General features: G+C 32.8%; 8 protein-coding genes and 1 long non-coding RNA gene across 9 annotated transcripts; 6 read left to right on the forward strand and 3 right to left on the reverse strand.

Annotated features, from left to right (window-relative positions):
- The first annotated feature begins 24304 nt into the window (after window positions 1–24304).
- LOC123660704 (glutaredoxin-C4-like) lies at window positions 24305–26254 on the forward strand. Its single transcript, XM_045595753.1, has 3 exons — window positions 24305–24499; window positions 24700–24804; window positions 26028–26254. Exons 1-3 carry the CDS (start codon window positions 24353–24355, stop codon window positions 26124–26126), a joined length of 351 nt encoding a protein of 116 aa, XP_045451709.1. The 5' UTR covers window positions 24305–24352; the 3' UTR covers window positions 26127–26254.
- LOC123660705 lies at window positions 25416–41826 on the reverse strand. The gene is made up of 3 exons (XR_006744235.1): window positions 41816–41826; window positions 30215–30226; window positions 25416–25493 (listed from the first exon to the last, which is right to left on the reverse strand). It is a non-coding gene; the product is annotated as an uncharacterized LOC123660705 (long non-coding RNA).
- On the forward strand, window positions 34707–74225 carry LOC123660703. Its single transcript, XM_045595752.1, has 4 exons — window positions 34707–34859; window positions 69579–69697; window positions 73102–73195; window positions 74064–74225. Exons 1-4 carry the CDS (start codon window positions 34707–34709, stop codon window positions 74223–74225), a joined length of 528 nt encoding a protein of 175 aa, XP_045451708.1.
- Window positions 74226–79055: 4830 nt separating this feature from the next.
- On the forward strand, window positions 79056–80089 carry LOC123660364 (glucose 1-dehydrogenase 2-like). Its single transcript, XM_045595458.1, has one exon. The coding sequence runs from the start codon at window positions 79140–79142 to the stop codon at window positions 79914–79916; it is 777 nt and encodes a 258-aa protein (XP_045451414.1). The 5' UTR covers window positions 79056–79139; the 3' UTR covers window positions 79917–80089.
- Window positions 80090–87127: 7038 nt separating this feature from the next.
- LOC123660439 lies at window positions 87128–88242 on the forward strand. The gene is made up of 3 exons (XM_045595522.1): window positions 87128–87286; window positions 87393–87732; window positions 88051–88242. The coding sequence occupies exons 1-3, from the start codon at window positions 87134–87136 to the stop codon at window positions 88191–88193; spliced, it is 636 nt and encodes a 211-aa protein (XP_045451478.1). The 5' UTR covers window positions 87128–87133; the 3' UTR covers window positions 88194–88242.
- Window positions 88243–88693: 451 nt separating this feature from the next.
- Window positions 88694–89921, reverse strand: LOC123660433 (putative nuclease HARBI1). Its single transcript, XM_045595517.1, has 3 exons — window positions 89628–89921; window positions 89130–89286; window positions 88694–89034 (listed from the first exon to the last, which is right to left on the reverse strand). Exons 1-3 carry the CDS (start codon window positions 89830–89832, stop codon window positions 88767–88769), a joined length of 630 nt encoding a protein of 209 aa, XP_045451473.1. The 5' UTR covers window positions 89833–89921; the 3' UTR covers window positions 88694–88766.
- A 2543-nt stretch (window positions 89922–92464) lies between these two features.
- On the forward strand, window positions 92465–94651 carry LOC123660676. Its single transcript, XM_045595729.1, has 5 exons — window positions 92465–92519; window positions 93224–93569; window positions 93993–94052; window positions 94147–94308; window positions 94612–94651. The coding sequence occupies exons 1-5, from the start codon at window positions 92465–92467 to the stop codon at window positions 94649–94651; spliced, it is 663 nt and encodes a 220-aa protein (XP_045451685.1).
- A 785-nt stretch (window positions 94652–95436) lies between these two features.
- LOC123660677 lies at window positions 95437–98661 on the forward strand. Its single transcript, XM_045595730.1, has 7 exons — window positions 95437–95492; window positions 96152–96813; window positions 96896–97037; window positions 97199–97282; window positions 97392–97428; window positions 97500–98348; window positions 98623–98661. Exons 1-7 carry the CDS (start codon window positions 95437–95439, stop codon window positions 98659–98661), a joined length of 1869 nt encoding a protein of 622 aa, XP_045451686.1.
- A 35449-nt stretch (window positions 98662–134110) lies between these two features.
- LOC123660678 (protein split ends-like) lies at window positions 134111–134958 on the reverse strand. Its single transcript, XM_045595731.1, has 2 exons — window positions 134785–134958; window positions 134111–134290 (listed from the first exon to the last, which is right to left on the reverse strand). The coding sequence occupies exons 1-2, from the start codon at window positions 134956–134958 to the stop codon at window positions 134156–134158; spliced, it is 309 nt and encodes a 102-aa protein (XP_045451687.1). The 3' UTR covers window positions 134111–134155.
- Window positions 134959–139451: the final 4493 nt, after the last annotated feature.

Raw genomic sequence — 139451 nt, forward strand, 5'->3', positions numbered from 1 at the left:
TCGAGCCAAGGTCGCATGGCAAACCGAGAGCCCTTTCAGCCAGTAGTGATGCAGACCGTCGGCCCCCGGACTTTTCCAGTTCGGAGCCCGCCGGACCGCACCACTGACGTCCTCCGTAGAGATGGCGATTGGGTTCATCGGTTCGATTTTAGCACATGCGTCCTGAACCGCCGCAATCCAAGGGCCCTCCTCGTGCTCTACCTCCCCTGACCATATGTTGCGCCAGAAGGCGACGAGGTCAACCGTACTCGGTTTTAGGGAAGCAGAGCCCGATATCGGGTTCTCCAGCTTTCTATAGAACCTTTTCTGATCACTCACGAAGAGGCGATTTTGTCGAAAGCGCTCAACTCTCTCAGAGTACCTGCGAATGCGCTTTCCCCACGCCGCGATTCTCTGCTTCAGGCCGTCGATGCGCTCCGTTAGTTTATCGGCTATGTCAGGCTGATCGAGGCTGATGCCTAGCCCGTTCAAGGCCATTCTAACAGAGCGCACAATCCTTGGCCTTGTGTTGCCCGACCTGAAAGCTAGCAGTCTACCAATGAGGGCCCTGGCCAGGTTGATACGGCGTTCTATTCTCCTCTTCCAGGCTGGTACGTCGCTATTCTTATGAGTAGCGCGTCCAGACTCCTGGGTCTTGGCTCCGACAAGGCGGTGCACCGCTAGAGCGGCGCCGAAGAGAATAGAACCCGTATCCTCCAAGCTGAGGCTGCCTTCCAAATAGGGAGGTAACAGTCTGTTGGCTGCCTCAATGGCATTCCGCGTCGCGGCATTGAGGGGGAGGCGAGAGAGTCGCGGTCTCAATTCCAGAGGAGCGCCTCGAGTCTCGGAAATCGCCTCTTGCAAGATCCTTCTCATCTGTTCTACTTTTTGGGCGACTGCTCCCTCAGTGATCACCTCCACAGGCGCTTCGCTACAAACGCCTTCTTGTTGCGTTGACACTTCGTTGCGCACCGTGGACACGGGTTCGACTTCAGGAGCAGCCTCACGTCGAAATCGTTCGAGCTCGGCGGCGTCAAATATGCCCTTTCGTTGGATGTACCGAGCTCGATCTGCCAGGTTCTGTTCCGTAACAGTTAGCGTAGGCTCAAGCAGTAGGAACTCGCGGTGCATTACTGCCCGGTAGCCAGTCCGCCCGGTTTCACGTCCTACAGCCCTATAGTACGCACGCATGACACTCTCGTTCATTTTCGGTGTCCATCTCATGCGACGTACTCCACCAGCGGCGGGCAACGAATGCTGAGTCCCTTGGGACTCTGTCGTCGCCAAGCCAACTGGTGGGGATGGTGGATAACCCGACCGGTCAGGTGGTGGTGCCGGTCGGCGGGGTTGGCTGGCGGCCCGCATGCTGCCACGTCCAGCGCCAGCTCCAGACGCGCCCTGGCGTCCCCCAGGCAGCGGCCCTATGCGCCTTTCTAAATTATCCTCCATCATGTTTATTTATTTATGAGTGCTAATATACTCACTCGGAGAGGCACTCACGCTCTCCGAGGAGGCTGCGCAGGTGTTATGCAGCTTTTGTTGCCCTTAGTCGCCTTTTACAACACCCTAGGCGTAGGAAGGGGTGGCCCTATTCTACTCTGCCGGGAACCACACGGCTTTTATTATTATTATTTCTACGTTGTACAATCTCGGCTAGTAACCATTAAGCCGGATAGTCAATGACACGGGCCTAGGCCAAATGTACATCAACGGGTTAGCAAATAAAGGGTTATTAAATTTATATACATTATATTTCATAATCGTTAGTGTGACAGTTTATATAAGTGTTAGTCTTTAGTCGGACGGGTTGGGCTCACTTTGGAGAAATTTTCTTACCAATCTGCATGTGTTTAGAATTGCTGCTTTTTGTAATAATTGGTAAGTGCTCGCTGGTAATTTCAGTGTTTGTAGAGACGTATGTAGTTGAGTAGGTATAACTCCTGTTGTGGAAAGTACTATTGGGACTATTGTAACTTTTTGTAAATGCCAAATTCGGGTTATTTCATTTTTTAATTCGGTATATTTAGATAGTTTTTCAGCTATTGTTGATTGTAAGTTATGTGTGTTGGGTACTGCTATGTCAATAAGAAAACCAGTCTTGCTTATTTTGTCAATTAATGTTATATCGGGTCTATTAAAATGGATTGTGCGGTCTGTAAGGATGCCTCGGTCAAAGTACAGTCGTGTAGTGGAGTTTTCTAACGCGGGTTCTGGGGTGTATTTGTAATATGGTAATAATGTGTCTGTTAATTTACATTCATAAGCAAGTTTTTGGTGTATGATACTGGCTATTTGATCGTGTCTGTGTTTATAGTCTGTTTGGGCTATTGATTTGCACGCGCCGGTTATATGTTGGATAGTTTCTGGATTACTGTTACATTTTCTACAAGAATCAGTGGTGGTTAAATTTTTAATTATATATTTTCTATAATTTTTTGTTTCAATGACCTGATCCTGTATAGCTATCATGAATCCTTCCGTCTCTGGGAAGAGTGCACCTCGATGAAGCCACTCGTTCGACGCTTCTTTGTCGACGTTTGAAAGGCATAGATCCTGGCGGTGTCTTCCGTGTAGAGATTTCTGGGCCCATTCTGTGATTTTAGTTCTGTTGTCAATTACTGTTTCATTTTTCTGAGCACTCCTAATTTTAAGGTTAAGAGGCGTAAAAGCTTGATCCATTTCTGTTATTATTTTATGAAGTCTGGAATATTCTATTTTAGCAAAAAAGTATTTTCTGAGAGTAGAAATCTGTTTATTGTGTAAATTTAAAATATCTACGACGCCTCTACCTCCTTCTTTTCTGGGTAGTGTTAGTCTTTGTAAGCATGATCTGGGGTGGTGTTTGTGGCATTTAGTCATGGTGGTGTTAATTTTTCGTTGTAGGCTCTTGAGTTCCGATTTTGTCCATTTTATAATACCAAAAGAATATGTAAGTATAGGTATTGCAAAGGTATTGATTGCTTTTATAGTATTACGTGAATATAGCTGTGTTTTTAGTATTGTGTTTAGTCTGTGTTGAAATTGTTGTGTTAGTCTAGTCTTAGCTTCCTTGTGATGTATTTGTAATGATTGGTCGTATCCTAAATATTTGTAGGTGTCTTCTTCATTTAATGGTTCTATTTTTTCTCCTGTTATTAGCTTATATTGATGTTGATAATTTTTTCCTGCCTTAATTGAGTTGATTCTACATTTATCAATCCCAAATTCCATTTTTATGTCTTTTGTAAACTGTTCTGTTATTTTAGTTATTTCGATTAGTTGATTTTCAGTACTAGAGTATAATTTAATATCGTCCATATACATGAGATGGTTTAAAATGTAATCTTCACTGTCTATGTCCGTCTGTTTGTCGGTTTGCCGATCAGATAAGGAAATTCCTAATGAAGTAGAGTTTAGTATATTAGAAAGTGGGTTAAGAGCAAGACAAAACCACAAAGGACTCAGAGCATCTCCTTGAAATATACCTCGTTGTATTTTGATTTTTTTGGTTTCTACTAGTGATGTAGTTTGCGTTGTGAGTTGGAGTACGGTTGTCCAGTTTGACATTGTAATTTTTAAAAAATTAATTATAGTTGGATGTATTTTGTAAATTTTTAAGACTTTCTTAAGCCACGAGTGAGGAACTGAATCAAAAGCTTTTTTGTAGTCTATGTACATACTGAATAAATCGGATTTGGTTTTTTGGACTTTTTTAAGGATTATGGAATCTATTATTAGTTGTTCTTTGCACCCTTGGCTATACTTTCGGCAACCTTTTTGTTGTTCGGTTAGAATATTGTTTAAGTCGGAATGCGCGTATATTAACTCGGATACGCAAGATGTTAATATTTTGTACAAAGTTTGTAGGCATGTGATAGGTCTGTACTTGGCTGGGTTAGAGAGGTCGTTTTTGTCTTTTGGTATCATAAATGTTATGCCTGCTGTTAAGTACAATGGAATGATTTCTGGATTTTGTATAAAGTTATTTAAGTGATGGTAAAGATATTTATGGGTATTTGTGAGTTTTTTGTACCAGTAACTATGGATATAATCTGATCCTGGTGACTTCCAGTTATGTAAATTTCGTAAAACTTTTTCAAATGTTAGCAGGGGGATATGTTCAAATGTCATTGGTCGTATTTTTTCATCGTTGTTTGATATTTCGGTTTGTATCCAGTTAGCCTGATCATTGTGTTGAACAGGATCTTCCCACATCTTTGCCCAATATTGTCTCACTAAATCCGGATCAGGTATTTTTGTTGTAATTTCATTTGATATGTTATCCTGCGTGTTGGTTGTAGTTTGTGTAATTTTTCGATAGAATTGTTTCTCGTTTTGAATGAATTGGATGTTTTGTTGTTTTCTTAAAGTACATGCTTTGTATCTTTGTAGTCTACCTGCAACGGCGGCTAGTTTTTGTTTTAGGGTATCTAGTGTATATGTAACTTTTGTATTTTGTTCTTCGTGTATAGTATGAACTTTATATTGTTCTATTATTTTATTTACATGATTAATTACCTTTCTACTTCTATTGCCATTATTAAATTCTGTTAATCTACCTATTTTGCTTCGTAAATCCTTAACTTTTCTTTCTAAGCGTTTCTGCCAATTCGGTTTATTTTGTTCTGTTTTATTTTTAGAATGTTGTGTGTGAATATGTAAATTTATTTTTGACCCATTAGCTTTAGCAGCGGTGAAAGCTGCACAGTATATTGTAGTTTGTAGTGTTAAAAAGTCTGTATTTTCATTAACATTCTCAGGTATTGTTACTTCATTCAAGTAGTTGACTATATTTGCAAATTTTTTGGATGGTTTTTGTTTGGGTATGTAAGTTCTATTTTCTGGTTCAGTGTTTTTGTAAAATTCAAATGTTTGTTGAAAAATCTGGTCAATTTCCAAATGCCTATTTCCATTAATTATTTCACTTTGTGGTTCGCCTGGGTGGTTTACGGTAGCCATAATTAATGACTGATTATTAACTAAAGGTTGTTGTATAGTGTTTTTACTGTTATTTGTAAACTGAATGTTGGTGTTATCAGATACAGAATTTGTGACATCGATGCAGTTGCTTATCTCTCTACTATTTACTTGTAATTCTTTAGATACTTCTAGCTTTAACTCACTTAATCTATTACTATCGATATATTTATTATTTACAATTGCTCTCCTCTGGTCAGCTACTCGTTGCTCATTTAGGAATGTTAATGAAGGGAATCGGTTTATGAAATCATTGTACAGTTGTTTTCGATATGCACTGTTATTTAAGCCTAAGGATGTTATTCTATAGTATGATCGCATTATTGCTTCATTATGTTCGCGGGTCCATCTCATCCGGCGTTGTGTAGTGTTACTAACTATAGGAACTTCTGAGGGTAAACAATGTGTTTGTGACTTGACTGACTCAACTTCTAGAGCATGATGATGTTTTGGTTTTTGGGTATAATGTGACGAAATGCTGTTATTCATTTGGGTTAATTCTGTTTTTACTTCATCGTATATCTGGTCTATTATATCTTGTGGTAACAGTTTATTTCGGACTATAGCTCTACGTTGATCTCCTATTCGTTGTCGACTAACTTGCATGTTTGGAAATTTTTCAGTAAATTTTGAGTGGAGTGGTTCAAGATAAGATCTTGTGTCTAAATTTAATTCAGTTAATTGAAGATAAGTACGCAGTATGAACGTATTCATTTCTCGTGTCCATCGCCTGCGCCGATTATGAGCACTCTCAATGGGTGCAAGCTCAGTGTCAATATTGACATCTTGCACAACACTTTCGAGTGAAGTGTTGGTGTTCAATGTTTTTCTTGTCATATAAGAAGGGCAAGTAGAAGGAACAGATGTAAAAAGAGAATTGGTTTCATCGCCCGAAGAGTCGGCTGTAGCATCAACATCGGGAGTCCGCCTGATCAACTCTCGAGGTCCGGCTGTAGTCTTCTTGTCGATAGGAGCCCGCCTGTTCAACTCCACATCGCCGATGGTTCGCATACTGTGGCACCCAGCATCGGCTCCAGGTGCGCCCCGGCGACCCCCGGGCAGCGGCCGTAAATTATAAATTCGATTACTATTCTCCATGAAAAAAAGGGTGTTTGGGAATCGTTAGTTGGGAAGAACCTAAAAATGCCTCAGGTGTAAGTGGCAATGATTACAGTATCTCCCTATTGGGGTGGTCTTCCCGTAAGCCCCCCCACCACGACAAGGTGATTCCCCTGGGGGGGTTATTATTATTATTATTATTATTTCTTTTATTCAATATATTTTCTTATGATTAAATATATTTATAAAAAAGACAAATAAAAATATTTAAAAATATAAAAATAGTAGTCCTCCGGTGACAGGTTGAGGCCCAGGCCACCGGTAGTTAAGGCTCCAGGCTGAGGAACCTCCACACAATGCGGGCCGTTTCAAGCAACACTGCCTTTTGAATCCGACCCTTGATCCAACAGTCAAGTGAGAGTTTCTTAAGGTGTTGGTCGAAACTCTTCGCGAATAGACCATTAACCGATACAACAATAGGAACAATTATTGTTGAGTCTACATTCCACATGCCGGTAATTTCGTGGGCAAGGTCTAAATATTTACTTAATTTTTCTTTTTCAGCCTTTACGAGATTATCGTCATGTGGAACTGTAATGTCAACAATAATTGCTCGGCGCGCTGATCGGTCTACTAGCACTATATCAGGTTTATTGGCTGCAATAAACCTGTCAGTGACAATAGATCGATCCCAGTAGAGCAATGCACGACCATTCTCAAGAAATGGCGTTGGGCTATACCTATAATAAGGCAACTCATTTTCAACGAGGCCGTATCGAATAGCAAGTTGTTGGTGTATAATCCTGGCTACTTGGTTATGTCTGTGCAAGTACTCACCGTTAGCAAGATGAATACAACCGGAAACAACATGTCTAATGGATTCTCCAGGCTTATGGCAAGCCCGGCATATGTCTGGAGTTCCGTCTTTCATGATATGTTTCCGGTAGTTATTCGTCTTAATAACTTCGTCCATAATTGCACAGACAAAACCTTCGGTTTCTCCGAAGAGGTTCCCGTGTTGTAACCAGGATATAGAGCTGGACTGGTCTACATCTGGGTCTGTCAGAACTTTGTAGAACCGGCCATGTAATTCCTTGCTCTTCCATACGGCCACGCGATCAACGGTACGCATTACTATAGGCTTACGCCATTTCTCTTTGCCTAAGGACAGCGGAGTAAAGCCCCTATCAACTGCAACAACGTCCATGTGCATATCGCTTTTCATATTTAAAAAGTACTGTCTGAGATTATACACCTCACGATTGTGGAGATTTTTAGCGTTTAAAAAGCCACGACCCCCACATTTTCGTGGGATGTATAATCTCATCACAGACGATCGAGGATGGTGTATTCGGTACGCTGTTAACAGTTTACGGACTTGGCGATCAAGAGTATCTAATTCCGTTTGAGTCCATCTCAAAATGCCAAAGGTATAAACGATTAAGGGCATAACCCAACTGTTAAAGGCACGCACCTTGTTACCGCCCGAAAGAAAGCTATTGAGAACTTTCTTCAGCCGGCCAAAGAATCGTTCCTTTACCAGTTGTTTCATGGCTCCGTCATCAATGCCCAATGCCTCTGACATTCCGAGATATTTATAGGTTTCACCTTCGTTGAGAGATCTAAAAGACAAAGAGTTGTTAAGTTTTAAATTTTGTGATGATACAGTTCTTCCTCTTTCTACATGGATGACAGCGCATTTATCCACACCAAACTCCATTCTTATACAAGTGCTAAAGGTTTCTGTTATTTTTAACAACTTGTATAAGTCTGGTAGTTTGGATGCGAAAAGCTTCAAATCATCCATATAAAGTAGGTGAGAGATTGCTTTGCTTCCTCTACGAAGGTGAAAGCCCAACCTTGAATCCTCTAATAAAGTGCTTAAAGGGTTCAAGGCTAGACAAAACCACAATGGACTCAAACTATCACCTTGAAAAATACCCCGCATAATCCTTATCGGTTCAGTCGATCCTGAAACATCAACCGCACCCGGATGACGTAAAAAAGTGTTCCACTGTCTCATACACGTACCTACTCAGAAAAGAGCACAAAGCAGCATCAATTTTGTATAGCTCCATTACTTTCATAAGCCATGTATGAGGCACTGAATCATACGCTTTCTTGTAGTCAATCCAAGCGGCAGCCAGATTTTTCCGGTTTCGACGTACCTGTTGGCATATGGTCATGTCTATGAGGAGAAGTTCCTTGGTACCGCGACTACCAGACTTACATCCGTTCTGAGTCGTAGCCAAAATATTATTTGTAGTAATATGTTTTGTAATTTTTGTGACGAGAACAGATGTAAGTAGCTTATAGATGGTGGGTAAGCAAGTTATAGGACGGTAGTTTTTAGGATCAGCGGTACATCCCGATTTGTATAACAGGAATGTGGTACCAGTCGTCATAAATTTTGGTAAAGTATTAGTTGAAATTGCGTTTTGAAATTGTGATGCCAGGATGGGGTGCGAACTACGAAACCATTTAAGCCAAAAGTTATGCAATCCGTCCAGTCCATGACATTTCCAATTCGACGTTGAACGGATTGCATAACTTATATCTTCTGAATTTATTTTAATTTGTTCTTACAAATTAAAATAAATTAAAATTAATAATTAATTTATAGTTGTTCTGAATTTATTTTAATTTGTTCTTCTTATTATTATTATTATTATTATTATTCAACTGCAGCATTGTCTTGTGTTCATTAAACAAAGCATTCTCTATATTCGTATATTAGTGCGCAATATTGGAATGTTTTTATTGTAGGTGCAAAAATGATCTCATTTTGCTGGAAAACGTAACACGCATGCTAATTTTTTAAATTATCTTTTGTTACTATTGTATTGTAGATAATATATTTATTAGCTACATACAATTAAAGTGATCGCATGAGCTAGTCACAAAAGTCCTATGAAACAATGAGCTATGTAATTACATAAACGATAAAAGGACAATCAATTCAAAATGATTCATAAATACATAAAGAGAATAAATATAAATACATAAAAAGAATTCATAGATTCTAATCGATGAAAACTTTTTATATTTTTTCCACCAACTGTTTATAATAAAACGGTTAAATTAAAATCGGATTGTTCCTATCATCGACCACCATATAGGTACACGAGGCACATTTAAAAACCAGTTCGATTTTTTGATACAATTTTATGTTCAAAGTACGTACGTAGTAGTAACTACTTATTTAAAATAAATTTAAGTTAGTTTTATTGTCCATGAATTTTGAATCGTTTTTTTTAATACTGCGTGACTACAATTGTATTTGCTTTCAAACAAATCAACTTCAATTTACATCAATAAGTAATATAATTGTGTTTGCTGAATATTTATTTGACAGTGTTGGTGTTTGCTGGCAAATAAAAAACCGACTTCAATTACATCGAGAAGTAATACAACGTAGGTACCTAATTAGACGAAAAAAATTAACAAACGCACTAGTCGTCACTACGATTTTCGAAGGTTCCCCTCGATTTCTCTAGGATGCCATCACCAGATCCTGGTTTCCTTATTGTGCTACCACCCTTGGGTTAAAAATGAGAACATCATGAACATAGTCGAAGTCAATTAAATATGCACTAATAGGTATAATTCAGAAACTCCTGCCATATCTCTACGGTTATATCTCGCACAAATTTGAATGAGATCATTTTTTTTTTTTTTTACACAATACACACACGGTCGTCTGTTCTGGTATATAGCTACATATTTTTTTTCTCGATAAACATACTTATAAATAATACATATATAAATATATAAATAAATATTTACCACCCAGACTCGGGGTGGGAATCGAACCCACAACCCTCGGAGCAGAAAGCAGGGTCACTACAAACTGCGCCAACGGGCTAGTCAATCATATGACAACCGCCAGTTTTGAATAAAAAAAATATTTATCAAAATCTGTACATCTAGTAAAAAGTTATGACTAACACATAAAAATACAGTAGAATTGAGAACCTCCTACTTTTTTGAAGTTGGTTAAAATTGCACTGAAGTAAAAAAATATTTTAGTTTTATAATAAATAGGAATAATTTATAGGTAAATATTCATGCCATATATTTTCCGAAAGGGTCTGTAACGTTTATATAATACTTGTGTGTAAGCGTACAGCGGTTTGCGGTCATAACTTGAGATTTCTGACATGAGTACATATCAGCTTTAATAGTACCACAAAACTATCTCGTTGTCCGTTAGCTATCTAATGAACTGCTTACGTAATCTGAAGACTAAGGATAACACCATTTGAAAAAAATACACATTATTACTGTTTAAAGTTAAATTATAGAAGAAACAATGTTTTTATAAAACACGATGTGATAAATAGCTCATTATTAATTTATACACACACACAAAAGAGTGTAAAAGTGGCATGTCTGTTTATTATTGTTAGTAGAAACTTTATTGATAAATGTGTTTTGAAAGAAATTTAATTGTATGTGATGTTTATATTGTTTGTTTCCCAGATAAATAAAATAAAGTTTATTTAATACATCACATGCGAATATTTTTATCGTCTTGTTCTTTCAATCGGAAGAATGACTCGTTATAATGAGACTAGCTTCTGCGTCGACATCGTCCACGCAATACTTCATCATTATTTCGTTGGGATGTTAATATCTCCTGAGATACTCATTGAAATCGAATTATCTAAGAGGCTATTTTGTTTTAAATTAAATACTTGTGATGAATAACGTTTTTATTTAGATAAGGATTAATAGGTATCATGTTTATAAAAAACATCTTCGCAAATAATGCATTGTTTTAGAACAAACTTGGTTAGCATAAAAAAGATTATAGTGAGCCAACCTTAAAAGATAAATATATGCTGTCGCGGACTTTTTTTTAGAACTTTTAAAGAGGATCAATTCTGTCATACATGATTTTTGCGAAACTTTAACTGTTTTCACAGCGCACGCAGCGGAAGCTCTCAAAAGGAAAAAAGAAACCCCCGATTTTGAAACATTCTTCATTGGTGCTCCGCTCCTTTTGGTCTTAGTGTGATGATATATAGCCTATAACCTTCCTCGATAAATGGGCTATCTAACACTAAACGATTTTTTTTAATAATGCATTATTTGCGAAGATGTTTTTATAAACATGATATTAATCCTTATCTAAATAAATACGTTATTCATCACAAGTATTTAATTTAATACAAAATAGTCTTTTAGATAATTCGATTTCAATGAGTATCTCAGGAGATATCGCAGTTTTTAAATAGCATCGCAGCAAAATAATGATCAAGTATTGCGCGCGCCTCCGTTCCACGCGGACGAAGTCGCGCGCAGAAGCTAGTATTAGTATAGATATAAAATCGAGGAACTGTACATACGAGTATACCGATAGATTGAATTGTCAGGGAATGCTCAGAGAATAATTGCAACTTGAATTACTATGATTGAATATGAAAATTGAATGTCTATTGAAATAGATTACTAATAAGCGTTGGTCGCGTTATCGAATTCATTAAGAACATATTACCTGTTTACGAAAGGACATGTAACTTAAGCTGTGTACTTTTCATTATTACTGTTTTACTAAAGATGACATTACTACATTAAAATAGAAGAGCTTATTAGTATTAGCTTTTAAAATAACAATCAGATGCAGATACACATGAAGTACAAAATGTGTATGTCTTACTAATAGTTAGTTATATATCAATTCAACGTCCTTTCTTATAGTAGCTTATAGTCTTTTGCTGCCAGGCCAGAGCTCTGGCGGTTGATCTGGATAAAAATTAGACTATTTGTTATGATAACCACTGCTGAAAAAATGCCTTCTGCATACAATCCTAATACTTACTCATTCTTGTGCTCTACAATGTCGTAAAATCTGTAAATAAATAATCATTATAATAAGGTCGAAATCTTCAAAGGTATAAAAAGTGAGTACACGAGGTACAAAAACTACAACTTTATCCTTTGTTTTAAAAGTTGATCATAAAACGTAAATGCTATATATATACATATAATCGATTGTATAACAGTGTGTGAGAGGAACCCACACGTTTGATGTTTATCCAGGTTCAAGGCAGCTACGTGACAAAAATTCTTTTGATCGCAGTTCATTGTATTCTACAAACCAATGCCACGATGTTTCACATAGGTCGAGTTCAATCTACGAAGCATCTGCTAAGTCACTAAATTGTCATCATCGATGGTCTTCAAATAGGACACGAAATCGATTTTAATTTGTTACTTAAAGCGATTTAATAGATAGTAGATTATAAATTGTAATCGACATTTAAAATAATTTCAAACAGAAAACGGTACCGCTAGAACGAAGTAGAAATATTTATTCAAGAAATTATTTGTTTTAGTGTTTTTCTATTGTTTTAAGATTATTGTATATTAGGATTATAATAGAATAAACTATCACAGTTACTTCTCACTCTGACTTTTCCTTTATTATTTTAATCTTTCTTTGTTTAAAGATAAAATTGAGTCACTTCCTTAAAACAAATGGTTTCTCTTGATATGTCATTACAAACAAAAAAGAGATAAAAATAATGTACGAAACCGCTTACGAGGATCAGATAAGTATTAAAGGTAAGTGCCATGTCATGTTATACTCATCAAAACATAATTTTAATTCCAATATCAAAGATTTTCAAAAAGAAAGAATATGAATTTGAATATAAATAACGAATTTGTACCTATATAAGAATAGGTTCAGGTGTACAGGTGACAAAAGTTTCACTATTTTTGAAAGTGGGGCGTCCAATTTCTACTTAGACTGTGTTGGTACTAATATTCGTTACTTGATCTGAGTGTTTGCCCTTGTGGATCTTCCTATTATTTACTCATCTGTCTCGATTACTACAATGAAAACTTAATAATAATTATTATTGTACACTATAAAGAAACATTACGAAAAAAGTGATACATACGAAGAAAGATATAACCTTGGGGTATAGGACAGGGCATACTCGTAGAAAACGAGAAACGGTAGGGAAGTGTACAAAGAGTTGATAAAGAATTGGCATGGAGTTTTTAGTATTATAAAGAGGTAAAGTTTCTAAATTTATTTGTTTGTAGGGGGAAATCTTCGCAAATACTGATCCGATCGTGAAAATTGTTTCACTAACAGAAAGTTACACTATTCATGAGTGATATAGGCTATATTTTATTGTTATTAAACAAAAAATTCAGTGAAAAATAATAGTATACGTAAATTAAGTCGGAGAAATGCGAGCGATATGAAAACTTTACTATATATTTGGGTAAGTCTTTAGATTAAGAGCTGTCGAATTATCTAAGCTCAAAATTTGACCGATTATCGGCATGATTTCATTACAAAAACAAAACAAAAATTAACCCTAACCTATCTAACTTCCAAATTAGACCGTTTATCGACATAATTTCGTTACAAAAAAACCCTAACGGCCCGGCACCATGTCCACGGCACGGCGCCGTCGCCGTGGACGGCGCGAACTTGACAGTTGATATTGCAGTGAGTGACAGTTAATTTTAATATTACAAACAGAGACTCTAATTTTATTTATTTGTGTAGATTTTTAGAGTATTTTTGAATATTGTTTAAATTCTGTAACATTGGCTTGATGGAATTTGAATTTAGGTATGTAAAAGGCTGAAAATTATTTTGTTAAATATCCACATCACACGGTTCTTGTTATTTTATTTTGTACGTAAACTGCGAAATATCAACTGTCAAGTTGCGCGCGGCGCACCGTGTACGGCGCCGTGCTACGGCACGTCATATATATTATCATTACTATTTCAAACACTGGATGGATAATCGGGGAGATGCTAATGATATTTAAGAGGTATTAAGTGACAGAAAATGCGCTGTTAAATATTTTTTAAAACAGGATAACGATTGAGCTTGCCTTATTGATAGGAGAAGAGAGTTCCAAAGTTGTACAGCTTTGACAGAAAAGGAGTTTGAATAAAAGGAAGAAACATGGGAAGACGTTTTGAGTGTTAAGGTTGAAGATGACCTAAGTGAACGCTCATGAGACTTACAGAGAATTTCGAGAAGTATCTGGATGCAAAGGTACACAATAAAGTAAAGAGAGTATGTGAGTATTCCTGCGAAAGTGGATAGAGATCCACTTGAGTTGATTACGAAAATCAGAGATATGGTTATATTCACAGCAGAATGCAGGGATTCTGGAGGTGCTCAAGCTTATTTAACTGCTCCTCTTTAAGATCTAGGTAACAAATATCTGATCAAGACCATCAAAATATTAGATCAAGATTGAGTTGAGTGACAACAATATTTACGTACCAATATGAAAATGAAAAGAAATATCTGTGTAAGACTTGTCAGACTTGTCAGATACGCTTAAAACGTCCTTACAAATATTGTTATACTTTTGCGGAATATTCCTCAATACGAAATTTTTTTTAAAAAAAATCTTATATTCCTCAATAACTGGTATAATTTTCATCTTAATGGTCTTCGTTCATTTTAACAACTATAAGGCAAATGTAAACAATTATAAGTCTATATGAATATGAATGATTTTAACTGTACTTAATTAATTTAGGAAAAAAACTTATATTCTCATATAATTACATCGTCAATACCACTAAAACCTTTTAAGGTTGGTCGTGTTCTTGTGAACAAAAAATGTTTCAGATATTCTAAACCTTCGTCTTATCGTAATCTTAAATAAACAAGATTCCAAAAAGTCTTATCAGTGATAATGTTTGTTCTATTAAATTAGATTTAGTTTTCAACACTTTGTAACGCGAAAACTAATAATGGTTTAACAGTGTTAGTACATCAAACATAATATTTGTAATTTGATTTGAGTTTAAATATTTTAAAGTGCTATATTTAAAAATAGAAAAATATAAGTTCTTATGTAACGTCACTGTAAACGTAAGAAATATGCTCAAATTCGATTTTTCATTTATAATATACCTTCCTATGATATTTTTTTATTTATGTTACCGGAAATGTATGAAATCTAGGAATTGTATACAAATCCTAGGAAATTTATATAATTCCGAAGCTATTTAGGAAATGTATAAAATATTCAAAAACTATTTGATTTTGATTGATATTGAAATGTCCTAGCAAATGTGCACAATTCCTAGGAATTGTATATAATTCCAATATCGTATTAGGAAATGTATAAAAATAATTCTTTCTGTAATAAAACACGTTGTTAAAATAAGAATAATAATTTTCATTAAAGCACTCGTTGAGACAACAACGTTCAGGTAACAGTCATATCGTAAAATATAACAATTTTTATATTATCTTACTAATTAAAGCTTCGAAAATCAAGTATCTAGGAACTTTTAAAATGTATTTATCACAAAATCGACTAATATTCTTATAAAGTCAAACTTTCGTTTGGTAAGTAATCAGTCTGTTATTTATGTAACTGTAAATGTCACAATAAAAGTAAGTCTTTATATCATTATATTTTGTTAAATGTAAACGAGTCAGTCCATATGGCTAATTATTTTTGCAGGGTAAGCCGGAATGGTACTTAAAAGTACACAATAATTTATTTTTATAGAACAGACATTTTGCTGTAGCAAATTTTTCTTGCAAAGGCACTTTTTTAATCCCTGGCTGGCGCATACCCTTCCTCCTCGATTTCCTAGGAAAGGAAAGGAAGGTGTCTAATATAATTTACTTTACACATTTCCGTGCGATTTAAGGAATTACATACATTTCCTAGGAATTGTATACAAACAATAACGGATTACATACATTTCCGGTAACATTTATAACTAGTTGTGCTCGCGACTTTGTCCGCGTGGGATTTAACAAAAAGTTATTGTTCAGTTCACAGAGTGATAAAATAAATAAATTTCGTAAATAAAATTAATCTAAGTTACATCAGCTATATGCCAGTGAAAGTCTCGTCAAAATCGGTCCAGCCGTTTCAGAGATTAGCCGGAACAAACAGACAGACAGACATAGAAAAATTATACATATGCTTTTAGTAAAAAGCGGTTATTTTAATATTACAAAACAGTTACTCCAATTTTATTTATTTGTATAAATTATTTCATTATTATAAATTTTTTTTTTAGGTCACTAGGACGGCAAACAAGCGTACGGCTCACCTGATGGTAAGCGATTACTGTAGCTTATATTAAGAAACGGTAATCGCTTAGAATATTATTGCAACGCCAGAAGTATCGCAAATGCGTTGGCGACCCTATCCCTAATTCCCCCAGGAGCTCTGGTCACCCTTACTCACCAACAGAAACACAACACTGCAGCTGAAAGCAGTATTATTTGGCTGTGATCTTCTGTAAGGTCGAGGTACTACACAAATTACAAGGTACTACACAAATCGGGCTGCTCCATATTTTGAGCAGAAAATTTCCTGCTGTGCCCTGCCTCAGTTAAAATATAAATATCAATATATAACAATTACACAAGTCCTTATATGGAGGGGAAGACATCTTCAAAAAATAGTAACGTTTTCGGAGTTTTGCACCAATTTCATCCCCGTTCCTGCTCCGGTTCCTAAATTCTAGATACGATACTGAGATTATATAATATAATATGGATATTACACGATCTGACCGTTAATATGAAAATAAAAAAAACACATGTGGCAGAGACGGAAATGTTCAAGTGTCTCATCCAGTTGCTCTTCAATTACTTGTAATTCGACTATCACATTCGTAGTGGAACTTGATTGTGTCAGTTTGTATCTCGCTCTTAATTAAAACCATCTGTGCCGAATGTTCGATAATCAATTTACGAAATTGTCTGTAATTTAATGACGGAGACTGTTTGTTTTGAAATTATTGCGATGGTTAAATTTATTTTTAACCAACTTCCAAAAAAGAGGGAGGTTCTCAATTCGACTGTATTTTTTTTTGTATGTTACTTCAGAACTTTTGACTGGGTGGACCGATTTCGAGATTTTTTTTAAATCGAAAGGTGGTGTGTGTCATTTGGTGCCATTTAAATTTATTTGAGATCTAACACATACATTTTGAATTATATGGAATAATATGTTTTTACTTGACTATTTTTTCGTCGACCTACGTTGTATTATACCGCATAACTTATTATTGGGTGTGCCGATTTTGATGATTTTTAATTTAATCGAAAGCTGATGTTTATCATATGGTCACACTCAAATTTCATCGAGATCTGATTACAACTTTTTGAATAATTTTTGATAACGCGTATTTACTTAACTATATTTTCGTCTACCTACGTTGTATTACTTGTCATATATCGCATAACTTATTACTGGGTGTGCCGATTTTGATAATTTTTAATTTAATCGAAAGCTGATGTTTATCATGTGGTCACACTCAAATTTCATCGAGATCTGTTCATGTGTCTGTGTGTTTAGTAAGTTTTAAAATAAATAACTACACAAGTAGAGAAAACTGCGAAAACTTACTATTTACACAAAATTATTAATCTATACAAATAAATAAAATTGGAATATCTTTTTGTAATATTAAAATAACCGCTTTTAACTAAATGCAAATGGATGTATACACGGTACATGTACCAAAATAACATTTTTTACAATTTTCGTCTGTCTGTCTTTCTATCAGTTTGTTCCGGCTAATCTCTGATATGGCTGGACCGATTTTTGACGGGACTTACACTGGCAGATGTAATAAAGAGTAACTTAGGCTACTTTTATTTTAGAAATTTATATATTTTATAACTCGGCCAACTAAATAATAACTGTTTTGTTACATTCCACGCGGACGAAGTCGTGGGCACAGCTAGTTTACAATAAAACGTGTTGTTAAAAATTACTTATTACTTACCTACCGAAATTTGTTTCAAGTCAAGTGCGTTTAAATTTTTATAGATAGCCTCGATGGTCACTTGCTATGGGACTAAATTGCCCCCTTAAGACCACCTAATTGAAATTATGGTCCCGCCTGAGTAGAAATTTTTTCGTGTTCCTTAGAAGGACCGGACCGGTCAGGATTAATATCTATACTAATATTATAAAGCTGAAGAGTTTGTTTGTTTGTTTGTTTGAACGCGCTAATCATAGAAACTGGTCCAATTTAAAAAATTCTCTTGGTATTAGATAGCTCATTTATTGACGCTAAGTCAATTAAGAGCCGAGCAACAATGAAGAATGTTTCAAAATCGGGGGTTCTTTTTTCCTTCTGAGAACTTCTGCTGCGTGCGCTGCGGAAACGGTTAAAGTTTCGCAAAAATCATGTATGACAGAATTATTCCCCTTTAAAAGTTCTAAAAAAAGTCCGCAACGGCATATGTCTATCTTTAAAAGTTAGCTCACTATAGCCTTTTTTATACTAACCAAATTTGTTCTAAAATATTGCATTATTTGCAAAAGTGTTTTTTATAACATGATATTATCCTTATCTAAATAAATACGTTATTCGTCACATGTATTTAATCAAACTAATATTATAAAGCTGAAGAGTTTGTTTGTTTGTTTGTTTGAACGCGCTAATCTCAGGAACTGTTGGTTCGAATTGAAAAATTATTTTTGAAAAGTCTATTTATCGAGACTATAATAATAGCGTGAAATAGAAAAGATAAAAGCGTGATATTATATAGCCTAAAGGCTATATAACACCACGCTTCGACCAAAAGGAGCGAAGAATCAGTGGAAAATGTTGCAAAGACATGGAAAATTATTCATATTTGGAGGCTTCCGTTGCGTGCGCTGCGTAAACGGTTTAAGTTACCCAAAAATATGTATGAAAGAATTATTCCTTTTTAAATTATCTAAAAAAATGTCCGCGACAGTATATCTATCTTTTAAGATTGACTCACTATAACATTTTTATGGTAATCAAATTTGGTCGAAATTAATGCATTAAGGCCAATTACTTGCCAAAGAATTTTATCTTTATATCTTTTGCCTTGATGTAGACGATATTTTATTTAAAAAAATGAATGAAGAGAATTTTTTAACAAAAATCAATTAACAAAAATTCACTTAAAAATACTAGCCACATTTTAATAGGCGACCTGGTCGATATGTTATATTCTCCTAATCTGTACTAATATTATAAAACTAAAGAGTTTGTTTGTTTGTTTGTTTGAACGCACTAATCTCAGGTCCGATTTGAAAAATTCTTTCAGTGTTAGATAGCCTATTTATCGAGGAAGGCTATAGACTATATATCATCACGCTGAGACTATTAGGAGTGGAGCACCAATGAAGAATGTTTAAAATCGGTTTATTTTTTCCTTTTGAGAACTGCCGCTGCGTGCGCTGTGTGAACTGTTCAACTATCGCAAAAATCATGTATAACAGAATTGTTCCCCTTAAAAGACGAAGTCGCGCGCAGAAGCTAGTACCAGATAAATTGACAAGACCAACGCAGCGTAATAAGTCTTATGCTGCTATAATTAAGTAACGGTGCATACTAGATTTTACCGTTTGCTCTAAACGTACTTCACTTAGCTCAGCACCTGATCGTTTTCATATAGTGCAGGATTATTTATGTTCATTATGCTTATTTAACGGCTAAGACAAAAAAATTAAATTGTTATTTATCTAATTGCTTAATTTGAAAATAAAATAAAACAAGTACACACGCCATTACCATACAAGCACTTAATACCGTTAATATAAAGTAAAATAAAACGTAGAAAAACCTTAAAATTGCTGTTACCATTTGATTACCTACCGTTTTACTTATAACATTACAACAACAAATTTATTAAAACATTAAAATGCCTTTGAATTAGTCGAATTTGTCACTGTATTGAATCTATTTTTTAAAGGTTATGTTTAATGCTGTTTAATTATTACTGAAATAAATGAGTATTCTCTTATGAAACTGAGGGATTGTACCTTCGTTTGCCATGGTACTCCACTGCGGATCAGGAAGTATCTACATATCTCGAAAATTCTCTCTGCAGATGAAGTTTTCCTATCATAATTAATTTTCTTTTCTTATTTTATAAATACTGGCTGTCGGCCAGTGGTCGAAATTCGACCATAATTTAACCACAGACTTTAACAATGAACAAAAGAGTCTACACCTATACGTGTGTGTGTGTGTGTGTCAAAGACATAGTAGCGTGTGTAGTTGTTTTTTTATTGATTAATGTGTTTTTACGCATAATTTTAAAAAATATATTAGCATTCTGCACTACTATATATAAACTACAACTGTGCGAAATTTTATACTCCTCCGTTCGCGCAATTCTTGTAAAAAGGCGTACCTATAAAGTTTTTACGTCACGTAGGTATTTATATATAGATGAAATGTGAATAGTTACGAAAGAATTTTTTTTTAATTTTTCATTCACAATAATTGGATTCGTAAAAGTTCTTAAAAATTACAGTCCAAGGGGAAACTTATAGATACATGTCACCAAATGTACCTAAAAGTAAATCTTACAATTAGTTTAAGTCTTATTAATGTTATTAGTAAAATTATTTTTGAAAATTTGGGTTACCTACATTTTTAAATTCAATTTTTACAATACTTGCCCGGATCGGAACTCTAGACATAGATCAGCGACAGTAACGTTTTATCCATTAGTTCACCTGGTTCTGGTAACAGTGTTTTTATGGATCTTTTATTCTTTTTCATTCTATGCTATAGATATAGTTTAATTAGTTATAGTAGTTACCTCCTCACAGTACCAACCTCAATATAATTATTATGAGTTCTTCTCCTGAGCTGAAATGTTCTTCATCTTTCTTTCCTATCTCTACTCTAAACCGTCATCTCATAAATAACTTCTTTCTTACCCGTAACTTTTCAATCCATTCGATTTTTTAGGTCTTCCTCTTCTACATCTATGAATATAAATTAAAATGAATGTTACTAAGCGCATAACTCAAGAATGGTTCGACTGATTCTGCTAATTTATTTTTTGTATGTTCCTTAAGGCCCATGAAAGGTTTTAATAAAATAAAAATTAAAAAAAATCTGTATAAATAAAAATCTATTAACTTTTGAAAGAACGAAGTCTGTCCGGGCAGCTAGTTTAAAATATATTTACATCAGACTTACATACTAACTATATTATTTTTCATTGTGTTTGTTCTGGAAACGTCTGGAATCGTGATATCGTGATACAAAATCACAAATTACTCTTTGTTCTCCGGGTATGACCTACCTCGTCCTGTTTACTCGGCGTGACTCGTATATATTTATTTATCAACATTATTACGACAATTCTAGTAAAGCGTCTCCACAAGAAAAGTAGGACTACTGAGCACGCATCAGTTGGTTTTGAAAGTTAAGATTTAATGCGTTTCTTTATAATTAACTAGCTGGTACCCGCAACTTCGTCTACGCAGGATTAGTAAGTACTTCGAGTAGCTTATCTATTATTCTATCTATTATTTATTAGCTTATCTCAATATCTATCTTTATACCAAAATTCATCAAATTGGTTCTGCGACATTAAAATCAATTTGTTACCGCCAAATGTGCCATTAGAAATATATTATCAATATTTATTGTATTATGGTTCACTGTTTTAGCAATAATGGCTTACTTATAAAAGATTTTGTAGGAATAATTAAGATGAATATTTCTCTTAAACATTATATACGTGTAAACTCTACAGTTTTTGCAGCGTACGCCAGATTAGATCGCAGATGGCAGATTTTTTCCGACTTACTTGATAATTATCGTGATATTTTGGACAATTCACACACTATCTTTAAAAAATTATAGCCTTTGTGTTATTCTAATGTGTAAGCTATGTTATTGTAAACTTTCATTAAAATCCATTCGGTAGTTTTTGCGTGAAAGAAAAACAGAAATCCATACATCATACATACAAACTTTTGCGTTTATAATATTAGTAAGATTGTCTGACTTTAAAAAGGTGTTATGATGATAACTAAAAGTAAAAAAAAAAAAAAAACGAGGAAATAATTTCAAACTTAATAAATAGCTAACAATTGAATATTGTAGTGGGTATACCATAGGTACCAACCCGCCTGCCCAGCGCGGTGACTATGGGCAAAACACATAAGTTCACGCCATTTTTAGCGCGAACTTGTGGAGAGCCTATGTCCAGCAGTGGACTGCGATAGGCTGAAGTGATGATACCATAGGTATATAAAATAATAATTTAATTTCTGAAAACTTTTAAATCCCTTTGTTATTTCGATGATATTTTCTTGTTTCCTTTTATCAATACATATTATACTTATGTGTCATGTGAACATATAGCTCTCGGAGAAGCGGTTTTAATCAGTGACAAATTTCAAGTCGATACGTTTCAATTGTACCTAGTTAATGAGATAAACGACCGAGTGATTTTTCATATCTATATGATCGTGATTGGGCAAAGTCGATTCTAAAGGGTTTCTTTGTTAAAATAAAATAACAGCAAGCAATTTCAATGGTTTGCATTTTTATAGTTACGTACATGATCTTAAATTGGTTGTTGACCCAACAGTTGTCTGATTTATTAGATCATAAGTATGTAGGTACGTGTAAAAATATAATAGAGTTTCTGTCATACAGGGATATCTTATCAAAAGTTATTAGAACGTGCGGTATGGGAATAGATATAATTTATATGCAGTGATCACTAAACGTATACAGTCTACAGCATGCATATCAATACAATTTACATTTACAAACTACGATAAATAATTGTAAAATCTTTTTAAAACATTTAGTGTCATGTCGTATTTACGTACCAGAATCTGAACACAATATTCTTAAAGACAAAATAGTACCTTGCAATAATAAAAAATATTCCATATTCGACTATAAATTTAAACGAAAAGATAACTTAATGAATACGCTGGTATTCAGCATATAGTCATTTTAATTTATCAATGATGAAAGAATGGCTATTTCGATCGTCATTTAAAAGTTTTGTGGTTTCAAGAAAATCAGCCATTTTGTGAATTGAAAATTATTCATGAATATTTTTGTAAGATCGATAAGAAAAAGAAGAAATGATATTTCAATTCTTGAAAAATTTAATTTAGAGAAAGCAGCATAAGAACAACACACAATGGCAAAACTTGTACACTACAAAAAAAAAAATCTTTCGGAAACATAAAACGTACGATATAAGTAAAAACTTTCTTCTTAAAAACGATTTGGCATAACGTTAGATTCACCGAGTAAATTAATTATTGATCTAAATAAATAAATAACGAGATACCTAATTTTTCTTAATTGATGCAAAATTTATTAAATTGAACTTAAAACTTTCTCTAGACCCCTACATCTCCGTACAAATCTAGATTTATAATCTCCACCAACGAAGCTCCATAAGCGAATCAATATTTAGTACAATCATCAATTAATTTACTATAACAATATTAAAAATATCATAATAAATAAAGATTTAATGACGGATGCGATGCGGGTGGATAGGCCCGCATCGCATCCGCGTCCGCTGATGTCTTCCTCAAAAAATGTGTATCTGCATCTGTATCCACAGATGTCAAAATTCACGCATCCGCAACAGCTCTGATGAATAGCACGAACAGCTCTATATATATATAAGATACAGATAGAAGAAAAAACAAACATAGAAACAAGCAAACCTTTTAATACCTAATTTGCTACAATAGCAATACTTGACGTGCAAAAAATTTTAGTACATAATGTGATGTAAATAGTTTCCCAAAAAACTCTCCAATAAGTAATTTGTCTTTTGTAAGCAAATGTGATTTAAAAATGCTTACATATGATTAAAAAATACTTACATATGAACGGTAACGCCATCTTTTAGTAAATTTGACGTGGCAGATCTCTTTTTGCAGCAAAAAACAGAATAACTCGGCATTTTTTGAAGGACGTTGATTCAATCGCGCAATTAGATTTAGTCTAGTGATCAGTGCGGCTGCAACTAGTTTTATTGTACGCGTAGGACCATTTGGACTTATACATTGACAGATGGGAACGCCTGTGCATGGCTACTCCCCTCCGTGTTGCTCTATGTTGAAACATATGCATTTTTAGTCAGCATATTTTTTCCACTACTTAAAAAAGTATTTAAAACGGTCATGTTAAAATCATGTCAAGTAAATTTATAAGTTACTGAAAGGTATGAAGCGTTAAATTGTTTTAGCCATTAAAATTAACGTAAATATAACACATCACTATCCTTCATTTTAAATATATAGTGTACTAATTTGTTTTTTTGCTAAAGTAATATTTTTACAATTTATTGGAGTTTACCTCTTTACTTTTTTTTTGTAGTTTATTGTTACCTCTTACGACACCCACCGAAAGAAAGGGGGTGGCTATATTCTTACTGCTGTAACCACACAGCTAACTTTTATAGTTATTTATTAATACTAATACTTAATTAATTACTTAAATTTTTGGCTAGTCAACTGGTAGCTGAATTTTCGTTCGTTATCTGTTTATTTATAAACTGTCAATTTTCGTATAAATGTCAAATATGACTTTTTAGTTTCTAATGGGATCTTTATCCAGTAAAGTAGTTCGTGCATCTAAAATGGCGAGTTCCACGGAAATTAAACAATTCATCAAAGAAGCAATTTCGCAAGAAAAAGTTGTAGTTTTCTCTAAAACGTACTGTCCCTATTGTACGTTAGCCAAAGATGTAAGTATAACCATCTACTTTATTTTCTTATTTTACTGTATTATTAATATTTTTATCTAACATTTTAAATATCTAATACCTAATAAGTTCAGTTTTTTGTCTTAACTTATAACTCATTTACGATTCCGATTTCCGACTAAAATTCCGATCAACCAATGTACCATGAATTGCTTGTTAATGTTTGTTTTAATTACTTTCAGGTGTTTAGTAAGATCAAACAGCCGATTAAGGTGTATGAACTAGATCAGCGAGATGATGGACCGGAAATCCAAGAGAACCTTGCTCAAATTACTGGCTTTAGGACTGTAAGTCGCAATTTTTTTCCATGAATGACATATGAAATAGTGACGTCATTCTTCTAATGGTTGATAATTCTTTTAAATACTCAAATAATAAGTAATTTGTACGATTTTATTTTTGTGTTACCCACACATTAGGAAATTCTAAACATTTTTTAATATCATATCAAAAATCGACCATTTCAGCGGAGATCGAACCTGCATCTCTGACTGATCATGTCGGTGCTCTAGCCAATTAAGCTATGGAACGATGTACCCGCTAGATCGAAATTTTTGATATGATGATTTTATATTCGGTCTACAATATGCAAAAGATATCATTATACATATTTTTACTTTTTTTGTTATTGCCATTAATTAGTTTCCATTTTTTTTTTCATCTACTATATAAAATTCTCGTGTCGCGGTGTTTGTAGTTAAACTCCTCCGAAACAGCTTGACCAATTTCATGAAATTTTGTGTGCATATTGGGTAGGTCTGAGAATCGAACAAAATCTATTTTTCATCCCCCTAAAGATTAAGGGTAGTCCACCCCTAAATTTTTTTTTAATTTTTAGATAAATTATTTATTCTTTATTTTATTATGATTCGGCATTGAAAAATACATACAACTCTAAATTTTCACCCCTCTACCACAAACCCTTATTTTTAAATAGTGTTTAGCGGCAAGACAACATTTGCCAAGTCAGCTAGTTCTTCATATTTTGCGCTTCAACAAACATATTGCATTATATAGATTAAAATGAATTATTAAAAATAGTTTGTAAAAAATAGAAGTTTATTTTTTTTTTTTCTTTAAAGAAATAAGGATAAAGTTACACATAAATATTAAATATATGCATATAGATTTTATAGTGAAAACATTGTAAATGAAGTATGTATAAATTATAATTAAAGTTTTTATTAAATTCTCACACATATATTTAACATAATATTGTGCAATACTTATCACCATTAAAAACCAAGTACAAATGTGGTAAATAATAATACTACATGAAAAAACTTACATTGACATGCTTCTATCAAATGTGATAACAATTTTTAGTCTAAAATACACCGACCACTGAAAGTAATATTAATTAAAAGTATGCAATGTTTTTGCCTATTCATAAAGGTTTGAGTTTGATTATCTACTTGATGAACGTAAAGATTTTGCAGCAGTATCTTAGACTATTTGAAGTTAAATACGTGTATATATTTGTTTATTTACAAAGAATTATGCTTTTCAGGTACCACAAGTCTTCATTAACGGCAATTGCATCGGAGGAGGTTCGGACGTGAAAAGTCTATACGATTCTGGAAAACTGGAGCCAATGTTAATTGGATAAATTAAAGCTATTGAAGAAATTAAACAATAATTGTTGTTGTCAAATTATATAAAATGCTACTTATAAATAATTTAAAAGTTGCTTATTTTTTTATGTGATAAAACAGCTATTATTTGCTGTATTGCAAATATTTCTTTCACAAATTCTTTGTAGATTATATATTTTTATTTTACCGTTTTGTAATAAATTGTTAATAAAACAGTTTTTCATTTTTTGTTATTTTTTATTGTACTTAAATAAAAAATTACAATACAATTAGAAAGGCGAACGTGAAAATGATTTACGAAATTTTAATCATAGTCATTAAAATATTCAAATCATAGCAATGTGTCGCTAATAATTATGTAAATAACGCTAAGTCAGCGAGCATCTCCCCTTGACGGTCATGAGGGTTAAAATCGGCCCGAATTAATTCTGGAGATTTCTCCATAAATCCTTCAGAAGAAGTCGCCTGTCCCCTCCCTAAACGCTTTATTACGCTCACGGGATGAAAACATCAGGCCCACTCAAGGCCACTACGCGCAGCCTGCCGCCGCCGAGGGGAGACGCGCGCCGTACGCGCTAGCTGCTATATATCCTATGTCATTGATAAAAGCGTCCTTTTCCCGTAACGCAATAGAGAATTGAACTTATTGAGGTGTAATGCGTGTGACGGAGAAAGAAACAGCTACATTTGTTACCCTCGACCCCTGTCCTCAGCCGCCCTAGCGACTACGCGAACCTGCCGCTAGTCGGCGCTTGCGAGCCCGCCCTAACACAACATGCTTTAATATCTTATTTTGTATCATGCTTGTGTAAACAAACTGTTTTGGTGTATGAAAGCATTTTTATAATTGTGCATGTTAACACGTTCAGTGCTTAAAATGTTTATATTTCTTGCTATAATTGCGAGACATAATGTACTATGGCTCAGAAATAAGGGAAAATTAAATAGCTTAAGGTAAGTCCGACGCCGCTCTCTTGATTAGTTATCTATTTAAGATCTAGTTACACATTTCTACTTAAAATCTATTTAAAGTACATATCTTATACTCTTAATAAAAATATATGTTGAACTATTTGAAATAAAAAAAAAACGAATTTAAATTTATTAGTGCAAGCACCTAAACACAAGTATAAAACAAGTTGACGTAAATCAACTATAAGTACCAACAACATCTTTATTATATTGTACAAATTAGTGACGTTTTCGGTAAAATATGATTATTGTTTTAATGTTACAATTACATTGTACGTAATGAAATCAGTAAAAAAAGCATAATGTATATCATCAATACCTACTTCCTAAATTTCTCTACTATACTAATTTATTATACATTTAATCCATGAAAACTACTTAAGCTATAGGATACGACGTTTTACCTACGACGTTACTCACGTGGTTTGAATTGGTGGATTTATTATCCACCAACCTGCAGTAGAACAACAAAGGTTGAGCTCTAATTTTGTTGCTTCATAGGAAACTACCTTGAGTTCGTTAATCTAATAGTGGGGTGTTTTCGGACTATTGCAATAAACAACAGGTTGATATGTCTAACTTTCAAAACAAGAAATGGAATGTGTACAGTCAAATGCTTCCTAACATAAAAAATTGTCACAGTTGGTGTTCCTTCTTAGTATATTTTATTTAAATCTTAAGCATAAAGCCCAATTTTGTTCTTAGTTAGATCAGTGGATTAGGTGGCTCTTCTAGCTTGTTTACTTGATATAAAGATCATTAAGGGATTGATGGGCTCAACACGTGTCTGTCATTCATAACGAATAAGTATTTTTTTAATATTTTTAGACAACAACGTGATTTTAAAGGTTATTATTATTTATATAAAATGGTTATAGGGGCATAATATTAGTGATTTCATTCAAATCACTTATGGTCGAAAAATACTCAACAATAAATATTATAATTAATTATAGTTAATTATGGGCGTACGTATATGGGGCGTACCATAGGGCCAAAAGGGCCACGGCCCAGGGCGGCATCATAAAAGGGGCGGCGCAAGCCTAGTATGGCTTAAGCCGAGCTTACGTACGAGGGAAGTGTAAAAAAAGGCTAGCCAAAATATATTGCTGATATTTATTTGCCTTGTGCAACTAAAAAAAGGTTTGCCGATATATAATATCTATTGGTAATTTCATCCACTATTAATTATCTAAATAAAAATTACGGAATAGGTGGCCTAAAAAAAGTCCGCTGAAAATTTTCAAACACAATAATCGATTATTTATTAATAGTTTTTATTTCGAAAACTCACATCTCTAATACAAACGCTGCTTTTCCATTTTTAACGTAATTTATGGGGCAGCAAAAATTATTTGACCAGGGTGCTGCGTTTGAAAATATGCCACTGATGTTAATATAATGATAAGGCAATAACTCCATAAACAATGGCCACAGCACTGGCTGTTGCGCTAGAGGTCGTGGGTTTGATCCCCGCACACGTTTGCCGTGGTCGTGGTGTTTGTGTAGTCCTTGTGGGGTCTCCCCACCGTGCCTCGGAGAACACGTTAAGCCTTCGGTCCCCGTTGTTATCATGTACACTGATAGCGATCGTTACTCATAGTAGGGAATATATCCACCAACCCGCATTGGAGCAGCGTGGTGGATTAAGCTTTGATCCTTCTCCTACATGGGGAAAGAGGCCTATGGCCAGTAGTGGGATATTACAGGCTGAAGCGTAACTTCATTAACAAAGTATGATAAATATAAAATTTTAAATCCTTAATTTACGATTCAGCTCATTAAAAACACGTGGAAAACTTTTTAAAATTTTTCGATTTCTATTATTATTTGCAAATAAATTCATAAATGTAAACGTTACATCTATATATGTAACAAATTTTTACGCTAGTTGAATAAAAACGGTTTACTAAAGGCAGAATAGACTGACTGACGGACGGACTCAGGTTATAGATGGTTGAAAAGGGTTCCAATCTGTTATTGACACTACTCTATGGACACTACATAACGTTTAGTACGCGAGTTGTACGAATAATGTGGAGTATACCTACGTGATTGGATTATAGTTATAATTGTAACAAATCTATAACTTTTTTAAATTAAAAACTCATATTTGAGTAATTTATTAGCAATTAATAAGCAATATTCTCCTGATCATGGTATGTAAATAATAAAATCATTGTGACATTGCAATTTTTTCCATCAATTTAGAGAACCAATACATTCTTTTATATCGATGAAAAGAAAATTTATTATGCAGTTCGTGTATCGGTTCCTTCGGTCTCGAGTTAGGGGCGTTTCGGCGGGAAAGGCAGCGTAAAACGGGCTAGGGGTTGCTACGGGTGATATAAACCGGGCGCTAGTCAGACTTCAGGCAGAGCGCCTACGACTCCCGTGAAAGCAACGTAGCGCTTGATCAGCGTCGCGTGTCGTGCTACGAAAAACTTTTGGTTTGATTCCGTAGTGTAGATTATTTTTAATGTGAAGATCTAAAAATACTTGAAGAGAATAGATTCCTTAGCTTTCTTGTTGGTAAGATGTATAAGATAAATGTTTGTGTTGTGTTACGTTGAATTATTGAATTGCTTTTTTGTTTGTATTTGTTACAATTAAGCTTTATATGTAGCTCTGTAAAACGTAATAATAATCAATAAATATTTTATTTTATCAAAAGCAATCAAAGCAATAATTATTTGTAACCTGTTTTTTGCTCGTTGTTTGCCTTTATATAGACTTTGTCCCTAATTTTTAAAAAGTCTTAGAATTACAATCGACATTAACTTTCGATTCTATACAACCGCATAATGTAAAAAGAAAAATAACTTGAAAGTTACTTTATTCAAGTACGCTGTACAAAGCATGACTATCGTTTATGAGTCTTAAAAATAAAAATATTTTTCTAATAGTAAAACTATATCACCGGACGCTTATTATTATTATTTTTTGTACATATATAGTTTAATAATAATAAAAAATGACACAATATGCATGATTTAATAAAAAATCCCATACTTAAAAAACATCTTATAAAACAATAGGCAGCTTTAGCAAGTTTTTTTTTAATTATCGACTTTTTCTAAATATATTAATTAGCAAACGAAAGCCTTCGCTTTTACTTAAAACAAAACACTTTATATAAATACTTCTCTACATTAATACCTTATTCTTTTTTATATCTTAAGATTAATAATCGTTTGATAAGACCATAATAAATTTAGCAAGTCACGTATGAAATGACGTTACATCGTATCTCCAAAAACCGGAATTAGCAAGAAATTATTACTTGCTTAAATTTTTATATTATATTTGAGATTATAGCCAATGGACACGTTAAATTTGTCTCATGAATATTTTTAATCAAAGAAAAAACGGTGTAGTGTTGTCATTTGACGATTATATTATTCGCTTTATATTATTCTTCTTCATAATATTTACTTACTAGCTGCTGCCCGCGACGTCGTCTGCGTGAACGCTATACAGCACCAAAAATACCTACGAATATACCTTTTAAAATAACATTCATTTACCCGTTTCTTCTTTACATTTCATATCTACAGAAAAATCTCATAGATGGCGCTGCTTTAAAATTGTCTTGCCTACTTATATTCATTTAATTATATTTATCGGCTTAGTTACTTATATTGCGTGATTTTTATAGTGTGAAGCTAGCTTATATAGCATGGTTATCAACATAATAACAACAACATGCGTAGTTAGATTACACGTTGTTACAGAATGCGTTGAGGAAATAAAGGTTCACTACTCGTTCCCGGCAGGTGATAGCATGATAATATGTAGCCTATATGTTGACCCGACTTCTTAATAATATTTGTGCCAAATTTGAAGTAAATCCATGCGGAACTTTTTGAGTTTATCCCGGACACACATACAGAAAAACAGACAAAATTCTAAAAACTATATTTTTGGCTTCAGTATCGATTGTAAATCACACCCCAAGTATTCTTTAAAAAAAATAATCAATGTACAGTTTTGACTTTCCTACCATTTTATTATATATTTAGATAGAAATGGACAATATATTCAGAATTAAGAAAGATTAAATAAAACTGAACCCGTATGGAGACAATATAAACACAAAGTAGGCGCCAAAATAAAAGACAGAATTGTATCCAACTTAAGGAATTAAATATTTAGGTATACTGAAACATGATATGCATTACACTGTTCTGTCGGTTTGACATTTTTAATATATAAAAATAGTTATTTAAAAAAAATATACGGTCGAATTGAGTAACCTCCTCTTTTTTTTGAAGTCGGTTAATTACTTAAGTAACATTGGTCCTTTTCAGTAAGTGCAAAAGATTTTTTTTTTTTAAATTACATTTGTATTTGTTATGTTCATTAACTAAAAGTACAACCATTGAAACTTCTTTGCGGAAGTTTCACAACAAAAAGTCTAACTTTTCAAAGTAATTTTTTTACGCTTTTTTCTTTTTTCATTCTGTTTAAAGTTTCCTCTTGGTCTCGAATTTCCATAGCGTATAAGCTCACATGTCGTTTTAGTTCGAAATTTACTTGATTTTTATAACATAAAGCGGTTTATACGCTGTTGACGCCGAGACGCATCTCTGTAAAAATGAAAATAAAAATCCTCACGTATTCTCTCGCATGTCAACAAACTTCAGCCCGGGTAGATGTGTACTCGAGTGCCTATTTATTTTCATTAGTAACGGTGAATTATGAAAGTCATTTTATGTCAGAATAGGCATCCCGATTGTTCACTCGCCTGTAAAGGATATTAAATGTATTTTTAATCTCTTCCACTTTCATACTATAAAATACCTTCACATCTTAGTCCACCGTACCCGATTTTAAAGGTGAAATAATGTGGGAAAACAAAAGGCTCAAACTAGTGAACCGTATAATGCTAATAATGACAGGTCAGACAAAAGAAAGTATCATAAAACGTGAATATTGTAGTAGTCGAATAGTAATGTCGAACTGTTTAAATATTTTATTAATCTCATTAAAATTTTAAAACGCACAACAGTATCCTTGTTAAAACTTTTAAAAAATTTCTACGAAAGGATCGTTAATTCAAAGTTAGTCAATCAAGTACCTACTTCAACAAGCCTTTACCAAATCCAAAGTATTCTGGAATTACAAAGTTTGATGGAAAAATGTATTAATTAAACGCCGCGAATATGTCTGAGAGAGGCTCATCAAAAATGTATAGAATTCGTATGATTTGCATAAAAGTCATTTTATTGCCTCGGAAGACAAACAGAATGAGATATTAGCTGGAATGAATCCAGCGATGCGATGGAAACTGGCGGTATCTGCTCCTGCGAGTCTACTACCTCTGCTTCAATAGATAAAGTTGACAATAAATTAAAATTTGTTGAAATTTTTTTTTCACACAAAAAAAAATATACTTTTTTTGTGTATAGATTAAGACACTGACAGAACGAAGTCTGTCAATAGTTAATCTATACAAATAAATAAAAATTGGAGTGTCTGTTTTTACTATTAAAATAACCGCTTTTTGCTAAATGCATATGGGATGTATACACGGTACATATACTAAAATAACATTTTTTACATTTTTTGTCTGTCTGTTTTGTCTGTCTGTCTGTCCTTTGTTCCGGCTAATCTCTAAAACGGCTTGACCGATTTTGACGTGGTCGTGACTGGATAGCTGATGTAATAAGGAGTAACTTAGGCTACTTTTATTCTAGACATTTATTTAATTTTATATAATATTAAATAAATTACTTTTATAACTTTGTGAACTAATCAAAGACTTTTTTATTAAATTCCACGCGGATAAAATCGCGAGCACGGCTAGTAGTAAAATATAGAAGCAACACAATTTGAAAAAAAAAATGTTGAAATTTATATATATTTTCTAGTTCTTGATTTTTTTTTTAATTTTGTTGATTGGTTTTTAATTAAGTACATAGAAGTATTTAGGCAATTTTAATAAATTTAGTATTTTAGAAAATAACAAATGTCGTAAAATAAAATAAATCAAATAAAATAATAATAATAATAATTCAAATTATTAAGTGAAATAAAAAAGATATGGCTTTATTGATTTTTGTCGACAGTAGAAAATTACATAAATAATTTAAAGAAAAGTTTACTAGTAATATTTTAGTTTTACAAACGTCATATATAGGTACAGTCGTGTGACTGATATTACGTCACTTCCGTTATATATTTTTCTTACGGTTGTAGTATCACTTTTTTTCAGTTCGCTTGCCCAGTCAAGCCTGCCTGCCATAAGGAACTTCGTTCCAAAACTTCGTTCCAATAAATTTAACGTTTTACGGGTGATGACTTTAATCTTTTTTTTCTTATAAAAACCTTCCGTGGGCCTTAAGGAACATACAAAAATAAATAAATTAGCCGAATTGGTCAAGTCACTCTCGAGTTATGCGCTTAGCAACATTCATTTTTATTTATAAAGATTATTTTTTACTAAAGGATTTTTTGGAAGAAATTGCTAAATAAGACCCATTCTACTACCCTGAAGCTATTTTTAACCGACTTCAAAAAAGGAGGTTCGACCGTATTATGTATGTTCGGGGATAACTTCGTCATTTATGAGCCGATTTTGATAATTCTTTTTTTGTTGGAAAGGAGATATCCCGAGTGTAGTACGATGATAAGAAAATCAGGGTCTGATGATGGAGTCCCAGAGATATCGAGGGAAACCATCGAAAATCGTAGTCGTGATGACTAGTGCGTTTGTTAATTTTTTCTACTCACGTTGTTATTACTTGTCGGTGTAATTGAAGTCGGTTTTTTTCGTTTGCGAGCAAACACAATTATTAAATAATAATGTGTATTACGTAGTACAAAATAAGGTATAAATAAAATAAACGAAAGAAAAATATTTTACAAAAAATGAAAGTTGCTTGTTCATATTTTTGTAACTATTTATTAAGGCTACTTCAACAAAGTATAAAAATAGTATTTAAATAAATAAATAAAAAGAAAAAGGCCACAAAATGTCTAGCATAATATTTTTGTCTTTATCGTAATTATGCTTGTCAACCGTCTAAAGAATATTGACGCGCTGAAGAATTTTCGGAAATAATTCAATGAGCTCGTGATAATTATGTTGAGTAACTTCGTGGGGAACAACCGTTAGTCATTAAATATTCATTAGTCCGCAATAAAAAATTGCCTTTTACTTCAAAAGATTCATCAATACCCATAAACAAGATTAATTAATGATCGATAGGCGCTGGTCCCATTCATTTGTTTCAATTAAACCTAATTAAGATTTATTTGATTTGTGCCTAGTGACAATGTTAAAATATTACTGTGTTTATTTGTTTCAGATGTTAAATCGGACGTTGCGACAGCACTCTGTAGAGATAAGATAGTTCGCACTTAGACTTAGAAAGGAATAGTACAAACCTATCGAACTTATCTATTTTAGCTTTGGTAGAAAAATGTCGCCATAGAAAACCTAAAAAGTATTGAGCCATAAAGTGAAAAAGATTTTTGCAAACGGGCCATTTGGCATCATAAATTAGAATGAGATAGCGTTATCGTGGCTTAGTTTTATAGAAGAAAACAATGCCAGAGGTTCTCATAAAGCATCGATATCTCAGTTGTGAGTGTTGCGTAGCTTAGGGGTAGTGGTAATGTGTGAAGATAAGGAAGAGGCTCGTAGCGAGGCGGCGGCGGCGGTCACTCCGAAACGTCTTTGCTGGCCGAAGCGAACTCCCGCCCCCATCCCGGACACTAGGGGCCTTTGTTGCGCCAAATTACTTAGGAAAAATGGAAAGGCTAAAAAGGTGAGATATCTATATTTTAAGTCAAAAATAATATCATAAATCTTTTCACTGTCTTATTTTAAATTCTTATTAAGTCTTATATTACACACCGCCTTCTCCATAATATATTTGAATTTCTGAATTTTCGCCTGAGCTGCACCTATCAACCTAAGATCCTCCATATTTCAAGGTAGAGCGCCTATAAGCCTTATAATCAAAGTTTCGAACTGAAATTCGGTCACGGCGGTTAACTAACCGTACTTAAGGAATTGACTTTACTGTCTATCTATCTTATAAACTCGGCATCGGTTTTCAGAAATTAAATAAACACCCGTATATGTAGGTATAGTTTGTAACTTCAATTTCGTTTTTAGAGATATTTCCGACGTCGTTAAGAAGTTCGCTTCTGAACTGCTGAAGATAATAGAATGTAGGTACATTGTGTTAAAGATCATAACTAGTAGGGCAAATTAGTTCAGTGGAATCGCTAACTTTTCATCAAATTAGTTTTCGCTGACATCGCGTGCGCTTTCAACTTTGATTAACCGCCCTGAGGCAAACAAGTGAATAAGTGCCGACAAGATATGACGTCTTGCTGAGAAATATATATTAATTATAGAGTTTACAACTTCTTATTTTTGGCGATCTCGTTCAAAATCGTTGTGATAATACTTTTTAATTATTCGTTTGCAAATACTGAATCTTTACACTGGACCTGACTTTGCAAGTGATATATGGGCTTGTCGCAATATCTGAGCATATATTAAATATTATAGTGCTTGTAATGATTTAGATAAAGATCCAACAATCTGGTATATTACGGCATACACGATAGAGTACCTAACTGTTGATCTGTCATTCCGAATCACAACATCATAGAAAAAAAATCGTTTTTTATAATTTAATAATCGCAAATACGAAGTGGGTGGCAAAAAATAGACGTAGGAGTTAGAAAATAACAAGAGAATTTCAATCAAATGGTTCTTAAAAAAGAAAAACTGCTAAATATAAATAACGAAATATCAGTATCTATTTTAAATTATCGCCATCATCACTTCAGCTTATTTAAAGTTATATTTAGTTGTAATTCACAAAACTTATAATTCGATTTAAGACGAATGAAATGTTTTTATTTAGCAAGTGAGACTGGTTGAAAAAATAAATATTTTCTTTGAATCAAGCGGCATCTCCTAGTGGTTGCACTGTTTTGCAATTCTAAAATCGGCAAAGAGATTTCAATCTACCTAATGTGTCTGAGATATGTCGGCTCTAGACTTGGTTGTATCGGAGAAATTCGAAATGCATTAGGTTCGGTGTCGAGTTTTATTTGAAATATTTTTCAAAATATTTATAAAATTTACCTAAGACTGGGTTGAAAATTTCAATTATAAATTTTATATTAAAAAACTTTATAATATAATGCATACGCATTCAGCCTTTAACATCCCACTGCTGGGCAAAGCCCTCTTTCTCCATATGTGAGAAGGATTGGAGCTTAATCCACCATGCTGCTTCACAGAGGGTTGGCGGATATGTCACTTACTATGAGTAACGATCGCTATCAGGTTATATTATATATGATATTCTGTAGATATTTTTTTTCATATTTATAACATTTATTAAATACTATAAAAGATAAAAAAAACCGACTTCAATTACATCGACAAGTAATACAACGTAAGTAGACGAAAAACAGTGAATTAAATACGCGTTATCAAAGATTACTCAAAAAGACTCATCAGATCTCGATAAAATTTAAATAAGACTACATGACAAGTTCCACCTTACGATAAAAAAAAAAAGAATTATCGAAATCGGTCCACCTAGTCAAAAGCTATGAGGTAAAATACATAAAAGAAAATAAAATCGAATTGAAAACATTCCTCCTTTTTTGGAATTGATCAAAAATTACCTAACTATTTTCACTTAAAGAATATAATATAATACGCAAAGAAAGAAGATATACGCAAGGTTAATTTAATTCGACATCTCTAATTAGATAATAAGATAAACATTATTTTATATTCATCTTCTATAAGATAAACGTACTTACATGAAACTAAAATTATTGTCATTTAAGAATTGAACAAAGAACTGAAGTTCTTTGTTACTTTGAGTGTAAAATTATACAAACGTATTTACTTAAAGATATATAATTTATATTTAAGTCTACACCATAAATAAAAAATGACTACTCTACGCTCCTTTATTACACGTTTTATTTTTCTTCCTATGTTATTTCAATGACTAAGCAACTGAGAGTCATTAAAAACGGCATGTTTTCTTTATTTCAAAGCTAAATTTTGCTTTTGACTCTCTAAAGGGCTCAATTTATCCCAATTATGTCCTTGTAAAGAAAGTATATTACCATTAACGTCACCCTAATTTTCCCCTTCAAGTAGCGGCGCCACAGCCTTTAAATGATTTTTTAGTTTACTTACATTCGGAGGTTATAATTTACACTCACAAGTGTTTTTTTGGGCCTAATAACATTATTAGTTTACTCACGTACATATACATAGGACTATTAATAAAATAATGTACATTTGTAAATTGTATTTTATGCTAGTGTAGGTTTAGAATTAATTGAAAAACTATTTATTTTGACTATTGTATAAAAGTTTTACACTTTTGTTCTTGTAACCGCCTCGTTAATATTAAAGCAGAACAACAAATTTAATTTAAATTTGTCCGGATAAAATCACATTATTTAAGTAGGCCGAAATACGCCGTTTGTTAATGAAGCTTTGCATAATAATGGATACTAGAAATTTGATTAGCTTTCTCAAAAAGTGCCGAGCTTCTAATTTTAAATTAAAAGTACTTCGAATCCTTTGCCGATTGGTCACGATCGTTTTGCTATTTTCATGATTGCAAATAAAAGAAATCTTTGTTGCCAATTAAACTGCATATCTAGAGTTTTGTACCATAAATAAATAATTATTGATACCATAATTATTTCACTTAGAAAGTACAATTACTATATACATATAACTATGTGGGATCTCTAAAATTTTTCGTATAAAAGCAAAACTATCGAACTATATCTTTAGGTATAAACTATATCTTTAGGCTTTATGTTATAACTAGCTGTATTCCGCGATTACACCTGCGTTAATTTGAGGAAAAAACGTAGGTACTAAAACAGTTTTAAACCATTACTGTGACAAGTTACTGTTATGGTCAAACATTGTGTTGGCCACGTAAAGATTCCATTCCAAGCATACTTCAAGCAGGCTTCTCCCATTGTCATTCACTCTCTCGTTCCCAACATACCCAGAAATCTTTCATACCCATCACACTTTACTCCAACCCACCCATTAAAGTCCCCTAACATTACGATCCGTTCATTTTCTCCGCACTTATTCAAGACATCTCTCATGCTATCCCAAAATTCCTCTCTCTCCTGTTGGGCTTTTGATGACCCACCTCCACGTATCTTTGTCGGTGCATAGGCCCCAAGCATAAACAAGCGGGTGAGTCCAACTTTTAGCCTGATCTAGAGGAATCTTTGGGCTTACACATTCATGCTCCATCACACACATTCAACCATTCGAGAGGAAAGAATCACACCTACTCCCTGACAGCCTCGGCTGGTTTGGGGGACTCCGACCAGTATGCCGTGTAGGGACCATGTACTGTGGTGTCACATCCCTTCCTCTTAGTTTCATTCACGCATAGAACATCTATGCATCGTTCATCCATCATCTGACATACTTCATCTACCTTACAATTCATTCCTCCTCTTACATTCAACGTAGCGAAGCGGCTCTCCATGGGCCACTTTTCGCCTTCGCGAGAAACGAGACGTGATGGGAGGCGAACCACATCGCCGCCATTTTGGTTAATTAATTTTTTTTTTCCATGCGTTCCCACGAATAGCAAGGGAAAGGTTTGTCCACCCCAGCAGAGCCCCGCATGCCAGGGTAAGAGCCGGCTTAAATCTGGGTCCCGGTCCCAGGGCAGAGTGGCACGCTAACGACTAGGTTTGCCCCTAGCCACGCATCCGCGCGGCAGACGTTGGATTGGCGGAGAGGGTAGGAATAGGGAAGGGAAGGATAAGTGGTGTGAAGAATGAAGAAGGAAGCAAGAAGTTGGTGTGGGGAAATAGGAAATGTAGGATATTACCGCCCAGAGGGTAGGGGATAGGACAGTAATAGCTAGGGAAGCCGGGGTCGCATACCCATATACTATACCACAACTACCGGACAGGTAATTGAGATGAGTATCCCATGACTATCTATAATAATCTATAAGGATTAATATGAACACTTTTTGTGATCATTAATTCATCGCGGAGCTATTTTAAAACTATGATATTTTCTAAAGTACGTTCAATTTTGTTCAATAATAAGTACTTGTGTGATGTAAAGAATAACGTATTTATTTGGATAAGGATTTATATCATGCATGTAAAACCACAATTGCAAATAATGCATTATTTTAGAACAAACTTGATGACCATAAAAAAAAATTGAGTTAACCTTAAGAGATAGACATATACTGCCACAAACTTTTTTAAACTTTTAATGGCGATTAATTCAATCTTACATAATTTTTGGGTAGCTTTAACCGTTTACGTAGCGCACGCAACGGAAACTGTCAAAAAAGAATATATTTCGTGAAGTCGTCGTAAAGAATGTAGTTCGTTTTCGTAGCATTTCTTAATAATGCTCAGTTTCTATTAGGCGTCGTGTGATATCATATTATCTATATTCTTCCTCGGTAAATGGACTATCCAACTCAAAAAGATTTTTTCAATTCGAAGCAGTAGTTCCTGAGATTAGCGCGTTTACACAAGCAAACAAACAAACAGGCTACTCCGCTTATGTCTTTATTATATGTTATAATAATAATAATGGATGCCCTTTGACTACCATAGTTAATCAGTTCAGCCCAGCGCAGTCCACTGCTGGACATAGGCCTCGGCAAGTTCGCGCCAAAAATGGTGTGAACTCATGTGTTTTGCCCATAGTCACCACGCTGGGAAAGCGGGTTGGTGACATATCACAGTTAATAATTATCGTTTAATTTTTCCAAAATATGAATCCACCATAGACTAAGTCTGTAATATTTGTTATTAGATACCGATCAGGCAGGTACTACCTAGTATAGACATTGACTACAGACCTAGGCTTTTGTCCAGATCGCCCAGTGGATAAGTTTTTCTTGACTATTAGCATACTTTTCACTTCGACCGTATTCAATATCGAATAAAAGAGAAATCTCGTGTAAGTAGTAACATTAACATAATCGCAAGATTATCGAACCTTTTCAACGGTAGTTTTTAGTTCATTTAAATATTCGCAAACATCCTCATATTACTATCGTATTCTATTTGTTAGATTTGATAAGCTTATTATGAAGTTATATTAGTCAGAAAATAATTAAGAGTAATAAAATAAAATAATTGAATGTCAAAGCACGTGTTCACAGTTTAAATATGTACTTATTATTTAGATTATACCTATGTACCTACAGTAAAACTTATTCAACTAAATGTAAGAATTAAAGCATTTCTTTCTCTCTTTACCTTTAATATCAACCGCTACGAGAACAATACTTTATTTTCCTGAGTGGTGTTGGAGCGATCGGGTCGCTTATCCATCGTCTGGAGTCTGAACGGTGTTAATTCCCCCGCTTCTTTATGGACATCGTACAATATAGATTTTACGTGGTAGAATCTTGATAGGATACCGCATGCAGGAGAATTCACACCTTTAGGGTATTGCAGTCTAGTGTAAAATTTACACTATTTTGTTCGGAGATAGTATGTGTGTTTACTTTAATAATGTCTACGTATAATATGTACAACATCACAACGGGGTTATCGGTAGGTATAGTAAAAGAGGACAAGATCAAGGGAACTAAAGATTTATTTTAATTTAATTCGATTTCCGTTGAATAAAACATTACATGTGATTTTTTTTAATTTACACATGATTTTTTTTAATTATTTCCAATCAAACAGTACACTAACCTTTATATTTTCGAATATTTTCTTCAACATCTTAATTTTTTTTTTTTAATTTTAACCTTCATATGAGATTTCTGTTCGGTGTTTTAACTTCAACCATACTACATAAGGCACATTTTTTCTTAAAAGTAATTTATTTGTGAATCTTTCCAGTTAACTCCACTTAGTTACTGGCGACAAATTATATTACTTTACCAAAGTGTAACTGACTGATAAAAATACTGACGTATAAAGAAGTGTTAGACCCGAGACCGTCATTAATCCGAAACTGATTGTCAGCGCACTCAGCACACTCAATCAACGCCTTTCTTTCGAAAGCCGTAGTCATCGAGAATATTACATACAAATGTTAACTTTTTCTTGGGACTCGTGGACCTCATCTTACCTTACTAAGCCTGCCTCCAATTGCTTTAAAATAATAAAAAAACTACATTGACGAAGGTAACAGACAAATAGGTACCTACAGCCTACAGATGTAAACTTGTTGCCTTTTCTAATTGAAAATTTATTACATTTTATATATTTAGTTCGGACTTTCATTCTTCCTTGTTTTTTTAGTTTCAATTTTTAGCTTCGACATATAAAGTGCAAATAGTGAACTGTTTTTATAAAAACGAAAAAGTAAATACGGGCCTAAAAGTAGTGCGAAACGAAAAAATTGTATTTCAATTTATGATTGCGAAATAAAAAGTAAACTGCCAAAAACCTTAAGCTATCAATGAATACTTAGAGGTTTTGTTAAATTATTTCGTATATGTAATTTGCGGGTGTTTTACTTTTAGAGTTAATTTTTTCTTTAATACACTCCTTCACGTATAGGGCCTTCACCCACTTCTGGGACAATATCTATTTGTGAAACAATACAGTGCAGGTCCGCACTGTTCGTTTGTACAATAACTTATTTCTAATACGACTAGTACAGAAGCTAATAAGCTTATCTTGTTTTCAAATAGTGCTGTTAAATTTTGTAAAAATTACCTAAATTATAAATACGAATAACCATAATAAAAATACGATTTAATAAGTTTGGTTTATTGTTTGTCAGTTGTTAGTAACAATAATTTATGACTAATTTGGCTGTCGCGTGCAGCAACTCAAAAATTGTTTCGATGACAACAATTCGTGGCTACAATAGGTTCATTAGGCAATTTTTAAAAATTACATTAAAAACATCATAATAAAATTATGTGGTGTCATGGGACACCAGGTAGGAACGAAGTTCCTTCGGATAGTATAGAAGCAACACAATTTGAAAAAAGTGTTGAATTTTATATATATTTTCTAGTTCTTGATTTTTTTTTATTTTGTTGATTGGTTTTTAATTAAGTACATAAAAGTATTTAGGAAATTTAGTATTTTAGAAAACAACAAAGACCGTAAAATAAAATAAATCAAACAAAATAATAATAATAATAATTCAAACTATTAAGTGAAATAAAAAACATATGTCTTTATATTTTTGTTCACAGTATAAAATTACATAAATAATTTAAAAAAAAAAACTTTACTAGTAATATTTTACTTTTACAAACGTCATATTATACAGTCGTGTGACTGATATTACATCACTTCCGTTATATATTTTTCTTACGGTTTTAGCATCACATTTTTTTCAGTTCGGTCGCCCAGCCAAATGTCAAGCCTGCCGTAAGGAACTTCGTTCCAAAATATTTGTAACGGTTACCAGTTCGCAAAATTAGTGACCGTAAGCATTAAGAATATTTCATTATAATATTTATCACCTGAATTTAATGATTCAGTTGCTTTACAGATTTAGTTAGACATATCTATTATTCTTTAAAACGAGCAACATTTTGCCATTTCTTTTGAAATAAAGTGTTATCTCTAAAAATTAAGAACAAATTTATAACAAAAACAAAATTGTAAAAAAAAAACGTTTGAGTTAAAACACTCCTTTCATTAGTGTATTATAAGGCTTTATATTAAAATAGCACGTATCCTATTTAAAAGTATCTCGAGCAAAAGCGCATAACTACAATTAACCTAAAATCCTGTTTATATTTTTGCAATTTGAATAAAGTACATTATATGATATACAAAATTTTTATTTTTGTACCATATTATTTTGTTTTATATTCACTTTATTATATAAGGTTTTAATAATATTTTCTAGTCGTTATATTAAAATTGATATTTCTCTTTAAAGCATTTAACAAACAAGTTAAGGAGAATTTTCCTTCGATCGGAACTTCCGCTGTGTGTGAAGTTTCCACGTCTCGTGGACATCTTAAGATGCATCGGTCGGGTCTTGGTGTAAGTTGCTACATGAAACTTATCTTCTAACTTCTTTCTTGTGAACTTTCCGAACACATCGGTGCAGTTTCGACTATTTTTTAGCAAAAAATAACATAAAATATTTCGTTCGTATAATATTCAGAAATACTAAATTCTTCAAAATGTAAGGACTCGAAGTTACATAAGCATTGTCTGTATGGTAGATTATATTTCGAATAACTCTTTACAGTTCATTGTAGTTCAATACACAATGAAATATATATATATATATATATATATATATATATATATATATATATATATATATATATATATATTAGTAGAACCAATAAGAACATTATTTTACGATTTTATTAGATACTATCATCCCGCCTCGGCTTTGATTATTTAACAGAAATTTCAAAATATTTTCTCTTTCTCTTCTGGAAAATATAATATAGTCTATGTCCGATGATAGTATAGCTTCCCAACAGTGAATTCAGTAGTTTCAGCGCCTATTCCATGCAAACAAACAAAAATGAAATCTTTCCTCTTTATAATATTAATATAGAAAAAATAAATCTGCTGTTAGCTAAGGTATCTCATAACTTCTTGAAAAAGAAAATTGTAAAATTTTTCATAGAAAAGCAAACGCGATGTAAGAAGTGCAATCTTGAAGTGAACACGTTTGTTGCAATATTCATTCTCATCGCATGAGAACACCAGAAGTATGTTTATCTGATACATATCAGTCTTTTGTTTTGCTAGATTAGCTTCTTGGAATGTTGCACTATTTCCTTAAAATACTGGTTGACTCCAGCACATTCACAAAGCAATTTTTGATAATATATATTTTAAACGTTCGTTCGTATGTGTACAGCAAACGAAAATAGATATATATTTTTTAATAAGTGTACGTATAAATGATGTATTCTCAGAAAAGAAAGCAGCGTCAGTGTAAATTTATTGTGCTAACGGTCTAGTATAGTTAATGTTTTCATTTAAGTAGGAAATATCCTGTATACCTACTTCAGGTATCAATTTTCATTATTAATATGTTTTTCATATCGTTGTAAATTTTAATATTCTTATTTCTTATATTATTGTTCTTTACTACATATTTATGGAAGCACTTTATTTTGTTTACTTTTATAGCTTGTAATTTTTAACAATGGAAATGGTAATATATTCTTTCAATGTCGAAATTAATTTCACGATCTATTGCCCACTAGATGACTCGGCGGATATCCTCTCTTGCGAACTTAGTATACTCGTAAAGTTGAAATAATTATTACGTTTTTGAAGTATTAGAAATTTAAAAACACAGCCGAATTGGTTTTAGCGGTCTGTGAGTTTGCGCTTAGCATCATTTAGCGCTTCATTTTTATCTATTGGCAATCTAAATATATTGGTAACTGTATAGTTACAACCTAATGAAATTCAGACAAAAATCGATGTATATATTCTAGAATGCTTTAAAGAATTCACCTTCACACCCACTCGGGGACGTCCCAGACTCGGGTGGTGAGACTCTTTCACGAAATTGAAATCACTGGCGACTACGTGACTCTAAAACCGATCGGCGTGCAGTTAAGATCAAAATAATATTTACTATCGATATACCTACTGGTTAAGTTCTGTTCCGATTTACTACTGGATATAGAACAAGAATTATTTTTGGCTTTAATATTTTTATACAAATCGTTTCGTAACTATAGATATAATAGTTCCGTAACTTAAGATAATAATAAAAAATCTTCTTTTAGTATTTAAACTAAAATAAAGTCGTGGATAACTAGAGCAGTTACGATACTTCGGCTCTGTACTAGTTTTTAATGCAACGTGCATTTAAACAATAAGCCCCTTGAGCCCTTACGTTTCTATTGTTCCCTAATGTTTACTCAGTAGAGACGTGAACTGTACAAAGAACTAAAGTTTGCATTCTTTTTTTTCGAGTTGTTAATGAATCTGTTAATAAATAAATAAATCCCTTTTGTCTTCACTAAAATCAACAATAAATTAGTTTCTTTTTGTATTTAAAACTAATTTGCTTAGAATAAGTTTGTAAATACTGCTGTGTTTTGGTGGATAATAATATGCTCAGAACGAGAAAAACTAACGTAGTTTAAACTTTATATAATAGTAATTAGTTTCATTACAAATATATTAGAACCTCGCATTACATTATTTGAATAAAAGATTAGTAATTGTTATAAATGTTGCTTTCAATTTTTATTTCAAGCGTGATAATGAGAAATTAATCATACAATGTATACAAACAAATAAACTCGAGCGAGAATTATTGGCATGATCAGAACACAGCGCACCTGAATAAAACATATTCTAGGAAACTCATTCAAGCTCTATGTCATTTCGAGTGCAACAATTATCCCGTCGAGAGCCAATAGGGGCCTGAGCAAACACTTCGATGACACCCTACATTGAAGTATGAACACACATCTATAACAATACATGCTATATTAGACCATTGTTAATTGATATCAAGGTTACTGATATAATTATAATACACAAAAATTAGATGTTATAAACTCAAAAATAGCGACAAATAATATATTTTTATCGAAACATGACTAAATTAATATTTTGAATTTGATAAAGTTAAAAAGTAGATTAACTTAGAGAGTAGTTTACTTACGGTAAAACGTTGATGTTTTAAAGCAAAAGTAGTTCAGCAAAAATAATAATAAAAAGTTACTATCTACTTTAAACAAAGAACTTATTCTTACTTGAATAGTTTCTAAAATTTTAGAATATTTTAAAGTTTTATACTTTCCGAAGGTTAATTCTAAATTAGTGTTAAAAATGTACCTCATTATCTTTTATAACTCATTATAGCACATGCGAGCGTCGCTCTATATTCTCTAGGTGAAGTGAAATTAATATTGCTTTACTTTTATCCGGTATAAGCCAACCATTAAAGAGGAACTTACTTAATGGGTTGATGGAATTTTTGTAACTTTATTCGGGCTGTGTATTTTTCAAATTAACGTTCTAAATTATTTTGGTAAAATTCATATGATCCCGATCGATTTCAATTTGCAATATGAAATTATAGAACTTTGGAGGGAGAAATTTTATGTTTATTCTGTTTATGCTGAACTTAATCTACTCTGATTTTGCTTATATATATTCCAGAACGTCAATAACTTATCATCGGCCACGAATGGACACTTATTTTTATATTTATTACCCGAGTTGAAAAGAGGATGACGTTTTAAATTCATATGTACTTTTTCATCTTTAATGCATGTTAGGCTATGTTTCTAACAATCGGATTATGCAAATACTAATATTTTTAAAGTATTAACAACACACCATGTATAATAAACATATTTCAACAGCTTATTTATTGTCAATATATTTAAAGAACTCAATAAATATAGTAATCTATACAAATAAATAAAATTGAAATGTCTGTTTGTAATATTAAAATAATCGCTTTTTACTAAATTCATATGTATGTATACACGGTACATATACCAAAATAACATTTTTTATAATTTTTGTCTGTCTGTGTTTCTGTCTGTTTGCTCTGGCTAATCTCTAGAGCGACTGTACCGATTTTAACGGGACTTTCACTGGCACATAGCTGATGTAATAAGGAGTAACTTAGGCTACTTTAATTTTAGATTTTTTAAAATTCATTTTATAACTGTGAACTGAACAATCACTATTTTGCGCGAGCACAGCTAGTGTAAAAATAAACAAAGCGAGTGGGCAACTTATCATTAAAATCTATTATTCAATCACGTCGTACATAGATTTTTCTGACCGCGGTTCAACTTTAAATGCTCGTTTTGAAAACTTATTGTATTTAAATGTATTATTAAAAAGTTACATTTTGTGTTTGTTAACTGACGGGTAATTCTACAATATAAATCCTGTTCAATGTGATAGCCATTAAAAAGGACATCGGTAGAGTGATAGTCGAACAGAATATATTTAGGTAGAGCCAGAGATGTATAGTATCTATTTATTGTTTTTGTACTCTGTAATTTTTTTGTGATAATGAAAATTACTTAATATCCTGTTGTAAATTACTTAAAAATACTTTTTAATCGACTTCCAAAAAAGGAGGAGGTTCTCAATTCGATTGTACTTTTTTATGTATGTTACTTCAGACCTTTTGACTGGGTGGATCGATTTCGATAAAAGAAAAATTTAATCGAAAGGTGGAGCCTGTCATTTGGTCTCATTTAAATTTATTTGAGATCTAACAACTGCTTTTCAAGTTATATATAATAATGCGTTTTTACTTGACTATTTTTTGTTTACCTACGTTGTATTACTTGTCGATGTAATTGAAGTCGGTTTTTTTTCGTTTGCGAGCAAACACAATTATCATAAGAACAAATCATAAGATACTTATCATTGATAAGTGAACTTTTTCTAAAAATTTACATTTATAAAACCAGTTTTTATGGTTTTGGTTCAAAACTATCATTATCGTTAGTTACGAAATAGTAGAATAGTGCCACCCTCGTTCAGTACAGGCATCGAAACGAATAGTCGAGTGACTGTGCTCTTTCTTCGAAGTTCATTAATTTCTACCGCTTCTGAAATAGAGGAGACTCGACAAAGCAGTAATTAATTCCACGGAAAGCTGCGGATCAATCGGAATAATGGCTGGAACTTGCATTCTATTCTTTATTGCTACCAGTCGTTATAGATCTTGTCTAAAACGTTTTCCAGCAATTGAATTGTTTTATCCATATTATATGACATTGTTTTAATACTGTCTTACCTATTTAGTCGAAAATAATAAACTAAAATACATAAAACACATGAAGCATTACATTACAGCTACTGTCATATAACTTTTCCTCCAATTTAGTTACATTAAATATCGATTATATTTATATTCTACATATATCCATTATTATTATAACATTGTACTGCGTAAACTTAACCATCACCAATAAAAAGTTATGTGTTTCTGAGTTATCTATTTTCTTATACAACCCGTAAAAAGGTTAAAATCATATTTTACGGTTTTTGGACGTCAGGTTCGTTTAGAAAATGTTTGGACATTATTCATGAAACGGAATGGAAAAATAATTTGCTCGCTCCTTCGTGTAGTGTGAACATGCATAGCGTTTCCTTATTTTGCATTCACCCGTAGTACAGTAAAAGTGTTTTTCATTGTCCCTACCGCTTCCCGCCGAGTGATAGACGTAGGGTATTTTTTGTAACCGCGGCCTACAGTTCACTTGTTCACTGAACCATACGATTCTTTTTAGTTTTCTTTTTTGCATAATCATTGTAGCGTCGAAAATGTTAAAAGTAAATGGACAACCTTAAAAAAACTAACATTGTTTGCTAACTCAGAGTTGGTAAGATAATTTGACATAAGTTGCATTATATTTATATATAAATCCACTTTTACATGTTCAAAATATTAAAAAAAATATATAAGTAGAAAGTCTACAAAAGACAAATGCTAACTGTTTTTATAACGAATTTATCCAATTAACCAATAATAGCAAATATTGTATAATTGCAACTAGATCCTACTTTAAGTTTGTATTGTTTGTTTATACATTGTTAACTGTACATAAATACAGGTAAGGCACTAGAATTGAAGTAAATTAAGAATAATATAAAAGATGTACTTACTATTTTTTTTATACTAAGTATATCGGCAATGAATTGTACAGGTCCACATGGTGATAAGCGAATACCATAGCTTATAGACGCCTGCAATACCAAAAGCATCGCAAGCGCGTTACCAACCCTTTCCCAAATCCCCTCCAGGAGCTCACCTTACTCACCACAGGAACACAACACTGAGAGCAGTTTTATTTAGTTGCGATCTTCTGTAAGGTCGAGGTACTTTCTCCGCCGGGCTGCAATAGATTTTGATTCTTGAGCAGGATATTTCCTGCTGTACCCTACCTCAGTAAACTAAAAGTTAAAATTTAGCTACTAAATAATGTATCCACCAATCCGCAGTGAAGCAGCTTGGTGGATTAAGCTTTGTCAGCTCTCCTACACAGAAAAAGAGGCTGTATGGTTGTAGGCTTGTATGCTGGGTTTACATATGTATGTATCTTTTTACTACTTGCTTTACAAACATAAACTTTAAAATGCATTCAGCGCACAAGCACAAGCATATTCTCAATCTATTCTTAAGAACAATAATATATATCAACAACAACAATATCAACAACTTACAATAATCAAATTTATCAGAAATAAAATGCAAGTTTTGACGGAGTAAAGAGGAAGAGTACTCAAATACTATAAACAACTTTTGCATTGAATTACACGTCGCTTTGTTCTCCATAAAAATAGCTTTAAAAGTAAATTTTCGAACAACTACATGGTAGAGAGGTTTCACAATTGAGGCGAGTGGGCGGCGTTTTGAATACATTGTCTTTGAATTTTTCTTCAGCCTATAAAACTCGACGACTTACAATTCAACCCACGTGACGACCGCTAATGAAAGACTTACTTAAGTAACTGCGCCGGCGTAGGGAATTAACAAGTTCGAAATACAATTCAGTCCTTAAACGAAGTTCATTTTGACGTCGGTAACGTGGAAAACTTTGACAATCTTTTTTTAGAGAAACGATGTAAAGTTTTACGCCCTTTAAAAAATATACCACTCGTCAAAACGGTCCTTCCTTTACGGTTAATTTAGAACCGTAACTTTGGTGAACTTGCAAACCTAAAAAACTACAAGCCTTCGTGGATAAGGTAAAATATTTTACATTTTCATTTCCTCGAGTCGTTAAACAAATAGTATTAAGTAATTTTTACAGCAAGGGCTACTGTGAGGCTTATCTACCAGGCAATTAAGAAAAAACCTCGAAGGCACTTTTTTTAGTGACTCGCGGGCGCCGTCGCCTGATTACTAATTCCGCGACAAAGACCCCTTTTACATGACTGCTGTTATATTACAAATCGCAACATTGTTTACTACGAATGAAATATAACTTTTTTTTTTAAACATAATCATGTTTTAATTTTATTCTTTCTTTAAATTTTTTTGCTGAACATATCGTGATACGAATATTCATCAACTTGTTCTAAGCACAATAAAAATCGGAGATTATTGAACGCCATTTTAATTTTTTAACAAAAATATTAATTGTACAAAGTTATAACATTTTAATTATTGACAACTCTTTTAGTGCTGTTTCAGAATACATATGTTATGCTTTACACAAATTTTTATTTACAGTTCTTCTCGTGTTATTTGCGTTAGAAAAACTTTCATAATTTCAGCTTTTAAGACCATGATTATTAACTTCGAATCACTGGAACAAAGCTAGTTGATGTCAAATCGCAAAAATCAGAAAACCTAAAAAGATAAAAATAATAAAAACCTAGGTAAAATAAATATATACTTACAAATAAGCATACGCCTGCTACAAAGATTACCATTTGAATTGATTCAAAGAAATTTCATCAAACGTAAGTAAATAAGAGCTTATTCACGTTATTCAAAATCAGCGAACGTGAACAACGATGAAAATTTCGAATAATAATCTCAATTTGATTTTACGTGAATTTTGTTCCAAAACAAATATCTGGTAAACATGTTTGTCCCTCTTCTTATAAGTTGCTGCCTGGAATATAAATTGTTATGCAATTCAATTCGGTAGAGGTAGAGCAATTCTACCGATGTAATAAAATATATTTATGAGAAAAGGTTGTAATATTTAGTAAACGTATATACGAATGGGTGAGCTGTAAATATTGGCCCGTTTCTTAAAGATTGACGGTTTTATTAATCTTGTACCGTCTGATAAAATGTAGGCATTCGTTGTGTTAACAATTTTACGACCTCCTCATTTTTGTATTTTATGTAGAGTGACAACTAAGTATAATATAAATTTATGATTAACTATTTTATTTTACTTTAAATATTATTATGGATTACAAATGCAAAAAAAAAACCTCGCGTGGTACATTATTCGCCCAGTGCGATAAGTAAACATGTAATTTGTATACATAACTAAATAACGAATACTTACCCAACACGTTAATGTAAATACAAATAATTTCTAGCTACAAATATGATAAAAATAAGTGTGATACAAAAATGTTGTCTATACTAGACCATTTCAGCAATTACACATATTTATAGTACTAGTTCAAAATGCAAAGTTTAAAATGCAATTTTTGTATAACATATGTAAATTAAGTTTCGTTCAGATGCGGATAAGATAATCAATAAATGTAAAATTTGACTCTTAGACATAAAAAACTCTCTGTCTCAACGTTATTATTTCTTACAACGAATGTAGCGAAGTTTTTCTTAAAAGTTTATGAGAGCCATATACTACAGTAGATTACTTTTATCGCTTATGGTCCTGCCGCGTAAGCCTTAAAAGCACACTTTTACAACTTAGGGACAATATCGATAATCTTTACATCCGTATAAAAAATCAAATATTTTATTATTTAACGTTTGTAAATAAATCTAAAGAGCTTTTGTCATTTTTGTTTAAAAGACAATCACTCAGATTTAAAAACGAAGTATTATTTCATCGAAAACTTGACAAAAACTGTTCATTGGTTATGTAAGCTATAAAACTACTTACAACGATTACAATACCCGATTATTTATATTGAAAGTCAGCTTTCCTAGAGGCCAAGGTGCTGTCAAACTATCCGAAAGTAGTATTTCAAATTATAATAAGAGCAACTAAGATTTTTCGTGATTTTATACTATTTTGATAAAATATTAGTAAAATCGTTAAAAATGAAATTTTGCCCTCAATTTGCATCCAGGAAGGACGAAGGGCGAGGGCGACTAAATCGAATTCCCGTCATTGCTTTACTTCGATGCCAGAAATACCAGGATGTACAAGGGTTTTTGTGGAAGTCATTTTCTATTTGCAAGTTTTTATCTTAGGGATACAACGTTTATACGGTATTTTATCTACAGTATTACTTTTTTGTACAATATTTAACATAGCTTTTTTGCCTTTTTAAAAATTTAAGAACACTATTTCAAAACAAAAATATAATTTTTTTTTAAAGTGAAATTCAATTCAAGATTCTAACTACAAAAATTCCACTGTTTGGATTTCAGAGTTCCACTAAAATGGATTCTATTAAAAACAGTAGCTAATGTACGAAAACAACGGAAAATATGTCACGTTGTCACATGTAAAGCCTATTTCATGTCAACCGTTATTTAGAAGCTATTCCTAGACTTAGCAGGTATTAACTGTCGTGAATTTCAGCATTTTCGCATTCAGCGAGGAGAAAATAAATAAAAATTAAACATATACTAACAGATAAGTTTACAAATGCTCGATTGTAAATAAAAAGAAGAGAACGAGATAAAGTAAGAACGAGCCTGTGTCGTAAGAAATTCCGAAACTTGTGCACTCGCACTGCTTATTATAGGGACAGAGCCATCGCCCAGCAGTTGAATATTTATAATGGTATAATACATTACCGTAAGAAAATATGTCAATACGTAAGAAATAACCTCAATTTTTTAAAAGAAAAAGCCTTCGTTGATATTTTTTTGAGAATTCTATTAATATTGACTACAATTTGCCAAATCATGACAAGGAGGCTAAAGACAGAAAAAATGTTAAATTTTTTCCCTCGCCGACAATGAGTGATTTTGCTCATTTCGGTTCATGCCCGTTTCCCCATCTGGATTCCATTTCTTTGTATTACGATTCATTCTCTGTTTTCCGTTTCTTTTATCTGAAATTGAAAATAGGAACAGCACAACGTTACTACACTTTTTATCAATGAGAAACGAATATAGCTTTTCGTTGATCTGTTTTTGTCTTTGATTGTCAAATTAACGTGTTTCTTGTATTAAACGGGAAATATAAAGTACGAGAACATTTACAGGCAAATACAAAACCATTACCTTAATATTGTTATTTATGTAAAAGCAAGTCTGTCAGATGTGTGAATAATTAGTTTACAGCTGATATTGACACCGTGCCTCGTAGAGCACGTTAAGCTGTCGGTCCCAGTTGTTATAATATGTGCGTGATAGCGATCGTTACTTGTAGGGATTATATCCACCAACCCGCAGTGGAGCATTGTGGTGTGGCTTTACAGCTCCAATCCCTCTCCTACATCGAGAAAGATGTATATGCCCAGCAGTGAGATATTACAGGCTGAATCGTATTGTATAATATTGATTGGGCCAATGTCTGAAACTTGAACAGCATCTAGGCTATATTAAATAATACGAAATACAAAATACTTAGGGCGGTAACGAGACGAATTTACAAGTATTGGTTGAGTAAATATAAGTACGAGTGTCATACCGAAACAAAACTATTGATAAATTATAATATATTTATTCTACACTAGCTATCCCGACAAAGGTTGTTGTCCCGTCTTGCAAACTGTCAAACACGTGAAATAGCGATAATTAAATTCTTTAAATTTTATTTCACATCGTAAGAAATTCCTACAAACGACCTACTCGTATTAGAAAATTAAAAAGTCGAATGAAATCGGCAACGTCATTCTCAAGTTATTGCGTGAACAAGAAAAACATTCATTTTTAGAGAATAAAATATCAGGTCTTATAAAAATATTTCTAACAGTCAGTAGTAACAGTTTACCAACGACGCTCGTTGTGGCACGAGTCACAAAGGGCGGGATAAATCGCATTACCGACGCGTGAATTGTAAATTGGACATTACTCGTTACACCTATCCCGGGGGCATGGACACTAACGATGACTGTGCTGCTTAATATATATATACATATATATATATATATATATATATACATTAATATTGTTAAAAATATGCAGAAACTATTTAATATCTTTCTGACAAACGATTGCCGCGATCAACTAGGCTAGAGAAAATGCAATTTTTTGTAATACCATTAAAACTTTTTATGGCTGATAGATACATATTGGATATATGTATTACGATTTAGTAATAGTAAACATTTAAAAACCTAATACTTTATTTTTTTAAATTAAAATGCTAATTTCATAAATCAACCAAATGTCAAAAAATTCTTCGTCTTAAATAAAAATAACATCTAAAAACATTACGAACTCATATTCCGTTCATAGAACGTCGGGTTTATAGTGTATAAAATATCGTTTGACTAGCAATTTTCCGAGCAAATCAAACCAATACCGATCTAATTGGCACCCAATGGGGCCCTAACGAGGATATTGTGCGTCCGATATATACGAAATAATATCATCCTCGAATCCCGTTACTTTGTTACTTAAACCTACACTCAAGTTTAATTTTAAAATAAAAGGTTTCACGTTTTTAATATACATTTTGAGACGAACGAATGTTTTAATGGAATTTTCTTGTTTCTTTTTTAATACATTTTAATTTCGAGATTTCTCTTTAATATTCAAATGTGATTAGGAAAGAAAATTTATACCAACCATGGCGACTCCGGCCTCGAATACTTTAATGGTAAAATACACACTTGTATTTGTTATTCACACCGAATTTGAATCAAAGTTGACATGGATTGATGGACTGGATACACGATCAAGCATTACAAGATATATCTACTAAAGTAAAATAAAAGACGGTATACATATATATAATAGTAAATTCTTTATTGCTGAGTTTTTAAGTATATGTTACATGGCATTTTCACAGATAGTAAACTAATTGTATCGCTTCTTTTTGTTTAATAAGTAAATGTACACTTCGTTGAAAATGTAAAAAAATTAAGTTCATCAAGACCTAATTGAAAAACCAAATTAAAAAAGAACGGAAATATTCCTAAAGATTCCTAAAGAACGTTTCAATAACTTGTACTTTATCGTACCTATCTGTTTTAAATTTTTTGTAACATGAGAACAAGGGTTTCCTCTTTAAAAAATAAGAAATAAATCAGCTACACGACATACATGTTTTCAACGACATAAATTTCTCCTGAGAAATGCATCTATTCGGACGTATTTGTGGTTTTCTTCTACTGCCGAGCAAAAATACATTTTTAAAGTATAACACTCGAAAATGTAGCTGTTATTGAAAAGTTTAACCCACGAGTTATTCGTTAAAATTTGCTTCTATTATGCAATACATCAACTTTACTCTTAATAACCAATTAGAAAAAATAATTTCATAAAAAAAATTAAGATGAAAGACTATCAAAAATGGCATTCACAAAGCTTTTTACTGTAATAAAAAAATTTATCATCGTGGGTACTCCACGAGAAGGAAATGGCACCTGTCCAACAATGTGGATATTTCATTTCGTAGTGCGGTCCTATATCGGTAGTGTAATTTCTAATATCTTTTTTTATAATAAACCCGCTAAGTTTTATCAAATTAAATAATAATTATGTTTGCTCGCAACGAAAAACAAACCGACTTCAATTACATAGACAAGTAATACAACGTAAGTTGAAAAAAAATTAGCAAACGCACTAGTCGTCACCACGATTTTCGAGTTTCCCTCGATATCTCTAGGATGCCATCATCAGATCCTGGTTTTCTTATCATGGTACTACCCCTGGGATATCTCCTTTCCAACAAAAAAAGATAATTATCAAAATCGGTTCATAAACAACGAACTTAATTGCGTAACATATAAATTTATTTATGGCATATTTGAGGCATTACCTTGATAATGAAATACCCACTTGGTTTTTCGATTGACTTCATGTTAGTTGCGGGTTCGAAGAACACTGAAAGGCAACGCACAGCAAGTCTTATTGATGAGTTTTTACTGCGACGTGAGATTTTACGAAAATATTTTCTGTTTGGATTTTATCCTTTAAAAATATTTAAAATGTATTTATTTATTACATTTCAGATAATGTTATAATGTCGGTTCGATTTCTCAAACGAGTCTTAAATAAAAAATATCCACTTTTCATTTTCACGAAAGCGACAGTTGGCAGTTGAAATATATTCCGCAACAGATTACATGCGACGTAATCCATTTAAAGCTACAAATAAAACAGGGCGACCGGGAGTGGTCCATGACGCAACAGGAATATAGTTTCACAGGCCGGCAGGCCGGAACAATTGAATTATGCCCAGCTATTAAATTCAACCCGTCTCGAACCGAGTAAACTTTGTGCCTTCACTAATCGCTGCTGGTTAGTGCAGCGATTTATTCAATGCCACTACTTGACCGCGCCATTTAACTATTCTAAGTCGACTTATATGTCAGAGTCTTCGCACATCGTAAACTATACGAAAATGTACACACTCCACTACAACCCTAAAAATGTTATACATTTAATCCAGCTGCTCATTTATTTCGTATCGTACTTGTTTCTCTTTTAGGGAAATGTTGGAAACATTTTCTATCTTCTTGTTTTATTGATGAGCCGATGCCAACGTCGATTTAGCACCCTTTGTGCATTATGTGTTCGCAGCTCGGGCTGACGTCTACACTCGAGGACGGCACGCGAATGCAGCCACCAAATATCCGTACTTTTATTATCAAAGCTTAAAAGCGATAAATAGCGTACAAATATGTAAAGGAAGATAAGATTACTTATCTTAAAAGATTAAACAAACTGGTATGCTTTAAAAATCTCTTAAAACTGTGGAATTACGTTTATTTTATTTTTTTGCTTTTATAAAATTGTTTTTTTTTTTTTTTTTATTTAAACAAAATCACTATATAATATATACTTCCTAAAATTAAAAGTATTAGTTATGAACATTAACACGAACCAATAACGTTTTAAAGTTTATTCACATTTGTTCTTTTGGAATACGTGAAGCGTAACCCTAAAGTCATCTGAAGTTAGTTAAGAAAACTGTAACTGAATACAGAGTAGCGTTGTGTCGCGAGAGCGCACCTACGAGAATCTCCCTCTCCTGGCAAGTTTATGCATACGCGATGAGCCGATATTAGTTCGTAACTCGCACTCTGTATTAGCACTGTACTGTCATTACAATATCTCTGATATGTTGATGCGTAAGCAACTTCAATGTAAATGTAAATTATTATTCAAATTCGTTAAACTTATCTTTAGTCAGATGTTAACACGGCAAGCTATAGAGATGTAAAGTAATAGACTTACCCACAGATTACTTTATTAGATAAAAGATAGTTCATTTAATAAATTAACTTTAGTGAAGATCAAAAGTTTGTTTATTTATTCCAATGCGATAATATGAGACGACATGACTTCATATTAAAAAATGTTATTGAGTAAATAGGATTTTTATGAAAGTTAACGGAGTTTATTAAAAGTATTAAGTTTATGCTACAAAATATTTGATCTATTTGTTATTCTTTTACAATATTTTTTAACCGACTTCAAAAAAGGAGGAGGTTACTAAATTCGACCGTGAATATATATTTTTTATTTTTTATTTATGTATGTTCGGGGATAGCTTCGTCGTTTATGAACCGATTTTGATAATTATTATTTTTTTGAAAAAGATATATCCCAAAGTACCATGCATGATAAGGAAACCAGGATCTGATGATGGGATCCCAGAGAAATCCAGGAAAACCCTCGAAAATCGTAGTGACGCCTAGTGTGTTTGTTAATTTTTTCACTGACAGATAGCTGATGCAGTAATGAGTAACTTCGCTTCAGCCTATAATATTCCACTACTGGGCATAGGCTTCTTTCCCCATGTAGGAGAAGGATCAGAGCGTAATTCAGCACGCTGCTCTAATGCGGGTTGGCGGATATATTCCCTACTATGAGTAACGATCGCTATCAGGTGTACATGATAACAACCGGGACCGAAGGCTTAACGTGCTCTCCGAGGCACGGTGGGGAGACACACAAGGACTGAACAAACACCCAGACCACGGCAAACACCTGTATGGCCAATACAAATGTTTTTCATATGCGGGGATCGAACCCGCAACCAAGAAGGAAGGAATTAATACGACGCAAGGATGCCCAGCTTCCTCCAGGAATTTATATGTATATGAAAAAATAACAAGCCTTTTACGAAACTTCTGAAGCAATAATCACGTAGGGTTAGACGAAACTGTCCTCAATATTGCATTGGCAGTCAATTATCTGATAAGCCTCGTCACCCTTCGCCTCAGAGTGTACTAAGAAATCATATGTCGGCAATTCGGCATCCCCGTTGCCATGGCAACTCCGTAAGAAAAATACCAGTACTCAATCGCAAATCGAACCGCAAACTTAATTACGTCTTTCCATTTATTTCGCCCTTGTCGTTCTATTAAGTTCCGGTTGCCTAAAATTAATTTGTTGTTCTAAAATACAGCTCGTAATCTAATTGTCTCGGCTACAAACGTTTCGAGTTTTAATTTCCTAGAATGTTACCGGTAACGAACAGGAAAACTTTCGTACTAACGAACATATGCTAGGAGAGCGTTCATATTACCAACGATACGTTTCGGTATTTTATGGGCAACCGACGGCATCCGTTTCGTATATTTTAGCTTTACCAAGTACTTAAATTTAAAATGAATTTTGTTTTACTTTACTGCCGCACTTGTGATTTGTTTTTATTTTTGATAAAAACGCTAAAACGCATATCTTAAACATCTGTTTCATCAAAATTATGATAATAAAGACTGTTACTTTTGTTTATATTTATGACTTAGGCAGTTAATTCGCTCGCGTAGAAATTGATGATATTTACATAGAGAGGCTAAGGCAGTATAATTATAATAATTATATTGTAACAATTCATGAACTCTTTGTACCATATTTATGGTTCACCTGTCGTGGTCTCAACCACGCTTCATGGAACAATCGTGCGATAAAAAGTGTTCTCTTAGTTTTCTCAAGCCATTTTTAGGTCATTTCAGTAATACGAACAAATCTCCTTTTATATTACTATTCAGAAATTCCGTAAACATTGGAATATTTATTTATGTTATATGCAATCAAAATTCTAAGAATAAAATTTCATGCCTTCAAAATCTTTGCTTCCAATATGACCCAACGTGGTGACTGGGTAAACACATGAGTTCACGCCGTTTTTGTCGTGAACTGGTGGAGGCCTATGTCCAGCAGTGGACTGCGATAGGCTGAAGTGACTTCCAATATGACAAATGGCATTAAAGATATAATGAAGCGTAAAAAATACATCAAGACTAAAAAATTTACAGTTTTTTTTTAGTTATTTATTTTTAACCAATACCCCCCTGGGGCTCAAAATAAAGTGTAAAGTAATATTCATGAAAAATAAGAAGCACTCTTATACGAAACATCAATGATTTTGATGTGAGCTATTTTCCCTTGATTTCAAAAATGCTGATCAAATGTCTATGGAAAAAGTTTGAATTCTTCTAACTCCAGAAATAACGGAACGGACTGAAACGCGTATTTACTCATTTTTAATTAGTAGTTCAGAAACGGTATTTTCAATCCCTACTTCATTCCTTTAAGGATAGATTGCCCACTAATAAATATCATGATAATTATGTTAAGTAACATATTTATAATATCAATTTGCTTTTTTTTTGTTAAACAATTTTTTCAAGAATATACATTCGGGTTTTTTAAAAAGACCGGACCGAACCGGCTGATCAGGATGAGATGATATTTCCTGATCTGGACCCGATCAGAAAATCTCATCTCATCCTGATCAGGTCCAGACCAATCATCTGCGTTACATGCCTTATTTAGTCCTGATCAGGCGTGCCTGGTCCAGTCCTTCTAAGGAAGACGAAAAAATTTCTACTCGGGCTAGACCATCTTAATCCAGTCCTTTAACAAAATACTTTATTAGCGATCGTTTACTAACAATCAACTATTTTCCTGCCAAATATCAAGCTTGTAGCATAAAAAATTAAGGAATACCACATACAAATACACATTCAAATAATACAAATTTTCTCGAGCCTTTAGACCACATAAATCCGGTAACTACCTCTGTGTCCAATTCGTGTGTGCGCCACAAAAAATTAGGATTTTTTATAAAATCTTTCGAGGGCTCTTAAACTTTCGGCCCTGTTACAAAATTATTTCTAAGTAGACTTTTATTAATTATTAACTATCTTAGCATAAAAAATGAAGGACTTTCATATAAACTTCTAACATCCCTTAAACTGCTAACTATAACTACCTCCCTGTCAGATTTCATCATCAAAAAACACTAAAATTTTGTTCAGTTCGCAGAGTTATAAAATAAATAAATTTCTAAAATAAAACTAAGTTACTCCTTATTACATCAGCTATTTACCAGTGAGTCTCGTAAAAATCGGTCGAGCCATTTCAGAGATTAGCCGGAACAAACAGACAGACAGACAAATATTGTAAAAAAAATGTTATTTTGATATATGTACCGTGTATACATTTATCAACTACACTAAAGATATTTCGAAAAAATAATAATAATTAGGCTCTCTATAATCGATGCCAAATCCGAAACTTTCTTTTTTTTTTAATTTTCGTTCTGTTAGAATATCACTTCATGAATGAAAGTCACAATATAAAATCGCAAACGAAACCCGCGAGTACAACTTGATACCTATTCATATAAACTGCAATAGATTTTCTTACTGTAAATCTTTCGCTATAATTTAGAACATTTTTATAGGCTCTATTCAAATTCGCTTATCAAATAATAGACAATCGCTCGGTCTGACAAATGCTAAACGGACATACCTTCAGAAAAATCCCAGAGCGATCATAGAGAAAATATACATTGAAATGAATAGATACGGTCTTTGTGAGCAAATTGCTAGTGGATACGGAATTGAGTTAGACCGGACGGGGAGCGTCCGCGGCCGATGCGACCCTTTGTCGCGTCATCAAACTACAAATTGGTAGTTTAGTTCTGCTGCTACCGGAGCGCTGCGGGCGATCGTTACGGAGCACGGAACTTTGCAAAAAACGACTCTGCAACTTTATGTTGTTATACTTTGCTTCGAGGATACTTTGATACCCGATGTAGACGCTAAATAGTTTTTGTAGTAAGTATTGTATTCTTTTGCCCACAACGAGCCATGAACTAATTTGACTATACGCTGCAGGAGATAGCAAAATTATTTTGCATTTTGGTTGACTTCAAAGTCTGCTGAAGAATTAGAAATATTTTTATTATTATTTTTAAGGCCTTTAATAGACAATCGTGTGTCATTTTAAACTTAAATAAAAAAAATTGCAAGTTTCGCAAAAAAATGAAAAATGAACTGCAGTGTACAGTTCAGTTTCATGTACTTCAAATGTATTTACAAAACTAAAATTTCAAAGTAAAATTTAGACCGTTAAAGCACTATTTACTGGACTGGCAATCAAGGTGCGGGCTGAAAGCCGGCATCTACTAATGAAACGCAATGAAGCTAGTCACTACCCGTCATAGCGTGCAAGCGATCCGAGTTAATTAAATTTTGACACCAAATCTGCAAATATATCCGTTGCATACTCAGTTCCGTAATGGTCGATCTGATTCAGCAGTTCGCAGGCACGTATCGAAATTGGACTGATTAAATATTACTGATAAATAACGTCTGATGCAATTGTCTTTATACACATATTTGTAAAAATGTTTAAATTGAAATGTTTATGTGTACTTTATTGTACATAATATTATTAGCTTATTATTAAGCTATTTAAGCTTATTGGCTAAAAAGAACGTCGTGAAAAACTCTGATTTTTCTGAGAAATTTCTGAGACTTAGGTATCCAGTAAGTAAGCAATTTCGCAAATTAAGTTTCAACAGTTCTTCATACGAAAAAAGGTCCTTTGCTATAGATCAGAAGTCATGTCTAGTTTAGTCAGCAAAGAATTCATAAGAACAATCAAATTTTAACAAAATATTCATATGTGACCGTGGTTGTCCATGTATGTATAATTGTATATCCCAATATATATTTATTTCTTTTTACAAAAAAAAGGTAGAAAAATATTGAATTGATTTATTGATATATTCTTATAAATTATTTAAACCTTAACTCTTTATACAGTTTTTTTTTTATAAAATAATAATAGAGAAGAAAATCGTTAAGTTTACATTTAATTATAGCAATGAGCATACAAAATCGTATATTTGTCTTAGCATTAATTATCGGTCAAATTCTATTATACATTTGTTGGTCTGATAAACGCCAGTTCATGACTGAGTTTCTCTAAAAGTCGCATGGAAAACTCACTGACGGTTTTTTTTCGGCAAAAATTTTCAGGCAAAGTTTTTGAGCTTACTCCTTTAAAACTAAACTGGCTCTATAAACCAGATTAAAAATTCAAGCAGTCCACCCAGTGTACACACACGTGATTGCAGTCAATTGTCAAATATTGTTGGAATGATTGATTTGATACTTTCATATCTATCAACTATTATATTGTATTTAATCTTATTATGTCCATTTATTGCACCTACTGTACACGTGTTTGTAATTGTTATCCTATTATGACTCTACAATATCTGTACAATTTAAATTCATCAAATGGATAAACAGTCAAAATTAAATTGAAGTTGTAAATACAAGTGCACCAATTAATCTCATTCGTGGCGTCTCTCGTGCTGTGTGGCTACGGCACTAAAGAATTTAGCCACCCCCTCTCTTCCCGTGGGTGTCGTAAGAGGCGACTAAGGGATAACAAGGTTCCACAACCACCTTGGAACTTAAAAAGCCGACCGATGGCGGTATAACCATCCAACTGCTGGCTTTGAAATACACAGGCCGAAGACGGGCAGCAGCGTCTTCAGTGCGACAAAGCCAGCTCTGCGGTCACCAACCCGCCTGCCCAGCGTGGTGACTATGGGCAAAACACATGAGTTCACGTTATTTTTGGCGTCAACTTGTGGAGGCCTATGTCCAGCAGTGGACTGTATAGGCTGTAATGATGTGGCTTCTCCATTCTACTTGACATTGTCAAAATCATTGTGCTATTCTAGCACTATTGGAAGTATACTTGTACATATGAAATTTTTTTAAATCTAATATTTGTGCTTTATCACTGTCTAAATTAAATTTACGTTCAAGTCCACTTAGTAAAAATGTCTCGTATCGATCAAGACACTGACATAAATCAATTTTACAAAAGCATACCCTAAGTAAACTCTCTTTATCGAACAAACAATATAAAAATATAAAGTCCCTTGTCCCTCAAGAATCCCCCATCACATAAAGATGAAAAAGGACACTTGAAAATCTTAAAATATTACTTACGCTTTTTTTAAGATATATATTACTCTATTTATACTTTATTTAATATGTGAATAAAAATATATGCCAGTACTTTACTACATTTTTTTAAATTTTATATTACAAGATGGTGCAATAATGGGAGCCAAATCAAATATAAGTAATAGCTATTATTATTTTGAACTCATCATCGTATTCATCATTATACAGACCTTGGTTTTAAAACAGAGCTTTGATAAGCAAATTTAAAAAATCTTTGAGTACTATTTATCCATGTTTGAGCTTCAAGGAAAGCGAGTTTTATAACCGAATATTTGGCCTACATAGAAAACATTTTAAAGTGAATTACATAATGATAAAAATAAATCTTTATCTAAAAATAAAAATTAAAGCCTCTGTCCTTCTCTCACTGTGCTCTATGTTTACAGTTTTCGCGAAACACGAGATGAATATTTAAACAGATAATAGCCCTGGAAACTTACAAGCGTTATCAACCTTAATATAAACTCGTGACATTTTGGACTAGAAACATGTATTCCGCCAACGTACTCTTTATAGCAATTAAATTTACGGTGACTTTTAATGTTTACTAATAATGCTTGGTTAATCATTATTAGTAAACATTAAAAGTCACCGTAAAACCGGTTGGTCGTGATATATGTATCTTCTAGAATCCTAAATGGAGAAAGAGGCCTTGATATATGTATCTATACAAATAAATAAAAGGAGATGGATACGATTCCATACATTCTTGGGCCAAAATGTAATGAAATGAAAATGGTATAAATTAATGCATTTAGGCTTATTGATCCCTCGCTGAAAATTATCTATATTTTGGCTATCTGAGAGTGGAGTTATTAGACTTTTTGTAAAAGTGAGGTTATGTTACAATGTCTATAAAAAACCCGATCACTAAGTTCTTGTAGCATTAATGTTTGTTATATTTAGTAAAGACTGTTTGAAAACTCATCTATAATATAAAAATGAGTCGCTGAATGTGTTGCTAAGCGCAAAACTCGAGAACGGTTGGATCGATTTCGCTAATTCTTTTTTTTAAATATTCCTTGAAGTACGAGGATGGTTCTTACGGAGAGAAAAATTCAAAAAAAAAAAATTAAAATTTCCTGAAAAAGTCTAAAAACAACACTTTTCTATACTCCCATACAAAAGATTTGTGATAATACTTAAAAGTCAATTTGAACTTTAATACAATACGATAAAGTTTGTGTTAGGCGATACGAAGTTCGCCGGGTCAGCTAGTTACAAATATAGATATACACTTGAAACCATAAATAAATATCAGGAATGGACTCAGAATGCATCGGAAAACAGTAAACACGAAACGAGTGACGGACACAGTATTACTGTTAGTAAGCTGTCAAAGCTGTCATTAAAAATATGATTTATTTTAAATCGATACGAAATCGATAATCATTTTGGTTTATCAAATATTAATTGATATTTTCGATATTAATGTAACTTTATTTAAATACACGTTATTGTTTACAGCTTTAATTATGCATCTAAATATCTTGAGTTAATTAACTAGTGCAAACATTTTCTTTTTGAATTCTGTAATCGATTATAGTGGAATCGATACCCAAATAATTTGATGAAAACTATCTTTCTCAATTTTCTCCGCTTCTAGATTCAGAATTGAGCTGATATTTTATATTTTAAAATAAAAAAATATGACCAATTTTTTAAACAATATCTCTACTCATTACATTTTGGCCCAAAAGTCGCATTCTCCTTTAAGTGTCTGTTTTTAATATTAAAATAACCGCTTTTAACTACATTCATATGTATGTATACAAGGTACATATACCAAAATAACAATTTTTATAATTTTTTCCTGTCTTTCTGTCTGTCTGTTTGTTCCGGCTAATCTCTGAAACGACTGGACCGATTTTGACGGGACTACAGGCAGATAGCTGATGTAATAAGGAGTAATTTGGACTACTTTTATTTGAAATATTTATTTATTTTATATTACAATACAATTTTTTTTTTGTTAAATTCCACGCGGTCGAAGTCGTGGACACAGCCACTTATATTTAATCACTTACAATGTCAACGTAAACGGATAAGGCGTCGCTGTAATTTATTTCATTTCGACTTATACTATTCATTTCTACTACTATATAATAAGGTATACTTTTAATGGATTTTTTTAACCTTGAAAATACTTATCCTAGAAGTGGTGTCACACTTACCTAATCAGTGAATGATGGAATTCCAAAAGCCTATCAAAAGCAAGAACTCCTTTACATTACGATTTTATAAAAAATCTGCTATCCATTTTTTCGAGGTTTCGTGGTTTTAAATATTTTGTGTGAAAGCGTGAAAACGATCTGTCGGTAATTCAAGAAATATTGAAAAGAAAAAAGATTCATAAAAGTTGTTGAGAAAGCAAACTGATTCAAGATTATTACTGTTAGTAGTTATCATATTGCATAAATACTGTTTATTTCGTTTATATAATGTTTGTAACTAATGAAAACGTGCTGTAACCAACTTAAATAAAGTAATTAAATTTAAAACTAATTATGACTAGCCCCTTGGCGCAGTTTGTAGTGACCCTGCTTTCTGCTCCGAGGGTTGTGGGTTCGATTCCCACCCCGAGTCTGGGTGTCATATAAATATTTATTTATATATTTATATATGTATTATTTAATAAAGTATGTTTATCGAAAAAAAATATGTAGCTATATACCAGTTGGCTGTTACCTATAATACAGGCATTAAGTTGCTTACTTTAGGAACAAACGACCGTGTGTGTATTGTGTATAAAAAAAAAACATAAATATTTCTATAGACATAACATGGTGTACTGTAAAACTGTACAGCAGCTGTGCCCCGCGGTTCCACTTGCTTTAATTTGAGGAAAAATACCCTATAGGGTTCCTCGTTAAATGGGCGCAAATTTGTATAGGCCATACAGATATTTGTCGTGTTCTGGGCGTCTTTGTGTTGTGTTCTGGTTGATTATTTTGTGTTTCTAGACCTCTGACAAAGGAATAAATCCTAATAAAGGAAGGAAGCCGTTAAGTGTGAGACTTTTATTATTGTTGTCATTATTCATACGAGTGATTATTTCGGTTACGATTTATAAATTATTTTAATTTAATCGATGCCAAAATACTTCAATATTTAAATAAGCTCGCGATCATACCGGTGGTGTTAAATTCTGTTAAGATTTACTGAAGATGGCGTGAGTCTCTCGAGCCGTAGGTAATCCTCACGTCGCATTCATAGTCCAGACGAAATCCATAATCCAATTACGCTCAGCCTCCGAACTGCTCTCGGTCGGGACTTACTGCTGTCAAACTGGATATGACTATAAAGAGGAGTGAAGGTTTTATTATTAAAGTGAAATCGCTTTCAATAGTTTCAAATACTTTTCTGAAATTGACCTTTTTTATTGCATTTTAATAATTTTAAAAAGGGTATTAATCTCTGTTTTTCTCGGAGCATTTAATAGCAATTATATAAATTTTGCTATTCGTAGGATAAGGTAACATCCCACTGCTGGGTACAGGCCTTTTTCTCCATGTAGGAGAAGGATCCGAGCCAGGAGAGAGATCGGGCCTGCTGAATCGTGAAGGTACTTACAGGCTAGCAGTTTTTATTCATCTGCTTCTCTTTGGTCTGTTATTGTGTTGATAAAAATCGGAACTTTCCTCATTAAACAGGCTAATTTTAGACTTTTTATTACATATCAAACATAAAAACTAGATTTAAGTATCGAACTAAAATAAAAAGCCCTTCTAGCGCAATTGGTTAGCAAGGAATTCCGTAGCGCAGCTCCAACGCCAACAGTCAAGAGGCGTCTAGCACCTGGACGTGACTATCGACTGCCGTAATCTGGGCCCCCCATTAGGTGAGCTATCCGGGAAACTTGCGGCGATCGACTATATTGGAATTAGATTGCTTTAATGTATTTTTTTTATAGAATATATGATAATTAAATTTGTTTTATAGAATATATGACGTTTAATTTAATTTTGTTTAATTTGATTATTTTAATTTCGTTTAATTTAATTTTGTCCAATTTGTTTAATTTTATTCTATTTAATTTGTTTAATTTAATTTGCTTAATTTGATTTGCTTAATTTAATTCATATAATTTGTTTAATTTAATTTAATTTGATTTAATTTAGTTTAATTTGATTTAATTTAGTTTAATTTTATTTTATTTGATTTAATTTATTAAATTTGTTAAAACTTGTTTAATTTGTTGATATTTTTTTGTATGGAATTAAATAAAGCTTTATTATTATTATTATTATAGAATATTTGAAAGATACGAATCTATCGTAAAGATTGATATCCGTTATTGCAAAAATTACTTTTGTCTAGTCGCGTTAAATTTCATCTCACCACTGACAAAATTTATTTTAAATTTCCGATTAATCACGAGTTCCGAGGGCTCAACCCCTTTCTAGCTCAAATGACTTGACTTATTACACAATAATCATTACAACGAATCACGTACTTTCATAGTTTCTAAGCTCCAACAATTCTACCTAGGTCATTGACAATTGGTATGGATTGTTTACAAACGCCATTAAAGTAATTATCAATTGCAATCACGTGATTGATAGCTGTTGATGAAAATTTTTCAGTGTACGATTAAGCATGTGTGCTTTCAAGGGTTCCAATTGATGATTTATGCGCTTTCATTGACAATTCGTCATCCTAAATATGAATCTCTTATTTGATTTCCGGCAGCATCATATACAAGCTAAATATTATCCCTATAAAATTTAAAAAGTGAATTTAATTATAAAAAATTATTGAAAATCACCATTCTAGCAGACATACATTAACAAACATTGTGTTTAAATTGCCCGTGAATAAAATTGTTTTTTATTTGTTTGATTGAAGTACTCGTACGTCGATTAACTTCGTTTCCGTTTGCCGGCAATTAATTGATTGACAAGTGTTTGCGAATATGATCCATAATTGGACTCTCAGTCAACGTTGACGTGTCGATAGCTCTATGTGAAAGTGTCTGCGCCCACCAGGAGTATTTGAATTTTAAACGGTGTTCAAGTGGTCTGTCTGCTTTAAATCTTACTCGTATCTACGAAATGCTTATATATAATTTTTCGTTTTTTTTTTTTTAATATTAAATTTCGATTTTATTTATTTTATTTTTAAGAAAACTTTATTTATATCTTTGTCTACAAAAAGTAAAATTGAGATAAATTGAGATTTGGTAAATAAACAAGATTTCTTTTAGTTTGAACTTAATTAAAACATGAGAGTGACAACAAGCATAATAATTTATTATTTATTGTACACCAGAAAAACTAATTAAAATAAATTACAAAACAAGAAAAAGTACAAAAGGCGGCATTATCGTATGAAGCAATTTCTTGCGGGCAACCTTAGGATGTTAATTGAAGAATAAGAATGTAGTAGGTGTAAAACAGAATAATTAGGTATAAATAAATATAAAACATTAATAAATATATTAGAATACATATGTAGATATATACATAATTATATACATAGATATTAAAGAAAAGAATTTACTGTTAGTAGTAGTCATTTATTCAATTTATGTGTAAACATTCATTAGAGTAACAATAATAATTTTAAAATCAAAAGATGTATTTGTTGATACACACGCACACACACACACACACACACACAAATTACATAGTAAAATAGTACATATTTGTTGATAAACTGATATTACGGATTATTATGCCGACAGTAACAACTAAAGTGTAAATATTTAGAAAAAATCATCCAACTTTTTTTAATGCAAAACAGAAAAAAAAGCGTTGCCGTTTTTGCATTTCTAATTTTCCGACATTGAAACGCTTTTAAGACCATTAAACTATAGTATCGTTCGTCAAAGGGTCGACGATCGACGCAGGATCTCGGTGACATTGTCCTCGCACGAGACGTCCCGTGTCCGGAACACAATCATTAGTGTGCTCACTCAACGTGAAACCGATTTCATCCCCTACGAGTGCGCCTCTTTGAAACTGCCGCAATATTGTCGAAAGAAGGAAAACTCTTTAAGAGAAAAAAAAATATTGCCCGAATCGCGGCGAAGAAAATGAGAACGGAATGTCGAGAGGCAATCGAGCGTGCGAGTCTTACCAGCCAATATGCTTCCACGTTTACGTTATCGCTGACTCTGCGAATGGAAATACTTTGCCTCTAAACGAAAACGCGAAGCGAACCGATCAGACTTTCACCGCCCGCGGTTGTAAACTCGAACGCCTAAAACAACTTCGTTACAACTCCGCTGTTTTGTTTCTGGTCTGCAATATTAGTTTTAGTCAAAAAGCTATTTTTCAACCCGCCGTCGAAAGGCTCGTAAAGTTTTCTAATTTAACAAATTCACTCTCGATGTTTCATGAAGTCTTCGCTGTAAGGTTTAAGACAAGATGAATCAAAGTTTTGTATCTTTAGTCGAGTAAAATTCAAAATTAATTGAATAGTTATTTATTTATTTATATAACATCATCTTATTTCTTTTTTCTTACCAGGTACTACTTTTCCCTGAAGAAGGCTGGGCTCGAAGTGCTTCTTCCTCGTACTGGACACTGCAACCGTGCTGGTGGCGGCGGTCACGGTGCAAAGTGGTCGAAGTAGCCGGCACAAGAAGGTTAATACTTTGCTTCATAATTACATTATTGTAAAAAAGTACGAAGTAAATAAACACGCTTAAAAGATTAATTTAATATAGGAAGCTATAAACAGTCAAAAGTTAATTTAAAAAGAAATTAAACGTTAAGCTCGAGTGAGGAAGCAGTTTATCATACCGTTGAGCTTCGGACGTGCTTCTTGCAATTAACTGTACATTCAGGTAAGTGCTAAGCCGTGGTTTGACAAACGGCGGAAAGACGCCGGGCGGAGGACGCCAGGCCGACACTATCTCATAATCGCAGTTCTAGTGTGGCTACGTCGGTACATTAATATGTACCTATGACTTGTACCAAATTAATAAAGTTTATTTTTGTACAAGAATAAAAAATACGCAAATTAAGTATGAAGAATAAAATATTTCTTATTTTCTTAGGTAGGTAACAAAATTATTTACTTATTAATTTTTCAAACCAGTCTTGCGCTTGTAAACATGCTTTTGAGCTATGTAAATTAAAATACAATTAATGAAGTACTTATTTTTATCAATAAAATTAGGTTATTCAAAAAAAATACAGTTATAGGTACTTAAAACTAGTAAAATGTAAACATATACAAGCCGAATAATTGCAATGTAGCCAAAGGTAAGAAGAGTTAAGTTCAAAAATAGGAAATCTAATTTTTTTTTCACGCTCTTCACGGGTTAAAATATTCCTCAATTTTGTAATTTCCGTTGATATAATCTGTACATACACTGAAAAGTTGCGGGAACGTGCCGTAAATAAAGATGGCGCAGGCGCCAAAAAGCTTAGCGGGAATGAGATAGTATTTATTAGGCACACCGCCGTTTCACAAAATATTTTGCCTTTGCTTTATTACGCCCTGTTCTTGTTTAACAACGTTTCGCGACTTGAAGATTTTAATATTATTCCATTGTGAATAGATTTAACGGTACTAAGCTCTGGTATTACAAAGTAACAGAGTACCGACTGAGAATAGGAATATACAAATTAGACTTATTTTCGAGATGTCTTCGGATACCATTACTGAATGATTGAATAATTTTGAACACAATCTGCTTACTATGCTGTTTAACACGAATAAGCAATAACGTTAATTCTGTTTTTTTTACGTAAATTAAAATGTCAAATATATTGTCAAAAAATTTAAAATTGAACGATATATTTAATTAAAATTACTTTCTCTTAAAATATACACAGTACTAAAACAAATATATACAGATATTTCATCCTCTGTAAGCGTAGGGGCTGTTGTGAGAAGAGATGCCTTAGCAACGATACTAGAGAGAATTAAACGGGAACGGGACTGTTAGCGCTAACGATTATTGCTGCCCGACTATTTTGCTTAAACGACACTTATTTCATGATAAAACCACCCTTAACATCTTTATAGTATCGGCTGTTTATAGCTTTGCCATATCCTAGTGTCATTTCATCTATATTTTACGTTCTTTTCTTTAAATAATTGTGTTTGCAGACAAACGAAAAAAAACCGACTTCAGTTACATCGACAAGTAATACAACGTAGATCGACGAAAAAATAGTCAAGTAACTACGCGTTATCAAAGATTACTCAAAAAGTAGTTATCAGATCTCGATAAAATTTAAATGTGACCACATAATGAACATCAACTTTTCATTAAATTAAAAATTATCAAAATCGAAACACCCAGTAAAAAGTTATTGCGGATTTTCGAGAGTTTCCCTCGATTTCTCTGGGATCCCATCATCAGATCCTGGTTTCCTTATCATGGTACTAAAATAGGGATATCTTCTTTCAAACAAAAAAAGAATTATCAAAATCGGTACATCCAGTAGAAAGTTATGCGGTATAATACAACGTAGGTCGACGAAAAAAGCGTCAAGTAAAAACGCATTATTAGATATAGCTCGAAAAGTAGTTGTTAGATCTCAAATAAATTTAAATGAGACCAATTGGCACACACCACCTTTCGATTAAAACAAAATTTGTTGAAATCGCTCCACCCGGTCAAAAGTTCTGATGTAACATACATAAAAAAAAAAAAATACAGTCGAATTGAGAACCTCCTCCTTTTTTGGAAGTCGGTTAAAAAAAAGAAATCATTTTAAAATCACTTCGACATGTTTGTGTTTGTATAACCTAACAGATTTTTTAGAAAGACAGATTGCAAAAATAAGCTTTAAAAATTTTATTGAATAGAAAATCTTTAAGCCTTACATAATACAAAATAATAATCGGACATACTATTTTGAGAAGTAAATATATGAAAATCGAAAATTGAATCGTCTCGAAAAATTTTCATTGGAGGATCACAGTTTTCTACGTTCTGTTTCTAAGTATTATTCAAAAACTGTAGAAGAACGCGAGTGAAAATGCTATAGCATGTATTTTGTGAAAATGTTTGTTTGACTTTATTCTTTTTTATATTGTATTGCGACTTCATACCCGGCTTAGTCCTAGTCCTTAGTCCGATTTCTAAGTCTATAGCTTCAGAAAACAAAAGTCGACAATAGGCGGTAAAAAGTAGTGGGAATTAGTAATAGGGCTTCAATATTTTTAATTCATCCGTGGGAATCTGTAGGGTTGTGCGAAATGTTTTGGGCTATTAAGCGGTCTACTGCCATTACAGCCGCTGTTAGGGCTGCGACGTACGTGTTGGATCTGCGCCCTAGTAACGAAGCTACGTGATCCGCATAAAGAATTGTTGCGCTATTAGTGAGTACGTCACCGCAAAGTTCAGATGATTCAAAAAGAAATTCGAATAAAGATTGACGTTTGTGGCAACAAGTCAAGCATTAACTCTTAAACAAAATATATACTTACAAATAACAACATTCATACAATGTATTTCTGCTCAATTCTTTTACAAGTAATCTGATATTCTTGACTATGACATCATATAATTTTCTTATAGATAAAAAGGTAAAAGTTACTAACATAGGACCATAAGTACCAATGTTTATTTATATCTCGCTAAACACAATTGTTTATCGACATTATATCTTACATAGATGCTTAAAATAAATGAGTTTTGCATAACCATTTCCTTCCATATAGAGTTAATTGTTTTTAAATTATCCTTCCCAGGGGTATTTATAGGTTTAAAATGAAAACAAGTTTGTTTTGTTTTTCTTTTCTTGTGTTTTTCCTTTTATTTTATTTTTTCACGTTTGTTCATTTAAATTTTAAACGGATGGATGGTCGTAATTGGCCTTTTTGATTATATTTCATTCTAGTTTGTTTTATAATTTTTTCTGTGCTGTGTACCATCCCTTATAAGTAAATAAATAAATAAATAAATAAATAAATAAATAAATAAATAAATAAATAAATAAATAAATAAATAAATAAATAAATAAATAAATAACGATTGATGTTTCAAACCGAGTTTTATTAATATTTACGTTAAATTCTCTTATGCAGGCACAGTACTAATGCAAGAATGGTTGTGAGCGGGGTCAATGCAGTGTATATCGTCGGCTCATTTAAACATCTTGGCACCGACGCCGATTTTAAGGTATTCATTACACACACACATGCATACAACGATTAAAACTTACTTAATCCTAATTTTTTTTATAGAAAGCAACCCCTTTGTAGATGTTTTTTTTTTCTTAAATTCATAATTAAACCATAATTAAGTTACATTAAAATAAAATAAAAATTGAGATATGCTTATACATTTAATCAACTTTTATGGATACCGTAATTCTCACAAACTGCTCATAATTACTCTAATTAAGAGTTACCCAACCCTAGTATAAGCTAGGTTAATTGCCAGGAATCGAGAAAATTGCCCACCAAATTTAGGCCACTCATTGCATTCTATTTTTAAATATTACAATACTTATGTTTTCGAAAACGAGAAAGATGTAATTATTTCTCAATGTCATTATTATGGTCGAGCATTAGGGATTTGTTGTTATAAGATGCTCAGTGCAGCCATTGCATCTCACAAGATAGTATTTAATGACGCACTTTCAAGGCAAGCACATCGATAATCGACTAGGTCTTATCTTGGCGTGAAAGTCTAACTCATAATTTCTTACTAATATAAAGAAATCCTTTTATTACTACATTTTAGTAAACAAACGATCGTCATCGTTATTATTATCGGTCATTAAATTGGTGTATTGTTCACAGAAACTGGTTGATGCGGTAACGTTTGCGTATTCGATTCCCGCATGTAAATTTTTGCTACCCGTACAGATAGTCGTCGTGTTCTGTATCTTCTTTAATATTCACACCCTAAAGCTCCCGATATTGATATAACCAATGAGATTAAGACGTTTATTTTTTTTTTTATTTACATGTTTCTTAGCTGTATGTAAATTTTAGTAAGATAAAAGAGATGATGGATTATCTCAAGAAATAGTCACTTCCAGTTATACCTGACAACCAACGTGACTCAAGCCGACTTCAACATGGGCTACACTATGACTGGCACGCTGGAGCGCGGCAGCCGCTCCTCCAACAGCTTCCAGGTGACACACTTTGCCGTCCTGCGCCGCTGCGACCACGAGTCACACCACCTTAAAAACGCTTAGTCACTAACAAACATGAAAAATTTTAAACTCAAATAGAACTCGCCACTTAAACGTCGTCTAGTATATTTTTATGGGAAATTGATGATATTTAGTTTTTTAGATAAGAGTTTAAGCCCTAACTTAAGGTAATTTTAAAGTTACCTCGAAGTCAACTTATCTTTGCGGTATTGTGAAACCGTTATTAAAATTATATAACGTTTTGTTTACTAAGTATCTAGTTAAAAACTCTCTGTTTAGAATTAGATTCGGAAAATGATCTCATATAGGTTTTTTGCTAGAGATTTAGAATAAGTATATTGCCAAGCGATATTGTGATGTTAAGATTGTAATAGTTGATAAACTCATAATTTCCTAGTCAATCCCGAAGGAAATCTAGTAGTAAAATAAATTTACATGCTTTTAAGTGTTTTAATAAACCTAATTAGTAGATGCTTGATAGACGAGTACGGTTATTTTTGTAAAAGTATGATATAAATTCATAGGGTACGTCATTAAAAGTCCATTTGATGTATAATTAATATATGGAATAAGATTAAGTGAAAGTGAAATGTTCATATGTAATCGGGATGTTTGTTGGGATTACGAGCAATTAGTTTCCACCGAGTTAACTAATTTAATGTATCAGGAGTCGAACGTACCTGTATTTTAATAGATGTACTTCTAATCTAGGCATGTGTACGTTGTTTGGTATTGTAAATAATTTTGGATCGAACTATTATGAAGAAGGTGTGTTGGATGAGAAATTGGATCCATTTTTAAATGGCTGTGAATGGGATATGACAAAGGACTAGACGTGTCGACGATCAAAATATATTAACAACAAAATCTTCATAATGTCTGATTATTAAGATATGGTCTGTTTAAAAATTTCAACGAAGCTTCAAATTAATATTGATAACCTGTTTAAAAAGTTTATTTATAATCATCTCCTAAATAATAGTCAATATTTCATATCACAATAGAAAATATGATGGCGAAAGTAAGTTCGATTAAGTTGATACGTACAATAAGCTTTAGGTGATAAGATGTCCTTTATATTAGCGTCTGTCAACTAATCTAAGAATTAAACGTCCAGTATCGCACTCCCTCCAGTGTTTTATACACGCCATTTTGTACAAAGCTAGGGAGTGTTTAAATTTGCCCCACTTACCTTAAGGTTTTCAAAAATTCTGTTAAGGTCAATATTTAGGAAATATCTCTCATACTAAAACTAATGATCTCTAGAATAGAATGAACAGAATCATTCCACAGTTCAGACGCAATAAAAAAAAATATTAAAAAGCACGAAACTAATTATAAATAAATAAATAAATATATATATATATATATATATATATATGTATGTCAAACGCTTAACTCATCATTCTTAAGTCAACATTAGCTTTGCAATAGGTTTATGAACTTTACTTTTCATGAATAGATGATTTCATGAATAGAAGTAAATTATATAAACTAAAGTGTAGTGAATGTACAAGTAGGATCTCTTATGTATATGCTATTTATGTATCATCATATTAGTTCTCAGCAATATTTGGTTATTACTCCATCATATTTGTGTCTTATCATATCTCATATTTACATTATTACATTATCATTGTTATTTTTTTTATTAATTTATCTAACAGGTCTATGAAATTAAAATAATTATGTAAAAATAAACATTAATTGTATATAAACACTTTTTTATTCATTGGACTTCCAATATCGCCTTCATTGTTCGCTCAAAATTAAGTTACGTGATTAATAATTAATTAAAATATTATTGAAATAACAATTAAGATTTTTCTTACTTCCATGGTACAGTGATAAAATCATGTAAATCTAATCGTTACCACGTTTTTGTTGTATTCAATATAAATTAACACTTTATTTATTTATTTTTTACTTGAAGTGTGTCACGTTTCGTTGTAATTTAAGAAAATTGGTTGTGACGTCATCGATTTTTGTTGTAAGTACGGATATTACGTAGTTTTTATTAAAAATAAATTTGTAAAATACTTAATAACATTATCTTAAATTTGATGTTGCTATTTAGCTAAGGTTCTTGAATGTCATTTTTAATTTTAATCTTTGTTCAATAGTTTGTTAAAATAATTTAGTACGGTGCTTTTTATATTAATTTGTCATCTGATGTACACTTATTAAATTTATTTGTATCTATTCACTTAAAGTATTACCAATTATATATATTTTGGTTGTTTGAAAATTAAAAGACGAATCTTCATAATGTCTGTATTGATTTGTATATTAATAATTCTATTCTATTTTTCAGTACATACTTTAATTCTTAAAAACGACACTTAAATTATTATTCTTATTTTATAAGTTATAATTTAAATCTTTTGTATTAAGGAGCTCTATGTACCTAATGAGTTCTTGACTATTTTCGTTATTACTTCAAATTAGAGTTATTCATATAATTTCGGATGACAAAAGTGTAGTTTAGATATAATCAAATGTAAAATAAATCTATAGTCTGCACTATAATAAGATAATAATTTTGTGACACTAATTAAGTTTTTATTATAAATACTAATGATTAACCACAAGCACTAAACTCTGTTTACTATAGACACCATAAATAAAGTCGCTCAACTCTGTTAAACTGAAACGTAAAATAAGTGATGTTAGTGTAATACAAGTGCCAAAAAGTTAGGGAGCTTCTATTGTAGATCACGATTCATTTTATATGATATATTGAGATATTGTAAATACAGCCGCTTCGTTTATGTCGTTATTTGCGTACTGATTATAGAACTTGAATATACTATATGGATGTATTATTGAGTTTTATTCACTACTAGAAGTAAAGTGTAATAAATGCCAAGGTCAAGTACAATTATACTCGTCAAATCGCTATTAATTTGATGAGTTGTTGTACTCCATCATTATATTACGTAGTTTAAAAAATATCTGTAAGTATCAACCTAAGTACAAGCTGTTAAATATATTCATAAATAATTTTGTTTGCTCGCAAACGAAAAAAAAAAACTGACTTCAATTACATCGACGAGTAATACAACGTAGATCGACGAAAAATTAGTCAAGTAACTACGCGTTTTCAAAGATTACTCAAAAAGTAGTTATCAGATCTTAATAAAATTTATATGTGACCACATGATAAACATCAGCTTTCGATTAAATTAAAAATTATTAAAATCGGTACACCCGGTAAAAAGTTATTGATTTTCAAGAGTTTCCCTCGACTTCTCTGGGATACTATCATCAAATCCTGGTTTCCTTATCTGGTACTAAACTAGAAATATCTACTTTCCAACAAAAAAAGAATTATCAAAATCGGTACATCCAGTAGAAAGTTATGCGGTATAATACAATGTAGGTCGACGAAAAAAGCGTCAAGTAAAAACGCATTATTAGATATAATATAACTCGAAAAGTACTTGTTAGGTCTCAAATAAATTTAAATGGGACCAATTGACACACACCACCTTTCGATTAAAAAAAATTGTCGAAATCGGTCCACACGGTCAAAAGTTCTGATGTAACATACATTAAAAAAAAATAGTCGAATTGAGAACCTCCTCCTTTTTTGGAAGTCGGTTAAAAATACTCAAATTTTGAGCACCAAACAAAGGTAATGAAGACTAGACGCATCCTGATTAATATTATTTAATACAAATTTCTATTTTATTTATCTTATTTGCACGTAAGGCAACTAAAAATGTATTGACGAAACGATTCAGTCTGTAATGTCCCACTCTGGGTGTATTCCCTACTATGACTAACGATCGCTGTCAGAGGTCTATGATAACGATGCTCTTCAAGGCACGGTAGACAGATCCACAAGGACAAACAAGCAGACCTGAAATAAATATTTGTATAAACACAAATATGCACTCCAAACGGGAATCGAACCCTCGACCGCCGGTGAGCCTAGACCACTACACGGCAAGCGCACCACTACACCACTAGAGCGGTAGTAAAAAGTGATATCAAGAAAACAAAAATAGTCAAGTTGCATTTGTTGCAACAGGCGTTTTTCCAGGTCTATTCATTATTTCTAGTTTATTCAAAGTAGAAGCAACAACGCTTATATATAACTAAATAACTTACATCTATACTCAAAGTAGCTCTTATTGCAGGAAACTATCAATTACCAGCAACATAGTAATAAAATAAACAACATACTATGAAAAATATGCACTTACAAGAAATATATAGTTACAGAACTCAAAGCCAAGGCTAAGGTTTCAGTCGGTTTAATAGGATTTCTTACATAAAGAATAGAACAGAATACACCTTATGTTTATAAATAAATAAAAAATTAAGAGATATGGTGTTGATAAAATTTGAAAATATAGAGAATGAAACAATTATTAAGATAAATTATTTTATATCCAAAATTGAATAATAATTACGCACCAACAAAACCCATCATTAATGAATCTACTTGTTATTATTACTAATCACAGGTTATCGAAAATACTTATCAGACTAATTTTGCCTGATAAGGTCTCTGTGACGACACTAATGTTGTATTATTATAGATTATTATAACTTATTGAAACTATTACTTTCAGAAAACAACGATTATAATTATTTTATAATATGACGTATTATTATTAGTTTAAAAAAAATATGTCTAGACAAAAATATTTTATTGAATATTCTAAAACAATAATAAGTAACTTCTTCTTATTTTAAAATAAATAATTAATTGTTGTTATACTAAATAATAAAGTTACAAAAAATTAAACATTTTAACTAAGTTTAAACTCACTATTATTCTTATGGCTTCACAAATAATCCTTTGGATTATCTGATGTTAAAGACTATATATAGACGCAATGACTTCTCTACACATTGTGCTGTCTGTATTTATCGCCTCTACTCGTATATAACGAGTTAGATTTCCAATGTAATTATTCAGTCATCGTTTAACTTTCAATCAGAATGGACTTCGAAGACAAAGTCGTTATAGTGACAGGAGCAAGCAGCGGTATTGGTGCCGCTTGTGCGCTGAGTTTTGCTAAGCTATCTGCTAAATTAACAATAGTTGGCCGCAATGTTGAAAAACTTAGGGAAGTCCATGATCAATGTGAGGAAGCGAGTGGCAAAAAACCCTTAATAGTCGTCGCCGATATAAGTAAAGAAGAGGACAACGCACGGATAATCAAAGAAACAGTAGATTTCTATGGAAAAATTGATGTCCTCGTCAACAACGCAGGGATGCTGCTCATGGCAAAATTGATGGACGATATTAGCAACTACGATCGTATATCTGCAACAAACGTTCGAGGCACTTACGTCTTAACTCAGCTAGCGGTGCCGCATCTGACCGAGACTAAAGGTAACATCGTTAATGTGTCAAGTGTAGTGTCGACAGTTCCAATACCGGCCATGGTGCCTTACTGCATGGCAAAAGCCGCACTTGATATGCTCACAAAATGTGCCGCGCTGGAACTAGCCAGTCAAGGAGTGAGAGTGAACTCTGTTAACCCAGGACCGGTCGCTACGAATATATTCAAAACGGCCGGTGCAACTGAGGACCAAAATAAATATATATACGAAACTATGGGAGCGTCAGTTCCTTTGAAGAAAATAGCGACGAGTGAAGATATTGCGAATACAGTGGTGTTCCTGGCCAGTGATCGTGCTAGTTGCATAACTGGTAGCTTCCATATCGTTGACTGTGGCCTGCACCTGGGTGAACCCATTGTTAAAAATTAAATAAGAATAATTTGACTTACCCAGTAGTGGAGTTATGTGGTACCTTAAAGCTTATTTTTAAATACTTACGTATTATATATGCGTGTATTTTAGTATAATACGAGGCGTTTTGTATTTGTATCTTATTTGTATGTTTAATGTGATATTTATAAATAGAAAACTCTTTCCAAAAATTGTTTTATTTTTATATACTTATTTAAAAATCTTTTATAATAATGATATGTACAACTCGATAGGTACAAACAAACCACATCAAATCAATTCAAAAATAACTTTATTCAATTAGGCTTCCAAAGCATCTTTGAAACGTTATTTCCTTTATTTTTTCATTAAAATTTTAATTATAGCTATTACTGTTTTTTAAAAATTTTGTGTCGAAATAACCAAACACAAAATATAAATTTTAATAACATCTGAAAAACTGTTTGTTGATTAAAAATGTTGATTGATAAGATAATTTTATTTAAACTGATATGATCCGCAATGAAAATTGAATTATAATCTTTTAATTCGTTTGACTTTATTTTAGGCCGTGTCAAGTAAAAGTCACAAGAAGGTAAATATTTTCCTCTAAAAAAATCTCACTAAATTCTAATATATTTTCACGAGTGAATTTTTTTCTGTTTCTTGTGAAATAAACCCTTTCTCCGTAATTCTGTGTAAGGAAACAAAGCGAGAAATATTAAAATATGTAAAGTATCGTATCGAGGAGTAACAAAAGCTTTTTCGTGGAGATAAACAAAGTACTGCGGTTGTACTAGAGGTCCGTTGAGACTCGTTTGAATTGTTCTTCTTAAGATTTCACCTGAAAATTCGTTCCTTTTAGGGAGCTATTGTAATATATCCGGTTATCTCTTTATCAGTCCCGAACGCGCCACAAATCCGTGTTATCTGGCGTTAATTTCTTCTCATAATAGTACAGACAATTAATGGTAGGTTTTACTGGAAGATGTAAGTATCTACTTGCTGCTCGACTTTCTAACAGAATTTCTGATTTAACAGAAACTAGCAATCACACAGTTAATAACCGTTCGCTTGAGTTATTAAGTGTGATTTTTGTCTACTTATTACCCAAAAATAACTATTTTTACTATAATTAACCAATTAATTACGATTTACCTTTACTTTATGAAGACGCCACGCTTTTTTAGTTTTCAGAAGCGACAGATAGAGGCATAACTACTTTTTCGTTTCTAATAAAGACTCACAATTATATTAGAAATTACCGCTAGAATTCTTAGCGTCTTTCCATGCTAATTATTTTTAATGTTGTACCTTGTAAGACCTTGTAAGTAAGAATGTAAGACCTTGAACACATAGATCTATATATATACGAATCTCCTGGTTCGAATTAAAAAAATATTGTTGTGTTGTGTAGTCTATTTACAGAGGAAGGCAATATAATATTTTGGTATTTTTTTTTAATTAACGCGGATGAAACCGCAGTGCACAGCTAGTTTGATTATACATATCAACTTAACGATTTTATTACTGTTTTACAGTAATAGTTTATTTCATAGTACTATAGTTACGTTAGTAGATTTAATTGAATCATATGAACCTACAAAATAGATTTTGTTTCGGGAACTGTTGCCTACTACGGATTGGGTTTCAGAGGTAATTTTTGGTAGATACTCTTGGCGTGGAAGATAAACATTTGTCTTATACATTCATCCGTCGCTCGGTTCGTCTATATACAAACAACACGTTTATTACGATATTTATACACTTTAGTTGCAAAATTATTATTAAACTTTCTATAATTATGTGTATTTAAATATTTATTGCTACTTTATTACACAATACATTAAAGAATTATACAAAAGGCGGGCTTAATGCTAAAAGCATTCTCTACCAGCCAACCTTAGGACGTACAAGAGCGGATATTTGAAGGTGTGCAGAATTGGGTATTATTAAAGAGGAAATAAAAGGTAAGATAAATAAGATAAAGTTGGTTACAATCGTTATATTACATACACGAGCAAATAATTCATATACATACTATACAAATACATACATATATACATACATACAAAAACAGATATAAAGATACATACATACACATACATACATACATAATAATACTTAAAAAACTGACGACAATTGTATGTATAATGACTTTTAATAAAAGTAACAAAGATTATTTTATCAAAGTAGTATTTAATGCAAACAACGCCAGCAATTCGTAATATTGAGTGCGGCGTTAGAACTTAGATAACTTGGAAATACGAGCCTGCTTTAGTACACTGTGTCACGTGACTATTGGAAATACACGTGCATGTACAATCGCTAACAATGATTATTATTATTTGCGTAAAAGAATTATTTTAGCAATATCTTTTTGGAATAGTCATTTAAGGGCATTATGAATGTTTGAAAAAAAAACTTAGAGGTTTTACTGCTTATCAACAACGATGAGTTATTATTATTATGATTTCTTTTTTTCTAATATAAGAGTATATATACGTGTGTGTGTGTATGTGTGTGTGTGTGTGTTATGTTAGCTTAAGTTATGATTTTTCGTAATGACTGTACTAGCGACTCTGTAAAGTACAGCATCCATTTATGTAGATTACCGCAAATATCTCAAAGTAATTCGTGTCACGGTCTTAATTTCGATTTAATGTGGCTTATACATTATAAATTATATTTGAATACAAAGATTAACATGCATTACATCTATTTGAATAGATATTTCTATTAAACTTGTTACATATTTAATAAAGTATATCTATATGTACAATACTCGTAAGTGAACTGTAATGTTCTTGAGAAAGTTCTTTAAACCTAACTTATTGTTAGATCATAAGAAATTAACAAAATCTAAAAAAAAAAATAAGAAAAATAAATTGCGATATTGTAGGTTTAAGGTTTAAAGAACTTTATTTCTCAAGAACATCACAGTTCACTTATGAGTATTGTACATATAGATACTTTATTAAATATGTAACAAACAGTTCGACCGTATTTGTTTAAATAGGTAATGACTCAAAAAAGGGAAAGGTAGCAATAAAAAATCATGTTTATTTATTTGTTTACTACGAGTATTATGAATCATATTGCGAACATGGTTTAGTTTGTTTTTTCGTTTGATTGAAGGTAGTTGATAAATTAATGTGAAAGTTTATGAGTATTTTTTTTTGTTGTGATTATATATATATATATATATATAATAATAATAATAATAATAATAAATACTCTTTATTGTACACTACAAAGAAATGTTACAAAAAGGGATACATACGAAGAAAGATGTACAAAGGCGGTCTTATCGCTAAGAGCGATTTCTTCCAGACAACCTTAGGGTATAGGACAGGGCATATAAAATGAGAAGCGGTAGGGAAGTGTACAAATAGTTGATAAAGAATTGGCAAGGAGTTTACAAGCTATATGATATAAAAATAAGTAAATATACTACATATAATACATATCATTACAGCCTATACAGTATATATATATATATATATATATATATTGTTTATTTGTTATATTTATTCATTTATGTTTTATGTTTATTTATCCATTATATTTCGAGTATATATATATATATATATATATATATATATATATATAATTATATTTATATATTTTTTTACTTGTACTTAAAGTAGCGCTCTTTTACGTCTTCGAGCTAGATAAGCGACCGATACCACGAGACTCGGCAGCTCCTCCGACTCCATGTCGAAGACGGTCGTCGTAGGAGTTTTAATCTATAAAAATTACCCCATAGTTTTCCATGATTCGGGCAACTTTTGGCCATTTCCCTGCGTCAAAAAAGTAGTTAAGCGCTACGGCGCAAAGGATTATTATAGAAAGATAATATTAAATAAAATATTCTATAAAACTACTATCTTTCATTACTGAACGCGTAATGAATAACATTATGTTATTATAAGATCGTGTATCGAATAAGAAATCCTTCTAGAAAATCGGATTGTATATAGAATCGTAATTAAGACTTGTCGATAAAAACCCTAGAGATGATAAAATCGGTCTTCGTGCTCGAACATGTTTTCCAAGCACGTGAGCCTCTTATTTGCTGATAGTAATCACGCAGGCCGGTAGGACTTCGCCCTTTGATATAAATTCATTGAGCCCTCTAGACCCTAGAGACTATAGTACCTGCTTACTCGACACATTCACAAAAACACACAGAAAAGTAAACTTTATTACAAGGTCTTAAAGTACATTTAAAAGCACCGGTATGTGTTTGTGAGGCCTCCTATCAAGTATCTACTTGTATTTAGGATCAACGAAACAAATTTTATATGTAATTCGTGTCTCACCTTTTTAGAACCAACAATAAACCAGGACATTTTTATTTGTAAAGAAGAATACTCTAGACCAGTGCTTTTAGCTTTTGAAAACAAAAAAAAATTATAGTAGGATGACACTCATTGTAAAAACAAAGAGAATACAACGAAAATGAAAGGAAAATTAAATTACGGGTAATCTGAGGTCGGGAACTGCTAGGGAAGGAGGGGGGTTAAGGGTAAAAAAACGGTTTATCTCGATTTCCGCCTAAACTACAAGTCCTATGGAAAAAAGCTCAATGGCAACGTTTTAGGTAATAAAAAGATCTACAACTATTGTATTTAAACTTTTTTCACGTAACCTTACCATATTTAGAAAGATTAACGTATCGTTTTTTTTTTACAATCAATATCGCGATGACCGCAGAGTACCGAAATGACACTGGTGTCATCTAGTGAGCTTGACGTGTAATTTTATAAAGGGTCTTTTCCTATATCCATATAAAAAATTATGTTGTTAACAGACTCTTATCAGAATTAACCTTACTTTTAGAAAATTTTGAGAAATGTCATTCTTCCATTTAACCGACGACATCAAAATGTAAACACGATTGATACAAATGACATAAAATCTCAATAGTCAAACTCATCTCAATAAAGTTTGTCGTGACGAGTCTTGTGCTGTTAACACGACGTTTTATATAGCCGAGAGGATATAGAGGCATTCGGTGAAATAAATCGCGGAAGATCCGCCTGCAAAAAATAGCTTTGTCGATAAAATATGATTTTGTGTGATTCTTTTTATTACTCGCCCGTAAGTACGTAAGTACGTAAGTAAACCGTGAGGTTCACGCGGGCTGCAGGAATGGCGCACGAACATCAAACCCTGATCACACAAGTATATCTCGTAACGTGTTTTATTGTTGCTGGCTTTAAGAAACGCTTATATTCCATAAGGACGTTGCTTAAATAAAACGTTTTGTAGTATTTTCAAAATGAAATCCGAAACAGTGCAAAATGTTAAAACGTCTTCCATAATAAACTCAAAAACCGATTTTAATCATTTTAAAATTTTAATTACATGCCAGATATACGAATCACTTGCATAAACGCAAGTCTATTTACGTACTACACAATACAAAGAATTTGGCGAATTCAAAACTCTTCAGAATTTATCAAATAATTTTGATAACTTTCCAATTTCTATATATATTTTACTGCTTGTACGATATCACTATCTAAACACATCTTACAGTGAAATATGATCAATAGAAGAAAAAAACGTAAACTTGAGGAAAAGAAAGTTAAAACTATGATTTCCTCTAATAAAAAAGTATTTACGATAAAACTTCAGTAATAAAAAAGGATCGCTTTATTTATTTCTTCGAAGACCTCACGTCAAATGTTACAAAGACGACGGTAACATAAATGTTACATTTTATTACGCCTAACACCTTATGGGACAAAACATTTTGTCCATACACACAACATATTTTCAATATACCTACAATCTGACATACATGATTTATACCGTAACTATCTGTAAATATTTAGTTCTAAAGTTGTGAATTGTAAATATGTATAATATTATTAATATTTCGAAATAAAAAAACAAAATACTTTTTTAAGTCCTCACAAAAAGATTAAAAGAATTGCTTTTAAATTTACATAAGTTTGTAAAAGGTTTTGTTTTATTTTTCATCTTATAATATTGTAACTAAACCGATATAATATGTATTTATGGATTACTGAGGCTATTATCCAGTATATATTTAGAGTAAAATATTTAACAGTCAAAAAAATATTTCTTTACGCTACTATTATGAATTTAAAACCGATTAATGAGCAGAGCAGTTTTAATTATATTTCTTTAACAAAAATTAATACATGCTATATGAAACGAACTTACCAATTTTATCTGTAACCAAAACAAATTAGTAAATGCTGTTGTAGAGTTAAAATTAATTATTAGATTATATGTGTGATTTATTTAGTTGTAAAAATATTTAGGACTATTAAAATTAAGCACGAATAATAAATAACCTATGAAATTCCTATGCTCACATTTCAAAACTATGTTTGAAACATTTGTTACTATCATATTATGTTATAAATTTTGTGTTACAAAATTATGTTTACAATGTTACGAAATTTCGACGGGACGTGAGCTCGCACCACGGGAACAGGTAGCAACACGAGCAATAATTCAATCAAACGTGGCTAACGGCCGATTCCAATATTCAAACTTCGATCTAGAGATCTTTGCAATCCAAGATAGAATTCTATCTCTCGATCGATCCTCGATCTGCGTTTCAATACAACGATCTTCAAACGCCGATCGAGATTCGACGAGCGTTTGGAGATCAATCCGTACCCTCCCGTGCGTTCCATTCTAATCAGTATTTATGTGACTGCGTTTTACTCATATTCTAGATTTGAGAGCATTTGATAACTCTTTTCATTTATTTATATTAATATTTCCATTTAATATTCTTTAAACACCAGATTATATTATAATTTTCTAAATATAATGTTACATTTTATGAAATAACACACCGTAAAACTTACTAAGATTGAGATCGGAACGTAACGTACGTGAAGACCGTGAAGTTGTCAATTGTCAACTTCAAAGCTCAATCGAAAGAACTCGACGTACTACACCGCGCTCTTTGCTTGTTTTCTTGTGTTTGGATATCTCTACTGGTACCTTTGTTTATTCATTTAAAATGGAAAGTGGACAGGTGAGTGATAACAAAATATATAAAGATTTATAGTACATATTATGTTGGTCGAACCGAGCATTACCGACCACCCGCTGTGAAGACGCTACATTTCGCGCCTATTTTTTTTCTGTTTAAGGTTTCAACGAAACCCCTAACGAGGGATGAATCAAAGACTTTGCTGTCTTTTATAGAAAGCAGCAAGATAATATGCAACCAAGCTACCAATGCTACCACCAACAAAATGAAAACGGAGGAATGGAAACGCATCACCGACCAATTTAATGCAGTTGTTACATCATGCCACCGTACACCTCAACAACTGCGTTTGAAGTGGGAAAATTTAAAAAAAAATTCTCGCAAACGCAATACATTAATTAGGATGAACAACATTAAGGTCAGTATCTTGTATTATAGATTATGTATTTAGGTACTTGCTTTACTGGTTTGTATAAGTTGTACATCTTTATGGTTAAGTTTATAAAGTTATCTTGTTTTTTAAGACTGGTGGTGGTGGTCCAGATTACATCCCTCCGGATGAAGTCCTAGACAAGGTAGCTACTTTGTTAGGCAATACGGTGGATGGTTTCACTGTTGAATATGGTGGCGATGCTGAACTTGTGCCGGAGCCAACAAACTGGGCTTCTGCTAATGTAATTATTGGTGATGGTGGTGGTATTGGGAGTGATTTTGTTGTAGAATCACAAATTATAAAATTAGACGCCAGCTCCATATCTCCTGGAGTCCAAATTTTACAAAATGACGTATTAAATGAAGCAGAAGACCCAGGAAAGTGTTCAGCAAAAGAACCGAAGAAATATTTATTCACTCCTAGAGCTAGTGGTATTGTATTATCTGCTTTTTTATATTATAGTATAATTTTCAGTTAAACCTTTGTAGACAACTTTACTTACTACTGCTGGTGCAGACCCGACAACTCAACTTTTTTTAATAACTATGATCGGATGGCAAGCAGAACAAGTAGTAAGCTTGATGGTTTGTATGATATTTGCTCTTAACTTTTATTGCAATCTTGGACTTAAGGGGGCTGTAATAGAGGTTTTTGCTAACCCATTATGTTAGATGTTTACATAAAGTTAGAGTGGTAGACTGTAAGTCATTAGCAATTCATAATGATACCAAATCTCTGAACTCCTACAGGTTCCAAAAGAAAACTCTTCACCAAGGGTGATGAAAACCGTTCTGCCAGGAATCAAGCAATAGCAAATTATTTTATAGCTAAAACTAAGTTATTAGAAGAGAACTTGGAAAAGGTGTTATTAGAAAAAAAAAATTACAACTAGAGATAGATAATTTACAAAAAGATAAAGGTTAAATTAAATATTTATTGTTATTTTTATTTTAATTCGTTAAATTATATTTTGTATTTTCATTTAATTTTGTAGAATAATAATAAGTTGCGAGTGTAAAAATGTTTGTTTTATGTATTCCTTTTTTGATTTGTATTTTGTGTTATATTTCTATGTAATAAATATATTTGATAATACCTGCTTGTTTTAATGAAAAAATAAACAGTATTTTAAGTAAAGAAAATATTTATTTATTTGAGCACCAACAAAGTACATACTAAACACATAACATACACACAAAACAGATAAAGTACCTTAATATAGTATATGAAATGGCAAAATAACATTAATAATATTAAAAAATTCTAAAAAAAATACAATGCTTAACAACTAAGCTTACAAATAAAAATTGGTTTATTAAAATAATAACAGCTAAATATTACTGACAACTTAGGAAATTAAATTTTATTAATTAGAAAATAATACTAATAACATTAAAATAATTTATACTATTTACTTTATTTATACATTAGAAACTAAAAATTCATCAATAATATTGAATTCCTCTTACAAAGTCGAAAAATATCCATTTATAAGCTCATTCCTTTCAACAATATCTTGCAATCCCAGAGCTTGAGATTGAGTGTCTGCAACAGAAGGATCTGTTACTAGGCTTGCTGGCAACTCTACTTCTGAAGGCATTTCTTGCATGTTGTATTTTCTACAGATATTGTGTAGAACTGCTGTTGCTATTATAACTGCTTGAACATTTGCAAGTGACAAGCGCAGAGGCAAAAAAATAACTGGGAAACGACGCTTCCATACACCAAAAGTACTGAAAATAAGTTTTTTATTAGTATAACATTAACAACAACTTATATTTGATTTTTATAGAAGTGTAGGTAGAAAATAAAAAAGTATTTGTAGTACCGTTCAATTAGATTCCTTGTTGCAATATGAGCATCATTGTATTTTTGTTCTGAGCTATTACTTGGATTTAAAACTGGTGTTAGTAAATATGCTCTATTGGGATAGGCACTATCACCAAGTAACCAGCGGTTGCCAAAGGTCCCAATGTCACACTGAGCTGTAAAGAATAAATATATAGGCGAAATTAAAAATCCATGTACATGATGTATGTATTTGGAATTATCGCAAGGCTATGAATTTTAAAACTAGAATCCAATATTTAATTGTCACTTGCCTCTCAAAACAGAATTGTTAAAGATAGTAGCATCATGTGCAGAACCAGGCCAACGAGCTACTACATTCATCAGTCTCAAATCTGCATCACATACAGCCTGAACGTTTAAAGAAAAGTAACCTTTTCTATTCCTGAATTCTTCACCGATTGCTTGCACTGAAAAACAAACCTATAAATCTTTTGTAAAAAAGTATCTTTTTTAAACTATAAATATATTTACTAACTTGGAGATTGTATACGTATATGAGTACCATCTATTGCACCAAGAACACGTGGGAAATGGGCTATTTGGTAAAACTTATTAACACTGTTTTGGTGCATATAAATGTACTTGTTATATAACTTTGCAATTGATTTCGATATATTTTGAACAATTCTGCATGCTGTTGACTTTGACACCCCTACAAAGTCTCCTACAGCAATAAGCATTGTGCCTAATGCATAGAATCGAAGAGTCAGCAATAGCTGGTGAAGCGGTGAAACCCCATTATTTCTGGAAACAATAAATATTGTTTTATGATAAATCCTCATAAATGTATTATTGATAACTGGCAATAGTACAACGCACAAAGGACAACAGTAGATATTGAGACATTGTTTACTTACCGCTTTGAGGTTACTTTTATAAATGGCATAATTTCTGATAAAAGTGACTCTACCGCAGTTTTATTGATTCTAAATCTAAATGTAAATTCAGCTTCATTTAGTAAACGCAAGTGGTTGATCCGCGTAAAACTTTTACGAGGCGCCGGAAGAAGTTCGTCATCATCCCAATCTGAAAGCTGTTCTAGCACTTCCAACTCCAAGTCACTTTCACTATCACTGTACATTTTTTACAATTGAATGCCGGATTGATATTAAGGTGATTATAAATAAGGTGATAAAATTTAAAAAGGTGAAGTACCTAATTGATGAAAAGTAATAAAGAAAAAAAGATCGCAACGGAAACCACCAAATGTTAGGGATTGCAAATTTGGATCACAGATAAGTCAAATAAGATTTGTCAAAGTCAAAAGATTGGTTATTGAAACCCATCAACTGCCATTTTCAAACAGAGGACGATCCGAAAACCGTTCGAATCCGGATTGGTGCCTCTGACGGATCGCTTGCAGTTTTGGATTGCATAATCAATCTATGGTTCAGTTATTGAAACGGTTTCTCTAAAATTTAGATTGCAAACTTAAACTCAGATCAGTAAAAATGGTTTGAGATCGTTTATTGGAATCGGCCGTTAACCGACCTCTCTCCATGTTTACTAAACAACCCTTACAGGACGGTGCAATGACGACCTTATTCTAGCCACATAAGATCCTCGCATCTTAATTATTCACCACAACGAGTCCCTCAAATATAGCTCTTAAAATTAGCACCATTAGATTCAATTTCATTAAAATTCGTTTATTGTACATTGTAATCTCATTTCCTAAGTAACCGAAACCTAAAATCAGTATTGTGGTTATTAATGATGAATGCATACATATATTTAGTGAGTTGTTCCATTACAATTGTAATATGTAGAGACGAAGACAAAATTTCTAAAGGTAAACTATTATACTTTAAATTATTTTAATAATAACTTTTAAAATTTTTCTGAAACGATGAAAATAAATAAAATGAAGACATATATTGTTGAAAAGAACTATGTTGAACAAACACATATTTTCCAACCTGAAGTAAATCGCACTTTTCCTATTCAAGTGGAGTATATAAAGCTAGAATTGTGGCGAGTCTAGGCCATCAGTAGCCCCCCGGGAGTTCTAATGGATCTGTGAAAACAAGTGAAAAGAGCTCAAGAAGTCTTGTGTCCACCTTTTTTTACCCTTAGATTTATTTACCGTAGAACGACGGCAATACCTATATAAGTAATTTTATTTATTATAGTCATTAATTTGAGCTACGGTAGTTATTTGGCGAAAATGTGTTTGAAAAAATATAGTAATTGCTATAAAACATGCTTAAGTGGCTGATTGACCACGGCCGAGTGTAAAGTATTGACGTTTATTTCAAAGTGTGAATATTTACAAAGTCAAAAACTGTGTGTATATTTATCATAGCATGTTACTGGCCAAATGAAATCTATGAGCCATGTTTCGGTGGTTGCGCCGAGATCTCGTGCGACAACCCTCGCAACCATTTGCGGCCGTGTTACCCGTACTGTGAGCCAGGCTGCGTGTGCGAGGAACCCTACGTGCGAGACGACCGAACGCACCAGTGCGTTCTACCACAAGACTGCTCTCCGTAAGATTTTGCAAATTTTGTAATCATCATGTATCGATAATCATTGGTAGAGCATTTATACAAGTCTAAAAACGAGTTTTTATTAAATGCATTTGGATATATACACAGTACATATACCAAAATAACATTTTTAACATTTTTGTCTGTCTGTCCGTCTATTTGTTCCAACTAATGTCTGAAACGGCTGGACTGGTTTTGACGGGACTTTTACTGGCTGATATCTGAAGTAATAAGGAGTAACTGAAGCTACTTTTATTTTAGAAATTTATTTATTTTATAACTCTGCGAACTGAAAAACTTTTTTGTTTTTTTCACGCGGACGATATAATATAGATATAATGATAATTCAAATAAATCCATGAAAACTAAGAAAATATACTTTAAGCTATTTCGATTTAAGTTGCGGGTTCGATCCCCGCACATGTCAAACATTTGTATTGGCCATACAGGTATTTGCCGTGGTCTGGGTGTTTGTGCAGTCCTTGTGGGTCTCCCCACCGTGCCTCGGAGAGCACGTTAAGCCGTCGGTCCCGGTTGTTATCATGTACACCTGATAGCGATCGTTACTCATAGTAGGGAATATATCCGCCAACCCACATTGGAGCAGCGTGGTGGATTAAGCTCCGATCCTTCTCCTACATGGGGAAAGAGGCCTATGCCCAGTAGTGGGATATTACAGGCTGAAACATATTTAAATAATTAATACTTAACGATATTAATAATAATATGGCGAAATATTATTAGTAATATCATCTAATTATAATATAAGAATTCATAATTCATAATTTGAATAATTTCAATGTCTTCATCATTTGTTCAAATAATGGATATTTTTAGAACTCAGATGGGTATTCCAGTTCCAAGCAGGAGAAGATCCGGTAAGCCTGCTGTCATTCCAAAAAGTGCAAGAATACCAAAGGTTCATGGGAAACAAGGGGACGTACATGAACTAAATGATGCTCCATCTCACCAAGTTGAAACATACAAACGAGCCGATGAAGTATCAAGAATGGGAAATTATTTTAATATTGTAATCGCACCTCCGCCAATAAAAGCGCTTCAACCGCGAAAAATGTTACATAGTGAAAATCAGAAATGATCAGCTAAACCAATGTAAATTTATAAAATATATGTAAGATTAAAAAAATAATAATAAAATATTTATTTATTTCATATACAAAACATTACTTTAAAGATTTTAATAAAACAGGCAATAAAAATGAATGTTCAGACGTGGAATTACAATAAAGTAATTTTTCATGTATTAAAAAGTAAAAGTCATAAACCTAACAGTACTTGCGTTTTTTGTCATTCCGTTAATCATAAACATCGAGTCGTAGTACAGTAGTTATTTTGTCAAACAATTAAGCTAATTGCCTTGATCGAGTACCTACTATTAATTCGCAGCTATTTGGAACGGAAAGGCAATTGATAAACGTAATGGTTTAATTTTTGTAATTGGTCAAAGAAATGCGAACTTTACTAGTATTAGCATTTTTGCTTTGTAAGTATCATTCTCAAATTACATGTAGTTTATAACTATATTGATAAATGATTTTAATGTAATATTTAACGTGACTAGATGACATCTTTGCCGACGCATTTAGACAAAAAGTTTATGATTATAATGATCCAGAAGATATGAAAAGACACTCCTTTATCGATGAAAGGCGAAATTTGAGGAAGAAAGCATTGTTAAAACCATTTGAACATGAATACAAAGATTGGGACGACAGAAGATATGAACACGAGATTCCGGGATATTTGGATGATTTAAGCCATAAACAGTTTGTAGGAGGAGACAGACAACGAGAAATAGATTCTTCAGAATCTTTTCATAGAGGGCAGAGGCGTTATGAAGACGGCGACAACATAAAATTAATACCTAAAGTACGGAGCTCGGAAATTGGACATTCTACACATTTCTTGTAAATAATTTTAATACTATATCGCTTATTTCAATGTAGCACATAAAGTTAAATGTTGTTTGATATGATCAATTTTTTATTTATTTTTTAAAGCTAAGGTAAGCAACTTTATCTTTGTTTTATAGGTAACAGCCGACTGTTATATGTAGATATTATTTTTTTTTAAATTTATTTCATTAATGCGTAATAACAAACATTTTAAAAGAAAATACTCTCTACTGTTATTGATTAAACAAAAGTAGCTTAATATTAACACATATATAAAGACAAAGAAAAATAATATGTTTGTGCTTAATTTTAAACAGATACACATACCATGATGGTACCATGAAAAAAAAAAACGTATTTTTTAACATTCTAGTCAAAATTCATTAATGATTGAAACAAACCATAAAAAAAATAATATAAATAAAATTTTTACAGGGATAAGGAAAATGAAAAGAAGATTCCATTTACAATGACCTGTGAAAGGGTACATGAGAGGTATAATTGTTTTATATATTGCACTGATACAATTAATTGTTCACATACTTTTTATTTTACAATATATTCATTAAATTATATGAATAATAATCAGGTTCGAGCCGTGTTTCGCTGGTTGCGCAGCGGTGACCTGCGACAACCCTCGTGAGCGACTGCGTCCCTGTTACCCTTTCTGTGAACCCGGCTGCATATGTACCCAGCCTTACGTACGAGACGATAGGACACACAAATGTGTTCTACCGAACGACTGCACCAAGTACGTACTAAAACGTACCAACTTGTACGGTTGTACCTTAATGCCCCTAAATTTAATATCACATAATGTAAGAAAGTATAACACAATCTTCATACCTTAGATAGTTATTGTTGTACTTTTTACATTATATTCAAAGTATGTTAAACGCACTCTACTATCTTATCTTGAATTTAATAATAGAATATAAATTACTTGATAAAAATTTAGGTAATTAAGGCTTTTAACCTTTAAATATTTATCTAGTAATTATATTGAATAAGCAAATATCATATATATGCGTGACAAATCATATTCTCTTTACAGAGGTCTCAAAGGGATTCCCGACCTCGGCGACGACACTTAAGAACGAACAAACGTCATTGATACACAGTAGTAACCTTCACAAATCACCGCAGTGTAAAAAGATCTTATTACAATATCAGTATTATATTGTAGTGGTACCTTTACTATTTGCTTATTAATCATAAATAAATTTGTAGAAAAAATTATGTTTATATTTTATTCGTATATATTATATCATTTAAAGGAAAATCGTTTTTATGTATACCTACTACAAAATTGGCAAACAAGCGTACAGTCTAACAATATCGTAAGCGCGTTACCGACTCTTTCCAGGATCTTTGGCTACATTACTCACTACACGAAAACAACATTACTTTCTTTAACTATAATCTTGTGTAAGGATAAGGTGCTACCCCAGTGAGGCTGCTCCAAATTTCGAGCAAGGTATTCTTAGCCGTTTCCTACCTTAATATAATTTTAAAATATTGTTAGATACCGATGAGCAAACATGTCGTACTGGACAGAACGAATATTTTCAATTTGACAAAGAACATGCTGGATCGATTACAATCAATAGTCGCGAATTCTATTCAACCAAAACTAACGAATTTTAAAAAATTACTTTCTTAGTAAGTGATTTAAAACTATTGTAGGGACGCAGAATAGTCAACTGCACAAACTTCCTATTAGGAATAAAGGTGTTTTCTAAGTTTTGTTTTAAATGCTTCCTAACTGTTTACAGTGTCATATAATAAGGACAAAAATAAAACAAACTTCATAGAATTTACTTTATAAAATACAATATACACCATACCACGAAGAAAAAAAAAGAAATGTTTTACATCAATGAACTCAAAACTACAGAATAGGAAGTTCGTTGATAAGAGTTACAATGAAACAATGTGAGCCAACGCGTTCTATTGTTCAAGACAATAAATAGTGTACTTTTCAAAAGTGAGTGTAATTTTGAAACGATCTGGAATATCACTTGACAATTCTCTATTTTTTAAACATTTTAAAATTTATTTTGCTTCAATATGTAATTAAACAAAATTTATGTACATAAACGTGTGACTGTGATTATATTTATGTAAAGTTTGTGTTAATTAATATTTCCAAACGTCGTGCTAAAAACAATAGTTTTCTGTAATTTTCTCTATTGTAACATTATATTAATGTGGAAAAGCGCTACTTTTCTTGTTATTCAATATTTAAAGTTCTCTTACGTGCTTTGCGATGGGACGTACGGTGAGTCTAACAGTAAACACTATTATAATATTGGTTGTAGTATATTGTATAAAAATACTTTTCTTCATAAATATTGCATTTTTTTCAGAATGTGGGGATCATGGTAGATTTGAATACTGCATTGACGAAATTCCTGGATGTATCGTCGGTTGCCACTGTCACCCAGGGTACTACTTCGATACCGACACAAAAATTTGCGAACCTAAGTATAGTTTTTTTCATATTCACGAAACTAAGTTCTCAATTATTTTTCATTAAAAATTTTGCGTCGTTATTCACTTTATTTAACATAATAATTTAAACTCACCTACAGTGCTAAACTGATCGAAAATAACAGGCGTCGTTATGTAGCTGATTCAATGCAAGTTCAAAATAATCTTATGACTCCAAATTCAATTTCTGTAACGTACCCGGTAGCTGTTACAAATAAGATTGATGGTGCAGTTGACGAAATAAGTAAAGATGCTGAAGATTTAGGAGATTGGCTTTATAGCCAATTCTTTAAAGCAATAGAAAATCAAGTCATCAATAAGACTAGTGATAAAAGTACTTTTACAAGACGTAGTGGTTCAGTAAACTCTATTAAAAAATCTAAAGATAGAAAAAGATTTAAAAAACGAAAACATGGAAAAAATAAGAAGAAAGGAAAAAAAGATAATCTGAGAAAAAAACTTCTGCAAATTACTGAAAATGATAGCGTTTTTGATTTGTCTTCTAGTTCGAAATCAGATTCTAGTGATTCTGCTAGTAGCTCAAGCGATTCTTCTGGAGAATATAGCAGTCATAATAATGAAGATGGACATGGACATAAAAAAATTGTTATGATTAAAAAGAAACCTAAGCAACTACCCAACTTCATTTTCTTACCGAATTTAGAAACGCCATTTTATCCTCCTTTAGGTTTACCTCCACCTCCAATTCCTATACCAATGTATCCAATGGTACCAGTTCCTCCAATGATATGTAATACTGAAGGTATGCGGGGTCATTAAGAAGTTTAGTTTATATAGTTATTATTATAGATCAACTTGTATAATTACACATTACAATCTTTTAGATCTTGATGATAGTGGTAATGAAACAACAGCTGCTCCTACTGAAACAACAACTATTTCAATAAGTGCTAATACACCTTTTACAACAACCTTAATAAGTGTGGAAACTACAACATCAGCAAAAACGGCCAATGACAATAAAACGTAAAAAAATTGTAGATATTCTGTACTTTTTAATACAATAAATTACACAACAGCCATTGAAGCATTGCAATTACCAATATATCTAATTTTATTTATTCTAATATATATAAAGCTTACATACAAAATCAGTTTTTATAAATTAGCACTTCGTGTAATTTCAGAGGAACATTACGTCATTCAAGTAAGAAGAGAAAATCGTTAATAAGACCACAAATGACTAATGGTGAATCTGCTAATAATTTACGGTAAATCCCAAGATAATCATATTTAAAGTTTAAATATAGCATAGACATAAAATAAGTGTAACTAACTGGCTTTAAAAATTAATAATTAATAAAATTCACAATGTTGTAGGTACAGTAAATTGAGATCTCCCATTCGAGAACAAATCGTAAGTGGTTTCAAGTAGTCATTCTTACACCCTGTTTCAAAGTAGTATTTAAATAAAATTAATTGTTACAGCTTCAGCATCTTAAACAAAAAATTCAAAATCATTCTGGAAAGTTATCATTAATGGCATCTCGGCAAAAAAATAAAAACACACTAACTAATCCAATTATTGAGCAAGACCTTAATTTTGAATATCCATATCATGAATTCACTCCCGATTCTGAAACTTTTAACGACATAAGATTGAATGCTAAGGAAGGCTCTGCAGTTTCTGATAATGTTGACTTTAAGTATATATCAGAGCTAATACACAAAGTTGACCAAAATAATAAATCGGATAATTTGCCACCTATCGAATATAATCCTTTAGACAGTACTGAAGACTTCCCACCGTTAATGCAAGAAAGTAAATTTTCTGAGTATATAATACCTCCTAATGCACCTGACAATAGAAGATTTACACGGCCTAATATTCATAAAACAGATGAATTGTACTACATGAATCTTGGAAGGCAAATTGCATCTATGATTCGAGGCATTGATACACAAAACAAGAAAGTAAATATGAAATTAGAAACAGCTCAAAATATACCCAAACATGATGTATATTTTAATGTTAACTCGCCGAAGTCATACTGGGAGAGATCTGTACGATCTCCTCTAACATTTTTGAAACCAAATAAAAAAAAATTTGAGTATCTAAAAAGAAGTAATGAATTGCTTTTTGATATCGAAAACAAAGTAGAAATAATAGCTTCCACAAGTCCGACACTTACTTTGCAGGAAATTGAAAACATGATAAATGTTATGGAAACGGATAAAAAAGACATACAAAAAAACGCTATACTAAAAAATTTAATACCACCAGGAAAAACCCTAAATATTAATTTATTGGCTCGGGAGCTACCTAAAACAAGAAGCGTAATACCTCCTTTATTACCAAAATTTAAAAATAATGTAGACTTACCAATTCAAAAACATAAGATAAACAACAGTTATAGTTTAGATATTCCAGAGAACTTACATCGTTTAAGTGTATTAAGAACAAACAGACTTGCAGTCCAACGGTTTCCACAAATTTCTAAAAGAAGATCTGGAAAAATGCCTGCTTCACCAATTAATTTCCTTTCAAAGAACTACCTAATACCACAGCATGTTTCGTATAGTTCTAAATACAACCAGCCGGAATTTTCAGATCAAAATTCAAGGCAAACTTTATGGCAATATGAAATGAGACCGCCATTTTTAAAGCATAGAAAATATTTTAGTAACTTTCACAACTTCCTTGTAAATACAAATGAAAATCTACTTTTACCTATAGAGCCCAAAGAAGGATTTAAAAGAAAAAATGGACATACATCATATTTTCACCATGGAATTACTAATTTTGAAAATATTCAAAAGAAATAAATAATGAATATTTCTTTAAGTTATTTTTTTTAATTAATTTCGACAATTAATTATATACTAAAAATAGGATCTGATACAATTGTATTGTATTGTGTGTAATTTGTTGTACATAGTCTTACAATATTTTACCAGATCTAAAACCAACAATTCCGGAATAAATCTGTCCAAAGTTCAAGGCGTCTGATGTACCTACATTATAAAAAAACGAGTACATAAATGAGCCATAATATTGTAGTTCTATATTAACTAGTGGCCCCCAGATTGGAAATTTGACCATAAATAATTTAAATTATAAGTTTGAACATTATAATGTTCTGTTGTCAAAGACTATACATACTAATGCTGTGTGGCTACGGCACTAAAGAATTTAGCCACCCCCTCTCTTCCCGTGGGTGTCGTAAGAGGCGACTAAGGGATATCACAGTTTCACTACCACCTTGGGACTTAAAAAGCCGACCGATGGCGGGATAACCATCCAACTGCTGGCTTTGAAATACACAGGCCGTAGACGGGCAGCAGCGTCATCGGTGCGACAGAGCCAGTACTGCGGTCACCAACCCGCCTGCCCAGCGTGGTGACTATGGGCAAAACACATGAGTTCACGTTGTTTTTGACGTAAACTTGTGGAGGCCTATGTCCAGCAGTGGACTGTATAGGCTGTAATGATGATACATACTAATATATAAAATTCTCGTGTCGCGATGTTTGTAGTTAAACTCCTCCGAAACGGCTTGAGCGTTTCTCATGAAATTTTGTGTGCATATTGGGTAGGTCTGAGAATCGAACATCTATTTTTCATCCCCCTAAATGTTAAGGGTAGTCCACACCTATTTTTTTTTAAATTTTTAGATAAATTATTTATTTCAATATTTTATTATGATTTGGTGTTGAAAAATACATACAACTCTAAATTTTTACCCTGCTACCACCAACCCCTATTTTTAAATAGCGTTGAGCGGCAAGACAACGTTTGCCGAGTCAGCTAGTACTTCTATAATGATAAACTTTGCGTGTGTATGTGTGTCAAATATATGGTAGATAGTGTATGTAATGTTTTTTTATTGTTTCTATGTATTTTTATGCCTAATTAATTATAATGCCTTTTTCTATATGAACTGTAAATGTGCGAAATTACATACTCCTCCGTACGCGCAAATTTCGTAAAAAAGGGTACAAAGTTTTCTCTTCACGTATTAATATATAAAATGAAATAAATATAAATAATAATTTTAATAAAGTATTGTTAGAAAAATGTTATTTTGACATTCTATATAATTGTGTTTGCTCGCAAACGAAAAAAAAACCGACTTCAATTACATTGACAAGTAATACGATCGACGAAAATATAGTCAAGTAACTACGCGTTATGAAAGATTACAAAAAGTAGTTATCAGATCTCGACAAAATTTCAGTGTGACCACATGATAAACATCAGCTTTCGATAAAATTAAAATTTATCAAAATCGGTACACCTAGTAGAAAGTTATTGCGGATTTTCGAGAGTTTCCCTCGATTTCTCTGGGATCCTATCATCAGAGCCTGTGTTTATCATGGTACCGAGCTAGGGATATCTCCTTTCCATCAAAAAAGAATTATCAAAATCGGTACATCCAGTAGAAAGTTATGCGGTATAATATAACGTAGGTCGACGAAAAAAGCGTCAAGATAAATTTAAATGGGACCAATTGATACACACCACCTTTCGATGAAAAATTTTTTTGTCGAAATCGGTCCACCCGGTCAAAACTTCTGATGAAAAAAAAATACAGTCGAATTGAGAACCTCCTCCTTTTTTGGAAGTCGGTTGATAAAAATCAATTCGTATAAAGTAGTTATTACCAATCAAAATTTACTGTGAAAAAAGAAAGAGCAAAATGATTTCCGTACGAGTTGGTCCAATCAGACAAGTTATAAAAGCACTCCTATGTATAAGCCAAATATACGAAGCCCGTAATATTGAGACGGGCTTACAAATAGGGCCGAAATTTATTTGGCTCGGTATCGGCAAAGCGTTTCCAATTTTCATATTTCCCGCGATGGGACGCCGCGCTCTCAACGTTATTTTATTATATGCAATTGGTTTCCACTGTGATGCTGATATTATTAAAACGCAATAGCCACTCATATATATATTATAATAATAATATATATATATATATATATATATATATATATATATATATATATATATTATACTCTAAGGCTTAAGATGTTTATCTCCATTTTTAGAAAAAGCCTCACAATTATTCCACATAAATTATATATCATTTTATAGATAATTGGCGACTACAACTAAACCGGCGATAAGAACTAACCATTTGTTATTGCTTTTTTGTAAATTAATTAATTATTAAAATTATATACGTAGATGCACAACGTCAACATGATTGACGGTCGGTAAATTTTTTGTGCAATTTGAAATCAACTCACGTATAACTAATGAGTAATAACTTTTTTGTTATTTTGTAAAGCTATAACTACTTATTTTGAATTATTCGCACGGGTATAGCTAGTATTTAAATATAAGGGCGAATGAATTTCTTTCTTAGATTGAAGTTGGGACTTGTAAGCTTTCATTGGTTATCATTATCAAGCAACGTTTAGCAAATATTATTACGTTTTTAGAGTAGTCTTTTCTACTATTTGTATTTCTGTAATGCTGATATTTTCCGCTGATTCTATTAACAACAAATGTGCTTCATGTCCAACTCTAGTAAATTATGGGTTGGTAAATGTGCTCGTTGGATTCAGAATTTATTGTGAATCTAACGAGCACAGGTTCTCTGGCATATCATATCTGGCAGGTTTCAACACAAATTGTAAATTGTTCTCCATTTGTAGTTTACTAATGAACGGTAAAATTATTTTAAGAAAAACAAATTAAGGCTACCTCAAACCTGACAACATCGAAAAGAAACTGATTCGAAGATTCCGCTATTTCTTTTTTTATCATTTTTTTTTTAAATTGTGTTATGTGCAATGCGCATAGGCATGTTGCTGCTGGAAAACTTCAAAACAGTCTTAAAAAGTTAATAATAATAACAATAAACAGAAATGAAAAAGTTACGCCGAAACTTGCGTCGACTGAGACTCTCAAGTGATGATGCCAAGTTGAACCAATTTTCTTAACATCGTGAACAACTTCAACTCATAACGTTCTACAATGCGAGAGAATAAAATGAAAAAAATAAAAAAAAAACTATTTCCTTTTGCATTGTTCTTGCATTATTGAGTTAGAATTTCTGTTTCTAGTTCTAGCTATTAATAGAATATGGCAAATCTTTATCTTTGAGACCTACGCGTACAAACTATTCAGATAAGACACAAAGTTAATTACGCACATAATTCGTATATCTGTGAAAGTAAAATTTTCGGAAGCAGAACTACCTAATTCATCCCATGAGCCCGCTTCCATTAATGAATTCGCTCTCGGATCAAGCCCTCCAACAAATTAGGATTAGATGAGGGACCTACTGTGTTTTTAGGTCGGATTGTATAATTATGTTATTTCAATGGGAAATCCCAGAAATAGTTTTACATTTACTAACTACAAGAATGCTTTAAAATACCTTTTTATAAAATTATTTTGATTATACATGCGTATGTAAGTTCATTGCAACACAATAATAATTGTGTTTAGTGCTTGCAAAGGAAAAAAAAACATTTTAATGAAATCGACAAGTAACACGATATTGGCAGTCAGTAAAACAGTCAATTAAATACGCATTATTAAAGATTACTCAAAAAGTACTCGTCATATCTTGATAAAATTTAACAAGCGCCGAGTTTTCAAGCTTTCGCATAAAAAAAAAGAATTGTCAAAATCGTTACACCCAGTAAGAAATTATGAGGAACACACATAAAACTATCTAACTGAGGTAGAGCAAAGCAGGAAATATCCTGCTCAAAATCTGTAGAAGCCCGACTGGTGAAGTATCTCGACCTTACAGAAGATCGCGGCTAAATAATACGATTTACTTGTCCAGATCAGTAAATTAAATAACTTGATGTGATTGATTTTAACTATTCATCATTACAGCCTTTACAGTCCACTGCTGGACATAGGCCTCCACAAGTTTACGTCAAAAATAACGTGAACTCATGTGTTTTGCCCATAGTCACCACGCTGGGCAGGCGGGTTGGTGACCGCAGTACTGGCTTTGTCGCACCGGAGACGCTGCTGCCCGTCTTCGGCCTGTGTATTTCAAAGCCAGCAGTTGGATGGTTATCCCGCCATCGGTCGGCTTCTTAAGTTCCAAGATGGTTGTGGAACCTTGTTATCCCTTAGTCGCCTCTTACGACACCCACGGGAAGAGAGGGGGTGGCTAAATTCTTTAGTGCCGTAGCCACACAGCAAGAGTTAGGGGACCTCCATTAACTACGTGAGCTCAGAATGGGGGAAATGATCCAATGAAATCTAACCAAATCTCATTTAAACCGAGGGGGGAGGGGATAATCTAAAAACTCACATCAACTGCAAAAAATAAAAAATAGGTACTAAAAAAATATTTTGAGTGTTTATTATGACCGCTAAAATAAATCATGGCTTATTAAAATCATTCAGTTTTTGCTTTGAATTTAATTTAATTTAAATAAATTAACTATTATATTCAGCGTCAATCTCACATAAAGGGAGGGAGGTCCAGACAAATCTCACAAAATATCGCTTTAGGGGGGGAGGGGTCTAAACTGATCGAAAAATAGCTCACGTAATTAATGGATACAGACTTAGGAATCAAAAGAGCATATTTTACCAACATGAGTTTGTTGTGATAAAAAACGATACGACAAACGATAAATGATAATTCTGTCTCTGTATGATTAGTATATGATGATTTAATATAATATAAGTATTAATAGAAAATTGAAGAATAAAAAACTACGTTTAAAAAAACTGACTTCAAAAAGTAGAAAGTTATTTTATTAAAGGTAATTAGTAGATTTGCATAAGAAGACTTGTTTCAAATTAAATCTTTATTGCTATATTTGCTTTTTAGTTTTTGAAATCTATTTTTTTAAAAGTAGTTTTTTTACTTTTACTAAAAAGGTCTATAATAGTTCTGCCTTATAAACTACAGTATTTATGTATATTATTATATTGTTTTTATAATGTTATTATCATTTTGTTATTTATTTATTTATTCACCTATTTATTTATGTTCTTTATTCTTTCGTGTTTTAATAAAATAAATAATAATATCTAAATAGGTAGATTATAGTAGGGGTTTCGTTGTTTTCCCCTAAAATAGGCGTACAAAAAGTATCTGAAAATTGCATCGTCCATGTGAATAAAAATGCTCATAAAATTGTAACTACTGGGTTAAATTTAATCAAATTTTCAGGACCAAATTTCAAATTTTTCCGCATCGAACGAAAGAAAGAGTCACGCAAATAGGACGAAAAATCTTTAATTAATCAATGTACATAATTATAAACAAAGTATCATGAAAATGACATCATCAAACTTAACAAAAATGCCTATAAAATAAAAACTACTAAGCCAAAATGAATTAAATTTTCATGGGACTAAATTGCAACTATTCCGCATTGAACAAAAAAGAGTCACATAAATCGGATCAGAAATCTTGGCGTAATCGTTGTATATACATTTAAAAAACACGAATTGAATTCATAATTTTCACGTTTTTGAAGTCGGCTAATAAAAGTAACAGAACAATGGTAAAATATAGAAATTACTTGGATAAAAGTAGTCATTAATATAATGTAAACAGACGAAAAATTAAAATCTAAAAAATCAAACGTAGCAGATATGTAGTAAACTAAGCAGTAGGTTGCCGTGTAGTAGTAGCTAGATAGAAAGCTGTCTAACGCTTAACAAAAAGGAGAATTTTTGTAATACTATAATACAATCCACCTAAACCCATTAGAAAATGAAGCAATAAAATTGCTATAAATTCCATTCTGACTCGATGTCATCTGTCCAAACTTAGTAATACACAAAAAATATAAAACGAAGATATAAAAAAAAAAAAAAAAACGTTAAAAAAGGACGAGAGAAATAAAATATACTTCGTATAGTTTGGCAGGAAGGTAATATTGTTAAATGTGGGTTCACTTAAGGTAAAATCCCTGAGGAAAAAATGTAGCGTAAATCTGTCAAATTTATTAGTTTCCTAAAAATATGAAAATAGTTCTATAGTGTAGCCATATTAGATAATAGCTAAGATACAAATAGACAAAAGATTTTAGTGTAATCCGTGTAGGACAACAACACTTTATATATTTGATTTACAGCCGATCTCAATAATCTATCATCTCCAACTTTGCATACAAGATATATAATTTAATTTGGACATAAATTTTGTCCAAATTATTTCAAATCTGTTGCGAGAAATCAAAATCAAAGATATATTGATTAACTATTGAGACTGGAAACTTTTTATTAACGCTTAAAGAAATCTAAGAAGCCTTCTTTAAACTACCTACTTATATTTATTACATATAGGTGGTCATGAATTTTCATGTAATTTATATAAGTGATACGATAAATTAAATAATATCATTATAATCAACTGTATATTTATTAATAGTTTACAATATAAAGAAGCACAAATAAACACGCGTTGACTCACTTACTTTTATTTTTATTTTGTTATGTTAAAGTACAATCCGCAAGAGACTTTCGCGTCGTCGCCTACAATTTTCTCTGAAAACGAAAGTTGCCTTCGGAATACGAAGAGACAAGATGAAACGTCGAATCGGAAAAACTGCTTATTTTATTACAGCGCGGCTGCGAGGATGGGATAGACCTCGGGCGAAATTGCCGCAACCCCAATTAGAGTCGCACTTGAACATTTCCTATTACACGCGTCTGCAGCATTTCTAATTTTTTGAATGTAGGTAGAAACAGACACTACAAATATTGAATTAATTTACTAACAAATTGCATTGAGTTAACATTTATTCTTTTAACACGTTTGCTGCGTTGTGAGGTCATATTGCCCCATAGCGAACTTCATGTGGTGCGGCGAGCAAAATAGCATTTATTCTCCTGGTGCGGAAGGCATAACTTTATTTATTTCTATCGTAGGAAAGAGATTTATATACCATTGTTATCGCCGCTTTAACGTGAACAATCGAGCATTTTCAAACACTCGTGAGCCAATTTGACCTCACCCGCACCTAAAGAGAAATGTTTCATCCTAGTGCGGTGTGAAGTCAATATGACCTACCGCTCCGCGCACCCCACACCCGCACTGAAGGATGCGCTCGCGCCATTTCGTGCTCTCAGTGTTGTGACACGCTATCGACAGTGAAGACGTCGCGTCTTTTGAAACCATTTTAAAAAAAGTTTATTTCACTACCTACTTCCTCCTCACCTACTACTATCCTCACTTCGAAATTGTGCGGTGGTTTGGAACGTTTAATTAATCAATAAAGCACATGCAGTTAGTTTTAGCTGTATCGGACGTCAATATATTTCATTTAAGCCACTTGGCAATGTTCCTAAGCCCCTTTTCATGTATCTTCGGGGATAATTCGTGATTATGAACCGATTTTAATAATTCTTTTTTTGTTGGAAAGGAGGTATGCCAAATGTGGTACCAAGTTAAGGGAACTAGGATCTGATGATGGAATCTCAGAGAAATCGAGAGAAACCCTCGAAAATCGTAGTGACGACTAGTACGTTTGTTAATTATTATTTTTTTCTTCTACGTACGTTGTATCGTCGTCGTCGACAAGTATGTCGATGTAATTAAAGTCGGTTTTATCGTTTGCGAGCAAACACAATTATTATTTTTCACGTCTATGATTTACAAGGTTAAAAATTAAACTGTCAGTAAAATTTTGCGAAAATTTATCGACTCCTATACAGCAGACATGATTTTCCCATCACTAGTGTTTTGATATCTTCAGTGCGTTGTGTGGTCAAACGGACCCTACAATTTTTTTCTCTTTTAAACGCTAAACGAAACAAGCGAGCTAAAAACGCAGCAAGGTATATATTGCTTCGTTATTTGTCTTTGATCTCAAAATAAAATATATTCAATAATAATTATCTCCATTAAGAAAAACCTATATGACTGACAGAACTGAATGAGAGCTTATTTGACCACACAACGCACTGTTAAAAGGTCCTCTATGAGTCAATATAACCACATGACGCACCAGCAAAAAGTACACTAAAAATCCTTACACAGTGAACGTGTTAACAGGTAAGTTATTAATTATACAAAATACTGTCGACTAGGATAAAAGTTTTGAGTTTATCAATGCTACATAGTATTAGATATGTACGTATATTTTATTCATTACTAGCAGTTACACGAGGATTCGCTCGCGAAAAAATTGATAATAGTTACATAGAATAATTATGTTTGCAGGCAAATGAAAAAAAAACCGACTTCAATTACATCGACAAGTAATACAACGTAGATCGACGAAAAATAGTCAAGTAACTACGCGTTATCAAAGATTACTCAAAAATTAATTATCAGATCTCGATAAAATTTAAATGTGACCACATGATACACATCATCATTACAGCCTATACAGTCCACTGCTGGACATAGGCCTCCACAAGTTTACGCCAAAAATAACGTGAACTCATGTGTTTTGCCCATAGTCACCACGCTGGGCAGGCGGGTTGGTGACCGCAGTACTGGCTTTGTCGCACCGAAGACGCTGCTGCCCGTCTTCGGCCTGTGTATTTCAAAGCCAGCAGTTGGATGGTTATCCCGCCATCGGTCGGCTTTTTAAGTTCCAAGGTGGTTGTGGAACCTTGTTATCCCTTAGTCGCCTCTTACGACACCCACGGGAAGAGAGGGGGTGGCTAAATTCTTTAGTGCCGTAGCCACACAGCACATCAGCTTTTGATTAAATTAAAAATTATCAAAATCGGTACACAGAGTAAAAAGTTATGCGGATTTTCGATTTTCCTCGATTTCTCTAGGATCCCATCATCAAATCCTGGTTTCCTTATTATGGTACAAAACTAGGGATATCTCCTTTCCAACAAAAAAGAATTATCAAAATCGGTACATCCAGTAAAAAGTTATGTGGTATAAATACAACGTAGGTCGACGAAAAAAGCGTCAAGTAAAAAACGCATTATTAGATATAACTCGAAAAGCAGTTTTTAGATCTCAAATAAATTTAAATGGTACCAATTGACACACCACCTTTCGATTAAAAAAAAATTTGTCGAAATCGGTCCACTCGGTCAAAAGTTCTGATACATAAAAAAAATACAGTCGAATTGAGAACCTCCTCCTTTTTTGGAAGTCGGTTAAAAAGGCCTAAAGTAGGAGTGTACAATTATTATATTACCATAATTTACGACCTCTTTGTGTACCACATTTATGGTTCGCCTTTCGTACACTAGAACTACCAGGCTGCTCGCAGGGCTCGCTCTCGATCACGCTTCCTGGAACAGTTGTGCGAAAAAACGCCTTCCCTTAGAACTTATTGAGGTTAGTTCGTTGCCCGTCTGAGAAGTTCCTCAACTTTACAGAAGACTACAGCTAGATAATACTGCTCCCAAATAGTGTTGTATTCCTGTGGTGAGTAAGGTGGCCAGGGCTCCTGGGGAGTGGGTCAAGGGGAAGGTTGGGAAAGCACTTGTAATGCTTCTGGTGTTACAGGTGTCTATAAGTTTACGGTAACCGCTTACCATTATTAGGTGGGTTCAGGGCCATACGCTTGTTTCATCACTTCAGCCTATCGCTGTCCACTGCTGGACATCGGCTTCCACAATTTCACGCCAAAAACGGCGTGAACGTATGTGTGTTGCCCATAGTCACCGCAATGGGCAGGCGGGTTAGTGACCGCAGGGCAGGGCCGCAGGCACCGCTGGCTTTGTCGCACTGAAGATGCTGCTGACCGTCTTCGGCCTGGGTATTTCACAGCCAGCAGTTGAATGGTTATTCCGCCATCGATCGGCTTTTTAAGTTCCAAGGTGGTAGTGGAACTGTGGTATCCTTTAGTCGCCTCTTATGACACCCACGGGAAGAGAGGGGGTGGCTATATTCTTACTGCCGTAACTACACAGTATACGCTTGTTTACCAACCTTTTTTTGGTGACACAGAGGAAATCCCGGTATGTCCAATTCATACGGACTAAAACTTCTGGGGTGTTTCTTCGCTCGCCTGAGGTGGGATCACGGGGACCCTAAGCACTTCTGCGATCCCGCTGGCGTTGCCCAATTAGGGCCCATCACCATAAGCGACCTCCGAGAGGCTCCCTCGAACACTTAGGCTGCCTCCATATCGGGAATCTGAAATGCGGACGATAGATCCTCCGGTCTATCACACGCTGGTCCGGTGTTACAGAGGCAGGTTAGCTAGGTAAGCCCTGCCTCACCGACCGCGCCTTCTGCGACGAGCCGGGACTGAGTTTGAGTCCTGTTCCCGCTCCTACTCAACCGCTTACTTCCACAGCATTAAGGCGCTGCAGAAAGTGGAGACTACGTCCCAGCTTTCCTCACTGCTGATCATGGCCACAACCAAGACCGTCAGTGAGAGATCTGCCCCGATGCCTGCCTGCTGCTTGCCTGCGCTGCGCTCTGCACTCCACGCTGGGCAAGTAACGCGCGTATGCTCCGCCGTGTCGTCGGCACCGACGTCGCAATGGTGATATCCCGACGCCGGCTCCTACCCCAACACTCGGTACAGATAGTGACCGAAACAGCCGTGCCTGGTCAGCATTTGCGCCAAGTGGAACGACACCGCACCGTGTCGTCTATTGACCCAGCCACGTAGTACAGGCCGAATTGCCACCACCAGGTCCCGGCTCGCTTTCGGGTCCTCCAGGCTTGTTTACCGACTTAGTTGTGTAAAAATAAGTCTTCTTAAGCCATTTTAGGTCATTTTGTTATCATCCATCTTATACAAACTAATATCCTATTTTATCACACAAAATTTCCGTAAAAGCTGGAATAGTTATTTATTTTATATCCAATTAAAAGTCTAGAAATAGATTTCATGCTTTTAAAATTTCTACTTCTGATATGACAAAAAAAAACTAAAATAATAAATAAAAAATTACATTAAGACTGGACTAATTTTTTATTAATATATTTTTAATCAATACCTAACCTGATCTAAGAATAAAGGTAAAATTAATATTTATAATTTCAAAAGCTGTCCAGAAATAAAAGCTAATGCAAAATTAAGACGCATTTTCACACAAAGTTTGATGAAAGGGATTTTCTTTCAACTTTAAAAATGCTGAAATACATATTTATAAGGTTGTGATCAAAAGTAAAAGGAAAAAGTGTCAAGCTTCTAACTCCATAAATGACGGACTCTTTCTTATACAAATGTCATACATCAAATATTTGGGGTATTTCACCAATTTAAGGTTGGAATTTCCAAAAAAGCTGAAGCACATGTTTACTGATTTTTAATCAGCAATGCTTAGTTAAATTTTGACGTTCCCAGTTCCAATGAATATCAGACAAGCCCTTCGACTACCTCTATTTAGTCCTGTCACAAAATCCATTTTTAGCGGACATTTACTAACTATAAACTATCTCTGTAGAAATTTTCAAGTTATTTTAACTAAGATTTAAGAAATTTTATATAAACCTTCTGGAGCCCTAAAACTTTCTTAATTTGATATTGTCGCAAAATTTGTTCTTAGTATACGTCTACTAATTATATCTTTGCCATATTTCAAGCCTGACGCACAAAACTGAAGGGCTTTCTTTAAACTTGCAAAAGTTCTTACACCACTTTAATCCGGTCCTATCACAAAATTCGTTCTTAGCTAACATTTACTAACTATACACTATCTTATTGTCAAATTTAAATTTAGTATCACAAGAAATTAATGACCTCTATTAAGCCTTTCGAGAGCCTTTAGACCTCCTTAACGTAGCTCTGTCGCAAAAACCCATTTCAGTAAACGTATTTATTAGAGGTCTACTGAGACTCCTTGCTAATTTTCAAGCTTATAACTCAAAAAATATAGTATTCAATAAAAATATTCGAAAGCCCTTATACCTCTTTAGTGCGGCCCTGTGGCAAAAACCGTTCTCGGTGGACTTTTACTAACTATTAACTATATCTCTGTCTTTCTAATTTCAAGCTCGTACCACAAAAAATTAAGGAATCCGGCTCGAACAAAAATATGTTCTTAACAGACGTCTACTATAAACTAAGTTAAATTTCATGTTTGTACCGTAAAAAAATTACGATTTCTTAATGCGACTGTAGTCGCAAGCTTTCTCTACAAAATTTCAAGCTTGTAGCACAAAAAATGAAGACTTCATACAAAGTTATGAGGGCCCTTAGAATTCTTTTAATCCGGCCATATCACAAAATCGTTTGTTCGATTTTATATACATAAGTTAACTAAAATAAGTAAAATTTTATTTTTTATTTTTCATTCCTTTTTTTTTAAATAACTCTACCATCACGCAATAAATGCTTCTTGTACAATATTTATATCTGTGAAGTTTTTTTTGGATTTTTGTTTAATATCTGCTTTCTGCAGTAAGTTTTATCAAAATGAGTATAAAAATAGATAAATTGTAAAAGTTTTTAAGAAAAATATTTTAATAGTACAGAATGCAAGACCGACATTTTTTTAGAACTATTCCAATTATTTATCCAATCATATTTACGTAGAAACTTAGTATTTCTCATGAGAGTGAGACTGGCTTTTACAAAATTTCAGGATGTCTGAACTGTAATTAGATTCCGCGTGTCTGCAAATTTTTAAAAGTTATTTGAAAGTAGATACAATATATTTTAATAGTTTTATATTATTGACGGCTATATTCTTTGTTGTCCTATAATATTGTTGATAAAAGAAACTTAAGTGATAATGTCTTTGTATAAAACAAGAGTTATCATTGCAACGGAACAATTTTGTTCAAACAATTATCACCTACGCTGAACGGACACTAAGGGCAGCTGCACGTTATAAGAAAATTAAGCAGTGGAGATTAATGGCTCCTTTAAAAAAATTAAAGAATGATTATATGTACCTACATTTACTAACCAAATGTTCTGTAAATAAGGTAAATATAATTATGTTTACCTTATATCCAATATAATTATATTGTCTATCACATCAAATACGTCTAAAAGATTTAATAAAATATGCAAAACAAAACACATCAAAACAAATGTCTTATAAAGTGCACCATCCTGAAAGATGGAACTAAAGGAACACAATCCAAAAATATTATCTTAAATCTATATATTTAAAAATGAATGTTTGTCTGTCTGTCTTTTATAGAATCGTAAACTATGTATTTGATTATGTCATGATCTTTAGTTAAGTGTTGTGCATGAGCCAACAAAAGTTTCTGAGTTGATACGATCCGAACGATTCCGACGAAAAAAAAGCATAGCAACGCGCGCAGGGTACAGCTAGTATTACAATAAACTTTCTCACGCTAACTTTCATCATAACATTTCATCTACTAAATATTCGGTTATTGTCAGCTGGTCCACGTGTGCAGAATACATTTGTGGCGAAAGGAAATACATTCTGGAAATTATGAGAGAACAAGCTTAAGTTTGCGATACAGTCTTGAATATGCATGTAACATATGTTCCCTGTTGTGCGCATAAATTAATATACTTAGATAGGTATTAAATTGTCATAAAGTAACACTTTTTGTGTGGTATAACCCACACTGTTAGTTACAATTTATCACTAATATTCTTATTCGGTCTGTTTAACACTGCTGGCAATAAGAAGAAAATCAAACAATTTTAAACCCGTATTTAAAAACACCATAAAATACTTCTTTTCCTTTCATAACGAATAATAATTTTTACATACTAAAATTATAAATTATTCGTTAAAGCACACTTTTTATGCGCCGGGAGCAGTTATTGCAGGCTGGTGCAAGATGTTTTAAGTATACGGTCTTCGGTGTATGAAGCGGGAAATTTGAATTTTTCTTCTGTTACTTGCTCCTATAAATCAAGAGCAAAGTCGACCTAAGCTCTCTGGAAGTGTGTTTTCAAACATTTTAAAATTCAAATTATAGGTCCCTATGACTTATGAGAACGAATACGATATTATGAAGATTACACTTTTAAGTGATAGATGGGAACATTTGGAAAATAAAACCAGCCTAAACTTTCCATCCGTGTATACTAATATTATAATATATATTTTAAAGCTGAAGGGTTTGTTTGTTTGTTTGCTTGAACGCGCAAATCTCATGGACTGCTGGTCCGATTTGAAAAATGATTTCAGTGTTAGATATCCCATTTAGCGAGGAAGGCTATAGGCTATTTTTTTTTCAAATTAACGTGAGTGAAACCGCGATTCATAGCTAGTACTTTTATACAGCTTCTTGAAAAAATAAATATTTTAAATCACAAAAATTACAGTATTTTCGAGACATAAAAAGGTAAGTTTTAACATTTATATTTTGTAAAAATAAAGAATTTAGTAAAAGATAGAAATAAAAACTATTAACTTGGTTTTTGAATTTTTCATATGGATTTTGATGTTATGTGTAAAAAGTGTAAATACAAAAGTTGTAGATCTTTTTACTACCGACAACTTCGCCATTGAGCTTTTTTCCGTGGGTTAGTTAGGGTCCGTAGTTTGGCCGGAAATCGAGGTAAGCATTTTTTTTTACCCTTAATCACCCATAATTTATTTTTCCTTTCATTTTCGTTGTATTCTCTTTCTTTTACAATGGTCTTCATCCTACTATCTTTTTTTTTGGTTTCAAAAGCTAATAACACCGGTCTATAAGCATATCTTAACGCAGTCGTGACAGCAAATGGTTGATACTCTAACGGTTTACGGGTTCGATCCCTGTACCTATCGATAAATATTAGTACCTACCTATAAGCCACATAGATGTTTGTCATTATTAAGGCAAATGCACACAATACAAGCCTAAATGTACTTGTGCGTTTTTTTATTTAATAACAATTCATTAAGCATAAAAACATTTTTTTTTCAAAAAAATAAAATAATCATAGATCTCGTTTTTATTGAAATAAAATGTTATTAATCATTTTTTTTTTTTAAATATTCTATTGCGGCTTCATACAACTTCAGTGGTTACGCCCATGAATACACATAAAAAACAGTTGAATTGAAAATATCCTCCTTTTTTAAAGTTGGTTAAAAATTAGTTACAATAGTATCAGACAGCGCCATCTAACGAGGAATCCTAAAACACTAAAGTGTCCATGTAAAGAAAAGTGCCATCTACGTAGGCATATGTAATGTTTGTAAAACTATATTAACATATCAAGAAGTAGATATTCTTCTACAGCAGTATTGCTATGTTATTGTAGAGGGCGCTGCTAATATTTTTTTTTTATTTTAATAGATTGTTTTTAAAACTTCTTATCAATGTTACTATGTATTAGATAAATTTTAACTTATTATTGATTAAGTTTTCCTTGACAAACTGCCACTCAGAGAGCTACATAGTGATGCTCGGGATCTCACTATACGGCACGATACAGAAGTAACTGATATAGGTAGTTCAGAATTGAGCGAACTGAATGGCAGTTGGCTGGTTACATCTTGCTACAGTTGCACAGTAATGGTTTATAAATATTTTAGTACCTTTTTCCTCAAATTAACGCGGATGAAGCCGCGGGACACAGCTAGTAATTAATGTGGAGAACTGAAGAATCACAATCCATAACTTGTTATTTGAAAATAAAAAGCTTAGTAATATTATATATATTTTTTATGTTAATAGTTATATAAGAAACACATTATACAAGAAAACATGAAAGATGTATAGGGATATATATATCTACTAATTGTAAGTACACATGACTGAAATTTTTCCTGAACGTGTTCAATATTTTATTATTATTATTTATTATAGAATCACAATATTCCATAATCTTTTATTAAATGAAAATTAAGATTATTTTATGTACTCGTATACATGCTTGTATACACATTTAGATTTTCTTTATTACAATATAATGATACCGTAAACGGAGTTAAAAGGCACGATTTTGAACGATCATTTTTCTTATATTGTCTTTGAAAATATAAGCAATAATTGAGTATTTCCTTTTTCGCCTGCTTATATGTTACTATTATGATAAAAAATATAAAATATATACTTGTACAAAAAGAGTTTTAAACAAATATAGATTGCCCTCATTCAAGAAGGATTCAGAGAGGAAAATATATATACCTTACATAGGTAGTTAGACAGATTTGTAAAGGGATATAATAAGTCTAGCCACAGATTTCTTTATCAGCCACGTGATCTAACCACTCATTTTATAACTAAGCAACGGGAAAAGAAGATAGCCGCTAATAGATTTATTATAAGTATACCATTGGCCTCTAATAAACTTCTCTTAAATAGAAGTGGGTGATAGCAAATTTACACTACCGCTAAATTAGAATAATAACTTCTAGGAATATGTACTTGACTCGTTTCTCTTTAATAGACAACTCTGTAAAAATTTGTAATTTAATCACCAAAATGGTTAGATATTTCTAACACCTAAAAAAAACATGTTTCACAATGAAACAACAGGGTCACGAAAATCGTTGCGTTGCTATGTCGAAACGTGAAGTTCGTACCCTCTGTTTAACCAGAACTCTAGTACAACAACAAAACAACTTTAAGTGTTGAAGTCTTATTATTATCAGCGTTATAGAATGACAGTAGAATACAACACGACACTTTAGTAGGATGTCGGTATGATCATCTCGAACTGAACAAAGCGTTAGGCTACAATTCAAAATCACAATTCTGTGAAAATACACTTATACAGATTTTATAAAAAAAGTTGCTAAATATTAAAATTGTTTATATATCATATTTTTTAAGAATCGTTCTTTTGTCAGAAACGGTGATTGCGCAGAAGCCTAGAGCATATTGTCAGATGACACAGTTAACCCTCTGCGACCCTAAGTGCGTGTTCCGTCCTCAACTGGTTAATTTGACGGTGGATATAATAATTTAATAAAATATTTGCCCTGTGCAGAGGATAACAGCTTTAAAAGGTAGGTTATGTACAAAATTATTATAAAAGTATAGGCAGTATTATAACTAGATATTACGTCACTGTGAAACTTTAATCTTTTCATTCACATAAACATATAGGTATAAAAATAAATAATTATGTTAATGTTATAGGTACTCGTATATTACGTAACAGAGAGATGTCCGCACTGCGTTAAAGTTAACCTTACCGTAGGTTTAGCTATGAACGATTGGAAACTCTTACCTGGAAACTGCGATCAATGTTGTACGTTACGTGATTTTTTAAAAGATAATATGACATTTATTTCGTTTATGAATATAATTTACTTGGTATTTAGATTTACTAATGTGTTATATGATATAAACAAATATTTATCTGATAGTTTTTAATTATAATAAAATAAATAAGCCTCAAATTTGCTATCATTTTCAAATGTTTTTTTTTTTAAATATTAATTCTATGAGCCCCATAATAATATATCAATAAATATATAATCATTCGTAACACAGTTCCATTACCACCTTGGAACTTAAAAAGTTGACCGATAGTGGGATAACCACCCTACTAGAGAGTTATGTTCCTGTGGTAAGTAGGGTAGCCAGAGCTCCTGGGCAGGATTGGGGATAGAGTTGCAGGCGTCTATAAGCTACGGTAATCGCTTACCATTAAATGAGCCAAACGGCTCACTTGACGGTTGGCTTACCGAACTAGTTGTAAAAAAAATGTATGGATTAAATTTAAAGGTGGCAATTTGATATAGGTTTAGTTATAACACAATTATAATTAGTCAGGTATTATACTAAAGAAATTATCTGATTCCAACTATATATCTTACTAGCTGTGCCTGCGACTTTGTCCGCTTGGAATTTAACAAAAAATTATTATTCAGTTTGCAGAGTTATAAAATAAATAAATTTCTAAAATACAAGTAGCCTAAGTTACTCCTTATTACATCAGCTATCTGTCAGTGAAAGTCCCGCCAAAATCGGTTCAGCCGTTTCAGAGATTAACCGAAACAAACAAACAGACAGACAGACAGACAAATTTTTTTTTAAATGTTCTTTTGGTATATGTACCGTGTCATTTGGTAAAAAGTGGTTATTTTAACATTACAAATCGACACTCCAATTTTATTTATTTGTATAGACTATCCAATAAATCTACACTCAATATTAGGTAATATAACCAAAATTCTAAACGACCAAAAGTAATTCAAAATCAATAGTTAACAAACGATAGCATAGTCAAATAAACGTCAATGTATGATAAAAAGTATCTTAATTTGTGTTTCCCGAAAACTATAACCTGGGGAACTTTAAGTCGCGAATGAATAGGTTACTTCTAGGTAAACGTGGACCATATTAGACCGTATTTTCACTTATCATCAGGTGAAATAGTGGTCAAACGCAACTCTATCGTTGTATAATAAAAAACAAAAATTTCTCTATTCCATGATCAAGCTGTGACGTTCTTTCATCAAATTATTTCGAAGACTCGAGCGAGCTTTAGAGGCGCGCGGACGTATAGGCACCTGCTAAGTCCTTTGAGGGATAACGCGTACTCTCCGAACTTGTTATCTAACTATAAGTGTATCAGTGCTAATATAGCATATTTTTATATTTCACATCTAAACTTCAGCTCCAGCAGTAACAGGTACGAAAGTGTTTAATTGTCTTCTCTTTGTAAAAAAAAATTCATACAAATATACACATATAAATTTTGACGGTTTTCATACGACATGAAAATTAAATTTGTTACTTTAAAACTACTAACCTGTTTATAAATATTGGTATTTTAATTGCGCATAACAATGGAATAGTAAAACCTATTTTTCGTTGCTCCGCCCGCCGCCGTATACTGCAGCGTAAGTAGGTCAAAATATATCACCCGCCCACCACGCAGGTTATCGACCTACTTACTGGATGTATGACAAAAACAATTTTCGTGGTTATAATTTTTAATTACTTTATTTAACAACTGCTAGTTTTTAGAATCGCTGATTTGTTACAAGTTTTACTTTCCAAAGCAGTTTTAGCTTAGGGTACATTTATGTGTTTTTTACAAGATACTAAAAATAAATAATTCCATCGTGTGTTTGTTTTATACCTAATAACACACACGTAATGTTATGTAACATGACTTCGGTAACACAAAGTTTGTTCGTGGTTCCTGGCAATCGCTAATTAAAAACATTAGAAATTGTATCTGTTATTCATAATCTGAAAAAGTGATAAAATTAGAAACTGCTAAAACAAAGTCATTTTCTGACACTTAGCAGATGGCATAAAATCATTTTATTAATAAAAAGATTTAACCAAACTTGTCTCAGTGCCATCTAATTCATACATCACAAATATTGTGCAATTAGGCCACGGCCGACGAGTATCATACACAATGTTACAATTGATAGTGTTGCTGTCCAATCATATGGTCATAAACATAAAGTGACCTACCTACTTGGCTTTACTTCGACAGTATCTACACAAAATTTGATGTACTTAAGTATATCAAATTAGTGAAGGTCACAACAAAATTTAGCTTAGTTTTTCATAGTACCTAAGCAGTAACGTATCGTTTGTCTTTGCTTCTTTCTTCTACTTGCCCAACAATTTTTTCTTGTAACATGAATCTTGACACGGAAGAAAGGTATTTAATATATTTTATATTAACCACTATAAGGTAAAATAAAGATTTTCAATTCAAACATTCATAACATTTTGTAGTTCGCTATATGGGCATTTCTCTACTGATAGGGCTATTTGTGTAAACTTTTTCTGTGTCTTATATTGCTCGAATTACCTTTAAATTTTGTTTTAAATAAAGCTAAACTGAAACAAATATGTTTTTCAAAATATGCAGTAATATCTAATACATTAAACTTACATTAATAAATCAGAACAACTCACTGACTATTCAAGGAAGACTAAATAAATGCAGAAAAGTATGAATTTCGATAATCAGACTACTTGAGCGTGACGTAAAGATGTCGGGGGGGAACTCAAAAAGTTGAAAAAATAACCCCCCCCCCCATCCCCCAGGACTCAAAATTTTATTTCTTCTATATACCTCGTCGTACAGTCGTCGACAGAGATAGACCTGTGGGGTGCATACACCATTAAAATACTATAGTATAGGTAATCTGGCACGCCGATGTATTTATTCGAAAAACCTCTGCACGATCCTCCCAGTAGCAGCTAATTTCCGCAATCCTTATAGATCTCCATGCTGCACAAGTAAATCCCTATTTAGCCTCTCGGGCTACCCTATTATTAGGACCAACATTGGAATATCACTCTTATATATACGAAATCGATTTGATAAATATTTTTTGGATATTTCTGTACAAGAAATTAAATTAACTGTTTTATTTTCAGAATGACATCACCAGCAATAAGTAAATCACCAGAAAAACAAAAAAGTCAAAATAAATCACCAACGCATTCTATAAATGCTGAACAAGCACCATCTAACGGGGATTCAACCGTAACAGCATCATCGAGTACGCAGCAATCGGATCCTTGTAGCTGGTTTCGAATATTTAAACTTGCTGACCTCATGATGAAACAAGGATGTTAAATTTCTATAGAAATATTTTATTTCTAGAGAAATCTAATCTTTATTAGACACACTTATTGATTTGTAGAGTAGACAGAAAGTAGTTTACTGATATTATCCAGGACATAAATATATCTTAGAAAATGTTATCAACACAATTAACTTCTACCGGTAATAAAACAATTATTTAGAAAAAAAAATGAATAGATGTAGAATCCAATATTTATAGAAGAAACTATTGTTGTATCTACAACTTTAATATTTTATATGTTATTTTATATTTAAGTTTCTATTTAAAAATGCATCGAATTTAATTTATTATAATTAATATTCTAATAATTATATTGAATTATTTGTATTTTTTTGGACGATATTTTACGACTATATTGTGAAGGTGAGCAATATAATTTATAAATAATACACTTTGAAAATGATAATTACAGTCATTGATCAAAATGATCACAAAGAAACGTTGATTATAATTTTATAGTAAAAATAAATATAAACAAACATTTTATCAATTGATTTTTAAATTAGCTACTCTTCAGCCTGTGATATCCCACACCTGGGCATAGGCCTCTTTCCCCATTTAGGAGAAGGATCAGAGCTTAATCCTCCACGCTGCTCCAATGCGGGTTGGCGGATATATATATGGCGGATATATACTATGAGTAACGATCGCTATCAGGTGTACATGATAACAACCAGGACCGACAGCTTAACATGCTCTCCGAGGCAAGGTGGGGAGACCCACAAGGACTGCAAAAACACCCAGACCACGGCAAACATCTGCATAGCCAATACAAATGTTTGTTATGTGGGGGCCATCGAACCCGCAATCGCAACAAACCAGTGCTGTGATCGTTGCGCCAACGCGTCATCAAGTCGTTTTAATTAGCAAATCGTAATTATATATTTCTACAAATGATTTACAATTTAAAATTAGTTTGTCTTAATGCATGCAAAGTAACGCATTTGTCACGTGACATATATTTCATAAAAATTACTTCTATTACCTATTTATTAAATAATCCATTTGCATTAAGAAAATAGTTAGGAAAAACTACAAATCGCCTGACTACCTGTTATACTAATAACAATTGAAAAATAGCATCTTGGTATTGATATGGCAAAAAAGTACGTTTAATTGCTAACCTGAGTAAGTCAACTTCATTATTACCTACTAATTAAATTTTTGAGAAGAATTATGCGCAACAAAATTCGACTATAAATCGGTCAATACTAAGTTACATGTATTGTGGCTCTGTGATAATATTCTGTGCCTCCTGTGACAAGTGATACAAATCAACAATCCTAATTTTACAGAAGAGCAAAAACGAGGCATAATTTTTTTTTTTTAAATATTTTTTTTTGTTCTCACTCTTCTATTCACATAATTTACTTGAATTTTACCACTTTACGAAAGTTTCAGGTTCAAAAGGACTACTAACTCTCTAGATACATCAGTATTCACGAAAAATGTACTGAAAATCAATTGTGAAATTTAAAACAATCGTACTTAACGCCGAGTTGCACGAAAAGAAATTAAAATTTAAGTAGTGATTAAACTAATTTAATCGCAAGAATTGTATGAAATTCTTGTGATTAAATTAGTTTAATCTCTACTTAAATTTTAATTTTGTTTCGTGCAACTCGGCGTAAATCACATAGCACGAAAAATAGTATTAATTACTTCTAGTGATTAATTGCTGACGGTAAAACTTGACAAATATCTATATTTACGAATTTTTTAACTCCGATAACGATAAAAAAATCCGTAACGATAGCAGATAGAAGAACGTGAATAAAACCAAAAAAAAATGTTATTTTGTCTGAGAAAGCCCACGGTAAATTCACAAAAAAAAGGTATAACTCGACTTATATTACTCATCACAGGAAGCACAGAATTTATTTAACACTTTTAGAGCTAAGGCCAGAAGCTAAACTACTACTAATACGTACTTCAATAGACGGACACAAAAACTTACTACTTTCTTAACGCGAATGGATTTTACGGTTTAAATATTATATAAATAAAGTACATAGTTTATTTGTTTATTGTTCAATTAGTTTAAACAGAAGAAATGGTGTACTCATTGTTGTTATTGATCGTAGTTTGCAGTTTAGTTTTCACAATTTAAAAAGTAATTTATTTACAAGATTCTATTAAAATCCTACTATTAAATACTATTTTTAAAAGAAATCAGTTTTATTTTCCTTTCAGTCTCTACTTAAAATGCAACAATGCAAAACAATTACAATTTGTATATATTAGGCACAACGTTAAAAATATATACGTATTCAGTAGTATTTACTACACAAATACTTTTGTGTTAAATTTTATTTGATTTTGAAAAAACCTGAAACGGACAATATTATAATAAACTAGTTACTATTTTTCTAATAGCTTACAAAGAGCAATATTATTTATTCGATTTCTGCAACAAATAGATTGTAATAGATGTTAGTTATAATTAGCAGTATAATTACAGATCATATAGATATTCATAGAGCTGTTATTATAATAATATAACCGTTAATATTTACGGTAATAAAATCATATCAAAATCATACTATTTTTTATTTATTTTTAAATAATGTTATTACCCTTCATTAATCATATAGGACTTTTTTTAACAAAATAAGGATTTTCAAGGTTTTAAAAATAATGGGAAATTATAAGTCTAGCCACAGATTTCTTTATTGGCCACGCGATCAAACTTCTCATTTTATAACTATGCAACAGGAAAACGAGAAAAAAATTGTATAAATAAATAAAATAACTAATTCGTTTTGATTACAACGCCTGCCAGCTAAACATTCTAGTCATGGATCCATCGGCCATTTTTGCACTTACACACACAAATATTCACTAAAGCAGCCGTGCCCGGTGAGCACTTGCGTCAGACGGAAGACGGCAGGGGCTTGCGCGTACGGTGCATCCACCACTCAAGGACCGGGCGCAAGGCAGCCGTTACGCATATGCTGTGCGGCTGCTCCGCCAGGTCCTCCCCTCACCTCCGCATTAGCACTTCTTGCCCCATCCGGCGCACCCGTAGGATTCCGTCCACGTGGGGTTCTCACCGAGAGCCCTCCTACCCGAGACGTAAATCTATATATATAAAAGAGAAAGGTCACTGACTCACTCATCACAAGAACTAAAAAACCGCTGGATGGTCCATCCATCCAGGTTGGACAAAGATGAAATTTGGCAGGGAGGTAGATTATAGTTAGTAAACGTCCGCTAAGAACTGGTTTTGCGATATTCCACCGCTAAGGGGGTTTAATTGGGGTCGATAGTTGGTATGAAACATATACAGCAGCTATAAGTTCGCCTGATAGGTTATTTATACTACAGTCTGAAAATAAAACTAAAAATGTGGTGTATAGAGAGGTTTTATAAAAATAACTATTAAATTATACTAAATTGTGCCTTTTAAAAAGTTACTTAGTGTGAAAAGCATTTCAAGTGACTGAAATAAAAAAATAATTTTTTGTTTAACATCTTGATAGTAATGCATATCTTCATAACCACGCGAACGTAGTCTCGGGCAACAGTTAGTGTATTATAAAACAAAGTCCCCAAAAGTGTATGTGATCGATTCCCTCAAAATCTACTGAACGGATTTTCATGCAGTTTCACTAATGGAGAGATGATAATGGCTTCAAGAGGAAGGTTTACGGAACAGCCAAGCCGATTTTGATGAGAGTTTCACTGGAAGTTTGCCGGGAAAACTTTGTGACACACTGATTTCCACGCGGGCGAAGCCGCGGGCACAGCTAGTACTTTTATATTTAGTATGTTGTTTTAAGTTGAGTTTGGCAGAAATTATCGACTTATTGGAGACGGAAGATGATATTACTGAGGGCACTATCTACACATGCCCACCCAGCAACCATATATTGACGAGTGATTGCGATAGTGACGATGAAGATGCGCTTGTAGGTAATATCACCTGACAGGCAATCCACTACTAGCCGAGGCGCAGCTTGAATGTATGCGCAAATTGGGTTCACTATTACAAACAGAAATTATAGGAGTGGACTCGAGTGATGACGAGAACATAACCCTATCGGAGATACATCCACTTCTGCGCCAAAAAGAGCTTGCACAGGCAACACTAACCCCGATCTAGGTGTTGGAGGGTCTATCATTACGAACTTGGCGGCCAAATTGCCTACAGATTTCCCAGTTCATATTGACATAGACAATTTCTTTACAGCGTTTAGATTGCTTATCGCTTTGAAGCTACACTAACATGAACAATACGGGCCAATAGAGTCAAAAATGCGTTGCTGGAGGTAATCGCCGATATAAAGAAAAAACAGCGTGGGAGCTATAATCAACACGCCTGATGTTTCATTCAAATCATTGATGAAACATCAGGCGTGTCTCTAGTGCGATACAACGACAGTAACGTCGTTACAGTAGCTTCAACCTGTGAGTTGTTTCTCCAATTCGATCCGCACAGCGATGGTCAAGTACTGAAAAAAAAATCTCGATTCAACAGCCCTTTTGTGTTCAAATATATAATCAATATATGGGCGGAGTAGATGATAATTGTGTTTGCTCGCAAACGAAAAAAAAACTGACTTCAATTACATCGACGAGTAATACAACGTAAATCGACGAAAAAATAGTCAAGTAACTACGCGTTATCAAAGATTACTCAAAAATTAGTTATCAAATCTCGATAAAATTTATATGACCACATGATAAACATCAGCTTTCGATTAAATTAAAAATTATCAAAATCGGTACACCCAGTAAAAAGTTATTGCGGATTTTCAAGAGTTTCCCTCGATTTCTCTAGGATCCCATCACCAGATCCTGGTTTCCTTATCATGGTACTAAACTAGGGATATCTTCTTTCCAACAAAAAAAGAATTATCAAAATCGGTGCACCCAGTAAAAAGTTATTGCGGATTTTCAAGAGTTTCCCTCGATTTCTCTGGGATCCCATCATCAGATCCTGGTTTCCTTATCATGGTACTAAACTAAGGATATCTCTTTTCTAACAAAAAAAGAATTATTAAAATCGGTACATCCAGTAGAAAGTTATGCGCTATAATACAACGTAGGTCGACGAAAAAAGCGTCAAGTAAAAACGCATTATTAGATATAACTCGAAAAGTAGTTGTTAGATCTCAAATAAATTTAAATGGGACCAATTGACACACACCAGCTTTCGATTAAAAATTTTTTTTATCGAAATCGGTCGACACGGTCAAAAGTTCAGATGTAACATACATTAAAAAAAAAATACAGTCGAATTGAGAACCTCCTCCTTTTTTGGAAGTCGGCTAAAAGTATAGGTTGCTACCGCATTAGCATAAATATTTTTTTTTTATTATTCTGATGTGTGGATGTGGTGGTGTATAGATGTTCTAATATGTAATAAAAATTTCTTTACAACCTCTATAACAGTTATTTTATTAAAACAGTAAAACAATAAAATACCAGTTTTTACGAAAAAAAGTTGAGGACATACGGGTTAAATCGTAAAGGAGGCAGATTCCTTTTGGTATTCTAGAGAAAAATAGCCTTTGTTTAGTAATGGAAACTTATTTCCACACAATTAAGAATTAATTTAAATAAACAGCTGCCATTATTAAATAATTATACTTCCTATCAAACAGCTAAACTACAAAATCAAAATGACGGTGTTGTCGCGTATATCAGAAATAATCATCAGGCAATTGTTACCGAACTTGACCTCTCTCATGCAACTGGACTTCAGATAGTGACTGCTGATTGTGTTTTTCTTGGTATTTATCGCTCCCCATCTTCTCCTAACGCTGAAAGTTTCATCAGCTCTCTTGACTCACATCTTGAAACTATCTTACAATACAAAAACGTTTTTGTTATTGGAGACATTAACATAAATTTGATTCCGACCGAGACAGAAAAACCTCAAGAACGCCGTAATAGACACAGTTACCTAAACATGCTTTCCTTGCATGGTCTCCTACCCGGTCATAATCTACCTACGAGAGAGAATGCCTGCCTTGACCATGTTATGTTGAAATTGGATGTAAGTCTTAACCCAGCTTTTGTTGCTGTTATTAACGCTACTATAACTGATCATGATCTCATATTACTCCAATTATCCAATTTTTATACACCTAAGGCTACTAGAAGGTCCAAAATTATTATTGATTATGATAAAGCCCTTCAAACTCTTAAATCTACTGATATAATCTCCCTACAATTACATAATAATCCTGAGGATTATGCAAACTCTCTTATTAGTGTCATAAAATCAAGTATTCAAGCAAATTCTAAATTAATACACTTCAAAAATAAAAACAGGATTTTGAAACCTTGGATAACTTCCGGGGTCTTAAAATGTATTAGGCTTAGAAATAATATGCAGCTAGGGCTTAGAAAAGACCCCCACAATGTAATATTAAAAATTACTTATAAACGTTTTCGAAATTTTTGTACTAATATTATAAATAGGCTAAAGAGGCAATATCACAGTGAACTCATTAACAAATCTGTCAATAACCCAAGAAAATTCTGGACCACGGTAAACGATATTGTTCAATATAAACCTCCTAAGACGAATAACGTGGCTCTTCTAAATTCTAAACCGCAACAAATAGCTTCTGTTAACTTTGTAAATAATTATTTTGTGTCTGTTGGAGCAAATCTGGCTGACATTATTATCAAACAGGCTGGATTATATGGTCATGGCTCTGTTACTCCCTCTTTTTACCATACTCTTCCATCATCTTTCGTATTGCTGGACACTGATGTTGAGGAAGTGCATAGTGTCTTAATGAGTCTTGACTCGGGAAGTGCACCGGGTTGGGATGGGATTGGTACTGCCTTTTTAAAACATGCTAAAGACTTTGTTGTTCCCTGCATATGTCATCTTGCAAACCTTTGTTTTAAAACTGGTGTCTTCCCCAGCGCTCTTAAGAGATCTATTGTTACCCCTGTATACAAGAGTGGAGACCAAACGGATGTGAGCAATTATCGGCCAATTTCCGTCCTTACTTCAATCTCTAAAATCATTGAAAAGTTGCTTAATAACAGATTGGTTAGTTACTTAAATAGATTTGAAATATTATCTAAATCACAATATGGTTTTAGGAAGGGTCTGTCGACCCAAGATGCTATTCTGAAACTGACTTCTATCATAGTGAAGGAGGTTGACTGTGGTAATAAATGCTTGACTGTTTTTCTAGACCTGAGGAAGGCCTTTGACACCGTCTCTTTCCCTATTCTCCTGCAAAGACTGCAGGGTATCGGTGTTAGAGATATTGCGCTTTCCCTTTTTGAAAGTTACCTTCAAGACAGAACCCAGGAGGTAAAAATTGATATTTATCACAGTGATAAAGCCAGAGTCAGCTTCGGCGTCCCCCAGGGAAGTGTCCTCGGTCCAACTCTCTTTTTAATATACATTAACGAATTATGCAATCTTCGAGATGTCGGGGGTACGATAATCTCCTACGCAGATGACACCGCTATTGTCTTCACGGGTAAAACTTGGGATATAGTACATGCTCAGGCTGAGCGAGGCTTAACTAAAATATCTAATTGGCTTAGGGATAACCTACTAACGCTTAATATTCAGAAAACACATTATATCTGTTTCACTCCTTATTCTTCGTCGCAGCCAGACTGCAAATATAAAATCAAAATACACTGCTGCCCAGTACCTGGTGCTTCGATTTGTAACTGTCCACCCATTGAAAAAGTTAAGGAAATGAAATACCTAGGTATCATACTAGACCAACGGCTTAGCTGGTACTCCCACTTGAATCTGCTAATTAATCGAACCAGGAAACTCACGTGGGTTTTCAAGTCCTTGCAACAGGTTATGTCCAATAAACTTAAGAATAAAATTTACTTAGCTCTGGCACAATCAATTTTCACCTACTGCATCTCGATTTGGGGAGGTGCAAACAAAACTTATTTTCTTGATCTGGAGAGAGCGCAGAGATCTCTTATTAAAGTCATGTACTCTAAGCCTTTAAGATTTCCAACTGAATCTCTTTATAGAATTAGTGGTCTTCTATCGGTGAGGAAACTCTATATTCTAAATCTCGTTTTACAGTGCCACAAATCTCTAACTTATGTCAAACCAACCAGTCGAAGAAGAAGGGATATTGTAGTTCCCTCATGCAAAATTCGTACAGCCTTTGCTAGAAGACAATATATTGCCCAGTCCGCCTACGTGTATAACAGAGTCAACAAAATACTTAATATATACCCTATGCAAAGTTATAAATGCAAAGGAAGATTAACTAGTTGGTTGCAATCTCTCACTTTTGTGGAGGTTGAAAACCTTATTGCCAAAATCAGTTTATAATATATTTTTTCACTACCGCTGCTATTGGTCACAAGTCATACGACGTACAATGATCCTCTACTTAGCTTTACTTAAAAATCATAGATAAGACTGTGTATTCACACACACACACACACACACACATACCCTCACACACACACACACATATACAGTCACACATACACACACACACACTCACACAGAACACTTACACTTAGTTTAATTTTAAAGTTTAAAATGTTAAAATGCTAAGTGTACTATAGTCTTAGTCGTCCGTAAGGGAGGTAGCGAGTCATTCCCAATACAAGTGTCTCTGACTACTTACTGGGAAGACTCGGTGATGATTTGTACTTAAGATTATAGAAATAAATGATTTTTATTTTTTATTATTTTTTTAATTCAAAAAATTTCTGCCTTATATCTTGAAATTTTGAAATATTTTGTGAAGCTCTTGTTAAAAGTTAAAATTTAAGGACTAGCGTTTAATTTTCATACTAATTTAGTTACTTCTTTTTAACCCTTTCACGCACATAAGGTTTAGAGATATAAAACAAAATTGTTTACTAGTCATAATAGTTTATTAGGAGCTAATTAAACATAAAATAATGAAAAAAATAATAGTTTATTATTTTTCATGCCTTTTTCAGGCTGGGACATATGTGTCCCAGTGTGCGTCAACGGTTGCAAAATGTACTAATTTCAACACGTTTTTCGTATCGTTATTTCGCAAAAAAATTCACTAATACAGTATAAATTAACGTTTTTATTATATCAACAGAAAATTATAAACTAAAACAAGAAAATGTTTAGTGGTATTCTGCAAAACCATTTCTTCCAGAAGTAAAACATAAATGTACATTACACGTTGAACATGTATTGTTTGTTCAATTCTCAACATGAAATTTGGCACACTGGACACATCTCTTCCTTATATTTGCCTTCACCATGAAGTGAGAAGGCGTTTCCCTTTTTGGCGTATGACTTATCCGCTCATTTGTGTTTACTGAAGATGGAAAACTTCTCTGAATAGACGAAAAATCAGCAATTAGGGAACATGCCATTATATTTGCAATATAAGAAACTCGAAGCGAAAAGAAGATAAAATATGATATCCCATTAATCCATTCCGAGATAAGCCTTGGCCTCAGCACTAGAGAGAGTTAAAGACCTTCCATTTTGCAATGCGTATTGTTCCGATTCAGGTACAATAATGTCGTCAATTAATTGATCAAAATTTGTATATGTCTTGAAAATATTTATAGGAGAGAAATTTGAACTAAAAGACTATCCAAAATATTGACTTCGCCATATTTGTAGCCTTCTTGATCATGAAATTGATGCGGTATGTAGGAGTTTTTTCTCCAGTTGAACGACGGTACAGCTTTTGTGCTTGATTGTGAAATTTCTTGTTGCAATTGGCTATCTTCTTCATTTTGTATTTTTTTGCTAACACTCGGAGGAATGCTAGGTTCAATCTAAACGTTGGAAAGACCTTCATCAATGTCTCGCGCCAGAAATTGTTGATCTTCATCGTCCAAAAGAAGTTCATCCTCATCGCCACTATTATCAGCTACTATATATTCCAAAATCTCACTGTCCGCTAACGCAAATTCCCTAGTCCTTCTAGTAGACATGTTTTCGAACTATTGAATTAAAATTTGCATTGACTTAGAAGAATAATGACTTAAATATAGTAAATTTAGAGGGTAGTCAAACATATGACAAAAGGCTCCGTTGACGCACACTGGGACACCCGTGTCCCTTTTCGATTTTTCGTAAAAAAAACCATATTTAGTAATGAAAACATTAGAAAAACAGATAAAACTTGCAAAATACTAGCCACAGAATAGAATTATTAAAAAAATAGCAACATAAAACTGAAGAAATATTATAAAAATTAAAATCTAAAACACAACTTCAGCTGACGAAAAACTCACAACTTTGGGCCTATTTATTTCTTTTCTAATCCGTCTTGTTCAGTTATCTTGGCGAAAATATCGTTAAACGTACTTTTAAATTTATAAATGCAAACTTTTTAATTGATTTAAACTAATACGTAGAGCAGGAAACTGAAAAAACGTACGGGGACAAATGTGTCCCATATGCGTTAAAGGGTTAAGTGATGGTAGTTTAAAAATAAATTTATAAATCTACCACTCAAATCTATTTTTGTAATAAATTATAAATAAAATTGTGTTATAATTAAATCTTTATTCTTCATTTTGCTTTCGCTTTTAATTACGAGTGATAGATAAGTGATAGCAGAACCGTAGACCTAGCTGTGGTCGACGGTTCTGCCATTTTTAAAAAAGTTAATGACCCAGCAAACCTGATATATGTAAATGTATATAATTTTATATGTATGTTCGGGGATAACTTCATCGTTTGTGAACCGATTTTTAATTCTTAGTTTTGTTGGAAAGGAGATATCCCAAATGTGGTACCATGATAATTAAACCAGGATCTGATAAAGGAATCCCAGAGAAATCGAGGGGAATCCCTCGAAAATCGTAGTAACGACTAGTGTTTGTTATTTTTTTTGTTTTCGTCAACTTACGTTGGATTACTTGTCGATGTAATTGAAGTCGATTTTTTTTTCATTTGCGAGCAAACACAATTATTAATTAAATAGTTTCCACCATACTCCCCCCTACCACTCCCAATACAAGATAATGTACCATTTTTGAAAAAAAAAAGAAGTCCCATAGACCTAAGCTCAAAATTAGAATTATTTATTGCAATAATTTCGCTTCGTGACATCTCCGGCGCTACGGAGGCCTATGTTCATTTTTTTTTTATTTGGGAGGAATCTAACGGACATTAACTTATACCTCAAAATGGCCACAGAACGGAATCAGCTTACCCCGATTCCACGTGGTCTTGTTTGCCCTACCCCTAAGAGTGATCTTTAGAAGCCGGTGGCGCAGGTCAGCCCACGCCCGCTGTAACATAATACAGAGGCGAGCATGGGTGTCTGCATTTCGTTAGGCAAGGGCGAAGGACCTGCACCTTCCGAAGCCCCGGAAACATCACGGAACGTAATTTTAATACACAAATTGATTTTTCAAAAATATAATATTTTATTTTGTCTTCCCTCAATAGTTTCTGGGTAATATTAAGTGGCCATAATTTACTATTTGATGGGAATTTCAGCTAAATTTTGACCATCAATTAATGTGGAATGAGTTACATCTTAAACATACTGAGTAAAAAAATTAAAAGCTAATAGAATATTTTATTTGATGTCATATATTAATTTTTTAGAAGTTTATTGCTTGAATGCATGTTACAAATTTAGATGCTAAAAAATAATCACCATGCTAAGATGTATTTAGAGTAGCTTACATAGAAGATAACTAGTAGCGGAGATAGTATCAATCTGACGCTCGTTATTTGCGGCTGACTTATTAATTTAGAAGACAATGCAGAATTTTAGAGGCAAATAATGCTATTAAAAAGATGTCTGTTTAATTAGCACTCAAAAAATGAAATGAAATAAAACACATTATATGTATTATTTTTTTTAATAGTATTGGTAGGTAGGAGGTACATAACACGCAGGAGTCTGGGTTTTGGATAAAGGGAAGTTAAGATACAATACTATTTCAATATGTACAAAATATACATCTATTTCTAAATTCTAGCATTTAAACTTAAAAGTAGAAATATGATCACAATATTTTTTATATCCTTACATTTCACTATATTTAAAATCGAAGAAGTTGGCTGCGCATCCAATCTCGGCTGTTGCAATATAACAGTCTATTCATCCCCTTCACTTTTGCTGCACACTTGAGATCAAATGTTAATTTTACATATATTTAAACTCTATCAACTCGCACACAGGCAACAGCCGTCATTGAAGACGACCCACTGTACAAATACCATTCCATAATCGCGTAACCACTTCATGCTCGATAATATCATTCATTTCTCAAAAATAAAAATAGAGGTTCAACGTCACGAGTTCTTCAAAACTAAATAATTTTGAAACCCCCGCGAAGTGAGACCATCTAGAACCACCTTTATAAACTCAACGTTTCGAAATGGTTTACGAAACAAAACTATATTATACTTCTCACAGTAAAAGTGATTAAGTCTGCTGAGTCTTATAAATTCGAAATATAATATATAATCATAAATAAACTAACGATGATCGCTGTCTCGAACATTAAATTCTTTGAGTACAATTTAAACATTAGTAATTGACATCTTGACGAAAGATAGGATGCAATTACTTATTGGCAAATGTTAAATAGTACTTTCAATGTTATTGCCAAAAAGTAATCACAGCTACGTAATAAATAAAGAATGATTGAAATACAATACCAATGTCACCATAAATATTTCTTTTATAATTCTCATCTGTTGCCTATCTCATAAAACCTCAATATCAAGACTAAATACTGTATCGCTATGTTTACTGAAGACTTATTTACACCGATTTCCTTTATAAGAAAATCAAATAAGTGAACATTTTGGTTTCCGTTTACTAATAAACTTATGTTTTAAAATTAATGGACGAAGTAACAGTTCGTTAGTGTTCTTCCTAGCTATAATGAGAACTATATGCGACGGAAACATGACGAAACATATTATATTTATACACCTATACATTAGTCCTTAAAAAGAATATACAATAGAATATGTTACCTGTGCTGATATACTTAAATCGTACATATAAAATTACAATACATAAAATATTTTGTACTTTATTTCTCGTACGACCAAACAGTCGTACTGTTATCTTATTATACATAACGAAACGTCGAAGGACATATATTAGGTATAAACAAATTGTTAAATAAAAGATCTTCTAATTAGCAATCGCTGAAGCTTTGGATGAATCAAATGCAGACAACAGAGTTAATGAGAAGTACAATATTGTTAATTCGTGCAACTTACAATAAGAATTTACTGTTAGTGCTCATAACATCTCAATTCAGTTAAGATTGTTATCATAGCATACGGCAAGAAAAGAAATTAAAGAATAAAGAATATCGCTAGCGGCACCACCGCTCGGACTAATAGTCTTTATTCAACAAGTTAATGCAAGAGTTGCAGCATGAGGCGGTCGGCGCACGACGCATGGAATGGGAAATTATTCGTAACAAACAATGTAAGTGTGCAACGGCGATTGTCGCGTCGCTCGAATCAAAGTTTTCATATAAATTCTATGACTTACGCCTATTTATTAGAAAACATAATTCTCATAATGAACACCCCTGGAAATATTTCTGGTGATTTGTAAACTTCACACATTGGTTATCTCGGTAGTCGAAAAGCATCGACGAGCGTTGCTTATTTAGAACTTTTCTAAACAAATTTCTTGAAGAAGTTTTAAGTCTGTATAACATTTAACCCATTTTTTAATTTCACTAATTTCAGAAGTAATCAAAGTGTGAATGTTCCATGATTCCTATGTTAGTAGTACTGGCGCAGGCGACGCTGCACACGCCGTTGTGACCACACGCATTGCTCAGTATGCTTTAATATGACTACCTATACGCCTACGTAAAAAGTCAGAATCACAGTTTATTTTCCACGTGTAAATTTAATCGTTAAACATACCGTTGATGTTCCTTATTTTTACATAACGAAATTATCATTCGATTTCCAATTACAGTTTTCTATTACCTACCGTAATAATCTAAATGATAAATCGAATAATTTTTAGTATGGATAGATTCGGTATTTACAAGATTTAATTACTTTAGATACTAAGGCTTAAAACAAAATAACAATTTACACTAACAATAAAAAAATGCTCGATAGATTGCCACTTATCTAATCGGAACCCAAAATTAATATACTTTATCGACTGACATCAATCGTGTCACACGTCATTATCATACCGTTTTTTATAAATTTAAACTCCAAATAAGGCCGAGCCCAGTCGACCATAACAAAAGTATTCTACAAAGCTATGTCTTAAATCTAGCACTTAAATAGGTGACGGCGGCTTATCGACTACGTGAATCTTTTATACAAACGCGTCCGCCACCGCGACACTAAGCCGTAACAATAAATACACTAACTATACTCCACTACAACAAACATTCACTTTCGAAGAGGTAATCCGACGCAATTCCGAATACACTATAACTCTGTCCAATATCAGTCATAAAGTTTGATCGGCGGCATCCACCAGGTCGATGAATAGCTACGATTAATAGTAAAAATGAAGTTTCACAACCTGGATATATTTACAAATTTTATTAAAATATTCATCTATCTGTGTCCAGTTCAGGGCGAATATCAGTTGCGGTCAGTGTTCCCAGAACGTAGTTCGTCCGTCAGATCTGGTTGTGTCCAGGTGTGTCCTGGAGTGTCCAAGAGTGTCCAAGAGTGTCCGGAAGTGTCCGGAAGTGTCCGGAAGTGTCCGGAAGTGTCCGGAAGTGTCCGGGAGAGTCCGGGAGTGTCCGGGAGTGTCCGGGAAGGTCCGGGAAGGTCCGGGAAGGTCCGGGAGTGTCCGGGAGTGCCCGGGAGTGTCCGGTCATGTCCGGTGCATCCGGGAGTGCGTCCAGGAGTGCCGTCTCAGCCGATGGCAGTGGCGATGACAATAAGCAAGTGCGCGATGTTAGCGACGCGGTGCATGAGATCAGGGGCGATCCGGTTCAGGTTCTCGTTCGCGAAGTCGCACGATGGGAAGATGTGAACCGTGTAAAGCGACTGTGGGGTAAATTTATTTATTTTAATTTTATCGAAATTACATCGTTATAATTTTTAATAAATGTTTACAAACTGATTACACGTAGACTACTGAGTATTATTGGATGAAATCTTCAAAGTTGTATTCGCGCGTGACTTAAAATTTGGTTTATCTGGTTTGTTTTTTTGGTTATATTTCACGACATAAATAATAAAAAAAATTTAATAATAAATTATCTATTAATATTGGTATTGGTATACCAAAATAAAAACTGCGTTCTTGCAAGGTCACAGAGGTTTAGGTTGGTATTGTATTAAATACAATATTTGACAATAAATTGACTATTTAAAAAAAACAACAAACGTGTACAAGTGAGACAACATAAGCTAGCACGCGTTATGCACATCGATACCGTAACCTCGCAGTGCACGCGTATCGGAAAAATCGAGTCTCTCATAGGTTTCAAAAAGCTTTAAAGTATATTGTTAATGAGTACTAAAGGTCCCCCGCGCACCTGCTGGTGTCCGGGCGAGGGCGCCACGTTGACGATGCCGGCGGCCTGCTTGCGCTGCAGGTAGGTGATGAAGCCGGCCGTGAGGTTGGTGGACTGCTGCAGCACGTCCATGTGGTCGCGGCCGCACGGCAGCGCCAGCAGCATGCAGTGCTCGTTCTCCAGCTGCACCAACATGTTATCGTTTTAGAGCCGCTTTATAGCGGTACTCAGTACTCGGAAGATAATATACACAGTCTTGCCATAATTGTTGTTACAAAGAAAGAAAAAAATAATTGTGTTTGCTTGCAAACGAAAAAAAAACCGACTTCAATTACATCGACAAGTGATACAACGTAGATCGACGAAAAAATAGTCAAGTAACTACGCGTTATCAAAGATAACTCAAAAAGTAGTTATCAGATCTCGATAAAATTTATATGTTGGTCACATATCGACTGTATTTTTTTTTAATGTATGTTACATCAGAACTTTTGCCCGTGTAGACCGATTTCGACAAATTTTCTTTTAATCGAAAGGTGGTGTGTGTCAATTGGTCCCATTTAAATTTATTTGAGATCTAACAACTACTTTTCGAGTTATATCTAATAATGCGTTTTTACTTGACGCTTTTTTCGTCGACCTACGTTGTATTATACCGCATAACTTTCTACTGGATGTACCGATTTTGATAATTCTTTTTTTGTTGGAAAGGGGATATCACTAGTTTGGTACCATGATAAGGAAACCAGGATCTGATGATGGGATCCCAGAGAAATCGAGGGAAACTCGAAAATCCGCATAACTTTTTACTGGGTGTACTGATTTTGATAATTTTTAATTTAATGGAAAGCCGATGTTTATCATGTGGTCACATTTAAATTTCATCGAGATCTGATAACTACTTTTTGATTAATCTTTGATAACGCGTATTTACTTGACATTATTTTCGTCACCTTACGTTGTATTATACCTCATAACTTTTTACTGGGTGCACCGATTTTGACGTTTCTTATTTAAATTAAAAGCTACTATTCGTCACGTGGTCCCATTCAAATTTAATTGAGATTTGATTAGTAATTTGTGAGTTATATCTAATATTGCGTATTTACTTGACGGTTTTTTCGTCACCCTACGTTGTATTATACGTTATATCTTTTTACTAGGTGCACTGATTTTGTTCTTTTTTGTATAAATCAAAAGCTAATACTTGTCATGTCGTCCGTTTTAAATATGATTGAGATATAATGAGCAATTTTTGAGTAATCTTTGATGACACGTATTTACATGACGATGTTAAGACGACTGTGGTCATGTTCAATACTTTGCCACAACGCCATCTATCAAAATTTAATGAAATTACTTCGTTCACTATCGATCAAATTACAATATTCCACTAGAGTAGAGAGTAGCAGTTTATTCGTTATAAATATATTTGAGCTTTTAATTTTTGAGTTATCGCTAATACTGGGTATTTACTTGGCTATTTTACGTCGACCAACGTTATATTAACCTCATTACTATTTTACTGGGTGGACCGATATCGATGATTCTTTTTTTAATCGATAGGTGGTGCTTGTCATGTGGTCCCATTTAAATATAATTGAGATTTGACTCGAACTTTTTGAGCTATATCTGATATGGCGTATTTACTTGACTGTTTTTAGAGTTTTCTCCTTAAGAATCGATTTTCATTTAAGGCCCCGGAATGAAAAAATTGATCAGTAAAATCTACTGAACGAATGACCTTGTTAGAGATGGCGTTCAGACGTTTTCTAATAACGCAATTAGGTTCCGATAGATGGCGTTATTGGATTCATTTATTTACAATTTGATATAGTAATAATATATTTCTTAGACTATTAAGCCTTTTTGTGCCTATTTAGACAGTTGATCTGAAGGGGTAAACTCCAGTCGTGCATCGGAGCTGTGTGAAAACATGAACATTACATATTTTTAATAAAAAAGACATAAACCGTAATTCAATATAAATCCGCTTCAATTAAAAACTCGCCGTAATAAGCGATGTCAGCGCTTCGCGCGAATCGGCGACGGGCCTTTTATGAAATTTCTGCCTACAATCGCTAACAAAATGTTAGAAATAACAGTAGAACATTATATAATTCTACAATTTTATAATGTCGCGTTATATGGAATACGAACAAACATTATACAACATTAAAAATTAATCATACCAACTATAATACAATTATAATTAAATTAATTTATAACAAAATCAAACTAACCTACTAGAAATTCATGAATCATGTAAATAATTAATGGTAAATTAAAAATTAAAAATTTATTGCATATCGTAATTCACTCCTTAAAGATTGCACTAAACAAGTAGCAAAATCAATGTGATGAAAACATTGGTTGTACATTTTACATTCTCTAAAAGTAAAATTATTCTGCGTATATTTGGTCCTAGTTCTAGGCGCATAAAATAGGGACTGATTACGTGTATTTATTTTGGGACACCTAAATAATATAGTAGATACATAGTAGATAAGGGGAATCAATAAAATTACGAAGTAACTTAAATAAAAATATTTGGTCGACGACTCCAATCGACGATTTTTTAAAGAGGGAATATACGGGATAACTTGAATATGCGGCGAAGCTTTGTAACTTAAAAATTTTATAAATTTATAATTAATTTTTTCCAATTGAGCAACATGACATTTGTAAAATGGATTCCATACAGTCGAGCAGTATTCCAAGATAGATCTTACAAGAGTTATAAAGGAGAATAATTGTGCCGATATTTATAAAATCACGTCCCACTCTCAACACAAAGCCAAGCATTCGGAATGCCTTAGCAGTAACAAAATTAATATGTGACTTAAAAGTCAATTTCCTATCGATGTAAACACCCAAGTCTCGCACCTCGGTAACTCGTGTTATTGTCTCTTGATTAAGTTGATAATTAAAATTAATTGTGTTAGTCTTACGAGAAAAGGATATCACGTAGTATTTTTAACCGACTTCCAAAAATGGAGGAGGTTCTCAATTCGACTGTATTTTTTATTTTTTTTATGTATGTTACATCAGAACTTTTGACCGTGTCGACCGATTTCGACAAATTTTGTTTTAATCGAAAGGTGGTGTGTGTGCCGATTGGTCCCATTTAAATTTATTTGAGATCTAACAACTACTTTTCGAGTTATATCTAATAATGCGTTTTTACTTGACGCTTTTTTCGTCGACCTACGTTGTATTATACCGCATAACTTTCTACTGGATGTACCGATTTTGATAATTCTTTTTTTTTTTTGTTGGAAAGAAGATATCCCTAGTTTAGTACTATGATAAGGAAACCAGGATCTGATGATGGGATCCCAGAGAAATCGAGGGGAAACTCTTGAAAATCCGGAATAACTTTTTACTGGGTATACCGATTTTGATAATTCTTTTTTTGTTTGAAAGAAGATATCCCTATTTTAGTACCATGATAAGGAAACCAGGATCTGATGATGGGATCCTAGAGAAATCGAGGGAAACTCTTGAAAATCCGCAATAACTTTTTACTGGGTGTACCGATTTTAATAATTTTAATTTAATCGAAAGCTGATGTTTGTCATGTGGTCACATAAATTTTATTGAGATCTGATAACTACTTTTTGAGTAATCTTTGATAACGCGTAGTTACTTGACTATTTTTTCGTCAATATACGTTGTATTACTCGTCGATGTAATTGAAGTCGGTTTTTTTTTTCGTTTGCGAGCAAACACAATTATTAATTGTGTTGCTTCTATACTATATGAAGGAACTTCGTTGATAAACGATGAGTATTCTATATGCCCTATGCTCAGCATTTATTCGAGTATAAATAATCCTTGTTGTGAAAGTAAATTGTTAACAGAAGTAGTCCTATCAATGCCACCTGAATGTAATCATAAACTTTTGTATAGTAATGTCGATATTTGACAAACGCTTAGTAATAATAAGTGGATATTTGATGAATCTTAACCATGAAAATTAACTGTTAAATGTAATGAAACTCTCAAATCGTAATGTATCCAATTTCTAAATAAATGTTTTTTATACTAATTCTAAATATAAAACTAATGTCTTAAGATTATTAATGTACTATCTCTTACACTATTCATTATACTCTTATACTAATTCTTATAATAAATAATAATCTTAACTCTAAGATAAACACAGTTAGACTTTTTCACTTTATCACAAATGCGCTTATGAGTCCCGCGATAACATCTTCTCTCACCACCATGGGTAGACTGGTAGAGATCTCTTACAGAGATATGTTCGCCCTTGCAAACATTCTTTGTAAAAATGATTTGTAATTATGTTTTTTTTAAAGTGCAATAAAGAATATATAACACTTAGATACTTATAAAAGTTTGTTATGATTTTTTATTTATGAATTTTGGCAATTTTTGACAATTTTATAAATTTTATGATTTTTGTAAATTTTATTAAATTTATATTTTCTTTGAGAATTGTTTGTGTTTAGAATAGACTAACATTAGTCATATAAGTTAAAATGTTACTAACACATATGGATGAATTTTCTAAAACAAACTTGTTATTATAATTATTATATTATTATAATTTTATGATAAAATGTCAAATTCTTAATTATTGATGATAATATTATCATTGTTAATATTTTAGCTAAGCAGCTCTCTTACTATTTAATGATAAATTTTATTTTTTTAATTCC

Source organism: Melitaea cinxia, chromosome 15 (genome assembly GCF_905220565.1).
Source record: "Melitaea cinxia chromosome 15, ilMelCinx1.1, whole genome shotgun sequence".
Classification (NCBI taxonomy): domain Eukaryota; kingdom Metazoa; phylum Arthropoda; class Insecta; order Lepidoptera; family Nymphalidae; genus Melitaea; species Melitaea cinxia.

Bases quoted from the DNA above. Each gene is read 5' to 3' on its own strand.
- LOC123660676 (XM_045595729.1), top strand. From the start codon at position 92,465: ATGGATATTTTTAGAACTCAGATGGGTATTCCAGTTCCAAGCAGGAGA. The intron at 92,520-93,223 runs GTAAGCCTGCTG...TAACGTGACTAG, and splicing joins TCCAAGCAGGAGAAGATCCG to ATGACATCTTTGCCGACGCA. The intron at 94,309-94,611 runs GTACGTACTAAA...TTCTCTTTACAG, and splicing joins CTACCGAACGACTGCACCAA to AGGTCTCAAAGGGATTCCCG.
- LOC123660364 (XM_045595458.1), top strand. From the start codon at position 79,140: ATGGACTTCGAAGACAAAGTCGTTATAGTGACAGGAGCAAGCAGCGGT.
- LOC123660678 (XM_045595731.1), bottom strand. From the start codon at position 134,958: ATGTTGGTGCAGCTGGAGAACGAGCACTGCATGCTGCTGGCGCTGCCG. The intron at 134,291-134,784 runs GTGCGCGGGGGA...TTTACCCCACAG, and splicing joins CCTCGCCCGGACACCAGCAG to TCGCTTTACACGGTTCACAT.
- LOC123660677 (XM_045595730.1), top strand. From the start codon at position 95,437: ATGAACTCAAAACTACAGAATAGGAAGTTCGTTGATAAGAGTTACAAT. The intron at 95,493-96,151 runs GTGAGCCAACGC...ACTCACCTACAG, and splicing joins AAGAGTTACAATGAAACAAT to TGCTAAACTGATCGAAAATA. The intron at 98,349-98,622 runs GTAATACCTCCT...CGGAATTTTCAG, and splicing joins AGCTACCTAAAACAAGAAGC to ATCAAAATTCAAGGCAAACT.
- LOC123660433 (XM_045595517.1), bottom strand. From the start codon at position 89,832: ATGCTTATTGCTGTAGGAGACTTTGTAGGGGTGTCAAAGTCAACAGCA. The intron at 89,287-89,627 runs GTTAGTAAATAT...TATTCTTTACAG, and splicing joins TATACGTATACAATCTCCAA to CTCAGTGTGACATTGGGACC. The intron at 89,035-89,129 runs GTACTACAAATA...ACTTATTTTCAG, and splicing joins ACAAGGAATCTAATTGAACG to TACTTTTGGTGTATGGAAGC.
- LOC123660703 (XM_045595752.1), top strand. From the start codon at position 34,707: ATGTGTGAAGATAAGGAAGAGGCTCGTAGCGAGGCGGCGGCGGCGGTC. The intron at 34,860-69,578 runs GTGAGATATCTA...TTTTCTTACCAG, and splicing joins AAAATGGAAAGGCTAAAAAG to GTACTACTTTTCCCTGAAGA. The intron at 73,196-74,063 runs GTATTCATTACA...AGTCACTTCCAG, and splicing joins GCACCGACGCCGATTTTAAG to TTATACCTGACAACCAACGT.
- LOC123660704 (XM_045595753.1), top strand. From the start codon at position 24,353: ATGGGATCTTTATCCAGTAAAGTAGTTCGTGCATCTAAAATGGCGAGT. The intron at 24,500-24,699 runs GTAAGTATAACC...AATTACTTTCAG, and splicing joins ATTGTACGTTAGCCAAAGAT to GTGTTTAGTAAGATCAAACA. The intron at 24,805-26,027 runs GTAAGTCGCAAT...TATGCTTTTCAG, and splicing joins AAATTACTGGCTTTAGGACT to GTACCACAAGTCTTCATTAA.
- LOC123660439 (XM_045595522.1), top strand. From the start codon at position 87,134: ATGAAAACGGAGGAATGGAAACGCATCACCGACCAATTTAATGCAGTT. The intron at 87,287-87,392 runs GTCAGTATCTTG...TTGTTTTTTAAG, and splicing joins TTAGGATGAACAACATTAAG to ACTGGTGGTGGTGGTCCAGA. The intron at 87,733-88,050 runs GTATTGTATTAT...GAACTCCTACAG, and splicing joins ATTCACTCCTAGAGCTAGTG to GTTCCAAAAGAAAACTCTTC.